General features: G+C 42.7%; 2 protein-coding genes and 1 long non-coding RNA gene across 3 annotated transcripts; 2 read left to right on the top strand and 1 right to left on the bottom strand.

Annotated features, from left to right (window-relative positions):
• Window positions 1–19,933: 19,933 nt before the first annotated feature.
• LOC127571147 (alpha-1,4-N-acetylglucosaminyltransferase-like) lies at window positions 19,934–62,422 on the top strand. Its single transcript, XM_052017235.1, has 5 exons — window positions 19,934–20,012; window positions 21,784–22,253; window positions 25,551–25,603; window positions 29,266–29,439; window positions 61,872–62,422. Exons 2-4 carry the CDS (start codon window positions 21,816–21,818, stop codon window positions 29,285–29,287), a joined length of 513 nt encoding a protein of 170 aa, XP_051873195.1. The 5' UTR covers window positions 19,934–20,012; window positions 21,784–21,815; the 3' UTR covers window positions 29,288–29,439; window positions 61,872–62,422.
• A 16,550-nt stretch (window positions 62,423–78,972) lies between these two features.
• On the top strand, window positions 78,973–122,553 carry LOC127571144 (alpha-1,4-N-acetylglucosaminyltransferase-like). Its single transcript, XM_052017232.1, has 3 exons — window positions 78,973–78,981; window positions 114,501–114,970; window positions 121,879–122,553. The coding sequence occupies exons 2-3, from the start codon at window positions 114,533–114,535 to the stop codon at window positions 122,479–122,481; spliced, it is 1,041 nt and encodes a 346-aa protein (XP_051873192.1). The 5' UTR covers window positions 78,973–78,981; window positions 114,501–114,532; the 3' UTR covers window positions 122,482–122,553.
• Window positions 110,207–112,561, bottom strand: LOC127571149 (uncharacterized). Its single transcript, XR_007956450.1, has 3 exons — window positions 112,496–112,561; window positions 111,994–112,380; window positions 110,207–110,531 (listed from the first exon to the last, which is right to left on the bottom strand). It is a non-coding gene; the product is annotated as an uncharacterized LOC127571149 (long non-coding RNA).
• Window positions 122,554–144,179: the final 21,626 nt, after the last annotated feature.

The following is a 144,179-nucleotide window of genomic DNA, read 5'->3' on the forward strand; positions in this document are numbered from 1 at the left end:
AAGGGATGTGTTGTTGTTAACTATGCAGCCTGTCTTCGTCTTGTAGCCTGTTATGGCATGTAAGCCCTGCCATAACTGACGGCTGGTCTGGGACTCTATTTTGAGTCGGTATTACCTCTTGGCATCCCTGATAGCTTTCCGAAGGTCATGTCTTGATTTCTTGTACAGATCAGGATCACCAGATTTGTGTGCAGCAATCCTCGACTTCAGTTGGGAGTGGATCTCCTGGTTCATCCATGGTTTCCTGTTTGGGAACACCCGTATTGTCCTCTTTGGTACACAGTCCTCCACACACTTGCTGATAAAGTCTGTGATGGTGGTAGCATACTCATCAAGGCTGGCAGCTGAGCCTTTGTACCTGGACAGCCCTGTATCAAGTCCTCCTTAATTATAAGTGGTGTCAAGATTTGTTTCAAAAGGGAAATTAACCTTTACTTTAAATAAGCTCAGGGAGGCAAGCGTTGCTAGATTCCAAAGAAAGGTCACGGAGCTGAAATGTTAACTCTGATTCTCTGTTCACAGATGCTGCCAGACCTGCTGAGTGTTTCAACATTCTCTCATTCTCTGCATTTGTTTCAGATTTTTGGCGTCTGCAGATTTTTACACGTTGCTTGTTTGTTATGGTCTAATAGAGACATGCAGAAGAACAACCTGGAACAATATAAATAAAGCTACCATGTGGTCTCACTGATCACTGCAATAGTATTTACTTGATGAGGTCCTGCACCCCACGAATGTTCAATGTTTCCCTCTGTCACCCAATGATTTTATTTCAAACATCTAAAGGTCGCGTCAAATTTTGCTTTAATCTTCTATATTGAGTGAATATAAGCCAGGTCCATGTCACCTTTACTCTTCATTTTAGTTTGAGACCTCTAATTTTCTCAAAAATCTGTTCAGTTTTGCCAGGGCAATTCATCCTTCTTTGGGAGGAGTATCCCGAATTGTGTATTGCACAACAGATTTGACCACTGCTTTGTCCTGCTGGAGTCCTTCCCTTTATAGATTCCCCTTTAGATATGAACACTCTCATTCTGATAGGCTTTTGGAATAGTTTCTTTTATACAGAAAATAGTGAACCAATGAATGTTGCTGTAAAACATATAAAAAGCCTCACACTGGGTCAATGTAGTTCTCTATAACAGAGGTTTTCAACCTGTGGTCCACGGACCCCCAGCGGGTTGCCAGGGGGTCCGCGAGCAAGCCAAGAAAAAAATGGAAAAGCGACCTGTTACAAACACATAGCTTACTTGCTTGCTCCAGTTTTCCACTATTCAGAAAATCGGCCATATCTATTCTGTCTGCTATAGGCAACAATCTTAGAGACTTAGATGGTGTTCCCTTCTGGTAAGCTGCTGCTTAATATTCGATTTGCGTAGTCAGAGTAGTCATTAGTGTTCACTACTCGCTACTATTCTGTTGTGCACTGTAGTGTTAGCGAGACTGAGTGACGTTGTTGGTGTGCTTTAATAATATTGCTTACTTACCGTGCATTTACGCCACAGTGACGTCACTGTTAAACGAAAAGTGAGCAAGCGTGTAAATTTTAGATTAGTTTTCATAATTTTGTTTATCAGTAATAGTAATTAAACTGTCCAGCGTGTATTGCTGAGTATGAAGAAATTTCTGAAGAGAAAAGCTGACCAGAAACCGGAAGATTCTGATGACGAAAGGGATAAGGGTGGCCGAAAAAGAAAACAACGCAAGTATGATCCAGAATACATTTCATATGGCTTCATCGCAGTGGGGACAAATGCGGAGCAACCTCTCTGTGTTGTGTGTTTGCAAACACTGTCTAATGATGCAATGAAATCAGTGAAATTGAAGCGCCATTTAACAACAGTACATCCAGATATTGCCAGTAAGCCGAAGGAATATTTTGAGCAGCAAAAGGAGCTGTACCTCAATGTCACGAACCAGCAACAAAAGAAACACACTGAGTCATGATTCAGTGTTAAAAACTATTTTATTAATCATTACTTATGATAATAAGAAAAATAAAAGTAAAAATGTTAATATGTTAGAAGTAAAAATGTTAAACCTTGAACATTAACCCCAAAAACTAAACTCTTCGTGTGCGTGTGGCAAAGTCCCAAACTCCAAGTCCAGGAATGGTTCTTAAAGTTCAGTTCAGCAAGCCATAAGGTGAAACATGAGCAAAGGCTTCAACAACAACCACCGTTGTCTGAAGATAAAACGCAGATAAAACATAGAACATAGAGAGTAATTACGAAATCCAAATGTTCCACAATGGAACCCAAACAACACCTCAGTGTTTACTCGGTGGTGACTTCCTCACCACAAAACGCATCCGAATCGTGGTCGTCCACACAAATACCTGTTTCCCTCTACAGGTTAACAACAAAGTTAACTCCACCGGATTACTTCCAATTTCCATACGTAGATTGTAGTAACAGACACAGTTATTGTTTCTTACCCATCGATAGAGAAACTAGCAGGCTGGTGTCTCTCTCTCCTTTCTCTCTCTCTCTCTCCTCTGACTGACTTCGACTGACTTCTTCAACAACGCCATTATGTCCTTTATCTTTGGTTGACGTAAGCACGCCACACACACACACACACACACACACACACACACACACACACACACACACACACACACACACACATACACACACACACACACCAAGTCCATAACACACAAGCAGAAAGGCAAAATGACAGCATGCTGGAGTCCTTCCCTTTATAGGTTCCCCTTTAGATATGAACACTCCCATTCTGTTGGGCTTTTAGAATAGTTACTTTCATACAGAAAATAGTGAACCAATAAGTGTTGCTGTAAAACATATAAAAAGCTCACACCAGGTCAATGTAGTTCTCTATAACATCACCATTTGGAAAATATGTGATTATTGTTCTTCATTCCAATTGGATTTGGAGTGAGAGGCACGAAAGATGAAAGGAGGTAGGTCTCAGGACTTGTTGAGTTTCACTTAGCAGGAGACGGGACTCAGAGCGAGAGGTGAAAGTTTCAAGCAGGTAAGCCTTGGGACTTGTTGAATTTCACTTATCAGGACCTTACAATTGGCATATTTACAAATTGTTAGCTGACAGCTGATGATTTAATTAGCTAATTGACAGCCAACAAAGAGAAGTTAGGGTTGGGAAGAGTGACCATTTTGGAGTGGTCTCTTTTTAGAGTGGAGCGCTGAGGCAGAAGCATTGGTGCAGAGGAGGAGTAAATGGCCAAAGTCTGGAGAATGAGAGTAGCTCTTGAGGAAAAAAGGCTTCAGAGAGGAGGCATAGTTAAGAACAGGTGAGGTTTTTATTTTATTTTGTTGTTATCATTGATTTGGCCTTGGTTCAGGAGGTGTCAGTGAGCAGACGCAAACATGAGGTTCATGTAAGGTCTTTTTTTCTTTCCCCAGTTAGAGCAGTGGGGCAGTGTCATGCCCCTCTTGTAGGATGTGGGAAGTCAGGGAGTCCGCCAATGTCCCTGATGACTACACCTGTGAGAAGTGCATCTGGCTGCAGCTCCTTATCAACAGCGTTAGGGAACTGGAACCGATTGAGCTCTGGATCATTTGGGAAACTGAGGAGATGATCGACAGGAGTTACAGGGAGGTGGTCACACCTAGGCTGCAGGATGCACATAGCTGGGTGACCATCAGAGAGGGAAAGGTGATAGGCAGTGCAGTGCTGTTGCCCTAAATAACAAGAATGTTGTTTTGGATCTTGCTGGGGGGGATAACCTATCAGAGGAAAACCACAGTGGCCAGTTCTCTGGCACTGAGTCTGGCTCCATGGCTCAGAATTGAAGGGAAGGGAAGAGGAGTGCAGTAGTGATAGGGGATTCATTGGTTAGGGATACAGATGAGATTCTGTGGACGAGAACGAGACTCCTGGATGGTATGTTGCCTCCAAGATGCTAAGGTTAGAAACGTCTTGGGTCGAGTCCACAGCATTCTTAAGGGAGAGGGTGAGCAGCCAGAAATTGTGGTCCATATCAGTACCAATGACATAAGCAGGAAGGGTGACGAGGTCCTGCAAAGTGAGTTCAGGAAGTTAGGTGCTAAGTTAAAAGAGAGGACTTCCAGGGTGGTGATCTCAGGATTGCTACCTGTGCCACATGCTAGTGAGGCGAGAGATAGGGAGATAGTGCAGGAGGGAGGGCTTCAGATTCTTTGGATCATTGGGTTCTCTTCCAGGACAGGTTGGATGGCATCAGAAGGGATCTGGGAGGTGTGGATTGAGATAGGCTGTTTTCTGGCAAAGAGATGCTTTCAAAAGTGAAATATTGAGAGTACAGAATCTGTATGTTCCTGTTAGAATAAAAGGCAAGGCTAGCAGGTTTAGGTAACCTTAGTTATCAAGGGATATTGAGGTCCTGGTAAAGAAAAAGGAGGCACATATCAGGTGGAGGTAGTTAGGATCAAATGAGGTACTTGAGGAGTATAAGAAATGCAAGAGAACACTTAAGAGAGAAATCAGGAGGGCAAAAAGAGGACATGAGGTTGCTCTGGCAGACAAGGGGAAAGAGAATCCCAAGGGTTTCTATAGCTATATTAAGCGCAAAAGGGTAGTAAGGGACAAAATTGGTCATCTTGAAGATCACCGTGGTCATCTATGCATAGAGCCGAAAGAGATGGGGGAGACATCCGTATTTACTCTGGAGAAATACACAGAGACTACAGAACTGAGGCAAAACCATATCTGAATTATGGAAGAGGAGGTGCTGGCTGTCTTGAGGTGAATGAAGGTGGATAAATCCCCAGGGCTTGACAAGGTGTCCCCTTGGACCTTGTGGGAGGCTAGTGCAGAAATTGCAGGGATCCTTGCAGAGAAATTTAAAATGTCCTTAGACACAGGTGAGGGGCTGGAGGACTGGAGGATAGTTAATCTTGTTCAAGAAAGGTTCTAAGAATAAGTTGGGAAATTATAGGATGGTGAGTTTGACGTCATTCATGGGTAAATTATTGGAAAGTGTTCCGAGGGGCGGGATATATAAGTATTTGGATAGACAGGACCTGATTAGAGATAGTCAACATTGGCTTTGTGCCTGGTAGGTCATGTCTAACCAATCTTATAGAGTTTTTCGAGGAGGTTACCAAGAAGGTCAATGAAGGAAAGGTGGTGGATGTTGTCTACATTGACTTTTGCATGGCCTTTGACAAAGTCCTGAATGGGAGGCTGGTCCAAAGGTTAAGTCGCTTGGCATTCAGGATGAAGTAGTCAATTGGATTCAACATTGGTTTAGTGGGAGAAGCCAGAGAGTGGTAGTAGGTGGTTGTCTCTCTGACTGGAGCCCCATGACTAGTGGTGTGCTGCAGGATCGGTGCTGGGTCCGTTGTTGTTTATCATCTATGTTAATGATTTAGCTGATAACGTGGTAAAATGGATCAGCAAATTTGCCGATGACACCAAGATTGGGGGCATAGTGGAGAGCGAGGAAGGCCATCAAAGTTTGCCGCGAAGAAAATGGGCTGAAAAATGGCAGATGAAATTTAATGCAGACAAGTGTGAGGTGTTGCACTTTGGGAGGACAAACCAGGGTGAGACTTACACAGTGAATGGTAGAGCTCTGAGATGTGCGGCAGAACAAAGGGACCTGGGAATACAGATCCATAGTTCGCTGAAAGTAGTGTCACAGGTTGATAAGGTGGTAAAGAGAGCTTTTGGCACTTTGGCCTTCATAAATCAGGGCATTGAGTACAGGAGTTGGGATGTTGAAGTTGTACAAGATGTTGGTGAGGCTGAATTTAGAGTATTGTGTGCAGTTCTGGTCTCTTACCTACAGGAAAGACATCAATAAGCTTGAAAGAGTGTAGAGAAAATTTACAAGGATGTTGTTGGGACTTGAAAACCTGAGTCGTAGGGAAAGGTTGGATAGGTGAGGACTTTATTCCCTGGAGTTCAGGAGAATGAGGGGAGATCTTAGAGAGGTATACAAAATTGAGGGGTATAGAAACACAGCACAATACATGCCCTTCAGCCCTCGATGTAGTGCCGATATTTTATCCTGCTCTAATATCTATCTAACCCTTCCCTCCAACATAGCCCTCCATTTTCCATCATTCATGTGGCTATCTAATAATCTTTTAAATGTTCCTAATATATCTGCCCCCGCAACCTCGGCCGGCAGTGCATTCCATGCACCCACAACTCTCTGTGTAAGAAAAAAAGACAACTTACTTCTAACATCCCCCTTCTACCTTCCTCCAATCACCTTAAAATTATGCCCCCTCATATTAAACATTTTCGCCCTGGGAAAAAGTCTCTGACTGTCCACTCAATCTGTGCCTCTTATCTTGTACACCACTATCAAGTCACCTCTCATCCTTCTCTCCAAAGAGAAAAGCCCTAGCTCACTCAACTTATCCTCATAAGATATGCTCTCCAATCCAGGCAGCATCCTGGTAAATCTCCTCTGAAGCCTTTCTAAAGTTTCCACATCCTTCCTATAATGAGGGGACCAGAACTGAAAACAATATTCTAAGTGTGGTCTAACCAGAGATCTTTCAAGCTGCAACATTGAACTCAGTACCCCAACTAATGAAGGCCAACGCACCATATGCTTTTTTTTAAACAATCCTATCAACCTGCACGGCAACCTTGAGGGATCTATGGATGTGAAGCCCAAGATCCCTCTGGTCCTCCACACAGCTAAGAGTCCTGCCATTAACCTTGTATTCTGCCTCCAAATTCAATCTTCCAAAGTGTATCACTTCACGCTTTCCGGGGTTGAACTCCATCTGCCACTTCTCAGCCCAGCTCTGCATCCTATCAAGTCCTGTTGTAATCTACAGCAGCCTTCTACACTATCCACAACACCACCAACCTTCATGTCATCTACAAACTTACTAACACACTCTTCCACATCCTCATCCAAGTCATTTATAAAAATCACAAAGAGCAGGGGTCCCAGAACAGATCCCTGTGGCATACCACTGGTCATGGACCTCCAGGCAGAATACTTATCAAATGCCTTACTAAAATCCATGTACACCACATCCACTGCTCTACCTTCATCAATGTGCTTTGTCACATCATCAAAGATGGCAGATGCTATCTCCCTGGACCTATACTCATTTCTGGAGCATCTGGATAGTAAAGACACATACGTTGGATGATTGTTTATTGATTACAAGTCTGCCTTCAATACTATAATTCCAAGCAAACTCATCTCCAAACTCCTAGTCCTGGGACTCAGTACCTCCCTTTGCAACTGGATCCTGACCAACAGACCACAATCTGTAAGGATAGGCAGCAACACCTCCGCCATGATTATTCTCAACACTGGTGCCCCACAAGGCTGTGTCCTCAGCCCTCTGCTCTACTCCCTATACATTCACGACTGTATGGCCAGATTCTACTCTAACTCCATCTATAAGTTTGCAGATGATACTACTGCAATGGAGCATTTCTCAAATAACAATGAGTTGGAATAAAGGCAGGAGATAGAGATCCTAGTGAAATGGTGTCATGACAACGACCTGTAGCTCAATGTCAGCAAAACAAAAGAGCTAGTCATTGACTTCAGGAAGGTGGGTGGTGCACATTCTCCTGTTTACATCAATGGAGCGAAGGTCAAGAGGGATGAGAGCTCCAGGTTTCTAGGAGTGAACATCACCAATAGCCTGTCCTTGTCCAACCACATAAACGTCATGGCTAAGAAAGTTCACCAGCACCTCTACTTCCTCAGGAGGTGAAAGAAATTCAGATGTCCCCTTTGACCCTCACCAATTTTTTATCGTCGCACCATCCAAGGCATCCTATCCAGACACATCATGTCTTGATATGACAACTGCTCTGCCCGTGATCGCAAGAAATTGCAGAGAGCTGTGGACACAGCTCAGCACATCTTGGAAACCAGCCTCCCCTCCATGGACTCTGTCTATACTTCTCGCTGCCTCTGTAAAGCAGCCAACAGAATCAAAGACCCCATCCACCCTGGAGGTTCTCTCTTCTCCCTTTTCCCAGCAGGCAGAAGATACAAAAGCCTGAAAACACGTACCACCAGGCTCAAGGACAGCTTCTATCTGCTGTTATCAGACTCTTGAACTGTCTCCTAGTACGATAACTTGGATTCTTGACCTCACAATCTACCTCCTTATGACATTGCACCTACCTGCACAACACTCTCCCTGTAGCTGTAACACAATATTCTGCATTCTGTTATTTTACCTTGTACTACCTCAATGCACTGTTGTAATGAATTGATCTGTATGGACGGTATGCAAGACAAGTTTTCCACTGTACCTCAGAACATGTGACAATAATGAGCCAAATCACCAATTCACATTAACTTGTCCTTTGTTAGGTATTTTCATCAACATTTGTTTTGTATCAGTTGTGTTTTCCCTCTTTCCCCACCTTTCACTTGCACCTCCTCCAGATGGATCCATTGCAGTTAACAAGCCCTAACAAGTTAACAATGGCACTGTGTATGTTGTTCAGTCTCTCTGTCTCCATCCAATCGCAGACATTCCCTTCATTCTCTCCACCCTTCCCTATTTTCCTCAATTTCTAAGATTTCCTTTCTCTGATCAAAGGTTATCTTCCTTAAATATCTGCTCTTACTCCCCACAGATGCTGCCTGCCCTGCTCTTTATTTCCAGTAACTTCTGTTTCCAGAACAGTACAGCACACGAAAAGGCCCTTTAGCCCGCGACGTCTGTGCTGATCATGATGCCAATATAAACTGCAATCTGGCTGCACATGATCTAAATCCCTCAATTCCCAGTCTGCTTATGTGTCTGTCTAAAAGCATCTTAAACGTAGCTATTGAATATCACGTTTCACGCCTCAGTATGGTTGTGATCCATTTTCTGGGCAAGCTGTTCAATGGGACATTTCCCCTTGAGTACAGGTGGCAGAAGAAGCTGGAGTTGGGGTGGGGAGCTCCACTTAAATTAGCAAAGCCCTTTCTCTGGGATCTGGGTTTGTTTCTGTGCTGAGATGCTGGAAGCACATTCTCCCTGTGACCACATGCATTCTCACTGGGTGCTCAGATGTTGTCCCACACCCAAGGATGTGCTGGTAGTTCATTGTTGACTGTAAATGACCCCTTGTGAAAGTAAATGGCAAAAAAATCAAAGGGGAGTTGATGGTTATGTGAGAGAGAAGTTACAGGGATACAGGGGACTAAGAGGAGGGGGAACAGGGCTGATGGCATTGCTCTGCTGGGATCAGCATGGGCTCAGTGGGCTGAATGACCTGATTTTGTGTCATATTAAGTTATGAAGTAAGTAACATCATCCAGTGCAGCAGCAGTTCATAACCATTCAATGTTGTAGAGTGAGTCATTGAGGCGATGTGGAGAGGCTGCCTGTGAAGCTGGTTTAGGGGGAAGTGGGGCAAATGGTCTGATCACTCAGCACTGAGGTGTAGGGCTCAGGATGGATCCTGGCCACACTGTGAGTGTGGGCCATTGGTGGGGACTGGGACCTGCTCCATGTGTTGACAGGCTGTGGGGCATCCTCCAGTCTCTCTCATCACCTCCTGATGGATATGGTGGAAGCTGCATATGTCTTTGCAGATCACGTATTTCTCCATGGTAACAACTGCTAGAGTGCATTTCTGAGCCCCATTTGGAATCATGCTGAATAAAAATGTGTTCTTCAGACCTCTGCGTCCATAATGACCATCGAGCAGGCACTTACACTAATCCCATTCCCATTCTCCCTGCATTCCCATCAACATATCCACCTCCAAACCCACAAGATTTTTTTGTTCTAATTGTGTTCTTTCTTGCAAAAATTATGTTTATGCTTTTCTTATGAATTCTGCATATATGATGCTATGTGCCCTTGATACTGCTGCAAGTAAGTTTTTCATTGCACCTGTGCATATACGTACTTGTGCATTTGAGAATAAACTCAACTTTGACAAGGTCCTACAACTCAACTTTTTAAGGAACAATTTACAGCTGCCAATTAACCTGCCATCTTTGGGATATGGGTCAAAACTGGAGCACTTGAGAAGCCCACACAGTCACAGAGAACGTTGAAACTCCACACAAGCAGCACTGGAAATCAGGATTGAACATGAGTTGCTGGACCTGAGAGGCAGCAGCTCTGGCTATGCCACTGCACAGCCTCTCAACACAGCAGCTGCCCAGCACCAGTCCTCACAGGCAGCTTTTGTACATTGCCTTGGTGGCTCACTCCACACCAACCCATGTGGCAATCAGCATAACTCTATTACAGCATCAGTGACTCGGGTTCAATTCCCGCCGCTGTCTGTAAGGAGTTTGTACGTTCTCCCCGTGACTGCGTGGGTTTCCTCCGGGTGCTCCGGTTTCCTCCTACATTCCAAAGATGTACGCATTAGGAAGTAGTTGGGCATGCTATGTTGGCGCTAGAAGAGTGGCGACATCTGCAGGCTGCCCCAGAACATTCTACGCAAAAGATGTATTTCACTGTGTGTTTCGATGTGCATGTGACTAATAAAGATATCTTATCTCATCATTGTTGTGAGAGCACCAGTGGTTCCCTAGCACTGAGCCCTAGGTTTACAGCACAGAAAAGTTCAGTGGCAGGGAGAGCAGTGGTTCATGTGAAGTTCCCAGTACAGCAGCTCTGTCGGTAATGCAGAGACACAAGAGCCTGCAGGTGCTGGAATCTGGAGCTCTCCGTGAGATGCTGGAAGAACTCAACGGGTCAGGCAGCATCTATGGAGAAAAATGGACAGTTGGTGTTTCGGGTCCCTTCAGCTGGACTGAAAGATCGAAGGGAGAAAGTATAGAAAGAGGGAAGGGGTGATGCAAGAGCTGGTAGGTGATAGGTGGATCCAGGTGATGGGAAGGGCTTGATAGGCAGATGGGGGAGAGGAGAGTGGCAATAGTGCCAGAAGCTGGGAGGAGGAAGATGGAATTGATAAAGGGTTGAAGATGATGGGAGTTCTGTGAGACCCTCTCTCTCTGCTCCTCCTCTGAGATTTCAGCTCCAACTCTTTGACCATGTCCTTACCGTGACTAACATCAACTGTTCAGTTTCCTCCGTAGATGCTGCCTGACCTAGTGAGTTCCTCCAGCAGTTTGTTTTTTGTTCTGGACTCCAGCATCTGCAGTCTCTTGTGTCACTTCAGAACTTGCAATTGAGAACTAAAGTGGAATGCAATGGGAAGCTCACAATTTCGCATACAGTCCTTTGTTTTGCACCTCATTCCTCCCCCCAGCTGATTTGAAGACTGTAACCCCCTCCCCTCTTCTGTAACCTCCTTCCCATTCTGAGGAAGGGTCCCTGACCCAAAGCATTTGCTGATTTCTCTTTCCATAGATACTGCTTGACTGCCTGAGGTCTTCCGCCATTTTCTGCAGAATTCAGCAAAGGGAATATCACTGGATCAAGCTGGGTAACTAAACACTGAAAACAAAGTATTTCACAGCAATGGTTTCACCCTCAGTTTGCTTTCAATGAGGAAATCAGACTTCTCAATCTTTGTCAGTTGTTGGTGCTGAATCAAGTGTCAGCCTTAGCTCAGTCCTTCATGCTCTCAACTCGTGGGTTAGAAGGACAAAGTTTGTCCTTTTTGAAGGAAAATGTACCATGGGGATGTGGTCGATATTCAGGGATCTTATGCAGGATGTTAGGGATAAATATGTCCCGGTGAGGCAGAGAAGGAATGGCAGGGTGAAGGAACTGTGGGTGACGAGAGAGGTGGAATGACTTGTTAGGGAGAAGAAGGTAGCATACGTGAGGTATAAGCAGTAAGGTTCAGACAGGGCCCGTGAGGAATATAGGGTAGCGAGGAAGGAACTTAAGAAAGGGCTGAGGAGAGCTAGAAGGGGACATGAAAAGGCTTTGGCTAGTAGGGTTAAGGAAAATCACAAGGCCTTTTTCAAGTACGTGAAGGGTAGGAGGATGGCTAGGGTGAAGGTAGGTCCGATTAAGGACAAAGGTGGGAGAATTTTCCTGGAGGCAGCAGAAGTGGGAGAAGTTCTGAATGAGTACTTCTCTTCGGTATTCACCAGGGAGAGGGGTCTTGATGATGCGGAAGGGAGTGCTGGTAGGGGTAATGTTCTCGAGGTTGTGGATATCAAGAGAGGATGTGTTGAAGTTGTTAAATAATATTAAGACAGATAAATCTCCGGGGCCTGACGGGATTTTCCCCAGGCTGCTTCGAGAGGCTAGGGAGGGGATTGCTGAACCGCTGGTAAGGATATTTGAGTCCTCATTGTCTACGGGGGTGGTGCCGGAGGATTGGAGGGTTGCGAATGTGGTCCCCTTGTTCAAAAAAGGTAATAGGGATAGGCCAGGGAATTATAGACCGGTGAGTCTCACGTCTGTGGTGGGTAAGCTGTTAGAAAGGATTCTAAGGGATAGGATTTATGAACACCTTGAGAGTCATGGACTGATTAGGGACAGCCAGCATGGCTTTGTGAAGGGAAGATCTTGCCTCACAAGCCTGATAGAGTTCTTTGAGGAGGTGACCAGGAGGATTGATGAGGGCAGTGTGGTGGATGTGGTTTACATGGATTTTAGTAAGGCATTTGATAAGGTTCCTCATGGTAGGCTTCTTCAGAAGGTCAGAGGCTAAGGGATCCAAGGAAGCTTGGCTGTGTGGATTAGGAATTGGCTTGCATGTAGAAAGCAGAGGGTTGTGGTGGAAGGAGTGCCCTCGGATTGGAAGGCAGTGACTAGTGGTGTCCCGCAGGGATCGGTTCTGGGACCTCTACTTTTTGTGATATTTATAGATGACTTAGATGAGGGGGTGGAGGGCTGGGTTAGTAAGTTTGTGGACGACACTAAGATAGGCGGTGTTGTGGATAGTGTGGAGGGCTGTCGGAGCTTGCAGAGGGATATTGATAGGATGCAGAGCTGGGCTGACAAGTGTCAGATGGAGTTCAATCCGGAGAAGTGTGAGGTGGTACACTTTGGAAGGACAAACTCCAGGGCAGAGTACAGGGTAAACGGCAAGGTAGTTGGCAGTGTGGAGGAGCAGAGGGATCTAGGGGTTCATATTCACAGTTCATTAAAAGTTGCCTCACAGGTGGAAAGAGCAGTTAAGAAGGCCAATGGGATGTTGGCTTTCATAAGTCGCGGGATTGAGTTTAAGAGCCGTGAGGTTATGATGCAGCTTTACAAAACTCTAGTTAGGCCAGATTTAGAGTACTGTGTTCAGTTCTGGTCGCCTCATTATAGGAAGGATGTGGAGGCATTGGAGAGGGTGCAGAGGAGATTTACCAGGATGCTGCCTGGATTGGAGGGTATTGAATATGAGGAGAGGCTTAAGGTGCTAGGGCTTTATTCACTGGAAAGGAGGAGGATGAGAGGAGACATGATAGAGGTATATAAAATATTGAGAGGAATAGATAGAGTAGACAGTCAGCGCCTCCTTCCCAGGGCACCAATGCTCAAGACGAGAGGTCATGGCTTTAAGGTTATGGGTGGGAGGTTCAGAGGAGATGTCAGAGGGAAGTTTTTCACCCAAAGAGTGGTTGCTGCATGGAATGCACTGCCTGGGGTTGTGGTGGAGGCAGATACATTGAACAGGTTCAAGAGCTTGTTGGATAGGCATATGGAGGAACGTGAGATAGAGGGATATGCGGGAGGAAGGGGTTAGGTAGTGTGAGGGTGGTCTGATGGATGGCACGACACGGTGGGCCGAAGGGCCTGTTTTGTGCTGTATGGTTCTATGGTTCCTGGAACTTTAAGCTGTTTCCCTTCAACCACAAGTGAGCACACTTCAGAGCAGTCCACTGCCTGTAATCACTTGGGACGTCCTGAGATCAAGGAAGGTACAATTTGAAAACAATTTTATTTCCTTCTCACTCCTTGCATTTGAGGGTGACTCTGCCTGTGAGGGATATCGGAAGCAGATGACACTTGCTTGTTATCCTTGACTGGCGGCCGACAGTTTGCTCCAGTGACACCCACTCCTGATCTTCCTCACTTGACTGATTGATGTTCAACCTGCAGATCAAATGTGGGAGGAAACTATCTCCTTGATTAGTTTTAAATAGAATCACATTGTTCTAAACCTGTTTAGCTCCATGAAGATTTTGTTTTTGGTTTTGATATTACTGGTCTTCAACTTTAATACTGTTATTTAGAAATGTCTCTTAACTTGTCAAGTCCCATTCAATCTAATTTTTTCTTTCAACCATCCAGAGTAGACTCAGCTTTTTCTAAATGGAAAAGGAAGGGAATAATATGTTTTCGTGATATATTCATTGATAACTGTTTTTCATCTTTTCAACAATTATCTAACAAATACAATTTGTCGAGATCACACTTTTTTTGATATTTGCAGATTAGAAATTTTTTAAAAGCTACTATACCCTCTTTTCCAACACCTTACAAAACTGAAATTACGGAAAAAATTTTAGGTCTTAATCCTTATTAGAAGGGCTTGATAGCAATAATCTATGATTTAATTATGAAATTACGTCCAGAATCACTGGACAAAATTAAGAATGAATGGGAAAGTGAACTCCAGACATCTTTACCCACAGAGACATGGAAGAAAATTCTTCATTTAGTTAATACATCTTTAATGTGTGCCAGACATCCTTCGATACAGTTTAAGGTAGTCCACAGGACCCATATGTCAAAAGATAAGCTAGCCCGTTGTTATCACCATATAAATCCTATATGTGACAGATGTAAATCGAATGTGGCTTCTTTGACACATGTTTTGGTCCTGTCCTCCTTTGGAAAAATATTAGAAAGACATTTTTAACATTATCTCAACTGTATTGAATATTGATTTACAGCCTCACCCTATCACTGCAATTTTTGGATTACCAAGGATAGAGTCTGGCTATTTATCTGCTTCCGCTTACCGTATGATTGCCTTTGTCACATTAATGGCCAAACGATCCATTTTGCTTAAATGGAAGGATCCAATACCCCCTACTACTTTTCAATGGTTCTCTCAAACTATATCATGTTTAAACTTGGAAAAAATTAGGAGTGGCACTGTTGATCCTTTGCTTAAATTTGAAGATATTTGGAGTCCATTTATCCAATATTTTCACATGATATAGATCCCCTTTCAATAATTTTCTAATTTAGAGGACCGGAGTTGACGACATAATATTGCTCTGTTTTGACTAAGAAATTTCAGTCCAGTCTTTTTTTAGTTCTGTTTTGAAATTTTTTTGTTTAGTTTGGTTTGATATATTTTTTATAATTTTTCTTATTGATTTGGGGATTTTATTTTTTCTTTCTTTTATATATATAATAAATCTTTTTCTTTCTTTTATATTATATTCATTTACTAAGAGATCGTGATTTCTGCAGTTTTTAAAAATATTTTATTGTTCTTTATGATTATCTATGCGATGATTGTTCTCCTGATCTCTTTGTATTACATGTACAAACATTGATGTTATATGTTAATCTGTATTAATTTGAAAACTAATAAAAAGATTGAAAAAGAAAGAAAGAAATGTCTCAGATCGTTCTGATTGTTACTCTACATCAAAAAACATGGTGAAAATAGGTTGAAGAAACAAGACAGAGGCTTTCAAGCTACATCCATTTTGTATTTTCCTAGATATCACTCTCTGGTTAATGGTATCCAAAGAAATGGGGAACATGACAAATAAAACACATTTTCCCAAAATGACAAGAATACCACAACATGGGATAGATGTAGAAAGTCATTGTCACCCACCTGTTTAAAGCTGGCTGTGGGTCCAAGAGACAGTTCTGTGTGTTTAAATGGATGTTTCAGTGATCATTCAGTTTTACATTATGAGCTTTGACTGCATTTGCATAGCACTCCTGGACATAACAATACAAGCCATACCACATAAAAATGTTTTGGTGTTATTCACGGTAAAAGTAAACTGTTGTGTAAAAGCAAAGAAATTGGAAGCAACAATGAACACAAATAGGGTTAATATTTCCGGTCAATAACATTTCATGAGATTGTACCTGTTGCTGTCTAAGGGCCTGATGAACACTACATTAAAGACATTTGAAGATGCAATTTATAGTAGAAGTAGGCCACTCAGCCCTGTGACTGATCTAATTATAACCTCAACTCCACATCTACAGCTCTCCAGAGCAAACTTTCATCCCTCGTCAACTATCTTCTCACACCAGACTTCAAAATATTCAAACATTCTGCTTCCACAGCACATTAAAATGACCCCAGGAAAAAAAAGCCACATTATCTCAGTGTCAAGTGGGTGATGACTTAGTTTTAAGCAATCATCAGATACTGTTGCAAGAGGAACAACAAACAATCTGCTGGAGGATCTCAGCAGCTCAAGCAGCATCTGTGTGGGGGAAAGGAATTGTTGACGTTTCCGTTCAAAACCTGCATCAGGACAGGATCCACTCTCTCTGCTCCCCCTCTGTAGTTTCTACTGCTCTCCAACTCCTTAACCAGTCCTGGTGCAGTGGTTTGACCTGAAGCATCGACAGTTCCTTTCCCCCACGAATGATGCTCAATCTGCTGAGATCCTCCAGCAGATTTTTTTGATCCAGATTCCAGCATCTGCAGTGTTTTATGTCTCCTGTCACAAGCGGAGACGTCTTCTCCACGTCACCTTGCTGAGACTGGACAGGATCTTATATGTTTCAACCAAGTCTCCTCTGACTTTTCTAAACTTCAACAGATATTAGCCGAGCATATTCATACTTTCCTCATATGGCAATTGTCAAGTCCAGGTAAAAGTCTAATAAACCTTCTCTGAACTACTTCCAGTGCAGGAGGAATAAGGAGACTAATACTGTGCACAATACCCCAAATATATTCACACCAATGGCCTACATAACTGAAATATAAGCTCCTACTTTTATAAGATAAGATATTTATTTATTAGCCACGTGTACATCGAAACACACAGTGAAGTGCATTTCTTTGCGTTACTGACAATGTGCTGGGGGCAGCCCACAAGTGTCACCACTCTTCCAGCGCCAACATAGCATGCCCACAACTCCTAACCTGTACGTCTTTTGCAATGTGGGAGGAAACCCACGCAGATACATGGGGAGAACGTGCAAACTCCTTACAGACAGCCCGGGAATTGAACCCGGGTCTCTGGCACTGTAATGGTGTTACGCTAATTGCTACACCACCTTCTTCTAGAAATACTTCTAGCAATAAACAATAATATTTTTAAGCTTTCCTAATGACTAGTTATATCTGCACACTAGCCTGTTGAGAACCACATACTAGGACATCCTGATCCCTTTGCATTACAGATCTGCAAACTCTTCCTGTTTGGCTAATGTTTCTTTATTTTTTCTGTCAAAATTGATAACTTTCCCTTTTCCCGCATTATTCTCAATTTGCCAGATCTTTGCCCACTCATTTAACCTATTTCCCTTTGTGGCCTCCTATTGTCCACTTCACAATCATTGCAGGATGTATAAAAGACTGAGCTCCTGCATCCCAAGTCCCCATAACTATCCAACTGACAGCCACATCCTTTACTACACCAACACCCAGACTCGAAGAGGTATGACTGCTTCTTGATTTAATCTGTCCAGATAGATCTCCATTTCCAGATTGGTCATAATGTCTGCTGCTCAGCCTACAGCTCAAAAACTCTGAGCCAATGTTTCTGTTTGCTCCACCAACTACCGGTGATGCAATTACAACACGAAATCTGCCTTTCCATTCTTATCAAATCTTGATCTGGGTGAATAATTGTTTTAGATTTCACTTACTTCACCTCAAGGTTGTTCTGTAACCAACTTATCTAATAAATGTTGAAAAATAATTACCACTTTTATCTGAGACACAAGAGAGACTGCAGATGCTGGATATTTGGAGCTACACACAAAATGCTGGATGAATTCAGCAAGTCAGGCAGCATCTATGGAGGGAAATGAACAGTTGATGTTTTGGGCTGATGAAGGGTCTCGGCCTGAAATGTTGACTGTTCATTTCCCTCCATAGATGCTGCCTGACCTGCTGAGTCCCTCCAGCATTTTGTGCATGTTACTATTTTTATTTGCCTTTCATTATTTCATAAACTTTAAATACAACATCCTATCTTACTTTGAGCACTGAATAAGGTCTAAGTACTTCCTGAAAATTTAAAAAAGCAAAATAGTTGCTTGAAGCACTTGGCATTCAGGAAGGTGTACTACATAGAGGGACCTGCAGGTGGTGATATTTTCAGTTATTTTTGTGCCTGGGTGTTGCAGGAAAGTATCACACGGACTCGACGGGCAATTGTTTCTGAAATCTTTATTGTAGCATGATATCATCGAAAACTCAGACTGCTAAAAGCGGAGTTCAGCAGCTCTGCCTGACCAAGAGATTACAACCTTTATAATATTATAAGGCGGCACAGTAGCGTAGCGGTTAGCACGACGCTATTACAGCGTCAGCGATCGGGGTTCGATTCCCGTCGCTGTCTGTAAGGAGTTTGTACATTCTCCCGTGTCTGTGTGGGTTTCCTCCAGGTGCTCCGGTTTCCTCCCACATTCCAAAATACATATGGGTAGGTCAATATGGGTTTAAAATGGGCGGCACGGATTCATTGGGCCGGAAGGGCCTGTTACCACGCTGTAAATAAAATTTAAATTTAAAAATTTAGATTACAAGAGTACGCGACTACCAGCATCCAAGCCACAAATAGCAGAAGTGAATAGCAGAAATAAATGGCAGAAGTGAGCAACCATGGCTTCAGCCTTAGCCCAGCACTCTTGAAGAACAAAGTATAATCAGACTGCCACATCCTGCATGGGACGTAACAGACAAGACGCTGAAGTCTGAGATAAAGTTCATCACCTACATCGTCGGTTATCGGCAGAACAGAAGTTAACCCTCCAGCTCCCCTCCTGCAGAAATCCGAGAACATTCTCAATCGTCTTTCACATTTCTCCCACACTAGGCTAATGAAATGTGAACTCCAGGAAGTTCATGGTGGGGAACTTGGAGGTGGTAATGACATTGAATGTGAAAGGAATCTGATGGATGGTCAATCTACATTGTGCAATTATTAATAACATGGTGGTTGTAGGGAAACAGAATAAAGTTCCAGGAACAAACATCACAAGCTGAGAGCACGAAGGACTGAGCTAAGGCTGACATTTGATTCAGCACCAACAACTGACAAAGAATGAGAAATCTGATTTTCTCACTGATTGTTAAGCTATTGCTGTGAAAAAAAATTCTGATTTCACAATGATTTTCCCACCATTGAATTTCAATTAGTTGTTGTGCAATGCCTCAGTTTATTCCATTAACACTTGTTAATATCCATAGCATATCTGAATACAATCTTGGTTCATATTTGTTCATAGAATTACTGTAGAACTAATCCACACACTGACCGCAGCCTAAGAGATAAATTCTCCCCGACCCATCCATCCTTCCCCCCTACCCTCACCGAAACTTAAAACTAACTTGTTTTCTCTTTTCCACTTCTGACAAAGGGTTCTCGACTGGAGAAATTTACTCTGTTTCTCTTCAACAGATGCTGTCTGAACTCTTAGTGTTTCCAGCATTTTCTGTTTTTATTTCAGTTTTCCAGCATCTGCAGTTTTTGATTTTTAATTTTTGTTCCTTCACGTCTGATGACCAATTCCTTCCACACTGATCGCTCTCTTTTAATGTAGAATCACTTCTGTTTCCATGGATCACATTCTTTTGTCTTTTACAGTCCTCAGCCTTTGCTCCCCACCTCTGTAGCCATTTTGAAATTCTTGAAAGCAAAACAAAACTGCAGCTGCCAGAAATTAAATTTAAAACTGAAAATACTGGAAATCCTCAGCAAGTCAGGCAACTTCTGTGGAGAGAGAAACAGAGTTAGTGTTTGAAGTCAATGATCCTTATCAGCATTTTCTCTTTTCACATTACCGATTCTCATGGAATATTATTGACCAGAAATGTTGCTTCCAGACCTGCTGTTTATTTCCAATGATTTTTTGTTATTTTATAAATTTACTATCTTGTGATTGTCACTTTACGTTACTACTCATTTTTATGTTGTGCTTCCTGGTAGTATCACACCCAGGCACTTAGTGAAATATTTCATAGGTCATAAAATTAAGTAACTCCCACCTGGAACATCCAACCAGATTCACAGGACAGACTCACAGAACAGCGCCACAGACTCAGCCACATTACCACAGGTGAGTAGCAATGATTTTTAACATCTTTCCTTTGTAATTATATTGTGATATATTATTTTGGGAAAATGTGTTTTATTTGTCATAACCTTGCTTCCTTTTGATACCTTCGACTGGAGACTGAATACAAAACAGACATAGCTTTAATTTTGTTTCTCCAACCATGTTTATCATAAAAAGTACTAACGAAATCAACATGATCAGTAACACGGAAACAACAATATTACATGTTGAACAACAGTAAATTAAGAAAAAACTCATCTAAATTCATATAGCCGAATGGGTTTGGAACATTGTGAGTCGATTTAAAACTAATGTTGGAGATAGTTTACTCCCACTCGATCAGTTCAGTGAGGCAGATCAGAAGTGGGTGTCACTGGAGCAAACTCACCAGGCAGGAATAAGAAAAAAGTGTCACCTGCTTCTGATGTCCCTCACAAACAGAGTCACCCTCAAAGGCAAGGAGTGAGAAAGGGCAACGGGCTCTCTGAAGTGAAGTCACTGGCGTTTGTCAGGAAAAAGAATAAAGTTCCAGAAACAAACTCTGTCCTTGTAACTCATTAGTTGAGAGCACAAAGGACTGAGCTAAGGCTGACACTTGATTCAGCACCAACAACGGCTAAAGATTCAGAAGTCTGATTAGCTCACTGACGGCAAACTGAATGTGCAACCTTTGCTGAGAAATATTTTCTGTTTTCACTGTTTTGTTGCCCAGACTGATCCAATTATATTCCCTTTGCCGAATTCTGCCTGTCCTCCGTTTCTTGTCTGCCCTCAGTCATAACTGGAACAGAAATGATCACAGCAGAAAGTCACCACACTGAAACCAGTTTTACCACTTCTGTTGCATTGCATCTCAGACAGAGAAACAGAGTTAACGTTTCTGGACTAGGAAATAGTGGAAATCAGATATGTTTGAAATTGCAGTGAAGTAGGAGGGGTGGAAAGAACGAAGGCAGTGTCTGTGTTTGGGTGAAGACAGAGAGACCGAACAACATGCATGGTGCCAGTGGTGAGGGCTTGTTGATTGCAAGGGATCTGTCTGGAGGAGGTGTAAATAGAAGGAAATGTGTGAATGTCGGAATGCCCACCAGATCAGGCAGCACCTGCGGAGAGAGAAAGGATGAACTAATGTTATAGGTTTATCACCATGAGGATTGGCCAGTTCTGAAACAACCATGGAAAGGCTGAGGATCTGAAATGTTTGAGTTTACTGTTGAGTTACAAGGGCTGAAATGTGACACATCAGAAAAGGAGACCATGCATGCTCCAGATGTCTCCCTACTGCAGCATCTTCACCAGCAACAACACAACAGCTGCCCTGTCCCCTGCGTTCCATGTTTCCCTTCTTCCTTCCAATTCAAGTTTATTGTCATGTGCACAAGTACATGTATGCACAGGTGCAATGAAAATTTTATTGCAGCAGCATCACAGACACATAGCATCAGAAACACAGCATTCACAAGAAAAACATAAATTAAACATAAATTATACACAAATTTTACAATGCCCGATGGTAGTTGCGAGAAGATGGCATGGCCCGGATGGTGGGGATCTTTGATGATAGATGTTGCCTTCCTGAGGCTGCACATTGTGTGGATACTTTCGATGGTGGATAGGGGTGTGCCTGTGATGTATTGGGCTGAGTCCACGACTGTGCTGGTAAACACTAATTTGTTGCCCCTATTGATGTGATTATTTTGTACTCCTTTCTATACCAATATTTTAATTAATATGGTCAATGCTGGAAAAAACTTGCATCTTTGTTTCTCAGGAGCATTTCATGAAATATCTCGGCTCCCCACCATGATCTACATGCAGAAGGGATGTCTCCTTGTCTTAATATTCACAGTTGCTGGTGTGGTGTACAGATGCTGGGATTTGGACAGTTATTATTACTTCCAAAGCTACATCTTTGGAATATCCCAGGTGAAAAATGATTCTGGTACAGATGTTTCTGATCCTGCAACACCAGACACCAAAGCCGGTATTATGTTTGTGGAGTCGACTGACAATGTAGAGCCGACGCCGTTGATGGTATGCTCAGTGGAGTCTGCTGCTCGTCTAAACCCAGACAAACCAGTCTACTACTTCATGAAGGGGTTCAGTGGCAACTTGAGTCAGTATCCACAGCCTGAGTACAGAGGCATCCCTTTGCTCTCCTCAATGAAGAATGTTGTCATTCTACCCTTAAATCCCACTGGACTGTTTGAAGACACTCCATTGAAAGGCTGGTATCAAAAGGTAACCAGTAACAAGAAATGATTTCATTTAATAAATTTAGTGTTTGACTCAAATTAACTTTTTATAACTGGCACCATGAATGTCGTGTATCTGTGGAAATGATGGGAAATGGAATATTTTCGACATTACCTGGTCAGAAGTACTGAGTGAAGTGAAAGTCTCAGCCACAAAGACAAATATTGTTCACCATTTTGCTTACTTTTCTTAAACCTGTGTGAAATTTCTGAGGGCAGCTTACTGCAAGCTGAGTATTGGAGGCAGGGCAGACATGCTCATGGACACGAAGGAAGGAAGAGCATTGATTATTGTACTGCACAGAGCAAGGGGACAAAAATTAAAGTGACTCAAACATTAAACTGACTCTGGGTCTCAACTGCAGACTGAGCAGTGATGCTCTGTATGACAATCACCTGACCTGGCTTTGGATTCTGAATGCATTGCACTAAAATTGGCAGAAATACGAGTAATTTGTTGTTTCACCTGAAAGGAGTAATTAGGTACTTGGAGGATAGACAAGGGAGTTCTATAAGCAATGACTTCCCCTCTCGCATGACCAAAGTGCTGCAAGTAAGTTTCTCCTCTATATATAGATGCAAAGGTGCTGTGATAAGGAAAGCCTCACTGGCCCGTAATACCCAGGGTTATCCCTACTCTCTTCCTAGAACAAAGGAACAACATTTGCTACCCTCTAATCATTTGGCACTACTCCTGTGGACAATGAGGATGCAAAGATCATCACCAAGGGTGCAGCAATCCCTTTCCTCGCTTCCCATAAGAAACTTGGATATATCCCATCCAACCCCAGTGACTTATCTATTCTAATGTTTTCCAAAAGTTCCAGCACTGAAGAAATATTTAGCCCTTGTGCTTTTTTCTGTCATCAGAGGTGTGTTGGAACCATCTCATTTGGATAATGGGGCTAAAGTGAAGTGATGATGCTGCTCCTTGTGGATGACAGGTTCATTTTGAGCATCTGTGTCTCTGACCCCATTGGCAGTGGACTGAGTGTGGATGCCGTGGCCATTGTTGTGTCTGTTGGATGCTGAGGGAGGTGGAGGGATGCTGTGGAGTCTCCTGGTCAATCAGAGAAACGTCCCGTCATTTATTTGTTTGGGAGGGGAAGTCATTGCTTATCAGAGCTTTCTGTCTCCTCTTACATTGCATGACCTCATTGCTGACTATGCGCCACATGCTGGGGCTGTGACAGAGATTTTTGCATCTTTGTTAGTCATAGATGAGATGAGTCATGACTGCACGATAACAAGTGTTCCTTTGTTCAAGAAGGGCAGTGAATCTTACATCAGTGGGAGGCCTGCTATTGAAAATGAATTTCAGAGGATCATGATATATCTACACTTGGAGAGATCAGGATTGATTGGGATCGTCAACAATGCTTTGTAGATGGGAAATCCTGTCTCATTAATTTTATAAGCATTTTATTGAAGATAAAAATATTGACAAGGCCATTGCAGTAGATTTTGTCTACATGGACTTTAGTAAGGCATTTGACAAGGTCCTACACAGCAGGCTGATCCAAGAGGTTCAAGCTCATGGGATGCAGGCAAGCTGGCAAAGTGGATTTAAATTTGGCTTTGTAATGGTAGACAGAGGTTGGTGGTGGAAGATTGCTTTTCTGATTGAAAGTCTGTGAGAAGAATCAGTGCTGGGACCTTTGATGTTTGTGACATACATTAATGACTTGGATGTGAATGTCGAAGGTATGATTAATAAGTTTGCAGGTGATATGAAAATGGTATTGTAGATAGTGAGCAGGGTTGTGTAAAGCTACAGCGTGGTATGGATCAGCTAGAAAGTTGGGTGGAGTTATTGCCAATGGAACTTAATCCTGACAAATGTGAGGTGATGCATTTTGGGAGGGCAAACAAGGGTAGGACAAATACAGTTAATGATAGGATGCCAGGGAGTGTTGATGAGCAAAGTGACCTTGGGGTACAAATCCAAAATTCCCAAAAAGTTTACATAATTTGGATATACACACCTGGAGTACTGTGTGCAGTTCTGGTCACCACACTACAGGAAGGATGTGATTGTGCTGGAGAGGGTGCAGAGGAGATTCACCAGGCTGGATTGGAACATTTCAGTTCAAGGAGAGATCGGATAGGCTGTTTGGTCACCCTGAAGTGGAGGATGGGTGACCTGATGGAGTTATACAATATTATCAGGGAGATAGATTGAGGAGATAATAAAAATCTCTTTTGCATGGTGGGGGTCCCTGAGACAGGACGGCACAGGTTCAAGGTTAGAGCATGATTGCAATCCGGAATGAGGAGGTCGTGGAGGCAGGTAATCTCACAATATTTAAATGGCATCTTGACAAGCGCTTGAATTGCCAAGGTTTAGAAGGCGATGGAGCTAATGCAGGTAACATGCATAGGAAAGGTTGAGGGGGATGTGTGCCAAATGCAGGCAAATGGGAATCAGCCAAGTAGGTACCTTGGTTGGCATGGACAACTTGGGCTGAAAGGCCTCTTTCCCTGCTGTATTTTCCTTTGACTCTCAGACTGTCTCCAAATGGGGTTAGTATCGATGAGTGCAGTGAACAGATGGACAAGATGGGCTGCAGGGCTTGTTTCTATCTGTACAGCACTATGACTCTCTATCCAGTGAACAAAGAGGAAGAGAGGTTAGAGTGGCTTATCGACTGAACAATCAGAGACTTTTTCCCAGGGAGACAATGGCTAACATGAGGAGACATAATTTTAAGGTGATTGGAGGAAGGTATAAGGGGATGTCAGGGGTAAGTTTTTTACACAGAGAGTGGTGGGTATGTGGAAGGCACTGCCGGCAGAGGTTGTGGGGGCAAATACATTAGTTACATTTAAGAGACTCTTAGATAGAGAAATGAATGCTGGAGAAATAGGGAACTATGTGGGAGGGAAGGGTTAGGTAGACCTTGGAGCAGGATAAAATGTCCTCACAACATTGTGGGCTGAAGGGCCCGTACTGAGCTGTAGTGTTCTACGTTCTATGTTCCCAAGGAGTGGAGCTGCAAGGACAACATGGATGGAAGGACAAGTGTGATGGTTTATGACATGGTTCTTTGGAAGGAACATTTCCTTTCTGCAGTGTGGGATTGTGTTGAGTGAACATTTCACGTGCTCCCTTAGAGTACTGGTTATAATGTCTTTGTGTGCTGACTGCAGCTACTGCAGGCTGGGCCCACTGGCCAAATGGTCTTTAGTTTTTCGAAGAGACACAAAGACTGGAGAAGAAATGTTTAGAAAGAATAGGAATTAAGATAATGAATTAAACTTTTCTTTGTCCGTTATACCACAGATAAATCCAGAAAAGGAGAGGTATTGGATCCACGTATTTGCCGATGGCTGCAGGTTAGCATTGCTCTGGAGATATGGGGGCATCTACCTGGATACCGACATAATATCATTAAGGTCTATGCCATTTGATAACTTTACATGTCCAGAGAACACAGGAACTGTCAGCAATGGGGCAATGGGTTTTCATCACAAGCACCATCCTTTTTTGTGGAATTGCATGGAAGATTTTGTGGCCCATTACATTGGAGATCTTTGGGGTCAACAAGGTCCTCTACTGATTACCCGTGTGCTGAAGAAATGGTGCAACATTGATAACCCAGGAGCCTTCATTGGCAAGGAATGCAATGGCATCTCTTTATGGATCACAAATCGGTTCTACCCAATCCCATATCCGGCTTGGGAAAGGTATTATGCTCACTGGAGACAGGAAGATATCGAGCGAGCCTTCTCAGCTACATATGGAGCTCATGTCTGGAATTACAAGAATTCTGGCAAGAAAAAAAAAGTTGTTGCTGGAAGTGGATCATTAATTGAATATTTTTTCCAGTTGCATTGTCCAAATAGTTACAAAAATTTAATTCAATCCTAAAATACTACAGCCTGATTTCGGACCTGATAATGTAGAATGAGTGACAAAATTAAATTGACAGATTTTCCAAAATTACAGTTTAAAAATAAATAAAACTCCTTTGAGCACAATTGCAAATCATGATGCATTCACTTTTAGACATAGTTTTCTGACATCTGTTTTTCTAATCTGGATACACTCCAATTCACTTGTGTAATTTCAACTGGAATCAAACACCATTTTCTGCCCTCAGGTTTGTGTGATGTATCTTGGTAGTGAGGGCAGTTGGCAGTGAACATGCAGCTGTTGTTCCACAGTCATCTTATTGTAGAACAGGAAAGCACCATGCCTTTCAGTTGAAAATATCTTGACAAAGGGAACCTTTGAGATAATCAGGGATCCTGTTTTGCTACATTTAGATTTGTCAAAATGTTAATTGTTGTTGTATTTGGAAGCATGATCATTGTGCACTTGTGCTGACACAGTAAAGGACGGCCAATCACATAGGAAGATTCCCATGACCAATATGACATAATTCAAGACAGAACACGTGCAAAAAAGAGATTACATGACAGATGAAATTGTTTGTAGTCAAAGAAATATATCGATGCTGAGGAACAGGCTGATAGAAGAAAGATGACCTTTAACTTTGGGATGTGGGGAAATGATTGAAAAGGATGAGGAGCACAGAGTCAGAGAACTCACTGGCTTACAGCTCACTCCAAACTATTGCCAAGCTTGAGATATGATTGTCCATCAGTCGCTGTCACACAGAAGCTCTTGAGATCTTCATTGGACAATAAAAGAACAAAGTGTCCCTGATTTCCTGTCCCTGCTTAGTTTACGTGTGATAATTAAAAGTGAGAGGAAGATTGACAATCAGCTTCAGTCAGGCATCTCTTACAGGAAGAGTAACAGTTCGTTAAATTGCTACAAATCTGAAACTTTTGAACGTTACTATAAATTTAAAAGAAGTAACATGGCATCTGGAAGCTTGTAATGGAAAATAGTGAAACTAAAATCAACTAGTGAATGGACATTATTTTGAAGACTTTCCAGTTTTAGACTCCCCAACCGTGGTGAAAAGACTTTGACTATTCATCTTATCTATGCCCCTGATGATTTGATAAACCTCTTTAAAATCGCCCCTCAAACTTCTAAGCTCCAGCAAAAAATGTCCCAGCCTATCCAGCCTCTCCTTATAACCCAAGCCTTCCTGTCACAGTAACGTCCTTGTAATGACCTTTCCTACAGCAGGGGAACCAGAACTACAGGCAATGCTCCAAATGTGTCCTTATGTATGTCTTGTACAGCTGTAAAATAACATCCCAACTCCTGCAGTCAGTACACTGACTGATTAAGGCAAGTGTGACAAACACTTTCTTCATCACACTCTCTGCTTGCATCACCACTTTCAATTAACTGTATATCTGCACGCCGAGGTCTCTCCGTTCTACAACACTCTCCAGGACATTACCATTTACTGTACAAGTCTTGCCCTGGTTTGTCCTACCAAAATGCAACACCACTCATTGACCTGACACATCACTCACCCATTCAAGTCAAACCCTTTGTAATCTAGTGCATTTCTTTTTGAACTTTGCAGTAATGACAAATAAGAGTCTTTATTGATACTCTGGTCAGTTGTCGTCATTCATGGATATATCTCATTGGCCATGTGTTGAAACAAACATTCGCACATGAAGAATGGAGACTAAGATGATGTCAGCTGCACGGGTTCATACTGGACAAGTTGTAATTATTGGATTGGAGTACAAAAGTAAGGAGGTCTGGCTGAGGTTCTCCAGGGGCTGGCGTATTTCATCAGGTCTCTTTGTGAGGCAGGCAGAAGGGGAAAGAAGTCCTGTTAGTAGGAATCAATGAAGGGCCTTAACGTATTTCTCTCTTCACAGATGCATTCTGACCAGTTAGGTGTTGCAAGTATTTTCTGGGTTTATTCTTGAAGGATGATGTGAATAATTGATGATGTGTACCTTACCAGTGAAGCTGTCTTTTTGCCCTTGGATCTCATGATGCTGTGAACATCCCTTTGCTTCTTGTGCTTAGGTCTAGCAGAGTTAAGTGTCCCCACATATTCATGTGTTTCAACATTTTCCATCCTTGGTCTAACTAATGTTGCATATTGTTTGGATGCAGGATCCTGAAGGCCAAAATATGGAATATTTCCAGAATGCTTCTCAGGATTGCCACTGGCACTCCTGTTCTTTTTTCATTATTCTCTACCTTTCTTTCTTTCTGTCTTTCTTTCTCCCTTCTACCTGCTGACACACACCACTGCTCATCACCCGCAGGGTGCAGATCAGGTTCACCAGGATGTTTTCTGGATTAGTGAGTATTAGTAACTAGGAGAGGTTGGACAAACTTGGATTGTTTCCTCTGGACACTAAGGGGTGACCTGATAGAAATATATAAAATAACGGGAGGCATAAATAGGGTAGGTCGTCAGAGTCTTTTCCCCAGGTTGGAAACGTCAAATGCGAGCAGGCACAGCTTGAAGGTGAGAGGGGGAAAATATAAAGAAAATTTCCAAGGCAAATTTTTTACACAGAGAGTGGTAGGTACTAGGAATGAGCTGCCAAGTGACATGGTGGAGGCAGATATGATAGCAACATTTAAGAGGCATTTAGACAGGCACATAATCAGGCAGGAAACGGAGGGATATTGACCAGGTGCAGGCAGATGGGAAGAGATTCGATTGGCAACATGGTCGGCACAGATGTGGTGGGCGGAAGGGCCTGCTCCTGTGCTGTACCGTTCTATGTTGCATGCTCTAACCACAGCATTCGACTGCTTGTTTCATTTTCATTAAAATCGCTTGAACCTTAAATGTTTTTTGTTAAATGGTACAAAATGAGCATGATTTTACTGGGCATCAGCCAGAAACGTTTTTCACTGGGAAATAGAGAAAAAACAAGTTTGAGAAAGGGCCCTGAGTAGGGAGAACACAATTCAGCTGTGCTGAACCTTGGGTGTTATTGTTAACCATGTTGTTGCTAATAATGAGCAGTAACAACGACACGTGACATGAATAAATAATTTGACATATGACAGGAAAACCATAGTTGACTTCAAACGAAGGATAGAAAAATCGACTTCGCCAACCTGTTGAAACTTGTCGATGTTCCAGGGAGCCGGTGGTTTGTGCATGAATGGGAGTTGTGGAACAGTTAAGATAAAGCACGGCTGATGCACTGACAAGGAGCAAAGTCCAACATTAGGCGTGAACGCATGAGGAACTCTGAAGGAAATTGAAACACAAGAGAGACCGCAGATGCTGGAATATTGAATTTTCCAATATCAGGTAACACACACTCCCTGTGCTTCTTTCTCTCTCCTTCTGGTTCTCACCCCAACCCTGTCCTCCGCTCCCCCACCCCCCCAACCCCCGTCACAGAGCCCCACTTGGTTCTATCTGCATATCACGCACCCACACACACACCTTCTGTTTCTGCTGACTCCTTCCCCAATGTGCTCCATCTGCCCATCACCCCTCCCTTATCTGGTTCCACGTATCACCTTCCTTACCTGTCAGTTTCCAGCATCTGCAGCCTCTTGTGTTTCCACATCACCTGTCAGACTCTGTCTCCAGCTCCACCCCCCCTTCCCCTTAACTGGCTCCATCTGCCCCTCTTCCTCTCTCCTTATCTGTCTCGACCTATCACCCACCAGGCACTGACTCCCAGCTCCACTCTTCCTCCTCCCCCACTTGGCTCCATCTGCCCATCATCTCCCTCTTCACCTGGTTCCACCAATCGCCTGCCTCAACCTTCCCTCGAAACCCTTTACACCGGTTATCTCCCCCTCAGTCTTGATGCAGGGTCATGACCTGAAATGTCGACTGTCCCTTTGCCTCCTCAGATGCTGTTTAAACCTGTTGAGTTCCTCTCGCAGTTTGTTTTTGCTCTAAATGAAATTGTTGCCTTAACATTACAGGAGGATGGTCAGAGAAACTTGTTTTGTGAAGTGGTTGAATACAGGTACTGAATAGGTTGGGGACACAAGAGAATGCAGATACTGGAACCTGGAGCAAAAAACAATCTGCTGGAAGAACTCAGCAGGCCAGGCAGCATTTTTTAACATGTGGTAATTGTGCATCTGAAACTAAAGATGTTTGCATAACTCAGAACATTTAAAGGAATTATCCAATGCTGTTGTAGAATTCAGTTCCTTATTTCTTCCAATATTAATTCAGATCAATAAACTGATACAACTGGACATGAAAGAAAGGAGGATAAGACAGAGCAGCTGCTGGTGAACAAACACAGCAAATTACTGTGTGTTGCTATTCCTTCAGTTGTTTTTCGGTTTTTTTCAAGCAATAGAAATAAAACTAAATAGAACTGAGGAAATTAATCATCAATCAATCATTTAATTTAAATCGGGTGATGGAACAGCAACTTGCAGCTGTAACATATTTACTTTAAAATCAGACCGTCTAACGTAGAATTCAGGCTTCACAGCATCCAAGGCTTTTAAAAGAAGTGGCTGCAGAGAAAGGAGTTCCAGAAGTGGAGCGGTGGATCGGAAATCTGCAAATGTGACTCCCTTGTTTGAGAGGGGAGGGAGACAAAAGGCAGGAAATTAAGATCTTTATTAGTCACATGTACATCGAAACACACAGGGAAATGCATCTTTTGTGTAGTGTGTTCTGGGGGCAGAAATGCAAGTCTCACCACACTTCAGGCACCAACATAGCATGGCCACAACTTCCTAACCCGTACGTCTTTAGAATGTGGGAGGAAACCGGAGCACCCGGAGGAAACCCATGCAAACACAAGGGGGAATGTACAATCTCCTTACAGATAGCGGCCGGAGTAGCAAAGTGTCTCCCACTGGATCTGGGCAACATCATGGTTTGACTTTTCTTCTTGATTTATATTTCCTCAAGATAATTAAGCTGTTAAATCAAGGCTAGCATAAAGGTCCTACCATGAAGTAGTCTCAACTTGCTGCACAATATTCAGTCTTTCTTAACACATTTAAACATCCTTTTTCAAGGGGTTGGCAAATGCTCCCTATGCATCACTATTTTAATTATTTCAGCCCATCAAAATACCAATCACAAACAGGCACAAACCCATCTCTCCTCGATTGAGCAGTGCAGTTGTCACATGTTCTCATCTCAGGCTTTACACATGGTCATGGTGTTAGGACAACTATTTCCATGATGCCCATGTTAATAACCTCAACTTAATGAAGCCCATGTTAATATCATCAACTTAAGGCAGGAAATTGGAAGCTTAAATTGGGAACAGATGTTCTCAGGGAAAAGTACGGAAGAAATGTGGCAATGTTCAAGGGATATTTTTGGTGGAGTTCTGCATAAGTACGTTCCAATGAGACAGGGAAATTATGATAGGCTACAGGAACCGTGGTGTACAAAGGCTCTAATAAATTTAGTCAAGGAGACGAGAAAAGCTTACAAAAGGTTCAGAGAGCTAGGTAATGTTAGAGACCTGGAAGATTATAAGGCTAACAGGAAGGAGCTTAAGAAGGACATTAGGAGAGCCAGAAGGGGCCATGAGAAGGCCTTGGCGGGCAGGATTAAGGACAACCCCAAGGCATTCTACAAGTATGTGAAGAGCAAGAGGATAAGACGTGAAAGAAAAGGACCTGTCAAGTGTAACAGTGGGAAAGTGTGTATGGATCCGGAGGAAATAACAGAGGTACTTAATGAATACTTTACTTCAGTATTCACTATGGAAAAGGATCTTGGTGATTGTAGTGATGACTTGCAGCAGACTGAAAAGCTTGAGCATGTAGATATTAAGAAGGAGGATGTGCTGGAGCTTTTAGAAAGCATCAAGTTAGATAAGTTGCCGGGACCGAATGAGATGTACCCCAGGCTACTGTGGGAAGTGAGGGAGGAGATTGATGATGATCTTTGCATCATCAATGGGGACGGGAGAGGTTCCAGAGGATTGGAGGGTTGCGGGTGTTCTTCCTTTATTCAAGAAAAGAAGGAGAGATAGCCCAGGAAATTATAGACCAGTGAGTCTTATTTCAGTGGTTGGTAAGTTGATGGAGAAGATCCTGAGAGGCAGGATTTATGAACATTTGGAGAGGTATAACATGATTAGGAATAGTCAGCATGGCTTTGTCAAGGGCAGGTCCTGCCTTATGAGCCTGATTGAATTTTTTGAGTATATGACTAAACACGTTGATGAAGGAAGAGCAGTAGATGTAGCGTATATGGATTTCAGCAAGGCGTATGATAAGGTACCCCATGCAAGGCTTATTGAGAAAATAAGGAGGCATGGGATCCAAGGGGACATTGCTTTGTGGATCCAGAACTGGCTTGCCCACAGAAGGCAAAGAGTGGTTGTTGACGGGTCAGATTCTGCATGGAGGTCGGTGACCAGTGACGTGCCTCAGGGATCTGTTCTGGGACCCTTACTCTTCATGATTTTTATAAATGACCTGGATGAGGAAGTGGAGGGATAGGTTAGTAAGTTTGCTGATGACACAAATGTTGGAGGTGTTGTGGATAGTGTGGAGGGCTGTCAGAGGTTACGGCAGGACATAGATAGGATGGAAAACTGGGCTGAGAAGTGGCAGATGGAGTTTACCCCAGATAAATGTGAAGTGGTTCATTTTGGTAGGTCAAATATGATGGCAGAATAGAGTATTAATGGTAAGACTTGGCAGTGTGGAAGATCAGAGGGATCTTGGGGTCTGAGTCCATAGGGCACTCAAAGCAGCGGCACAGGTTGACTCTGTGGTTAAGAAGGCATACGGTGTATTGTCCTTCATCAATTGTGGAATTGAATTTAGGAGCCGAGAGGTAATATTGCAGATATATAGGATCCTGGTCAGACCCCACTTGGAGTACTGTGCTCAATTCTGGTCACCTCACTACAGAAAGGATGTGGAAGCCATAGAAAGGGTGCAGAAGAGATTTACAAGGATGAGTGAACTTGGCCTTTTCTCCTTGGAGCGACAGAGCGATGAGAGGTGACCTGATAGATGTGTATAAGATGATAAGAGGCATTGATCGTGTGGATTGTCAGAGGTTTTTTCCCAGGGCTGAAATAGTTGCCACAAGAGGACACAGGTTTAAGGTGCTGGGGAGTAGGTACAGAGGAGATGTCAGAGGTAAGTTTTTTTCTCAGAGAGTGGTGAGTGCGTGGAATGGGCTGCCGGCAACGGTGGTGGAGGCTGATACGATAGGGTCTTTAAGAGACTTTTGGATAGGTACATGGAGCTTAGTAAAATAGAGGGCTATGGGTAAGCCTAGTAATTTCTAAGGTAAGGACATGTTCGGCACAACCTTGTGGGCTGAAGGGCCTGTATAGTGATGTAGGTTTTCTATGTTTCTATGTTCTATGTTTGAGGTTTAATTTTAAAGATATGAGGCATTGTTGATGTTCTGAGGCTGTTCTCCCAGTGGGAGAGTGTAGAACTGGATGGGGAAAGTTAAATGGGGTAATCTCAGGATAGGGGATTACCATGGAAGACTGAGAGAGCAGAAACTGGAATTCCCTGGTCCAGCGAGATGTGGTTGTTAGGTCATGGAATTTATTAAAAACTAAAGCAGATTAGATTGAGAGGAATCCAGGATTATGCGGATCAGGCAACAATCAGATCAGCTGAGAACCATGCAGGTTTGAGAGATCTCTGGATTTCTTATGTTGTTAGATTTTCACCTTTGGCTCTCAGTACTAAACCAATATCAAGTGTCCTAGGTAAGGATGACACTGTACAAAATGACAATGTTGCAATAGAAGCCCAACAACATGCTGTTGGGAGCTGGAGGAAACAATTGGCCGTGTTAGTGTTTAAGCGGCTGAACCAGCTTTAGAGCAGATCAGTTGGACAGAATGAAGGTTTACAGGATGAAACTTTCATGTTTTGTTCCAAATTGTTTCCCCTGTGGCCACTCCATCCCATGACTAATCTCATTGGGTGCAGTGGGGGATTGTTTGCTTGTGCTGTTGGGGAGGATTTAAACTAATATGGCAGAGGGCTGGGAATCCATGCAGAAAGACAGAGGGAAGCAAAGCAGAGACCAGAGCAAAAGTTAGAAATGAGAAAAGTAAGAGTGTTGTACATAAAAGTTAAAGGCAAAGGACACAGAGGTTACTAGATACTAAAAGCATGATGAATGTAAGGGCACTTTATCTTAATGCCCAAGGTCAGCGAACTTGTGGCACAAATCAGTACAAAGGGTATGATTTCGTGGCCATTGCAGAAATGTGGTTGCAGGGTGGAGATGAGTGGGAATGAAACATCCAAGGGCATCAGATATTACGGAAGGATAGGCAGGAAAGTAAGGGAGGTGGGGTAATGTTCTTAATTAAGAATGAGATCAGGGCGATAGTGAGAGATAGATATAAGGTCTAGGGAGCAGAATGTTGAGTCCATCTGGGTAGAGATTAGGAACAGTAAAGGGTAAAAAACCACTGGTGGGAGTGGTCTGTAGGCCACCAAATAATAACATTACAGTGGCACAGTCAATAAACCAAGAAATATTTGATGCATGTAAGAATGGAATGGCAGGTGTCATGGGGGACTTTAACTTCAACATAGACTGAGTGAATCAAGTTGGTTGAGGCCGACTTGAGGAGGACTTCATAGAATGCATCCGTGATAGCTTTCATCACTGAACCCCCAAGGGAAAATGTTACCTTAGATTTGGTCCTGTAAAATGAGACAGGTTAAATTAACAATCTTGTAGTTAGGGACCCTCTTGGAAAGAGTGATCATAGTATGATTGAATTTCTCATACAAATGGAGGGTACAATAGTTTGATCTGAAACCAGTGTATTACGCCTAAACAAGGGAGACTACAATGGGATGAGGGAGGAGTTGGCTGGCGTAGACTGGAAACACAGGCTATATGGTGGGACGGTTGAGGAACAGTGGAAGACTTTCAAAGAGTTTTTTCACAGTGCTCAACAGAAGTATATTCCAGTTAAAAGCAAGGAAAGTAAGGGTGCGGATAGCCAGCCTTGGATAATTAAGGAAATAAAAGAAGGCATCAAGCTAAAAGCTCACACATGTAATGTCACCAAGAGTAGTGGGAAACCAGAAGATTGGGAAAACTTTAAAAAGCAACAAATAACTACTAAATAAGCAATAAGGAAAGGGAAGACAGATTATGAAAGTAAACTAGCACAAAATATAGAAACAGAGAGTAAAAGTTTTTATAATCATCTCATGCGGAAAAGGGTGGCTAAAGGGAACGTAAGTCCCTTAGAAGAAACGGAAGGGGGAATTAATATTGGGTAATTTGGAAATGGCCGAAGCCTTGAGTGACTATTTTGTGTCGATATTCATGGTGGAGGACACATCTAACATGCCAAAGAGAGATGTTATGGATGCGACAGGAGGTGAGGACCTCGATACAATCGCTGTCCCTAAAATGGTCGTGATGAGCAAACTAGTGGGCCTAAAGGTAGACAACTTCCCTGGTCCTGAGGGGATGAAAGAAATGGCGTAAGTTATCGTAGAGACGTTTAATATGATTTACCAAAACTCTCTGGACTCTGGGCAAGCCCTGGAGGATTGGAAGACAGCGAATGTCATGGTACTGTTTACAAAAGGATGTAGGTAAAAGGGAGGTAACTATCGACCAGTTAGCTTAATGTCTGTAGTCGGGAAAATACTTGAAGCTATCATTAAGGAAGAAATAGTGAGACATCTGGATAGAAGTGGCTCCATCAGGCAAACACAGATTCAGGAAGAGCAGGTCCTGTTTGACAAACTTACTGGAGTTCTTTGAGGATATAATCAGCGCAGTAGATAGAGGGGAACAGGTGGATGTTGGATTTCCAGAAGGCTTTCAATAAGGTGCCACATAAAAGACTCATCCATAAGGTAAGGGTGCATGGATTTGAGGTATTGTATCAGCATGGATAGAGGATGGGTTAACCAAGAGAAGGCAGAGAGTTGGGATAAATGGGTGTATCTCTGGTTGGCAATCAGTGAGTGGGGTGCTGCAGGGGTCAGTGCTGGGCCCACAACTGTACACGACATACATTAACAGCTTGGAAGAGTGGACCGAGTGTAGCGTATCTAAGTTTGCAGATGACACTAAATTGAGTGGAAAAACAAGTTGTGCAGAGGATGCGGAGAGTCTGCAGAGAGATATAGATAGGTTAAGTGTGGGCAAGGGTTTGGCAGATGGAGTACAAGAGAAACAAAGGACTGCAGATGCTGAAATCTAGATGAAAAACACCACGATGCCGGAGGAACTCAGCAGGCCAGGCAGCATCCGTGGAGAAAAGCAGGCGGTCAACGTTTCGGGTCAAGACCCTTCTTCAGGACTGAAGGTAGGAAAAGGGAAAGCCCAATATATAGGAGGGAAAAGCAGAGCAGTGATAATTGGACAAAACAGGGGAGGCAGGGTGGGCACAGGGAGGTGATAGGTAGATGCAGGTAATTGATAGTGATAGGCAGGTGCGTGGAGGGAAGAGCAGATCCACTGAGGGATGGGTAAAAGGTAAGAAGAGAGACGGAAACTGGAGCTGGGAAAGGGAAGAAGAGAAGAGGCATGGTGGGGCGGGGGGTTTGTGGGGGAGGCGGGTGGGGATGACCTAAAGTGGGAGAATTCAGTATTCGTGCCATTAGGCTGCAAGGTTCCAAGATGGAAAATGAGGTGATGTTCCTCCAGTTTGTGCTTGGAATTCTCCTGGCAGTGGAGGATGCCGAGGATTGACATATCAGTGATAGTGTGGGAAGGAGAGCTGAAGTGATTGGCAACGGCAAGAAGCAGGTCGCGGTTATGGACTGAGAGCAGGTGTTCTGCGAAACGGTCACCGAGTGAGCATTTGGTCTCACCAACACTGAGGAGGCCACACTTGGAGCTCTGAATGCAGTAAATGATGTTAAGGGAGGTGCAGGTGAATCTCTGTCTCAACTGAAAGGACTGTTTGGGTCCCTGGTTGGAGATGATGGAGGTGGTGTAGCAGCAGGTGTTGCACCTATGGCAGGGGCAGTGGAATGTTCCTGGGTTGGGAGCAGGATGGGTGAGGAGGAGGAGTGAACCAGGGAGTTGCGGAGAGCACGGTCCCTGCGAAAGGCAGAAAGTGGTGGGGAGGGGAAGATATGCTTGATGGTCCTGCTGGAGATGGTGGAAGTGGTGGGGAATGGTGTGTTGGATACGTAGGATGGTGGAATGAAATGTGAGGAGCAGGGGGACCCTATCCCAGTTGGGTCTGGGAGGGGTGGGTATGAGAGTGGAGGTACGAGAAATGGCAGAGATATGGGTGCAAGCTCTCTCGACCACTGTCGGGGGGAAGCCCCAGTTAGAAAAGAAGTTGGACATCTCGGATGTCCTGGAGTGGAAAGCCTCATCGTGGCAGCAGATGCGGCAGAGGCAGAGAAATTGAGAAAAAGGGATAGCGTCCTTGCAAGAGACAGGGTGGGAGGAGATGTAATCGAGGTAGCTGTGAGCATCAGTTGGTTTGTAGAAGATTTCAGTGGATAAGGAATCTCCTGAGATGGTGACAGTAAGATCGAGGAAGGAGAGAGAGGTGTCAGAGGTAGTCCAAGTGAGTTGGAGAGCTGGGTGAAAATTAGTGGCAAAATTTATGAATCTGTCGAGTTCTGCACCAAGAGGTGGCACCAATGCAGTTGTTGATATAGCGGAGAAACTGTTGAGGAGTGGGGCTGGAATAGGCTCGGAACAGAGACAGTTCAACGTAGCCAGCGAGGAGACAGGCATAACTGGGGCCCATGTGAGTGTCCATCGCTACACCCTTGGTCTGCAGAAAGTGAGAGGAATCGAAAGTAAATTTGTTCAGGGTGAGGACAAGTTCAGCCAGGCGGAGGAGAGTGTTAGTGGAAGGGGACTGGTTCTGTCTCTGGTCAAGAAAGAAGCGAAATGCAGTGAGGCCGTCATGATGGGGAATGGAGGTATTTAGGGACTGGACGTCTCTGTTGAAGATGAGGTTGTACATGCCAGAGAACTAAAAGCTATGGAAGAGTTGGACAACGTGTGATGTGTCACGGACGTAGGTGGGAAAGGATAACACTGGAGTACAATGTTGGTAAATGCGAGTTCATCCACTTTAGAAGGAAAAAGAAGATCAGATTATTATTTAAATGGTGAAAGATTGCAGCATGCTGTTATGCAGTGGGACTTGGGAGTGCTGGTGCATGAATCACAGGTGCAATTGTTAATCAAGACGGCAAATGGAACGTTGGCCTTCATTGCTGGAGGGATTGAATTTAAGAGCAGGGAGGTTATGCTGCAACTGTACAAGGTACTGGTGAGGCCTCACCTGGAGTACTGCGTGCAGTTCTGGTCTCCTTACTTGAGGAAAGATATACTGGCTTTGGAGGTGGTGCAGAGGAGGTTCACCAGGTTGATTCCGGAGATGAGGGGGTTAGCCCATGAGGAGAGATTGAGTTGCCTGGGACTATACTCGCTGGAATTCAGAAGAATGAGAGGGGATCTTATAGAAACATATAAAATTATGAAAGGGATGGATAAGATAGAGGCAGGAAGGTTGTTTCCACTGGTAGGTGAGACTAGAACTAGGAGACATAGCCTCAAGATTAGGGGGAATAGATTTAAATAAATCTTTTTAAAAAGTTTTATTTATAGCGTGGTAACAGGCCCTTCCAGCCCAACGAGTCCGCGCCACCCATTTTAAACCCAAATTGACCTACCCATACGTCTTTGCAATGTGGGAGGAAACCAGAACACCCGGAGGAAACCCACGCAGACATGGGAGAACATACAAACTCCTTACAGACAGTGACGGGAATCGAAACCCGTTCGCTGGCGCTGTAATAGTGTCGCGCTAACCGCTACACTACCGTGCCATCCTCTACAGAAAAAGAAAGGATGGAGATGAGGAGAAACTGATTTTCCCAAAGAGTAGTGATTCTGTGGAATTCTCTGCCCAGGGAAGTAGGAGAGGCTACCTCGTGAAATATATTTAAGACACATTTAGATAGATTTTTACATAGTAGGGGAATTAAGGGTTATGGGGAAAAGCAGGTAGGTGGAGCTGAGTCCACGGCCGGAGCAGCCATGATCTTATTGAATGGTGGAGCAGGCTCGACAGGCCAGAGGGCCTGCCCCTGCTCCTATTTCTTACATATTATGTTCTTAGCAAATACAAAGTGGGATTAAAAATGCTAATGAAATTTTTGCTTCTATGACTAAAGATTTAACATATCACTGTGAGGCTACTGTCCAAACCCTTGGTTTAACCTCCCATTAGACACAGGAAGGACCTGGAGAACAAACCTACCAGAATGTTTGCAAGGTTTGAATGCTGAAGATCAAATAATTGAAGTTTGGGTAGTGCTGATATTCAAAGGGATCTGGGTGTCCTTGTATATGTCACTGAAGAGCAGCATGTAGGTACATCAAGTGGTTGGGAAGACAAACAGCATGACAATGTTTATTACAAGAGGGCAGGAAAACAGCAGTAAAGGAATCTTACTACAATTGTATTTGGTCTTGATGAGACTGAACCTGGAGTATTGTGCACAGTTTTATGTACATAAGGTCATTGGTAATTGGTTTATTATTGTCACGTGCACCAGGATACATTGAAAAGCTTTTGCTTGGATGCCATCCAGACAGATCATTCCATTCATGAGCACACAGCCAAATGTCTTTTCTGGTTCCTCCTTGGTATGTGCAGTAGTGTGTTACACAAAATGGTGGTTATAAGACAAAATGGTGTCAGCTCGGAAAGTACTGAAGTATTCATGCACAGCCTTGAGAGCAGATAAGAATGACAAACGTGTTTTCCTTCAAACCTGCTACCTCTGTTTCTAAGTTAATTGCCGAGGCCAAAGATCATGAGAGGTAAGAAGGTACAGGCTGGTACCACTAGCTTCCTTCTGTATTTTGTTAAGTATTCTTTCTTTCTGTATTTTATTATTTTATAACTGCAATATATAACTTTCTATAACTTTTAAAAATATTCCATCAAATATGTTGGCGGAATATCGTCTTAATTGGCAGTGTGGAGGATCAGAAGGATCTTGGGGGCCGAGTCCATAGGACGCTCAAAGTGGCAGCGCAAGTTGACCCTGTGGTTAAGAAGGCATATGGTGTATTGTCCTTCATCAATCAGGGAATTGAATTTAGGAGCCGGGAGGTATTGTTGCAGCTATATAGGTCCCTGGTCAGACCCCACTTGGAGTACTGTGCTCAGTTCTGGTCTCCTCACTACAGGAAAGATGTGGAAGCCATAGAGACGGTGCAGAGGAGATTTACAAGGATGCTGCCTGGGATGTGGAGCATGCCTTATGAAAGCAGGTTGAGGGAACTTGGCCTTTTAGAGACGGAGGATGAGGGGGGACCTGATTGAGGTGTATAAGATGATGAGAGGTATTGATAGGGTAGATAGTCAGAGGCTTTTCCCCAGGGCTGAATTGGTGGCCACAAGAGGACATAGGTTTAAGGTGTTGGGAAGTAGATATAGAGGAGATGTCGGGGTGATTTTTTTACTCAGAGAGTGGTGAGTGCGTGGAATGGGCTGCCGGAAATGGTGGTGGAGGCTGATACGATAGGGTCTTTCAAGAGACTGTTAGATTGGTATATGGAGCTGAGTAAAATAGAGGGCTATGGGTAAGCCTAGTAATTTCTAGGGTAAGGAAATTTTCGGCACAGCTTTGTGGGCCGAAGGGCCTGAATTGTGCTGTAATTGTTCTATGTTCTATGTTCTACGTGTACAGTGCCTCCTTTGTTTGCGAATACTTCTTGCTGCTGAATCAGGAAAGAACAAGTAATGAATTTTAAAATATTTTAGTAACAACAACGTACATCAATGATAATAAACCTGAATCTGATTCTGATTCTGAATCCAATCTACCAAGTCACTGTTGATCCCAAATGCCCTAATCTTCTGGATCAGCCTATCATGACGACCTTGTCGAATGTTTTACTAAATTCCATGTGGACAACATCAACTGCCCTACCCTTAACAATAATCTTTGTCACCTCTAAAAACTTAAGTGTTTCTGAGATATGACCTCCCCCACACAAGGCTATGCTGACCATCCCTAATAAGTCCATGCTTTTCCAGATGTGAGTAAATCCTATCCCTAAGAATCTTCTCCAATAATATCCCTACCACTGATGTAATGCTCACCGGCCCATGATATCCTGATTCATCCCTATTGCCCTTCTTCAACAAAGGCTCTCAACATTAGCTATTCTCCAATTCAATGTGGTCTCAACTGTGTCTAAAGAGGATACCAAGTTCTTTGTAAAGATTCCAGCAATCTTCTCTCTAACCTCTCTCAATAAACTAGGATAGATCTCATCAGACCCTGGGTACTTATCCACCTTAATGTTCTTCAAGAGACCCAACACCTCCTCCTTCTTGATATCAACATGCCCTAGAATATCAGCATACCCCTGCCCGATTTAACGATATTCCACATCCTTCCCCTGGGTGCATACCGATGTGAGGTATTCATTTAGTACCTCACCCACTTCCTCAAGCTCCAGGCATAAATTCCCTCCTTTGTTCTTGAATGGCCCTGCCCTCTCTCAAGTTACCCTCTTGTTTTTAATGTATATGTAAAATGCCTTGGGATTTGGTACAGAGATCAGTAGATGCTTGGATATAAAGGGAATCAAGGGATATCTGATCGTGCAGGAAAATTGCACTGAGGCAGAAGATCAGTCATGATCTTGATGAATGGCAGAACAGGCTAGAAGGGCTGAATGGCCTACTCCTCCTCGTACGTGATGCAGACTCGTGAATTTGCTGGAAAATAAGGCCAAGCACCTTTGTAGAACTGGAGTTGAATTTGGCAGAAAGGAATGAATTGGAACATGTTTCTTGGATTTATTCCTTTTCATCAACAAAACAGACTGATCACTGGTGGATGCAATACTGATTCTACTCTTCCTACACTTAAGAAAGGCAAGGAAATCATGGAGGTGTTTGCGTAACCTAAAAAAAAATTATAACAAGAATTTCGATCAAAGTTTGGAGTCAGGTAAGAAATCAGACTTCCGTTTGGCTTTTTGGGTCTCTGATTTCTCAGTCCTTGTATGTGTGCCTTGACATGGAGGTTTGTTTCTGGAAATTTAGTTTGAGACAGCAGTGTTTGATGTATTACCATAGTAACCACATCTCAAGAGCTGACAAGCACTTTACGATGCTGTAGAATCATAAAAATATTATGATAGAGAAGGAGGCCACTTGTCCATTGCAGCTGAGAGAGAGTCAACCTGCCCAATATCTTCAATGAGCAGTTGTGTAGTTCTGCAATTCACAACTCTGTAAATACAGATCCAAACGCTTTTTAAATGGGAAGAAGGATGTGGAATTCTACCTCCAACAGGCAGTGAGTTCCAGCCCTCTATTTGCTGAGGAGGTGGGGGGGCGGGGTGCGGGGGAGTATTTCCTCACTTCACCTCTAATCTGTCTATTAATTACCTACCTATTTACACAGTCTGGGCCACTTAATTTTAGATACCTCATTTATGTCCCAGCCTCCTGTGTTCCAAAGTGAACAACTGCAGCCCACCCAATCTTTTCACAGCTAATAGCTTCAGTCTGAACACCATGCTTGGAAATCTCCCCTCCAGCACGATCATTTTGTTTGTGTAATGCTGTGGCCGGAACTAGTTGCAATACTGAAGTTGTGGTAGTACTGGTGTTGTATATAGTTCCCACACAACCTTCCATGTCTGGTGGTGTCTGCTTTGTCAATTAAAGGAAAGCATTCTACATTCCTTCTTAATTACCTTATTGATCTGTTCTGTACTGTTTAAAGATCTGTGGACATATTATATATTCCAAGGTCCCTCTATTCCTCCATTCCTCTCAGAATGTTTTCACTTATTGTCTGTTCCCTTCCTTGTTGCACCTCCTCCAATATATTACCTCACACGTGTCTGGATTAATTCCATTTGTCACTTTTCTGGTCAAGTGATCTCCCCATCTAAATATCTACCTGCTCTCTGATATCATCATTCCCTCTCCAACTGCACTCTTTTAGTAAGAACAGTGACCACCCCAAAGCTTGCTATCCACAGAACTCTCTTCTCTACAGATGGATCACAATGATAACAGCCATTGCTGAAACTCCGAAACCCAGAGATCTTCCAGCTGGTGATACTTCCTGTGTTTGCCAAGGACACAGGAAACATCCCAGAATTCCCATCTGTCATAGGACAGTCCATGGTGTGAGGTTGCTGCCCATGCCTCTGTTTATCAGATAAACTCATCTGGCAGAAATGAACCTTCACAAATGCTCTCAACAACAACCCAAAACCAACGGCTTCCCTTGGACTGACGTCAATCAGACCTTCATCTCAATTTGTCTGGTCTGGCTCTGTATCCACTCTCAGCTCTCACATTCTCGGCTCTCTCCGGTCTGACTGATCCTTAATGTTTAAAATGCCAGCACTGCACCTCTTCACTGCAGCAAACTAACTGGGTAAATAACGCTGAGGAGCAACTTGTCTACCACTGACAAAGAGTGTGAAAGAAACTACAAATTAAGATGAAAGTTGCTTAAATACTCAGTGCAAACTTTAACCTAAAATTTAGTAACAGATCAGCCCTTGAAATTTTTGAACCCATAATATTTCACCTCCAACCAACTCCCTGTATTTATTACACTGTGGATCCAATAGTCCAAAGAATTTGAAGTTGTCCAATGTAAATTGGACTTTGTTAAAAGTAACTGCACTGGGAAAATATCCAAAGATCTGACTATTACACAGCTAATGATATGTATCAGACAACAGTAGGCTATCTGTCCAAATGACTGAGTAAGTATCATTAAGAATGCAGTCTGAAAATCAAAAATTATGTGGCAAAATATAATTGAAATGACCTATTCATTCCCTCTCTCTCTCTCTCTCTTCTTTTTGTCTCTCTATCTCTTTCTCTTTCTCTTTATCTTTCTACCTTTCTCCCTTTCCTTGTCCCCTCCAGTGGCTGACACCCACGACTGCTCATCCCTCCTCCCTTCTCCCACTCTTTGCCCTTTGATGGTTAATGTATTCATGAGGAACATCAGAAGCATTCAGAACCACATTATAAAATCATCAGCTGCTTTCCTGCAGGTTCCCAACCGATGGTCTCAGTGAAGACCATTCCTCCTGCTCTGCCTGCCTCAGCTGCCTGCAGTGTGAAACTTTGGAACAGCCTCAACGTTGAACCACTTGCTTCTCTTTCATCAGCCTCACCTGTTAATCTACATTAAATGGCACAAACTGAGCATGATTTCACTGGCATCAGCAGGAAATATTTTGCATGGGAAAATAGTGAAAGAACAAGTTTGAGCAAGAGCTCCAAGAATGGAGAACACTATGCTGAATCTTCGGTGTTATTGGTTTATTGGTTTATTATTGTCACTTGTACCAAGGTACAGTGAAAAGCTTGTCTTGCATACCGATTGTACAGGTCAATTCATTACACAGTGCAGTTACATTGAGTTAGTACCGAGTGCATTGATGTAGTACAGGTAAAAAACAATAACAGTATAGAGTAAAGTGTCACAGCTACAGAGAAAGTGCAGTGCAATAACGTGCAAGGTCACAACAAGGTAGATCGTGAGGTCATAGTCCATCTCATTGTATAAGGGATCCGTTCAATAGTCTTATCACAGTGGGGTAGAAGCTGTCCTTAAGTCTGGTGGTACGTGCCCTCAGGCTCCTGTATCTTCTACCCGATAGAAGAGGAGAGAAGAGAGAATGTCCCGGGTGGGTGGGGTCTTTGATTATGCTGGCTGCTTCACCAAGACAACGAGAGATAAGTGTTATGTTTGTTCTTCATCACGAGACAAACTTGGCATGGGTTTAATCTCGGAACATTTATTAAAACAACAAAACAACAGACTGCACAGACTTACAACACCAGGCTGGCTGGCTTTTCCGCTCATTCCAGCTACTTCCTGTTCCCCCATGTGACCTCTTGCATTGCCTACTGGGAACTGTAGTTCTTTATTATAATTACATAACAACACATAATAACACATTTTCCCCCTTTAAAATAAAACAAACACAATATAAACCTGCCAAGAACCCTTATCCACTCAGCAGCTTTCAATCAGTCTCTGAGGTGGTTTTATGGTCCTTTTTGGTCTGGTACTTGTTTCCGCAGGTGTGTTGCTTTCATTTGCTGCATTGGTTTTTTTCCTGGGAACTCTGTTCCACATTTCATTTTGTCCATAGGCTGGCCCCTTCGGTGTACTGACAGGAGATGGAACACAGCCATGGGTTGGAGCTTGTGGCCGTAGATCCACACAGTTCCTCCTCAGAGGTGTCCCTTGCTCCATCTGGATCTGGTATGAATGTGGATTTACTTCCTCTTGCACAACTCCTTGCATGGACCATGTGCCAGAATCATGATCTTGGATTCGCACTTGATCCCCAGGCTTCAAGACTGGTAGGCTTTTCGCTGTCTTGTGATTCCGTTTCTGTTTTTCTTTCCCTTCCTCTTTAGCCTGTTTGACCTTGTGTTCTCCTTCAGGTGTAAACAGGTATTGAAACGTTAGTGCATATGTGTCAACCCATCAGCATTTGGGCTGGTGAAAGGCCTTTCTGCAGTGGCACACTTCTGTAAATCATTAGACTTCTATGGAAATCCTCTCGTCCATCTTACGCTTTCTTCATGAGACCCTTCACCACCGTAACTCAACTCTCTGCTAGGCCATTAGATTTTGGGTGATGTGGGCTTGAGGTTATATGTCGAAACCCCCAAACGTCGGCAAAGGATTCAAATTCACTGCTTGAAAATTGTGGACCATTGTCTGATACTACATCACACGGAACTCCATGCCTCGCAAACACAGCTTTCAGGAACGCGATAACTGCTTTGCTGGATGTTGATGGCAGTGTCGCAACCTCTGGGTAATTGGAAAAGTAGCCTGTTACAACAACATGGCTCTTCCCATTACAATCAAATAAATCCACTCCAACTTTGAAATACTGCCTGTTTGGTACAGGGTGTGGTGTAAGTGGTTCTGCTTGCTGATTTGGTCAATAGGTAAGGCATATTTCACATGAAGCAGTGGTCCGGCTGATGTCTTGGTTCATTCTTGGCCAGTACATCACTTCACATGCTCTACGTTTACATTTTTCCTCCCCAAGATGCCCTTCGTGTATCTTCTGGAGCATCTCCTTTCATAGAGACACTGGAATCACAAACCTGTTCCCTTTGAAAACCATATCTTTCACTACTGACAGTTCAGCTCTGCATGTCCAATAATCCCGAATACACATTGGACAGTCATCCCTTGCTGCTGGCCATCCTTTCCATATTATATCCTTGAGTACTTTCATTGTTTCATCTGTCTCTACTGCTTTCCTAATCTGCTCTGTTCTATCCGGAGATACTGGAAGAGTGGTGACAATCATGTCAACATAGGCCTGTATACCTGCAATAACCTGTTGGTCACTTTTTTCTGTCTTGTCGACAGCTCGAGATAGAGCATCAGCAGAAAACATATATTTTCCCAGTGTGTAGATCATCTTCACATCATATTTCTGCAGCCTTATCAACAGGAGCTGTATCCTCATGGGACAGTCATTCAGTGGTTTGGACATAATTGAGACCAATGGTTTATGGTCTGTCTCCACTTCAATAGCTTGCCCATAGATGTACTGATGGAACTTTTCACATGCATATGTAGTGGCGAGAAGCTCTTTCTCTATTTGTTCATAGTTGGCTTCCGCACTTGTTAAAGCCCTTGATGCATAGGCCACAGGTTGCCGTTTGCCATCATGCTGCTGCAGTAGTACTGATCCAAGGCCGTGCTGGGACGCATCAGCTGATATCCTGATACACCTTACCGGATCATAAAACGTCAGCACAGGCTCTTCAGTTAGGACGCTTTTCAACGTTTGGAAACACTCTTCTTGCTCATGAGACAAAATCCATTCATTTTGTTGCTCAAGGAGTGACCTAAGTGGTGCTGACACTGTTGACAGTCGAGGGATGAACTTAGCCAGGTAAGTCACCAACCCTAAGAAACGTCTCACCTCCTCTTTGTTTTGAGGCCTCTCCATGTTTTTAATGGCTGACGTCTTTCTTGGGTCAGGCTTCACTCCTTCTTCAGATATGACATCTCCTATGAAGGTCAGCGTCTGTTGTGAGAAATCCACATGGCTGTCGCGTGACAGTAACGACACTGACCCCGCTGACCGGAGGACAGCATTGCTCCTCTGATCGGAAGTAATACTACTGTCAATCAAGGTGTGGCTCCACCCACCCCTCAGGTGTGAGAGTACCTTTTGCATCTGAACCTGCCTGACCAGTATCCTTTGTCTCTGAACCTGTTGACCATCGGCTGTGGGAGGAACCTTTGTCTTTGACTTCCACACCATTGGCTCATTCAAATCATAACAGTGAGGCTCCACCCAGCCTCCTAGCACCATAAAAAGGGCTGCATCCACTAGCCCTTCCTCTTTTTTGACGACCCCAGGAGTAGTGAGACAACGCTGCAGAGATCATTGGTAAGAGTGCATCACCACATGGTCAGGGAGCGTTCCACTCAGACTCCGGGTAGTATTAGAGCCAATGCTAGTGTGGGACGGGTATTGAAGTGTTATATCCTCAAGTTGTACACTGTTACTGTATGTTTGTGTATATTAGTGTGTGTGTGTGTGTGAGTGTATTTTACCCCAGTTGCACTTCCCCTCTTGTGTTTGTGGTATCCTGTGCGTGAGAGCGTGTGTCTATTCCCATCCATTCTGTCCCGTGTTTGCCTTTGTGATTAAACTAGTTCTGGTCTACAAAGCTCGAGTCCAGAGTCCTTGATCCTTAAGACAGTTAAAAGAACGATTTCACACAACAATGTCTTCACACCAAACTCACATTTCTCTTTATTTAATTTCAAATTGATATTCCTTGTCACGTCAAGCATTTGTCTCCGTCAAGTATCGTGTTCTTCCTTGGTGGACCCCCAAACGATGATGTCATCCATCATGGTCTCGACACCAGGTATGCCCTCGAAAGTCATGTGGATGGTTTTATGGTAGATTTCTGGTGCGGAGAGGATCCGATATGGCAGCCAAAGGTAGCGATATCTTCCCTGTGGTGTGTTAAAAGTACACAGTCTCAAACTTGCCTCATCAAGCTTCATCTGCCAAAATCCAGATGAAACAATGAGCTTGCTAAACCATTTGACACCTGAAAACTGGGACATAATCTCCTCGCGTGTTGGCAATTTAAAATGCTCTCTCTTGATGGCTTTATTGAGATCTCTTGGGTCTAGACATATCTGCAATGCTCCGTTTTCCCTTTGCACAATGACCAGTGAACTCACCCAATCTGTTGGTTCTTCAATTTTCTGTATGACATTCATCCGTTCCATGCTTGCTGGTTCTTGTTTAAGTTCATCTCTAAGTTGGAACTTTACTGCATGCATGGACAACAGGAGTCACTGCCTCATCTCTGTGAATTTTGTGTACACCAGGTAAGTATCTGAGCCCCTCAAAGACTTCTGCATACCCTTCCATGAATGTTGTGTGGTCATCTTTGGTATGTGAAGCTACTATGAAAACTCTTTTCACTAGTTTGAGCTTTTCACATGCACTCAGACCTATTATTGGCTGTATTCTCTTTTCTACAATCAGTAGCTGTGATTTTAAATGCTGCCCCTTGTGATTTTAAATGCTGCCCCTTGTGCTTAAAAGTCCCCTTTTACTGGAACGTTCTCTCCAGTGTAGCCTGTCACTTTTAACTTCACAGGGTAAATCTTACTCTTTACTGTGAGAATCTTATAATCATCCATGGATAACAGATTCACCTGAACTCCGGTGTCAAGCTTGAATGGAGTTACTCTCTCATTCACAGTTACTGGAACAATCCATTCTGTTTTACCAGCAGCCACAGTCTGTACAGAATCCACAAAGAATTCCTCCATTTTCTCATCAACTGTGTGCACTTTTCTCTTGTTAGCCCCAGCTTTGCAGCACCTTGCAAAGTGATTCTTCTTCCCACAGTTATTGCAGGACTTCCCATAAGCAGGGCACATATTTGGAATGTGTTTACTTCCACATCTACTGCATTTGCTGTTTGAGCCTTCCTCTTTGATTTACTGTTGCTTTCGGAAACAACTTGGGAGCTGCTTCTCTGTTTTCACAGCATGTACTGTTCTGTTTGCTCTATACAGCTCCTTAGCTTGTGCTCGTGTGGTTTCTGCTGACTCACACATATTCACCGCCTTTTCCAGAGTCAAATCTTTTTCATCCAACAGTCTTTCTCTGAGTCCATTATCTGGAATTCCACAAACTATTCTGTCTTTAACTAGTGAGTTTCTCAAATCTCCAAATTCACAAGACTTACTCAATGTGTGAAGCTCAGCTAAGTATTGGTCGAAGCTCACACCTTGTTTCTGGTCACAGGAAAAGAATTTATATCTCTCAAATGTGATGCTTTTACTTGGGATAAAATACTCCTCAAATTTTTCCATCAAGGTGCCCGATTCCAAAGCTGTGTCATCAATTTGAAAGCTGTTATAGATGTTCAAAGCATCTTCGCCAATCACGTGCAGAAAAATAGACGCTTTCAATTTTCCATTGTTCCTTCCCGCTCCACTAGCATCTAAATATATGTTGACTCGCTGTTTGAAGCATTTCCAATTATCGGTTAGGTTGCCAGCAATCTGCATAGGCTTGGGAGGACTTAGCTTATCCGTAATGGGAACTCTTGGCCTCTCACCTGAATGTCTCTTGGCAAATCCGGTGACTGCTGAACTTCAGGAACAATATGCTCCCTCGCCCCGTCGGCCGGCTTTTTCTCCATTTTTTTTACAGCTTTTCTTTCGTACTTACTGAGTTTCTTTCTCAATTGTACATAATATTCATTTACTTTCCTTGTTCAGACCTCACACCAACTTCTGACACCACGTCTGTTCTTCATCACGAAACAAACTTGGCGTGGGTTTAACATCGGAACATTTATTAAAACAACAAAACAACAGACTGCACAGACTTACAACACCAGGCTGGCTGGCTTTTCCGCTCTTTCCAGCTACTTCCTGTTCCCCCATGTGACCCCTTGCATTGCCTACTGGGAACTGTAGTTCTTTGTTATAATTACATAACAACACATAATAACACAGTAAAGACAGAGTCCAAGGAGGGGAGGCTGGTGTCCGTGATGCGCTGGGCTGTGTCCACAACTCTCTGCAGCTTCTTGCGGTCTTGGGCAGAGCAGTGCCATACCAAGCTGTGATACATCCAGATAGGATGCTTTCTGTGGTGCATCGGTAAAAGTTGGTGATAGTCAAAGGGGATAAACCAAATTTCTTTAGCCTCCTGAGGAAGTAGAGGTGCTGGTGAGCTTTCTTGGCCGTGGTATCTACGTGATTTGACCAGGACAGGTTGTTGGTGATGTTCACTCCCAGGAACTTGAAGCTCTCCACCTTCTCGACCTCAGCACCATTGACGTACACCGCCCCCTTTCCTGAAGTCAATGACCAGCTCTTTAGTTTTGTTGACATTGAGGGAAAGTTTGTTGTCATGTCACCATTCCACTGAGCTCTCTATCTCCTTCCTGTACTCCAACTCATCGCTGTTTGAGATACGGCCTACAAATTGCAAATCATTCTTAATAATGAACTGTTATAATGGGATGGGACATGGAAAAATCATTTGACATCTGATGGGAAAATCATAGTTGATTCCAAGTGCAAAAAGCGCTATCACCCACCTGTTGAAATCTGTCTGTGATCCATAAAGCCTTTGGTTTCTATATAAATGGGAACTGCGGAACATTTACCATAAGGGAGGGCCCTAACTTCTGTCAAGGAGCAAGGTCCAATATCAGGTGTATTCACAACAGAAACTGCCAGAAATCCAAACTTAAAACTGAAAATGCTGGAAATCCTCAGCAAGTCAGGTAACTTCCGTGGAGAGAGAAACAGAGTTAGTATTTGAAGTCAGTGATCTTTCATCAGCATTTTCTCTTTTCACATCACCAATTCTCATGGAATGTTATTGACTGGAAGTGTTGCTTCCAGACCTGCTGTTTATTTCCAACAGTTTTTTGTTATTTTATAAATTTACTTTCTTGTGATGGTCACTTTACGTGACTGCTCATTTTCACTTCGTGCTTGCTGGAAGTATCACACCCAGGCACTTTGCAAATTAATTCAAAGTTCATGAAATTAAGTAACTGCCATCTTGAACATCCAACCAGACTCACAGAACAGACTCACAGAACAGCATGACAGACTCAGCCACATTGTTACAGGTGGGTAGCAATGATTTTTAACAGCTTCCTTTGTAATTAAATTGTTTAAGTTTAAGTTTTATTTACAGCGTGGTAACAGGCCCTTCCGGCCCAACGAGTCCGTGCCGCCCATTTTAAACCCAAATTAACCTATCCGTACGTCTTTGCAATGTGGGAGGAAACCGGAGCACCCGGAGGAAACCCACACAGACACGGGAGAACGTACAAACTCCTTACAGACAGCGACGGGAATCGAACCCCGATCACTGGCGCTGTAATAGCGTCGCGCTAACCACTATGCTACCGTGCCGCCACAGTATCATATTATTTTGGGAAAATGTGTTTTATTTGTCATAACCTTGATTCCTTTTGATACCATCAACTAGAGAGTGAATACAAAATAGACATAGCTTTAATTTTGTTTCTCCAACCATGTTTATCATAAAAAGTACTAAAGAAATCAACATGATCAGTAACACTGAAACAACAATACTATATGTTGAACAACAGTAAATTAGGAAAAAACTCATGTAACTTTTTTAGCTGACTGAGTTTGAAACATCATGAGTCGATTTAAAACTAATCTAGGAGATAGTTTACTCCTATTCAATCAATTTTAATGTTTTTTTGCCCAGACTGATCCAATTATATTCCCTTTGCTGAATTCTGCCTGTCCTCCGTTTTGTGTCTGCCCGCAGTCACAACTGGAACAGAAGTGATCACAGAAGGAAGTCACCACACTGAAACCAGTTTTGCCACTTAGTTTGCATTGCATCTGTAGACAAAGCAACAGAGTTAATGTTTCAGAATTAGGAAATGTTCGAAACCACAGATGTTTGAAATTGCAGTGAAGTAGGAGGGGTGGAAAGAACGAAGGCAATGTCTATGATTGGGTAGAGACAGAGAGACCGAACTGTTGTTCGAACTGCATGGTGCCAATGGTGAGGGCTTGTTGATTGCAATGGGTCTGTCTGGAGGAGGTGAAAATAGAAGGAAGTGTGTGAATGTGGGAATGCCCGAGAGGATGACAGAATGACAGCATCTGCGGAGAGAGAAAGGACGACCTAATATTATAGGCTGATCACCATGAAGATTGGCCAGTTCTGAAACAACGTGAAAAGGCTGAGGATCTGAAGTGATTGAGTTTACTGTTGAGTTGCAAGGGCTGAAATGTGACACATCAGAAATGGAGACCATGCATGCTCTTGATGTCCCCCTGCTACAGCAGCTTCACCAGCAACAACACAACAGCTGCCCTGTCCCCTGCGTTCCATGTTTCCATTCTTCCTTCAAAGTCGAGTTTATTGTCATGTGCACAAGTACATGTATGCACAGGTGCAATGAAAAATTTACTTGCAGCAGCATCACAGACACATAGCATCAGAAACACAGCATTCACAAGAAAAACGTAAATTAAACATAAATTATACACCAATTTTACAATGTCTGATGGTAGTTGTGAAAACATAGCATGGCCCAGATGATGGGGATCTTTGATGATAGATGTTGCCTTCCTGAGGTTGCACATTGTATGGATACTTTCGATGGTGGACAGGGATGTGCCTGTGATGTACTGGGCTGAGTCCATGACTGTGCTGGTAAACACTAATTTGTTGCCCTCAATGATGTGATTAGTTTGTACTCCTTTTCTGCAAAAATGTTTTAATTAATATGGTCAATGCTGAAAAAAACTTGCAACTTGCCACAAGAGGACACAGTTTTGGCGTGCTGGGGAATAGGTACAGAGGAGATGTCAGGGGTAACTTTTTTACTCAGAGTGGTGAGTGTGTGGAATGGGCTGCCGGCAACACTGGTGGAGGCGGATAGGATAGGGTCTTTTAAGAGACTTTTAGATAGGTGCATGGAGCTTAGAAAAATAGAGGGCTATGGGTAAGCCTAGTAATTTCTAAGGTAGGGATATGTTGGACACAACTTTGTGGGCTGAAGATTCTGTATTGTGCTTTAGGTGTTCTATGTTCTATCTTTGTTTACAGGAGCATTTGAGGACAGAATCTAAGTCTTGTAATAGAGAAGGGTTAAATCACCATTGTTTGACACTAAAGGATACATCTGCTAATTTAATTGATAATTTCAATGGTGCATGATCAGAAATAACAATTGCATCATATTTGCAGTCCATAATAAGTGGAGCTAGACTAGCATCAATAAAAAAATAATCAATCCTCGAGTAATTATGGTAGACATGAGAAAAAAAATGAAAATTCTTTAACATTTGGGTGTAGAAATCTCCAAACATCTAAAATTCCAAATTCAACTAAGAAGGAGTTAATAAAGGCAATGGATTTGTTTGGAAGTGCAGGATTTGACACAGATCTATCCATCGAAGCAGTTGAAATCTCCACCCATAATCTAAGTGTATTCATTTAAATTAGGAAAAAATGCAAACAGATGTTTAAAAAATTCAGGGTGATCTACATTGGGTGCATAAACATTAACCATAACAACTTTTTTATTATGAAGTAAACTGGTAATTAATAAAAATCTACCATTTGGGTCTGATATTGTCTCATGATGAACAAACGAAATTGAGGAGTCTATAAAAATAGAAACTCCTTTCACCTTTGCTTGTGAATTTGAATGGAACTGTTGATCCCTCCAAGATCTAAAAAAATGTTGATTATCTTTCCTCCTGATATGAGTCTCTTGGGCAAATATGATCTGAGCATTTAGTCCGTGAAAAACTTTAAAGATCTTCTTGCGCTTAGATTTTGTCCAGTTTAATAAAGAACAGATCTCATTGTTCTCTTTAACCAATTTTACTGAAGAAATCTCTAGTGGGATAACATGGGATACATTTAAAGCATATATCCGTGGTCAAATTATTTCATATTCCGCTGTATTGAAAAAACAAACTAATAATGAAATACGTATATTAGCTGACAAGATTAAAGAAATTGATAAAAAATATTCTGATACTCCTAATTTGGAGCTTTATAAAAAGAGAACAGAACTCCAATTACAACATCGTTCATTACTAACATCTTCAATTGAAAATCTACTACTTAAAAACAAAAGTCAATTTTATATACATGGTGACAAATCTGGTAAATTATTGGCCAACCAATTGAAAGCTACCTTAACTAAACGTCAGATTAATAACATTCATAAACCAGATGGTACCTACATGACAGATAATGTTCAAATTAACAAATCCTTTCAAGAATTTTATTCTTCTTTATACCAATCAGAATCCCCTGAAGATTCTACATGAATGCATGAATTTTTAAGAGATTTGAAGATTCCCCAATTATCTTTAAATGAATGTTCTACGTTAGATGCTCCCATTTCGGAGGAAGAAATAAAGAAATATTTTCAATGAACTCGGGAAAAGCACCCGGCCCTGATGGATATACAGCCGAATTTTTTAAATCCTTTCCTGATATTCTTGTTCCCTGGTTAGCAAAAATTTTTAAAGATGTCCTATCAGTAGGTAAACTACCACAATCTTTCTACGAAGTAACTATTTCTTTAATTTTTAAAAAGGATAAAGATCCCACTGAATGTGCATCTTACAGACCTATTTCTTTATTAAATTTAGATTCAAACATATTTTCCAAAATATTGGCCTTTAGATTGGAAAATTTTCTTCCACAATTTATCTCTGAAGACCAGACAGGATTTATTAAGAATCTTTATTTACATTTTAATATTAGGAGATTAATGAATATTATATATACCCCTTCATCCTTAATTCCAGAATGTGTTGTCTCACTAGATGCTGAAAAGGCGTTTGACAGAGTCAAATGGGAATATCTATTCATTACACTTCAAAAATTTAATTTTAGCCCTAAATTTATATCTGCGATCAAACTGATTTATGGCTTCAATACTTACTAATAATCAAAGATCCCCCTTTTTCAGGCTATTTCGAGGCACTGGGCTGGGCTGCCCTTTATGTCCTTTATTATTTGATATTGCTTTGGAAACCTTAGCTATTGCACTCCGGGATTCTTCAAACATATGTGGTATTACTCGCAGACAGAAGATTCATAAGATATCTCTTTATGCAGTTGACCTGTTACTTTATATTTCTAATCCGGAGGAATCTATCCCCGCAGTACTATCACTGCTGGATCAGTTTAGTGTTTTTTCTGGTTAAGTAAAAAATATTTACAAAAACTAAAAAAGGATGGTGGTATGGCCTGCCTAACTTTAGATTATACTATTGGGCAATTAATATCAGATATTTAATTTCCTATATGGAAAAGTAAGGGAATAATATGTTTTCGTGATTTATTCATTGATAACTGTTTTTCATCTTTTGAACAATTATCTAACAAATACAATTTGCCTAGATCACACTTTTTTTGATATTTGCAGATTAGAATTTTTTAAAAGCTACTATATTCTCTTTTCCTACATCTTACAAAACTGAAATTATGGAAAAAATTTTAGATCTTAATCCTTATCAGAAGGGCTTGATAGCAATAATCTATGATTTAATTATGAAAATACGTCCAGAATCACTGGACAAAATTAAGAATGAATGGGAAAGTGAACTTCAGACATCTTTACCCACAGAGACATGGAAGAAAATTCTTCATTTAGTTAATACATCTTCAATGTGTGCCAGACATCCTTTGATACAGTTTAAGGTAGTTCACAGGACCCATAAGTTAAAAGATAAGCTAGCCCGTTTTTATCACCATATAAATCCTATATGTGACAGATGTAAATCGAATGTGGCTTCTCTGACACATATGTTTTAGTCCTGTCCTCTTTTGGAAAAATATTAGAAAGACATTTTTAACATTATCTCAACTGTATTGAATATTGATTTACAACCTCACCATATCACTGAAATTTTTGGATTACCAAGGATAGAGTCTGGCTATTTATCTGCTTCCGCTTACCGTATGATTGCCTTTGTCACGTTAAAGATCAAACGATCCATTTTGCGTAAGTGGAAGTATCCAATGCCCCCTACTACTTTTCAATGGTTCTCTCAAACTATATTATGTTTAAACTTGGAAAAAATTAGGAGTGGTACTGTTGATCCTTCGCTTAAATTTGAAGATATTTGGAGTCCATTTATTCAATACTTTCATATGATATAGATCCCTTTTCAATAACTTTTCAATTTAGAGGAACGGGATTGATGACATAATATTGCTCTGTTTCTATTTAGAAATTTCCGTCCAGATTTTTTTTTTGTCTTTTTTTTGAAATTTTCTTTTTAGTTTCGATTGATATATTATTTACAATTTTTTATTGATTTGGGGATTTTTTTTCTTTTTCTTTTATATACGCAATAAATCTTTTTCTTTCCTTTCTTTTATATTATATTCATATAAAGATGAGATCGAAAGATTTTTTTGTATTTTACTATTCTTTATGATTATCATGTACAATCGTCGATGTTATATATTAATAAATTAAAATGGAAACTTCTAAAAAGATTGAAAAAGAAAGAGAGAAAGAAAAGAAAGAGCATTTGAGGAAATATCTCAGCTCTCCACCATGATCTCCATGCAGAAAGGATGTCTCCTTGTCTTAATATTCAAAATTGCTGGCGTGATGTACAGGTGCTGGGATTTGAACAGTTATCATTACTTTCAAAGCGACATGTTTGGAATATCCCAGGTGAAAAATGATTCTGGTGCAGATGTTTCTGATCCTGCAACACCAGACACGGAACCCAGTATTATGTTTGTGGAGTCAACTGACAATGTAGAGCTGACACCATTGATGGGGTGTTCAGTGGAGTCTGCTGCTCATCTAAACCCAGACAAACCAGTCTACTACTTCATGAAGGGGTTCAGTGGCAACTTGAGTCAGTATCCACAGCCTGAGTACAGAGGGATCTCTTTGCTCTCCTCAATGAAGAATGTTGTCATTCTACCCTTAAATCCCACTGAACTGTTTGAAAAAACTCCATTGAAAGGCTGGTATCAAAAGGTAACCTGTAACAAAAGATGATTTCATTTAGTAAATTAAGTGTTTGACTCAAATTAACTTTTAATAAATGGCACCATGAATGTGGTAATGTCTGTGGAAATGATGGGAAATGCAATATTTTCTATATTACCTGGTCAGAAGTACTGAGTGCAGTGAAAGTCTCAGCCACATGGACAAATATTGCTCACCATTTTGCTTACTTTTCTTAAACCTGTATGAATTTTCTGAGGCAGTTTACTGCAGGCTAAGTATTGGAGGCAGTGCCCACATGCTCATGGACACCAAGGAAGGTGGGGCATTGAATAATGAGCTGCACAGAGCAAGGGGACAAAAATTAAAGTGACTAAAAAATGAACCTGGAAAATCTGGGTCTCAATTGCAGACTGAGCAGAGTTCTCTGTATAACAGTCACATAACCTGGCTTTGGATTCTGAATGCACTGCACTAAAATTGGCAGAAATACTAGTAATGTGTTGTTTCACCTGAAAGGAGTAATTGGGTACTTGAGGGAGAGACAAGGGAATTCTATAAGCAATGACTTCCCCTCTGACATGAAGTAAGTGCAGCAAGTAAGTTTGTCCTCCACATACATGCAAAGGTGCTGTGAGAAGGAAAATAAGTACTGGTGTTAATAGAAGGCAGAGGATGGTAATAGAGATAGATGAGAGAGGAAGGCAAAGTGTGGAACCAAATAAGGGAGGGATGGTGGGTAGATGGGAACCATGGGACGGAGCTGGAAGGTTGGGCAGAGCGATTGCAAATGGAATTCAATCCTGACAAGTGTGAGGTGATGCATTTCTGGGAGGGTAAAGAAAGGTAGGACATATCCAGTTAATGGTAGGGCCCGAGGGAGTGTTGATAAACAGAGGGACCTTGGGCTACAGTCCACAGATCCCAAAAGATAAGCTGGTGATAAAGTAATGCAATATGGATGGAGAGCAGACCTTAGTGACCTATGGAGCACGTGTCTGGAGTACTGTATGCAGTTCTCGTCACCACACTACAGAAAAGATGTGATTGTGCTGAAGATGGTACAGAGGAGATTCACAGAGATGATTACTGGGCTGGGCACAATGGGCTGAATAGTCTCCTTCTCTGCCATAACAATTCTACAATGTTATGACTGCTGAGAGATTGGATGTAGACTTGCGTATTCAGTTCTGTGTCTTTGAATTTCAGTGTTTTTGTGCCCCAGTGGTGAGAGTAGCTATGCTACATTAAATTTACAGCTCATGTCATTTGAATTAGCACTGCTGGTTACAGTACATACCATGCACACCAGACTTAGACATGAAGTGCGCACACAGACAGACTACAGCCCTTGTGATGTTGATTGGGATTGCTAAAGCTGGTCTAGTTTTTCTGCCTCAGAAAGATTACTGGCCATTCACAATGCTCCATAATTTAGCTGTACTATACATTGAGTAACTCAGTCACTTGGCAGTTCTGACTGTGTCCACTGCACACTGACCTTCAAATGTTTGCTGGGGATCTGAGATACTACAGAAAGAAAAAGACTTGCGGAGGTGTGCTACCAATTGGTGGTCACGTTGGTTGTGCGGCACAAGCTGGAACTACAGGCCAGATGTTGGAGGCAGTGCAGACATGTTGATGGACACATTAGAGGGAGGAGCATTGATTATTTTGACAGAAGGCAGTGCTGTACAGATAAAGAGGAAAAAAATTAAAGTGAATAGGAAATTAAACTGGAAACTCTGGGTCTCAATTGCAGCCTGAGCAGAGATATTCTATCTAGCCTGGCTTTGGATTCTCCAGTGTAGAGAACACAAGGTGCATCCTGAATGTAGAGTTCTAAATTGACAGAAATCCAAGTAATTTGTTGTTTCTCCTGGAAGGAATGATTAGCTACCTGGAGGATAGGAAAGGAAATTCTATAAGGGCAGGGGTTACATGCAAAGGTGCTTTGAGATGGGAAATGAGTACTAGTGATAAAAGAGACTGTGCCAGAATATTGCAGAGACAACAGTCCATTTAGAATACAGTGAGGAAGGGAAAGAGACGTCTGGTAGTGGCATCTCGCTGGATGTTTCTGAAATTAAGGAGGGTGATCCATTGAATGTGGAGGCTGAAGAGGTGGAAGATGAGGACAAGAGAAACCTTGAGCAACCTCCCCTGCACACTCCTTCCCTTTTACTTTATCCGTACTCTTCCAATTTGTTGAACCCAGCCCCTGCTGTTTTGTTTAAAGCCCTATCCTAGACAATTCTACTCTTGTATTCAAATCCTCTTGCAATAGAGATCATTTATCTTCCTAATTACTGGAAGACAATGAATTCATGTAAAGTGACACCAGGGCAGCACAGATTACCTCCTCTTAGTCTCTCACCATTTACATAGAACAGAGAACATTACAGCAAAGTACAGACCCTTTGGCCCAAAATGTTGTGCCGGCATTTTATCCTGCTCTAAGATCTATCTAACCCTTCCCTCCCACGTAGCCCTCTATTTTTCTATCATTAATGTCCCTATCTAAGAATGATAGTGCCTGTGAATCATGTGCCTACCTAACTCAATACCCCAACTAATGAAGGCCAACACACCATATGCCTTCGAAACAACATGATCAACCTGCGCGACAACCTTGAGGGATCTATAGACCTGGAACCCATGATTCCTCTGGTCCTCCACACTGTTAAGAGACCAACCTTTAACCTTGTATTCTGCCTTCAAATTTGATCTTCCAAAGTGTATCACTTCATACTTATCCAGACTGAACTCCATCTGCCACTTCTCATCCCAAGTCTGCATCCTATCAATGTCCTCTTGTAACCTACAGCAACTTTCTAAACTATCCACAACACCACCAACCTTTGTGTCATCTGCAAACTTACCCACCCTTCCACATCCTCATCCAAGTCATTTATAAAAATCACAAAGAACAGGGTTCCCACAACAGATCTCTGGAGAACATCATTGGTCACCGAACTCTAGACAGAATACGCTCCATCTACAACCACCCTCTGTCTTCTATGAGCGAGCCAATTTTGAATCCACACAACCAAGTGTCCCTGGATCCCATGCCTCTTGACTTTCTGAATGAGCCTTCTATGAGGAATCTTATTAAACGCCTTACGAAAATCCACGTACACCACATCCACTGCTCTACCTTCATCAATGTGTTTTGTCACATCCTCAAAGAATTCAATCAGGCTCATGAGGCAACCCCTGCCCCTCACAAAGCCATGTGACTGTCCCAAATCAGCCTATGCTTCTCCAAATGCCCATAAATCCTGTCTCTAGGAATATTCTCCATTAATTTGCCAGCACTGAAGTAAGACTCAGTGGCCTGTAATTCCCAAGGTTATCCCTAGTCCCTTTCTTAAATTTGGCTTTGTAATGGTAGACAGAGGTTGGTGGTGGAAGATTGCTTTTCTGATTGATAGTCTGTGAGAAGAATCAGTGCTGGGACCTTTGATGTTTGTGACATACATTAATGACTTGGATTTGAATGTAGAAGGTACGATTTAATAAGTTTGCAGATGATATGAAAATGGTATTGTAGATAGTGAGCAGGGTTGTGTAAAGCTACAGTTTGGTATGGATCAGCTCGAAAGTTGGACGGACTTATTGACAATGGAACTTAATCCTGACAAGTGTGAGGTGATGCATTTTGGTGGAAAATATACAGTTAATGACAAGGTGCTAGGGACTGTTGATGAACAGAGGGACCTTGAGGTACAAATCCAAAAATCCCAAAAAGTTTACATAATTTGGATGAGGCCACAGCTGTAGTACTGTGTGCAGTTCTGGTCACCACTCTACAGGAAGGATGTGATTGTGCTGGAGAGGGTGCAGAGGAGATTCACCAGGCTGGATTGGAACATTTCAGTTCAAGGAGAGATTGGATAGGCTGTTTGGTCACCCTGAAGTAGAGGATGGGTGACCTGATGGATTTATACAAAATTATAAGGGAGATATATTGGGTAGATAATAAAAATCTCCTTCCCATGGGGGGGGTGGTGGGGGGAGGTTGCTGAGACAGGAGGGCATAGGTTCAAGGTTGGAGTGTGTTTGCAATCTGGAATGAGGAAGTCGTGGAGCCAGGTACCCTCACAAAATTTAAATGGCATCTAGACAAGCACTTGAATTGCCAAGGTTTAGAAGGCTATGGAGCTAATGCAGGTAACAAGCATAGGGAAGGTTTAGAGGGACATGTGCCAAATGCAGGCAAATGGGAATCGGCCAAGTAGGTACCTTGGTTGGCATGGACAACTTGGGCTGAAAGGCCTCTTTCCATGCTGTATTTTCCTTTGACTCTCAGACTGTCTCCAAATGGGATTAGTATTGATGCGTGCAGTGAAGGGATGGACAAGATGGGCTGAAGGGCTTGTTTCTATCTGTATAGCACTGACTCTCTATCCAGTGAACCAAGAGGAAGAGAAGTTTGAGTGGCTACCCAAGGAGTGGAGCTGCAAGAATAACATAGATTGAAGGACAAGTGTGATGGTTTGTGACATGGTTCTTTGGAAGGAATATTTCTGCTCTGCAGTGTGGGATTGTGTGGATTTCACGTGCTCCCTTAGAGTACTGGTTATAGTGTCTTTGTGTGCTGACTGCAGCCGGATGGTCTTTAGCTTTTGGAAGAGACACAGAGACTGGAGAAGAAATGTTTTGAAAGATTAGAAATTAAGATAATGAATTAAACTTTTCTTTGTCCATTATACCACAGGTAAATCCAGAAAAGGAGAGGTATTGGATCCACGTACTTGCTGATGGCTGCAGGTTAGCATTGCTCTGGAAATATGGGGGCATCTACCTGGATACTGACATAGTATCATTGAGGTCTATTCCGTTTGATAACTTTACATGTCGAGAGAGCACAGGATCTGTCAGCAATGGGGCAATGGGTTTTCATCACAAACACCATCCTTTTTTGTGGAATTGCATGGAAGATTTTGTGGCCCATTATATTGGAGATCTTTGGTGTCAACAAGGTCCTTGATTGATTGCCTGTGTGTTGAAGAAATGGTGCTACATTGATTACCCAGGGGTCTTCATTGGCAAGGAATGAAATGGCATCTCTTTATGGATCACAAAACGGTTTTACCCTGTCCCATTTTCAGCTTGGGAAAAGTATTATGCTCACTGGGAAAAGGAGGATATAGAGCGGGCCTTCTCAGCTACGTATGGAGCTCATGTCTGGAATTACGTGAATTCTGGCAAGGAAAAAAAAGTTGTTGCTGAAAGTGGATCATTAATTGAATATTTTTTCCAGTTGCACTGTCTAAATAGTTACAAAAATTTAATTGAATCCTAAAATAGTACAGAGTGATTTAGGACCTCATAATATACAAAAAGTGATAAAATTAAATTGACAGATTTTGCAAAATTAGAGCATAAAACTACATAAAACTCCTTTGAGCACAATTGCAAAGCATGATGCATTCACTTTGAGACTTAGTTTTCCGACAACTGTTTTTCTAATCTGGATAGACTCCAATCCACTTGTGTAATTTCGACTGGAATCAAACACCAATTTCTGCTCTCAGGTTTGTGTGATGTATCTTGGTAGTGAGGGCAGTTGGCAGTGAACATGCAGCTGTTGTTCCTCAGTCAACTCACTGTAGAACTCAAAAGCCCCAGGTCTTTCAGTTGAAAATATCTTGACAAAGGGAACCTTTGAGATAATCAGGGATCCTGTTTTGCTACATTTAGATTTGTCAAAATGTTAATTCTTGTTGTATTTGGAAGCATGATCAGTGTGCACTTGTGCTGACACAGTAAAGGACGGCCAATCACATAGGAAGATTCCCATGACCAATATGACATAATTCAAGACAGAACACACGCAAAAAAAAATTACATGACAAATGAAATTGTTTGTAGTCAAAGAAATATATTGATGCTGAGGAAAAGGCTGATAAAACAGAGATGACCTTTAACTTTGGGATGTGGGGAAATGATTGAAAAGGATGAGGAGCACAGAGTCAGAGAATTCACTGGCTTACAGCTCACTTCAAACTATTTGCCAAGCTCCAGATATGATTGTCCATTGGTTGCTGTCATACAGAAGCTCTTGAGATCTTCATTGGACAACAAAAGAATAAAGTGTCCCTGATTTCCTGTCCCTGCTTAGTTTATGTGTGATAATTGAAAGTTAGAGTAAGATTGACAATCAGCTTTAGTCAGGCATCTCCTACAGCAAGAGTAACAGTTCATTAAATTGCTACAAATCTGAAACTTTTGAACATTACTATAAATTTAAAAGAAGTAACATGGCATCTGGAAGCTTGTAATGGAGAATGGTGAAACTAAAATCAACTTGAGAGCGGACATAATTTTGAAGACATTCCAGTTATCGACTCCCTGACCATGGCGAAAAGACTTTGGCTATTCATCTTATCTATGCCCCTGATGATTTGATAAACCTCTTTAAAGTCACCCCTCAAATTTCTATGCTCCAGCAAAAATGGTCCCAGCCTATCCAGCCTCTCCTTATAACCCAAGCCCTCCTGTCACAGTAGCGTCCTCGTGATGACCTTTCCTACAGCAGGGGAACCAGAACTACAGGTAATGCTCCTAATGTGTCCTTATCTATGTCTTGTACAGCTGTAAAATAACATCCCAACTCCTGCAGTCAGTACACTGACTGACTAGGACAAGTGTGAAAAACACTTTCTTCATATCACTCTCTACTTGTGTCACCATTTTCAATGAAATATGGACCTGCACCACAAGGTCTCTCCGTAGTACAACACTCTCCAGGGCATTACTGTTTACTGTACAAGTCCTGCCCTGGTTTGTCCTACCAAATAGCAACACCACTCATTGATCTGAATTAGACTGCATCTTCTCTCATCTATCTTCTTGGTCACCTCTTCAAAAAACTCAGCCAAATTCGTGAGACACGATTTCATGATTTCCTATGCTCAAAGCCATGCTGACTCTCCCTAAACAGTACTTGCTTTTCAAATGCATGTAGATCTTGACTTTGGAAGCTTGTAATGGAATATTGTGAAACCAATATACACTGGCAGATGGATATTATTTTGAAAACATCGTATATTCAGTCATCCGTTTAGTCTCCTTTTACTTTTTTGAAGACTTTGGGTGATCAGTGTCGATCTTTCCTTCCACTGGTGGTACAGTAACGTAAGCAGGTCAGCCACACACAACACACCCTGGCTGTGTTCTCACCCATTCAAGTCAAACTCTTTGTAATCTAGTGCATTCCTTCCAGAACTTTGCAGGAGTGACAAATAAGAGTCTTTATTGATACTCCGGTCAGTTGTCGTCATTCATGGATATATCTCATTGGCCATGTGTTGAAACAAACATTCTGCACATGAAGAATGGAGACTAAAATATTGCCAGCTCCATTGGTTCATACTGAACAAGTTGTAATTATTGGATTGGAGTACAAAAGTAAGGAGGTCTGGCTGAGATTCTCCAGAGGCTGACATATTTCATCAGCTCTCTTTGTGAGGCAGGCAGAAGGGGAAAGAAGTCCTGTTAGTAGGAATCAATGAAGGGCCTTGACCCGTTGCTCCCTTCACAGATGCTATCTGACCCGTTGAGTGTTGCAAGTATTTTCTGGGTTTATTCTTGAAGGATGATGTGAATAATTGGTGATGTGTACCTTACCAGTGAAGCTGTCTTTTTGCCCTTGGATTTCATGATGCTGTGAACGCCTCTTTGCTTCTTGTACTTGGTCTAGCACAGTCAAGTGTCCCCACATATTCATGTGTTTCAACATCTTCCATCCTTGGTCTAACTAATCTTGCATATTGTTTGAATGCAGGGTCCTGAAGGCCAAAATATGGAATATTCCAGAATGCTTGTCTGGATCGCCACTGGCACTCTCGTTCTTTTTTCATTATTCTCTATCTTTCTTTCTTTCTCTCTTTCTTTCTTCCTTCTACCTGCTGACACACACCACTGCTCGTCGCCCGCAAGGTGCAGATCAGGTTCACCAGGACGTTTTCAGGATAAGTGAGTATTAGTTATCAGGAGAGGTTGGAGAAACTTGGATTATTTCCTCTGGACATTAAGGGGTGACCTGATAGAAGTATTTAAAATGATGGGAGGCATAGATAGGGTAGATCGTCAGAGTCTTTTCCCCAGGTTGGAAATGTCAAATGCGAGCAAGCATAGCTTGAAGGTGAGAGGGGGAAAATATAAAGGAAATTTCCAAGGCAAGTTTTTACACGTGGAGTGGTAGGTGCCAGGAAAGCACTGCCAGGGGAAGTGGTGGAGGCAGATATGATAGCAACATTTAAGAGGCATTTAGACAGGCACATAATCAAGCAGGGAACGGAGGGATATTGACCAGGTGCAGGCAGATGGGAATAGATTCGATTGGCAACACGGTCAACACCGACATGGTGGGCCGAAGGGCCTGCTCCTGTGCTGTACTGTTCTATGTTCCATGTTCTAACCACAGCATTCAACTGCTGGTTTCATTTTCATTAAAATTGCTTGAACCTTAAATGTTGTTTTTCGTTAAATGGTACAAAATGAGCATGATTTTACTGGGCGTCAGCCAGAAACATTTTGCATTGGGAAATAGTGGAAAAGCAAGTTTGAGAAAGGGCCCTGAGTAGGGAGAACACATTTCAGCTGTGCTGAACCTTGGGTGTTATTGCTAATCATATGTAATAATGTGCGGTAGCAACAACACATGTTTTTAAAAAATTATTTGACATATGACAGGAAAACCATAGTCGACTCCAAACGAAGGATAGAAAAATTGCCTTCGCCAACCTGTTGAAACTTGTCGATGTTCCAGGGAGCAGATGGTTTGTGCATGAATGGGAGTTGTGGAACAGTTAAGATAAAGCACGGTCGATGCACTGACAAGGAGCAAATTCCAACATTAGGCGTGACTGCATGAGGAACTCTGAAGGAAATTGAGACACAAGAGAGACCGCAGATGCTGGAATATTGAATTTTCCAATATCAGGGAACACACACTCCCTGTGCTTCTTTCTCTCTCCTTCTGGTTCTCACCCCAACCCTGTCCTCCGCTCCCCCACCCCCCCAACCCCCGTCACAGAGCCCCACTTGGTTCTATCTGCATATCACGCACCCACACACACACCTTCTGTTTCTGCTGACTCCTTCCCCAATGTGCTCCATCTGCCCATCACCCCTCCCTTATCTGGTTCCACGTATCACCTTCCTTACCTGTCAGTTTCCAGCATCTGCAGCCTCTTGTGTTTCCACATCACCTGTCAGACTCTGTCTCCAGCTCCACCCTCCCTTCCCCTTAACTGGCTCCATCTGCCCCTCTTCCTCTCTCCTTATCTGTCTCGACCTATCACCCACCAGACACTGAATCCCAGCTCCACTCTTCCTCCTCCCCCACTTGGCTCCATCTGCCCATCATCTCCCTCTTCACCTGGTTCCACCAATCGCCTGCCTCAACCTTCCCTCGAAACTCTTTACACCGGTTATCTCCCCCTCAGTCTTGATGCAGGGTCATGACCTGAAATGTCGACTGTCCCTTTGCCTCCTCAGATGCTGTTTAAACCTGTTGAGTTCCTCTCGCAGTTTGTTTTTGCTCTAAATGAAATTGTTGCCTTAATATTACAGGAGGATGGTCAGAGAAACTTGTTTTGTGAAGTGGTTGAATACAGGTATTGAGTAGGTTGGAAACATAAGAGACTGCAGATACTGGAATCTGGAGCAAAAAACAAACTGCCTGAAGAGCTCAGCAGGCCAGGCAGCTTTTTTTAACATGTGGTAATCGTGCATCTGAAACTAAGGATGTTTGCATAACTCAGAACATTTAAAGGAATTATCCAATACTGTTGTAGAATTCAGTTCCTTATTTCTTCCAATATTAATTCAGATCAATAAACTGATACAACTGGACATGAAAGAAAGGAGGATAAGACAGAGCAGCTGCTGGTGAACAAACACAGCAAATTACTGTGTGTTGCTATTCCTTCAGTTGTTTTTCGTTTTTTTTCAAGCAATAGAAATAAAACTAAATAGAACTGAGGAAATTAATCATCAATCAATCATTTAATTTAAATCAGGTGATGCAACAGCAACTTTCAGCTGTAACATATTTACTTTAAAATCAGACCCTCTGACGTAGAATTCAGGCTTCACAGCATCCAAGGGATTTAAAAGCAGTGTCTGCAGAGACAGGAGCGCCTTGGTTTCAGTTTCTCAAAACTCACTGAGTTCCAGAAGTGGAGCGGTGGATCGGAAATCTGCAAATGTGACTCCCTTGTTTGAGAGGGGAGGGAGACAAAAGGCAGGAAATTAAGATTTTATTAGTCACATATACATCGAAACACACTGTGAAATGCATCTTTTGCGTGGAGTGTTCTGGGGGCAGAACTACAAGTCTCGCCACACTTCCGGCACCAACATAGCATGCCCACAGCTTCCAAACCCAGACGTCTTTGGAATGTGGGAGGAAGCCAGAGCACCTGGAGGAAACCCACGCAGACACAGGGAGAACATATAAACTCCTTACAGATAGCGGGCGGAGTAGCAAAGTATTTCTTTCTTCTTTCTTTTTTAATCTTTTTATTAATTTTCAAATTAGTACAAAGTAATGTATATAACATTAGTAATTATACATATGGTGCTAAGAGATTAGGATAACAATCGTAACAGTTAAAATATATAATCACAAGGAGTAAAAAAAAAGTAATCTAGACCTCCCGCTCTCTTATTAAGTGAACAAATACAAAAGGAAAGATTGAAAAGAAATGAAATTTAATTACGTGAAAGAAGAACCCCGAAATCAAAAAAAATATTGATAATAAACCAAAAAAAAACAAAATCTTCAAAAAAAAACTGGACTGATGTTTCTTCAATTAAAAAGATAAAAAACATCATTATGTCGTCAACTCCGCTCCTCTGTATTCAAGGGTTATTGAGAGGGATCTGAAAATGGTCAGCTCATATCATATGGAAATATTGAATAAATGGACTCCAAACTTCCTCAAATTTAAGCGAAGGATCAACAGCACCACTCCTAATTTTTTCTAAGTTTGAGCACGCTATAGTTTGAGAAAACCACTGAAGAGTGATGGGAGGCATTGGATACTTCCATTTGAACAAAATGGGTCACTTGGCCATCAATGTGACATAGGCGATCATTCAAGCAAAAGCAGATAAATGGTGAAATTCCATCATTGGTAACCCAAAAATTGCAGTAGTAAGATGAGGTTGTAAATTAATGTTCAATACAGATGAAATAATGTTAAAAATGTCTTTCCAATATTTTTCCAAAAGGGGACAGGACCAAAACATATGTGTCAGGGAAGCCACCCTTATGAGTCCCCTTTCCACGAGTAATACCAAATATGTTAGAGGAATCCCAAATGGCAATTGCCAAAGGTTCCAAAGCGATATTAAATAATAAAGGACTCAGAGGGCAACCTTGTCTGGTGCCTCAATAAAGCCTGAACAAGAAGGATCTCTGATTGTTAGTAAGTATTGAAGCCATTGGTGTGTGGTAAATCAATTTGATGGCGGATATGAAATAGTTGAACTAAAATTAAATTTCTCAAGTGTGTTAAATAAATATTCCTATTCGACTCTCAAACGCCTTTTTGGCATCTAATGAAATAACACATTCTGGAATTACAGATGAAGGGGTATGTATAATATTCATTAACCTCCTAATATTAAAATGCAAATAACAACTCTTAATGAATCCTGTCTGGTCATCAGAATTAATTTGTGGAAGTACCTATCCAGTCTAGAAGCCAATATTTTGGAAAAAATTTTAGAATCCACATTCAATAAAGAAATAGGTCTGTAAGATGCACATTCAGTAGGATCTTTATCCTTTCTAAGAATTAAAGAAATAGTTGCTTCATAAAAGGATTGTGGTAACTTACCCACGGATAGGGCATCTTTAAAAATTTTACCTAACCAGGGAGAGAGAAGGTCAGAAAAGGATTGAAAAAATTCCACTGTATACCCATCAGGACCGGGTGCTTTACCCGAATTCATTGAAGAAATTACTTTCTTTATTTCTTCCTCTGAAATGGGTGCAGCTAATATTAGACGTTCATTGAGTGATAATTTCAGAGTCTTCAAATTCCTTAAAAATTCATGCATTCATGTCGAATCCTCAGGAGATTCTGATTGATATAAAGAAGTATAAAATTCTTGAAAAGATTTATTAATTTGATTATGGTCTACCATGTAGTTACCATCTTGTTTACAAACTTTAATAATCTAACGTTTAGTTGAAGCAGGTTTCAGTTTGTTGGCCAACAATTTACCAGATTTATTGCCATGTATATAAAACTGACTTTAGGTTTTGAGTAATTGATTTTGAATTGGAGATGTTAATAGTAAACTGTATTATAATTGAAGTTCTGTTCTCATCTTATAGAGCTCCGAACTAGGAGCATCAGAGTATTTTTTATTGATTTCTTTTGTCTTAGCCAATATACGTAATTCTTTATTAGTTTTTTTTTCAGTCCAGCAGAGTATGAAATAACTTGACCGTGGATATAAGCTTTAAAGGTATCCTATAATATCCCACTGGAAATTTCTTCAGTGAAATTAGTTGAGAAGAAAAAGGAAATCTGTTCTTTAATAAAATGGACAAAGTCTAAATCTTGCAATAAAGAAAAACTGAGTAGCTATTGCCTAGCACCAGAGGGTACGTCCACTAATTTAATTGATAATTTCAATGGTGCATGATCGGTAATGGCAACTGCATTGTACTTACAGTCAATAACAAGTGGAACTAATTGTGTGTCAAGAAAAAAGTAATCAGTCCTAGAGTAATTGTGATAGACATGAGAAAAGAATGAAAACTCTTTATCATTTGGGTGTAGAAATCTCCAAACTTCTAAAATTTCGGAATCAACTAAAAAGGAGTTGATAAAAACAGCAGATTTGTTAGGAAGTGCAAGATTCCACACAGATCTATCTATTGAAGGGTTTAGGTAGCAATTAAAATCTCAACCCATAATCAATATATATTTGTTTAAATTAGGAAAAGATGCAAATAAATGTTTAAAAATCTCAGGATGATCCACATTAGGTGCATAAACATTAACCATAACAACTTTTTTGTTATGAAGTAAGCCAGTAACTAATAAAAATCTACCATTCAGGTCTGATATTGTCTCATGATGAACAAATGAAATTGAGGAGTTTATAAAAATAGAGACTCCTTTCACCTTTGCTTGTGAGTTAGAAAGAAACTGTTGACCCCTCCAAAATCTTAAAAAGTGCTGATTATCCTCTTTCCTGATATGCATCTCCTGCGCAAAAATAATCTGAGCATTTAGTCTATGTAAAACTTTAAAGATCTTCTTACGCTTAATTGGATTTTTCAATTTCAGTTTGTATTCCATGTAACAAAATTAATCATCTTATCCATTTTAGTAGACTAAAAAAAACATGGTATGTAAAAAGTTAACCTTGTTGCTAAGGAGATTCATTAACAGGAAGAGGAAAAGAAGTTCAAAGAGGAGCTGGATATGATGACAGTTCAGACATATTTGTAGTTTATCAGTCCAGAAGAGAAAAACAACTAACCTAAAAACAGCCCCACCCCCCACCCAGCAAAGCCTGAAAACTGGTCAATAGCCAGTCAGAATGCTATCCACTATTGTTTAACCCCGACCTTTTGGTGGCAGGTTTCCAAATTTAAAAAGAATGCAATGCACCATCAATAGACTAAACAATAAAGAAAGATTAGCCAAAACAATTTTTCAAATCGTAAACAGACTTGCAAAAAATAGTCTTATTTTAATTCCAAAGAGAAGAAGGCAATCAGCCACTCAGATAAATTCTTAATTATTACCCAAACAGAACATTAAAAATGTTAACGTAAAAAAACAAAGAGGAAAAAAAAATTAAATTAAACATGTTAAGCATCCATGTTCCGGAACCAAGCACGGAAAAATTAACAAAGGGCAAGAAAATATCTCTGGGCATAAAAAGCATTCAAACCTGTAAGTTAATCATAGCTTAGAAGACCAATTAAGTATAAAGTCGAAGAAAAGCGCAGTTCTTGACCATCTGGAGACAAAAAGTTAACCTTGGAGGAAATCTTCGGCTTCTTTAATTGAATTAAGCCACCGGCATGATTTGTCAGGAAGTGAAATTCTCAGACGGGCTGGGAACAATAATGCAGGTTGGTAATTCTCTTGATAAAGCCGCGACATAATTGGATGGTAAAGCAGTCTCTCTTTCATAACTTCTGGGGTGTAATCTTCAACCAGACGAAGCTTCCATTCTTTATATTCCTCGATGATGAGCAATTCGAAATTATAGACCAGTGAGCCTTACTTCAGTGGTTAGTAAGTTGATGGAGAAGATCCTGAGAGGCAGGATTGACGAACATTTGGAGAGGTATAATATGATTAGAAATAGTCAGCATGGCTTTGTCAAGGGCAGGTCCTACTTAGGAGCCTGATTGAAGTTTCTGAGGATGTGACTAAACACATCGATGAAAGGAGAGCAGTAGATGTAGTGTATACAGATTTCAGCAAGGCATTTGATAAGGTACCCCATGCAAAGCTTATTGAGAAAGTAAGGAGACATGGGATCCAAAGGGACATTGCTTTGTGGATCCAGAACTGGCTTGCCCACAGAAGGCAAAGAGTGGCTGTTAACGAGTCATATTCTGCATGGAGGTCAGTGACCTGTGGTATGCCTCAGGGATCTGTTCTGGGACCCTTACTCTTCGTGATTTTTATAAATGACCTGGATGAGGAAGTGGAGGGATGGGTTAGTAAGTTTGCTGACGTGTTGTGGATAGTGTGGAGGGCTGACAGAGGTTACAGTGGGACATAGATAAGATGCAAAACTGGGCTGAGAAGTGGCAGATGGAGTTCAACCCAGATAGGTGTGAAGTTGTTCATTTTGGTGGGTCAAATATGATGGCAGAATGTAGTATTAATGGTAAGACTCTTGGCAGAGTGGAGGATCTGAGGGATCTTGGGGTCCGAGTCCATAGGACACTCAAAGCAGCTGCACAGGTTGACTCTGTGGTTAAGAAGGCATATGGTGTATTGTCATTCATCAATCATGTAATTGAATTTAGGAGCTGAGAGGTAATGTTGCAGTTATATACGTAGGACCCTGGTCAGACCCTACTTGGAGTACTGTGCTCAGTTCTGGTCACCTCAATACAGGAAGGATGTCGAAGCCTTAGAAAAGGTGCAGAAGAGATTTACAAGGATGTTGCCTGGAAGGCGGAGCATGCCTTATGAAAGCAGGTTGAGTGAACTCAGCCTTTTCTCCTTGGAGAGACGGAGGATGAGAGGTGACCTGATATAGGTGTATAAGATGATAAGAGGCATTGATCATGTGGAGAGTCAGAGGCTTTTTCCCAGGACTGAAATGGTTGCCACAAGAGGACACAGGTTTAAGATGCTGGGAAGTAGGTACAGAGGAGATGTCAGGGGTAAGTATTTTACTCAGAGAGTGGTGAGTGTGTGGAATGGGCTGCCAGCAACACTGGTGGAGGCAGATACGATAGGGTCTTTAAGAGATTTTTGGATAGGTACATGGAGCTTAGAAAAATAGAGGGCTATGGGTAAGCCTAGTAATTTCTAAGGTAGGGACATGTTCGGCACAACCTTGTGGACTGAAGGGCCTATATAACGCTGTAGGTTTTCTATGTTTCTATGTTCTATGTTTGAGATTTAATTTTAAAGATATGAGGCATTGTTGATGTTCTGAGTGTAGAACTGAATGGTATTGGTATTGGTATTGGTTTATTATTGTCACTTGTACCGAGGTACAGTGAAAAGGTTGTCTTACAAACCGATCATACAGGTCAATTCATTACACAGTGCAGTTACATTGAGTTAGTACAAAATGCATTGATGTAGTACTGGTAAAAACAGTAACAGTGCAGAGTAAAGTGTCACAGCTACAGAGAAAGTGCAGTGCGATAAGGTGCAAGGTCAGAACAAGGTAGATCGTGAGGTCATAGTCCATCTCATTGTATAAGGGAACCTTTCAATAGTCTTATCACAGTGGGGTAGAAGCTGTCAAGTCTGGTTCTACATGCCCTCAGGCTCCTGTATCTTCTACCGGATGGAAGAGGAGAGAAGAGAGAATGTCCTGGGTGGGTGGGGTCTTTGATTATTCTGGTTGCTACACCAAGACAACGAGAGGTAAAAACAGAGTCCAAGGAGGGGAGGCTGGTGTCTGTGATGTGCTGGGCTGTGTCCACAACTCTCTGTAGCTTCTTGCGGTCCTGGGCAGAGCAGTTGCTGTACCAAGCCGTGATACATCCAGATAGGATGCTTTCTATGGCGCATTGGTAAAAGTTGGTGAGAGTCAAAGGGGATAAACCAAATTTCTTTAGCCTCCTGAGGAAGTAGAGGCGCTGGTGAGCTTTCTTGGCTGCGGCATCTACATGATTTGACCAGGACAGGCTGCTGGTGATGTTCACGCTCAGGAACTTGAAGCTCTCAACCCTCTCGACCTCAGCACCATTGACGTAGACAGGTGCATGTACACCGCCCCCTCTCCTGAAGCTCTTTTGTTTTGTTGACATTGAGGGAAAGGTTGTTGTCATGACACCATTCCACTAAGCTCTCTATCTCCTTCCTGTACTCCGACTCATCGCTGTTTGAGATACGGCCTACAACGGTGGTATCATCTGCGAACTTGTAGATGGAGTTAGAGCAGAATCTGGCCACACAGTCGTGAGTGTATAGGGAGTAGAGTAGAGGGCTGAGGACGCAGCCTTGTGGGGAACCAGTGTTGAGAATAATCGTGCCGGAGGTATTGCTGCCTATCCTCACTGATTGCGGTCTATTTGTTAGAAAGTCGAGGATCCAGTTACAGAGGGAGGTGTTGAGTCCTAGGACTTGGAGTTTGGTGACATGCTTGCTTGGAATTATTGTATTGAAGGCAGAGCTGTAGTCAATAAACGATAGTCTAACGTATGTGTCTTTACTGTTCAGATGCTTCAGAGCTGAGTGTAGGGCCAGGGAGATGGCATCCTCTGTAGACCTGTTTCGGCGATAGGTGAATTGCGATGGGTCCAGGTTGTCTGGGAGGCTGGAGTTGATGCGTGCTATGCCCAACGTCTCAAAGCACTTCATGATGGTGGATGTCAGAGCCACTGGTCAGTAGTCATTGAGGCATGTTACCTTGCTTTTCTTTGGTACCGGGATGATAGTGATCTTCTTAAAACAGGAGGGAACCTGAGATTGAAGCAGGGAGAGGTTGACTATGTCCGCAAATACTTCTACCAGCTGATCAGCACAAGATCTGAGCACGCGGCCTGGGACACCACCTGGGCCAGGTACTTTCCTCGTGTTCACTCTTCGGAAGACTGATCTTACGTCCTCCACTGTGATCACAGGTTCAGCTGCGTTGGTGGCTGTCAGGGTGGATGGTGACATTGATGGGGAAAGTTAAATGGGGTAATCTTAGGATAGGGAATTACCATGGGAGTCTGAGATAGCAGAAACAGGAATTCTCTGGTCCAGTGAGATGTGGTTGTTAAGTCATAGAATATAGTAAAAGCTAAACCAGACTTAGATTTAGAGGAATCCAGGATTATGGGGATCAGGCAACAATCAGATCAGCTGAGACCATGCAAGTTTGAGAGATCGCTGGGATTTCTTACATTGTCAGATTATCACCTTTGGCTCTCAGTACTTAATCAATATCAAGTGTCCTAGGTAAGGATGACACTGTACAAAATGACAATGTTGCAATGGAAGCCCAACAACATGCTGTTGGGAGCTGGAGGAAACAATTGGCCATGTTAGTGTTTAAGCGGTTTAACCAGCTTTAGAGCAGATCAGTTGGACAGAATGAAGGTTTACAGGATGAAATTTCCATGTTTTGTGCTAAATTTTTTCCCCTGTGGCCACTCCATCCCATGACTAATCTCATTGAGTTTTAACCAATATGGCAGAGGGATGGGAATCCATGGGGAAAGACAGAGGGAAGCAAAGAAGAGACCAGAGCAAAAGTTAGAAATGAGAAAAGTAAGAGTGTTGTACATAAAAGTTAAAGGCAAAGGACACAGAGGTTACTAGATTCTAAAAGCATGATGACTGTCAGGGCACTTTATCTTAATGCCCAAGGTCAGTGAACTTGTGGCACAAATCAGTACAATGGGTATGATTTCATGGGCATTACAGAAACGTGGTTGCAGGGTGGAGATGAGTGAGAATTAAACATCCAAGGGCATTAGGTAATAGGGAAGGATAGGCAGGAAGGTAAGGGAGGTGGGTTAGTGCTCTTAATTAAGAATGAGATCAGAGCGATAGTGAGAGATGACGTAAGATCGAGGGAGCAAAATATTGAATCCATCTGGGTAGTATTAGGAATAATAAAGGGAAAAAAATCAAAGGTGGGATTTGTCTGAGGCCACCGAATAATAACATTACAGTGGCACAGTCAATAAACCAAGAAATATTTGATGCATGTAAGAATGGAATGGCAGCTGTCATGGGCGACTTTAACTTCAACATAGACTGAGTGAATCAAGTTGGTCGAGGCAGACTTGAGGAGGGCTTCATAGAATGCATCCATGAAAGCTTTCTTGAACAGCATGTTACTGAACCTACAAGGGAAAATGCTATCTTAGATTTGGCCCTGTGCAATGAGACAGGTAAAATCAACGATCTTGAAGTCAGGTATCCTCTTGGAAAGAGTGATCATAGTATGATTGAATTTCTCATACAAATGGAGGGTGCAATAGTTTGACCTAAAACCAGTGTATTATGCCTAAACAAGGGAGACTACAATGGGATGAGGGAGGAGGTGGCTAGCGTAGACTGGAAACACAGGCGAGATGGTGGGACAATTGAGGAACAGTGGAAGACATTCAAAGAAATTTTTCAAAGTGCTCAAGAGAAGTATCTTCCAGTTAAAAGCAAGGCAAGTAAGGGTTGGGAGAGCCAGCCTTGGATAACTAAGGAAATAAAAGAAAGCATCAAGCCAAAAGCTCATGCATTCAAAGTAACCAAAAGTAGTGAGAACCCAGAAGATTGGGAAAACTTTAAAAAACAAAGAACCACTAAGTAAGCAATAAGGAAAGGGAAGATAGATTATGAAAGTCTCGCACAAAATATAAAAACAGATAGTAAAAGTTTTCATAATCATCTCAAGAGGAAAAGGGTGGCTAAAATGAACATAGGTCCCTTAGAAGATGAGAAGGGGGAATTAATATTGGGTAATTTGGAAATGGCCGAAGCCTTGAATGACTATTTTGTGTCGGTCTTCACGGTGGAGGACACGTCTAACATGCAAAAGAGAGATGTTATGGATGCATCGGGAGGTGAGGACCTAGATACGATTTATTCATTTCACCTCTAATCTGTCCATTAATTACCTACCTATTTACACAGTCTGGGCCACTTAATTTTAGACACCTCATTTATGTCGCAGCCACCTGTGTTCCAAAGTGAACAACTGCAGCCCACCCAATCTTTTCACAGCTAAAAACTTCAGTCTGAACACCATCCTTGGAAATCTCCCCTCCAGAACGATCATTTTGTTTGTGTAATGCTGTGGCCGGAACTAGTTGCAGTACTGAAGTTGTGGTATTAGTGGTGTTGTATATAGTTCCCACACAACCTTCCATGTCTGGTGGTGTCTGCCTTGTCAATTAAAGGAAAGCATCCTACATCACTTCTTAATTACTTTATTGATCTGTTCTGTACTGTTTGAAGATCTGTGGACATATATTCCAAGGTCCCTCTATTCCTCCATTCCTCTCGGAATGTTTTCATTTATTGTCTGTTCCCTTCCTTGTTGCACCTCCTCCAATGCATTACGTCACACGTGTCTGGATTAATTCCATTTGTCACTTTTCTGCTCAAGTGATCTCCCCATCTATATATCTACCTGCTCTCTGATATCATCATTCCCTCTCCAACTGCACTCTTTTAATAAGAACAGTGACCACCCCAAAGCTTGCTATCCACAGAACTCTCTTCTCTACAGATGGATCACAATGATAACAGCTATTGCTGAAACTCCGAAATCCAGAGATCTTCCAGCTGGTGATACCTCCTGTGTTCTCCCAGGACACAGGAAACATCCCAGAATTCCCATCTGTCATAAGATAGTCCATGGTGTGAGGTTGCTGCCCGTGCCTCTGTTTATCAGATAAACTCATCTGGCAGAAATGAACCTTCACAAATGCTCTCAACAACAACCCAAAACCAACGGCTTCCCTTGGACTGACGTCAATCAGACCTTCATCTCAATTTGTCTGGTCTGATTCTGTATCCACTCTCAGCTCTCACATTCTCGGCTCTCTCCGGTCTGACTGATCCTTAATTTTTAAAATGCCAGCACTGCACCTCTTCACTGCAGCAAACTAACTGCGTAAATAACACTGATGGGCAACTGGTCTGCTACTGACAAAGAGTGTGAAAGAAACCACAAATTAAGATGAAAGTTGATTAAATGCTCAGTGCAAACTTTAACCTAAAATTTAGAAGCAGATCAGCCCTTGAAATCTTTGAACCCATAATATTTCCCCTCTAACCAACTCCCTGTATTTATTACACAGTGGATCCAATAGTCCATAGAATTGGAAGTTGTCCAATGTAAATTGGGCATTGGCAAAAGTAACTACATTGGGAAAACTTCCAAAGATCTGACTAATATGCAGCTAATGATATGTATCAGGCAACAGTCTATCGAAATGACTGAGTAAGTATCATTAAGAATGCAGTCTCAAAATCAAAAATGATGTGGCAAAATATGATTGAAATGACCTAGTCATTCTCTCTCTCTCTTCTTTTTGTCTCTCTATCTCTTTCTCTCTATCTTTCTTCCTTTCTCCCTTTCCTTGTCCCCTCTAAGTGGCTGACACCCACGACTGCTCATCCCTCCTCCCTTCTCCCACTCTTTGCCCTTTGATGGTTAATGTATCCATGAGGAACATCAGAAGCTTTCAGAACCACATTACAAAATCATCAGCTGGTTTCATGCAGGCTCCCAACTGATGGTCTCAGTGAAGACCATCCCTTCTGCTCTGCCTGCCTCAGCTGCCTGCAGTGTGCTTTGGAACAGCCTCAGCATTGAACCACGTGCTTCTCAATCATCAACCTCACCTGTTAATCTACATTAAATGGCACAAACTGAGCATGATTTCACTGGCATCAGCAGGAAATAATTTGCATCGGAAGATAGTGAAAGAACAAGTTTGAGCAAGAGCTCCAAGTTTGGAGAACACTATGCTGAACCTTTGGTGTTATTGCAAATCATTCTTCATAATAAACTGTCATAATGGGATAGGACATGGAAAAATATTTTGACATCTGACAGGAAAATTATAGTTGATTCCAAATGCAAAAAGTGCTCTCACCCACCTGTTGAAATCTGTCTGTGATCCATAAAGCCTTTGGTTTCTATATAAATGGGAACTGCGGAACATTTACCATAAGGGAGGGCCATAACGGCTGTCAAGGAGCAAGGTCCAATATCAGGTGTATTCACAACAGAAACTGCCAGAAATCCAAACTTAACACTGAAAATGCTGGAAATCCTCAGCAAGTCAGGCAACCTCCGTGGAGAGAGAAACAGAGTTAGTGTTTGAATTCAGTGATCTTTCAGCAGCATTTTCTCTTTTCACATCACCAATTCTCATGGAATCTTATTGACTGGAAATGTTGCTTCCAGACCTGCTATTTATTTCCAACAGTTTTTTGTTATTTTATAAATTTACTTTCTTGTGATGGTCACTTTACGCGACTGCTCAGTTTTTACTTCGTGCTTCTTGGTTGTATCATATCCAGACGCTTTGCAAGTTAGTTCAAAATTCATGAAATTAAGTAACTCCCATCTTGAACATCCAACCAGACTCACAGAACAGCGTCACAGACTTAGCCACATTACTACAGGTGGGTAGCAATGATTTTTAACATCTTTCCTTTGTAATTATATTGTGGTTTCATATTACTTTGGGAAAATGTGTTTTATTTGTCATAACCTTGATTCCTTTTGATACCTTCAATTAGAGAGTGAATACAAAACAGACGTAGCTTTAATTTTGTTTCTCCAACCATGTTTATCATGAAAAGTACTAACGAAATCAACATGATCAGTAACACTGAAACAACAATATTATATGTTAAATAACAGTAAATTTGAAAAAAAACCCATGTAACTTCATATAGCCGAATGGGTTTGGAATATTGTGAGTCTATTTAAAACTAATCTTGGTGATAGTTTACTCCCATTCAATCATTTTCACTGTTTTTTTGCCAGACTGATTGATTACATTCCCTTTCTGAATTCTGCCAGTTCTCAGTTTCTTGTCTGTCCTCAGTCACAACTGGAACAGAAGTGATCACAGCAGGAAGTCACCACACTGAAACCAGTTTTGCCACTTAGTTTGCGTTGCATCTGTAGACGGAGCAACAGAGTTAACGTTTCAGAACTAGGAACTGGTGGAAATCAGTTATGTTTGAAATTGCAGTGAAGTGGAGGGGGAGGGTGGAAAGAAGGAAGGCAATGTCTGTGATTGGGTGGAGCCAGAAAGACTGAACAACATACATGGTGCCAGTGGTGAGGGCTTGTTAATTGCAATAGATCTGTCTGGAGGAGGTGTAAATAGGAGGAAATGTGTGAATGCCCAACAGGTCCGGCAGCATCCGTGGAGAGAGAAAGGATGAACTAATGTTATAGGCTGATCAGCCCACTGAGCCTGTGCTACGCCGGGGACAATCCAGAGCAGCCAACCAGTCCACCAACCCAGATGTCCTTTGGGTGCACATCGGGGCAACACACACAGCCACAGGTAGAACGAGCAAACCCCAGGTAGACCAGAGGTTGGGTCTGAATCTGAGCTGCCAGCACTTTAAAATGCTTATCCTCACCTACAAATTACTCTGGGGTCCCATCCTGCTTCTGTAGTGTTCTGTGGCTTTGCAAGATTTTTGCAAGTGGAAAATAGGATAAGGAAATTGCAGATGCATAGCTCATCATCTTCAAAAGTGCTCTGATTCTATTGTTGAGCCTTTACATTGAGAAATTGAATACGTTGCTCAATTTATTTAAGGGACTGGTGGGGAAATCTGAGCGTAGCCAGGTGATACAAATGGGGTCCTAACTGAATAGGATGGGAGAAGGATGTGGAGGATGGAGAGTTGGAAATGCAGGGACTGATTAGGAGGGGTCAGTATGGTTTTGTGCAGGCGATATAATGTCTCACAAATCTGATTGTTTTTGAGGAGGTTACTAGGAAAATTGATGAAGGCAAGGCAGTAGATGTGGTATACATGGACTTTAAGGCTTTTGACAAGGTCTTGCATAGTAGGCTAGTAGAGAAGGTTAAAGGACATGGGATTTGATGTTGGATCCACATTGGCTTGTTGATAGGAGGCAGAGGGTAGTGGTGCAGGGTTGTTTTTCTGACTGGAAGTTTGTAACCAACGCGATACCGCTGGGACTTCTGTTGTTTGTTGACACGAAAATTGGTGGAGTCGTAAATGGTGAGAAGTCCCCAGGGCCTGATGGGATGTACCCCAGATTATTGAGAAAGGCAAGAGTTGAGATTGCAAAGATGCTTGGGATCCACTGAAATTTGACTGCTTGGATTCAGGATTGGCTTGCCCATAGAAGGCAGAGGGTAGTGGTTGATGGGATTTATTCTGGCTCTGGGTCTGTGACTCATGGTGTTCAGCAAGGATCTGTACTGGGACCTCTGCTGTTTGTGTTGTATATAAATGGCTTGGATGAAAATGTGGATGGGTGGGTTAGTAAGTTTGCAGGTGATACAAAGATTGGTGGTGTTGTGAATAGTGTAGAAGGTTGCGAAAGGATACAGTGGAATATAGATCTGTTGCAGATATGGGCAGAGAAATGGCAAATGAAGTTTAATCTGGGCAAATGTGAGGTGTTGCACTTTGGGAGAGCAAATGTAAAGGACTCTTAACAGTGTTGATATACAGAGGGATCTTGGGATCCAAGACCATAGCTCCCTGAAAGTGGCTGCACAGGTTGAAAGGGTGGTAAAGAAGGTGTATGGCATGCTTGCCTTTATTAGTTGCGGTATTGAGTTTGAGTCAGGATGTGGAGTACTGCATTCAGTTCTGGTCACCCCATTAGAGGAAGGATGTGAAGGCTTTGGAGGGGGTCCAGAAGAGGTTTACCAGGGTGCTGTCAGCATTAGAGGGAATATGCGATAAGATGTCAGACAAATTTGTGTTGTTTTCTCTGGAGTGGCGGAGGCTTTGGGGAGAGCTGATATAAGTTTATGAGAGGCATAGATAGAGTAGACAGCCAGTACGTTTTTCCCAGAGTCAAAATGTCTAATAAGGTGAGAGGGAGAAAGTTGAAAGGAAATGTGCAGGGCAAATTTTTTTTACACTGAGGGGAGTGGGTGCCTGGAATGCACTGCCAGGGTGGTATGATGGAGGTGTTCAAGAGGCTCTTTGATAAGCACATGAATGTGCAGAGAATAGAGGGATTATAGACATTGTGTGGTCAGAAAGGATAAGTTTAGTTAAGTGTGTAATTCAGCACAACATCATGGGCTAAAGGGCCTGTTCCTGTGCTGTACTGTTCTATATTCTAAAAGATTGGCCAGTTCTGAAACAACATGGAAAGGCTGAGGATCTGAAATTGTTGATTTTACTGTTGAGTTGCAAGAGCTGAAATGTGACACATCAGAAAAGGAGACCATGCATGCTCTTGATGTCTCCCTAATGCAGCATCTTCACCAGCAACAACACAACAGCTGCCCTGTCCCCTGCGTTCCATGTTTCCATTCTTCCTTCAAAGTCGAATTTATTGTCATGTGCACAAGTACGTGTATGCACAGGTGCAATGAAATTTTACTTGCAGCAGCATCACAGACACATAGCATCAGAAACACAGCATTCACAAGAAAAACGTAAATTAAACATAAATTGTACACCAATTTTACAATGCCGGATGGTAGCTGCGAGAAGATGACATGGCCTGGATGGTGGGGATCTTTGATGATAGATGTTGCCTTCTTGAATCTGCACATTGTGTGGATACTTTCGATGGTGGACAGGGATGTGCCTGTGATGTATTGGGCTGAGTCCACTGTTGTGCTGGTAAACACTAATACGTTGCCCTCAATGATGCAATTATTTTATACTCCTTTTCTATAAAAATATTCTAATGGATAAGGTCAATGCTGAAAAAAACTCGCATCTTTGTTTCCCAGGAGCATTTGAGGAAATATCTCAGCTCCCCACCATGATCTCCATGCAGAAAGGATGTCTCCTTGTCTTAATATTTACAATTGCTGGCATGGTGTACAGAAGCTGGGATTTGGACAGTTATTATTACTTTCAAAGCTACATCTTCGGAATATCCCAGGTGAAAAATGATTCTGGTACAAATGTTTCTGATCCTGCAACACCAGACACCAAAGCCAGTATTAAGTTTGTGGAGTCGACTGACAATGTAGAGCCGACGTCGTTGATGGTATGCTCAGTGGAGTCTGCTGCTCGTCTAAACCCAGACAAACCAGTCTACTACTTCATGAAGGGGTTCAGTGGCAACTTGAGTCAGTATCCACAGCCTGAGTACAGAGGCATCCCTTTGCTCTCCTCAATGAAGAATGTTTGTCATTCTACCCTTAAATCGCATTGAACCGTTTGAAGACACTTCATTGAAAGGCTGGTATCAAAAGGTAACCAGTAACAAGAAATGATTTCATTTAGTAAATTAGCGGTTGACTCAAATTAACTTTTTATGAATGGCACCATGAATGTCGTGTATCTGTGGAAATGATGGGAAATGGAATATTTTTTACATTACCTGGTCAGAAATACTGAGTGAAGTGAAAGTCTCAGCCACATGGACAAATATTTCTCACCGTTTTGTTTACTTTTCTTAAACCTGTGTGAAATTTCTGAGGGCAGTTTACTGCAGGCTAAGTATTGGAGGTAGGGCAGACATGCTCATGGACACCAAGAAAGGAAGAGCGTTGATTATTGTGCTGCACAGAGCAAGGGGACAAAAATTAAAGTAACTTAAAAATTAAACTGGAAACTCTGGGTCTCAATTGCAGACAGAGCAGAGATGCTCTGTGTAACAGTCACCAAGGCTGGTTTGGATTCTGAATGCATTGCACTAAAATTGGCAGAAATACAAGTAATGTGTTGTTTCAACTGAAAGGAGTAATTGGGTACTTGGAGGATAGACAAGGGAGTTGTATAAGCAATGACTTCCCCTCTCGTATGACCAAAGTGCAGCAAGCAAGTTTCTCCTTTATATACATGCAAAGGTGCTGTGAGAAGGAAAATAAGTACTGGTGGTAATAGAAGGCAGAGGATGGTAATAGAGATAGATGAGAGAGGAAGGCAAAGTGTGGAACCAAATAAGGGAGGGATGGTGGCTAGATGGGAACCATGGGATGGAGCTGGAAGGTTGGGCAGAGCGATTGCAAATGGAATTCAATCCTGACAAGTGTGAGGTGATGCATTTCTGGTCGGGTAAACAAAGGTAGGACATAGCCAGTTAATGGTAGGGCCCTAGGGAGTGTTGATAAACAGAGGGACCTTGGGCTACAGTCCGCAGATCCTAAAATTTGCAGAATGGATAGATAAGCTGGTGATAAAGTAATGCAGCATGGATAGAGAGCAGACCTTCTTAGTGACCTATGGAGCACGTGTCTGGAGTACTGTATGCAGTTCTCGTCACCACACTACAGAAAAGATGTGATTGTGCTGAAGATGGTACAGAGGAGATTCACAGAGATGATCACTGGGCTGGGCATCACGGGCTGAATAGTCTCCTTCTCTGCCATAACAATCCTACAATGTTATGACTGCTGAGAGATTGGACGTAGACATGCGTATTCAGTTCTGTGTCTTTGAATTTCAGTGGTTTTGTGCCCCAGTGGTGAGAGTACAGTAATGCTACATAAAATTCACAGCTCATGTCATTTGAATTACCACTGTTGTTTACAATACATACCACGCACGCCAGACTTAGACAGGCCCTTTGGCCCACAGTGTTGTGCTGACATTTTATCTTGCTCTAAGCTCTATCTAACCCTTCCCTCCCACATAGCCATGCACTTTTCTCTCATTCATATGCCTGTCTAAGAGGATCTTAAATGTCCCTAATGTATGGGCCTCCACCACCTCAGCCGGCAGTTCTTTCCACGCACCCACCACATTCTGTGTAAAAAAATTACCTCTGATAGTCCCCCAGCACCTTCCTCCAATCACCTTAAAATTATGCCCCCTCCTGATAGCCATTTTTGCCCTGGGAAAATGTCTCTGACTGTCCACTCGATCTATGCGTCTTATCATCTTGTACACCTCCATCAGGTCACCTCTCATCCTCCTTCTCTCCAAAGAGAAAAGCCCTCACTCGCTCAACCTATCCTCATAAGACATGCTCTTCAATCCAGGCAGCAACCTGGTAAATTTCCTCGAAAGCTTCCATATCCTTCCTATAATGGGGTGACCAGAACTGAACACAATACTCCAAGTGTGGTCTAACCAGAGCATTATAGAGCTGCAACATTTCCTTGCAGTTCTTGAACTCAATACCCCAACTAATGAAGGCCAACACACCACAGGCCTTCTTAACAACCTGATCAACCTGAGCGGTAACCTTGAGGATCTATGGACGTGGACCCCAAGATCACTCTGGTCCTCCACACTGCTAAGAGACCTGCCTTTAACCTTGTATTCTGCCTTCAAATTCGATCTTCCAAAGTGTATCACTTCACACTTTTCAGATTGAACTCCATCTGCCACTTCTCAGCCCAGTTCTGCATCCTATCAATGTCCTCTTGTAACCTACAGCAACCTTCTTCACTATCCACAGCACCACCAACCTTTGTGTCATCTGCAAACTTACTAACCCACCCTTCCACATCCTCATCCAAGTCATTTATAAAAATCACAAATAACAGGGGTCCGCAACAAATCCCTGCAGAACACCACAGGTCACCGAACTCCAGGCAGAATACACTCCATTTATATCATCCTCTGTCTTCTATGGGCGAGCCAAATCTGAATCCACACAGCCAAGTTTCCCTGGATCCAATCCCTCCTGAATTTCTGAATGAGCCTTCCATGAGGAACCTTATCAAACGTCGTATTAAAATCCATGTACACTGCATCCACTGCTCTACCTTCATCAATTTGCTTTGTCACATCCTCAAAGAATACCGTCGGGCTCGTGAGGCACGACCTGCCCCTCACAAAGCCATGCTGACTGTCCCAAATCAGCCTTTGCTTCTGCAAATGCTCATAAATCCTGTCTCTAAGAATATTCTCCAGTAACTTGCCCAGCACTGAAGTAAGACTCACTGGCCTGTAATTCCCAGAGTTATCCCCACTCCCTTTCTTGAACAAAGGAACAACATTTGCCACCCTCCAATCATTTGGTGTTACTCCTGTGGCCAGAGAGGATGCAAGGCCAGTGAGGCCAAGGGCGCAGCAATCTCTTTCCTCGCTGCCCGTAATAACCCTGGATATATACTGTCCGGCCCCAGTGACTCATCTATCCCAATGTTTTTTAATAGTTCCAGCACTTAAAAGATATTTTGCTGTTGTGTTTTTTTCTGCCATCAGAAGTGTGTTGGAACCATCTCATTTGGAAGGTGGGGCTATAGTGAAGTGATGATGCTGCTCTCTGAGGATGAGGGGTTCATTTTGAGCATCTGTGTCTTTAAGACCAGTAGCAGTGGACTGAGTGAGGATGCTGTGATTATTGTTGTCACTGTTGGATGCTGAGGGAGGTGGAGGGATGCTGTGGAGTCTCCTGGTCAATGAGAGAAACGTCCCATCATTTATTCGTTTGGGAGGGGAAGTTATTGCTTATCAGAGCTTTCTGTATCCTCTTACACTGCATGACCTAGTTGTTGACTATGCGCCACATGCTAGGGCCCTGATAGAGATTTTTGCATCTTTGTTAGCCATAGATGAGATGAGAGATGACTGGAGCATAACAAGTGTTCCTTTGTTCAAGAAGGGCAGTGAATCTTACTTCAGTGGGAGGCCAGCTATTGAAAATGAATTTCAGGGGATCATGGTATATCTACACTTGGAGAGATTGGGATTGATTGGGATCGTCAACAAGGCTTTGTAGATGGGAAATCCTATCTCATTAATTTTATCAGGATTTTATTAAAGATAAACGTATTGACAAAGGCAGTGCAGTAGATTTTGTCGACATGGACTTTAGTAAGGCATTTCACAAAGTCCTACGTGGCAGGCTGATCCAAGAGGTTCAAGCTCATGAGATGCAGGCAAGTTGGCAAAGTGGATTTAAATTTGGCTTTGTAATGGTAGACAGAGGTTGGTGGTGGAAGATTGCTTTTCTGATTGATAGTCTGTGAGAAGAATCAGTGCTGGGACCTTTGATTTTGTGACATACATTCATGACTTGGGGATGAATGTCGAAGGTACGATTAGTAAGTTTGCAGTTGATATGAAAATGGTATTGTAGGTAGTGAGCAGGGTTGTGTAAAGCTACAGTGTGGTATGGATCAGCTAGAAAGTTGGGCGGAGATAAGATAAGATAAGATAAAATAAGATATCTTTATTAGTCACATGTTCATCGAAACACACAGTGAAATATATCTTTTGCGTGGAACTTGGGGTACAAATCCAAAAATCCCTAAAAGTTTACAAAATTTGGATGAGGACACACCTGGAGTACTGTGTGCAGTTGTGGTCACCACACTGCAGGAAGGATGTGATTGTGCTGAAAAGGGTGCAGAGGAGATTCACCAGGCTGAATTGGAACGTTTCAGTCCAAGGAGAGATTGGATAGGCTGTTTGGTCAACCTGAAGTGGAGGATGGGTAACCTGATGGAGTTATACAATATTATCAGGGAGATAGATTGAGGAGATAATAAAAGTCTTTTTCCCATTGTATGGGTCCCTGAGACAGGAGGGCATAGGTTCAAGGTTGGAGCGTGGTTGCAATCTGGAATGAGGAGGTCGTGGAGCCAGGAACTCACACAATGTTTAAAAGGCATCTAGACAAGCACTTGAATTGCCAATGTTTAGAAGGTTATGGAGCTAATGCAGGTAACATGCATAGGGAAGGTTTAGAGGGACGTGTGCTAAATGTTGGCAAATGGGAATCAGCCAAGTAGGTATCTTGGTTGGAATGGTCTTTAGCTTTGGGAAGAGACACAAAGACTGGAGAAGAAATGTTTTGAAAGAATAGAAATGAAGACAACGAATTAAACTTTTCTTTGTCCATTATACCACAGGTAAATCCAGAAAAGGAGAGGTATTGGATCCATGTACTTGCCAACGGCTGCAGGTTAGCATTGCTCTGGAAATATGGGGGCATCTACCTGGATTCTGACATAATATCATTGAGGTCTATGCCATTTGGTAAGTTTACATGTGCAGCAACCACAGAAATGGTCAGTAATGGGGTAATAGGTTTTCATCACAAGCACCATCCATTTTTGTGGAATTGCATGGAAGATTTTGTGGCCCATTACATTGGAGATCTTTGGGCTCAACAAGGTCCTCGACTGATTACCCGTATGCTGAAGAAATGGTGCAACATTGATAACCCAGGGGCCTTCATTGGCAAGGAATGCAATGCCATCTCTTTATGGATCACAAAACGGTTCTACCCAGTTCCATTTCCGGCTTGGGAAAGGTATTATGCTCACTGGAAAGAGGAGGATATCGATCGGGTCTTCTCAGCTACATATGGAGCTCATGTCTGGAATTACATGAATTCTGGCAAGAAAAAAAAAGTTGTTGCTGGAAGTGGATCATTAATTGAATATTTTTTCCAGTTGCATTGTCCAAATAGTTACAAAACTTTAATTCAATCCTAAAATAGTACAGACTGATTTAGGACCTGATAATGTACAATGAGTGACAAAATTAAATTGACAGATTTTCCAAAACTACAGTATAAAAATAAATAAAACTCCTTTGAGCGTGTTTGAAAATCATCATGCATTCACTTTAGACTTCGCTTTCTGACAACTGTTTCTCTAATCTGGATGCACTCCAATTCACTTGTGTAATCTCAACTGGAATCAAACACCAATTCCTGCCCTCAGGTTTGTGTGATGTATCTTGGTAGTGAGGGCCGTTGGCAGTGAACATGCAGCTGTTGTTCCACAGTCAACTCACTGTAGAACAGGGAAGCACCAGCATTTGACAGGCCTTTCAGTTGAAAATATCTTGACAAAGGGAACCTTTGAGATAATCAGGGATCCTGTTTTGCTACACTTAGATTTGTCAAAATGTTAATTGTTGTTGTATTTGGAAGCATGATCATTTGGCACTTGTGCTGACACAGTAAAGGACGGCCAATCACATAGGAAGATTCCCATGACCAATATGACATAATTCTAGACAGAACACACGCAAAAAAGAGATGTCATGGCAAATGAAATTGTTTGCAGTCAAAGAAATATATTGATGCTGAGGAAAAGGCTGATAAAACAGAGATGACCTTTAACTTTGGGATGTGGGGAAATGATTGAAAAGGATGAGGAGCACAGAGTCAGAGAATTCACTGGCTTACAGCTCACTTCAAACTATTGCCAAGCTCCAGATATGATTGTCCATCAGTTGCTGTCACACAGAAGCTCTTGAGATCTTCGTTGGACAATAAAAGAACAAAGTGTCCCTGATTTCCTGCCCCTGTTTTTTTATGTGTGATTATTAAAAGTGAGAGTAAGATTGACAATCAGCTTCAGTCAGGCATCTCTCACAGGAAGAGTAACAGTTCATTAAATTGCTACAAATCTGAAACTTTTGCACATTACTGTAAATTTAAAAGAGGTAACATGGCATCTGGAACCTTGTAATGGAAAATGGTGAAACCAACATCAACTAATCAACGGATATTATTTTGAAGACATTCCAGTTATAGACTCCCCAACCATGGGGAAAAGACTTTGGCTATTCATCTTATCTATGCCCCTGATGATTTGACAATCCTCTTGAAAGTCACCCCTCAAACTTCTATGCTGCAGTGAAAAGGGTCCCAGTCTATCCAGCCATCTAGCCTGGATATCCTATTCAGGCCAGAATATGGAACATTTCCAGAATGCTTGTCTGGATTGCCACGGGCACTCTCGTTTTTATTCATTCTTCCATATCTTTCTTTTTTTTTCTCTTTCTTTCTCACTTCTACCTGCTGACACACACCACTGCTCATCGCCCACAGGGTGCAGATCAGGTTCACCATGATGTTTTCTGGATTAGCGAGCATTAGTTATCAGGAGAGGTTGGACAAACTTGGATTGTTTCCTCTGGAGATTAAGGGGTGACCTGACAGAAGTACTTAAAATGATGGGAGGCATAGATGGGGTTGATCGTCAGAGTCTTTTCCTCAGGTTGGAAATGTCAAATGTGAGCAGGCATAGCTTGAAGGTGAGAGGGGGAAAATATAAAGGAAATTTCCAAGGCAAGTGTTTTACTCAGAAGGTGGTAGGTGCCAGGAAAGCACTGCCAGGGGAAGTGGTGGAGGCAGATATGATAGCGACATTTAAGAGGCATTTAGACAGGTACATAATCAGGCAGGGAACAGAGGGATATTGACCAGGTGCAGGCAGATGGGAATAGATTCGATTGGCAACATGGTCGGCACAGATATGGTGTGCCGAAGGGCCTGCTCCTGTGCTGTACCGTTCTATGTTCCATGTTCTAACCACAGCATTCGACTGCTTGTTTCATTTTCATTAAAAGCGCTTGAACCTTGAACGTTGTTTTTCGTTAAATGGTACAAAATGAGCATGATTTTACTGAGCATCAGCCAGAAACATTTTGCATTGGGAAATAGAGAAAAAACAAGTTTGAGAAAGGGCCCTGAGTAGGGAGAACACATTTCAGCTGTGCTGAACCTTGGGTGTTATTGCTAATCATATGTAATAATGAGCGGTAGCAACGACACGTCATGAAAGAATTCACGACATGTGTCATGAAAGAATTATTTGACGTATGACAGAAAAACCACAGTTGACTCCAAACAAAGGATAGAAAATTGCCTTCGTCAACCTGTTGAAACTTGCTGATGTTCCAGGGAGCCTTCTTCCTGCCAAGTCAAGTTCATTGTCATTAGCACAAGTACATGTATACACAGGTACAATGAAAAATTTACTTGCAGCAGCATCACAGACACACAGCATCAGATACACAGCATTCACAAGAAAAACATTAATTAAACATAAATTGCACAAATTTTGCAATGTCCAGTTTTAGTTGAGAGAAGATGGCATGGCCCAGATGGTGGGGATCTTTGATGATAGATATTGCCTTCTTGAGGCTGTGCACTGTGTGGATACTTTCGATGGTGGACAGGGATGTGCCTGTGATGTACTGGGCTGAGTCCACGACTGTGCTGGTAAACACTAATTTGCTGCCCTCAATGATGTAATTTTGTACTCCTTTCTATACAGGGAGCCGAAACATTTTGTGCATGAATGGGAGTTGTGGAACAGTTAATATAAAGCACGGCTGATGCACTGACAAGGAGCAAAGTCCAACATTAGGCGTGAACGCATGAGGAACTCTGAAGGAAATTGAGAGACAAGAGAGACCGCAGATGCTGGAATATTGAATTTTCCAATATCAGGTAACACACACTCCCTGTGCTTCTTTCTCTCTCCTTCTGGTTCTCACCCCAACCCTGTCCTCCGCTCCCCCACCCCCCCAACCCCCGTCACAGAGCCCCACTTGGTTCTATCTGCATATCACGCACCCACACACACACCTTCTGTTTCTGCTGACTCCTTCCCCGATGTGCTCCATCTGCCCATCACCCCTCCCTTATCTGGTTCCACGTATCACCTTCCTTACCTGTCAGTTTCCAGCATCTGCAGCCTCTTGTGTTTCCACATCACCTGTCAGACTCTGTCTCCAGCTCCACCCTCCCTTCCCCTTAACTGGCTCCATCTGCCCCTCTTCCTCTCTCCTTATCTGTCTCGACCTATCACCCACCAGACACTGAATCCCAGCTCCACTCTTCCTCCTCCCCCACTTGGCTCCATCTGCCCATCATCTCCCTCTTCACCTGGTTCCAGCAATCGCCTGCCTCAACCTTCCCTCTAAACCCTTTATACTGGCTACCTCCCTCTCAGTCCTGATGCAGGGTCATGACCTAAAATGCCGACTGTCCTTTTGTCTTCATAGATGCTCCTGAAACCTGTTGAGTTCCTCTCGCAGTCTGTTTTTGCTCTAAATGAAATTGTTGCCTTAATATTACAGGAGGATGGTCAGAGAAGCTTGTTTTGTGAAGTGGTTGAATACAGGTACGGAGTAGGTTGGGGACACAAGAGAATGCAGATACTGGAATCTGGAGCAAGAAACATACTGCTGGAAGAACTCAGTGGGCCAGGCAGCATCTGTGGAGAGATCTGCCTCCACCGCCTCCTTTCACAGCATGTTCCAGAACCACTGTCTGTGTCAAAATTTTTCCCTCAAATCCCCTTCAAAACTCCAATCTCTCCCCTGAAGTCTATGCCCTCTTGTTTTTGAAACCTCCACTGTGCAAAAAATATTCTGACTCTTCCCTATTATAATTTTATATACCTCTCTCAGGTCACCCTTCAGCCTCCTTCACTCCAGAGGAAACAGACCCTCTCAGTCCCATCTCTGTTACAACTGATATGATACAATCCAGGCAACAGCCTGATGAATCTGCTCTGCATTCTCTCCAGTGCAACCACATCCATCCTGTAGTCTGGCAACCTGAACTGCACAAGGTACCCCAAGTTCAGACAAATGAGTGTTTTGTAAAGTTGGAACATAATGTCTCAACATTTATCTTCTATGTCCCAACCTATGCAGGCAAGCATGGCATATGTCTTCTTCACCACCCTATCGACCTGTGTTACCACTTATAATTTTATATAATTGCCAATGTCCTGCCCAATTTTCCAAGTGACCTATATCCTGTTGTAGACTTATCAACTTATCTCACCATCCACAAAAATTGTGTGTTGCTCTATCCTCTGAACTAATCCATAACATAATATGTTATAACAGTATTGGATCCAATTCACTCATTGAGAGAACAATTTAACACTTGACAAACTTTGCCATTTCTAGGTCACATGCTGACCCCTCTCGTTTGCCAAATGAATGTTGCAAGTAACATACACAGAATAAAATAATGACAATCAAAAATCTAAGACTTTTCAGTCTATATCTTAAATTGTATTGAGCCCAAAAGATGAACATGAACAAACTATTACCTTTTCTGAGCCTTCAACAGACCACAAAATGTCTGGAGATCTTTGCCTCGGGCTCTCAGTACCTCAGGCAGTGGTTAGGTCATGTACATAAGTATAGTCACAAAATTCTCCATCTGAAAGTAATTACTTAATTATTGCTAACTACATCATTTCTGACAGACTTAATATCAATCTACAGGTCCTCCCCAGGTTGCAAACGCCCACCATATGTACGTCACACATATATGAATGAGCCTTTTGGAGACCAGCAGGATGGATTTGCCGGCTGCTGTGGGCTGCAGATATCTTCTGCCGTGTGGGAACTCGGTTTGTGAATGAGATTGATGATGACAATATGAATGAAATTATTATTTCATCTTATTCCAAAGCTCTGGAAAAATTTACTGTCCAATCTTTCATTAACACCTTAAAACATGAATCAGATATTTCCACAAGGTCAAAGTTATTAGCATATCCTTGATTAAGTTAAATCCAAGGAATGTCCCAGAAATTGCGCAGAATGTTCTGTGGTTCTTCCTCTCTGAAATCCTCAAAGATTTAAGTGACAGACTTTTTTAAAGTCCTATTTGGTTTCTCCTGTTGAAAGCCCATTCCTATATACAGAGAGAAAACACCAATTCTCCACTTCTCTTTCCAGTCAAGTTTTGATCATTCTTTTAGATTTCAGATAAACTTCTCCTTTTCACTTGTTTTGGAAATTAGGGGAGAAAACCCAATCTGGGAAAATAAAAAAAACCCTGAAGATATGGAAAATCTGAAATAAAAACAGAAAACCCTGGAAACACTCAGCAGGCCAGGTAGCATCTGTGAAGATTGAAACAGATCATGACATGTCCTGACAAAGGATCCTGGACCTGAAACATCAACCGTTTCTCTTTGCACAGATAATCTGACCTGCTAAATATTTCCAGAATTTTCTGCTTTTCTAATCCTGATTGTGCTTCATGTTAAACTCAAATTATCACCTTGCTGCATCATTTGATGCCTGCAGGTAAATTCTGAGATTCCCAAAACTGGATCATTGGTTCCACCTCTTGGCTTCTCATAGGTTAATCCCACTTGCTTTCGAAGGAAACTGAATTCACCACTGTGCCTCTGCTTTGTCGTTGTAGGACAGCATTCAGTCTTTGTGGCTTCCAATTTACCCTTTCAATCAAGTGAGTCAAAATCAACAACATCACATCAAATGTGCCAAAGCCAATTCAATTTTTGTTTAATATGTGGGAATCCTGCATCTGAAATTAAAGATGTTTGCATAACTCAGAACATTTAAGGGAATTATCCAATACTGTTGTAGAATTCAGTTCCTTATTTCTTCCAAAATTAATCAGATCAATAAACTGATACGACTGGACATGAAAGGAAGGAGGATAAGACAGAGCAGCTGCTGGTGAACAAACACAATAAATTGCAGGGTGTTGCTCTTCTTCCTTCAGTTGCTTTTCGTTTTTTTTCAAGCAATAGAAATAAAACTAAATAGAACTGAGGAAATTAATCATCAATCAATCATTTAATTTAAATAGGGTGATGGAACAACAACTTGCAGCTGCAAAACAATTACTTATAATCAGACCCTCTAACATAGAATTCAGGCTTCACATCATCCAAGGGATTTAAAAGCAGTGTCTGCAGAGACAGGAGCGCCTTGGTTTTGGTTTCTCAAAACTCACTGAGTTCCAGAAGTGGAGCGGTGGATTGGAAACCTGCAAATGTGACTCCCTTGTTTGAGAGGGGAGGGAGACAAAAGGCAGGAAATTAAGATTTTATTAGTCACATGTACATCGAAACACACAGGGAAATGCATCTTTTGCGTAGAGTGTTCTGGGGGCAGAACCACAAGTGTTGCCACGCTTCCGGCACCAACATAGCATGCCCACAACTTCCTAACCCGTACGTCATTGGAATGTGGGAGGAAGCCAGAGCAGCCGGAAGAAACCCACGCAGACGCAGGGAGAATGTACAAACTCCTTACAGACAGTAGCCGGAATTGAACCCGGGTCGCTGGCTCTGCAATAGCGTTATGCTAACCGCTACACTACCGTGCCTGCCCTCATTATAGACCAGTTAGCTGTTGTTGGCAAGATGCTGGAGTCCATAATCATGAAAGAAATAGCTTGTCAGTTAGAGAAGCTTAATGCAATCAAACCAAGTCAACATGGTTATATGAAAGAAAAATCAGGTTTGACAAATTTGTTAAATTTTTATGAGGATGTAAGGATGCTTGCTGGAACTCGATGCTCAGCACTTCAGGTGTTTTGCAGAGAGTATCCTCGATGTCTACTCTCGTGCCTTCAGTCAGGACTCACTGATCCATCTCCAGTTTTAGCACCAAGTGTTTTGCAGCCAAGAGAAGTCTGCTGGCAATCTGACCTTCCCAGTTCCTGAAGAGCATGAACCTCAATCAGAGTTGGGAGTGTGTGTGGTGGAGATACAGGTCCATCGAAGATAGATATTGTGATTGACTGGGGACTACACTCATCATGGCATGTATCAGTCTGTTGCTGCTGGTGGCATGGAGCCTCAATCTGGGTAACAGGCAGATTAGTGTCAGCTTGGCTGCCTTCCTGTCCCCAGGGGATATATATAATTCACATTGTCTCAGCAACACATGGCGAATTCTGCTCATGTTATGGAGATGGCAGCCACAACTGCTTGCTGTTGACCTGCTTGTTTTTTGAAGCTTCTGGATTTTTTTTGAAGACAGGACACTGTCTGCCTCAGGGAAAGTGATGGCTTTGTACCAGATAGTTCCTCTCAAGGCCACCCCACCACATGCACTTTGAACCCCTTTGTGTAGCCAGGAATTCCCTGCAACTCCAGATTTTGCTGATGTATCTGTTCTTGCTTCCTCAGGAGACAAGAGACTCTCCTGAGCTGCCTGCACCTCACATAATTGGTCACATAAGTCATCTGCAGGCTCTTGCTTATTCACACATTCTTTCTTCAGTAAATCTCGAAGCATTACAGCAAAGCTCATAACTCCCCTCACAGAAACAACATTGTTGTGTATCTGATGCCTGTGATGCTGCTGCAGGTAAGTTTTTCATTGCACTGTGCAAACATGTACTTGTGCATTTGACAATAAACTTGACTTTGACTTTGACTTTGAGAACAAAGGTCCCCCTACAAGTCCCACAGTTCTAAACATGTTTCATATTTCTCCTGTTCTTTCTCCCCCTCTATCACTCTCTCCCTTTCTCCCTGCCCAAAGATCCTCAAACACTAAAAGCTGTCAACTTTCATAAACTGACATCACATCACCAACTCCAATTTCTCTTCCTGTGAATCCCACTGCTGCTGTCAATGGAATTCCCAAAGATCACAACGTTCTGAAAGGAGTAAGAGATTGATTGTTTTTATTCATTCCTATGGAAATGACTGTTACGTAATTATCACAGAGCAGCCAAATCATCTGTAATAGATGTGACAATTCATTTGTGTTGGTTAAACAGTGAATAGCAAGGTGTCTCCCATTGGATCTGGGCAACATCATGGTTTGACTTTTCTTCTTGATTTATATTTTCTCAAGATAATTAAGCTGTTAAATCAAGGCTAGCATGAAGGTTCTACCATGAAGTAGTCTCAATTTACTGCCCAATTTTTACTCTTTCTTAACACATTTAAATATCTTTTTTCAAGACGTTGGCAAATGCTCCCTATGCATCACTATTCTAATTATCTCAGCCCATCAAAATACAAATCACAAGCAGGCACAAACCCATCTCTCCTCGATTGAGCAGTGCAGCTGTCACACGCTCTCATCTCAGGCTTTACACATTGTCATGGTGTTTGGACAACTATTTCCATGAAGCCCATGTTAATAACCTCAACTTAATGTAGGTTTGAGATTTAATTTTAAAGATATGAGGCATTGTTGATGTTCTGAGGATGTTCTCCCAATGGGAGAGTGTAGAGATGGGTGGGGAAAGTTAAATGGGGCAATCTCAGGATAGGGGATTACCATGGGAGACTGAGATAGCTGAAAATGGAATTCTCTGGTCCAGCGAGATGTGGTTGTTAAGTCATGGAATATATTAAAAACTAAACCAGACTTAGGTTTAGAGGAATCCAGGATTACGCGGATCAGGCAACAATCAGATCAGCTGAGAATTGCGCAGGTTTGAGAGATCTCTGGGATTTCTTATGTTGTTAGATTTTCACCTTCGGCTCTCAGTACTAAACCAATATCAAGTGTCCTAGGTAAGGATGACACTGTACAAGATGACAATGTTGCAATGGAAGCCCAACAACATGCTGTTGGGAGCTGGAGGAAACAATTGGCCATGTTAGTGTTTAAGTGGCTTAACCAGCTTTAGAGCAGATCAGTTGGACAGAATGAAGGTTTACAGGATGAAACTTCCATGTTTTGTGCTAAATTGTTTCCCCTGTGGCCACTCCATCCCATGACTAATCTCAATGTGTGCATTGGGGAATTGTTTGCTTGTGCTGTTGGGGAGGATTTAAACTAATATGCCAGAGGGCTGGGAATCCATGGGGAAAGACAGAGGGAAGCAAAGAAGAGACCAGAGCAAAAGTTAGAAATGAGAAAAGTAAGAGTGTTGTACATAAAAGTTAAAGGCAAAGGACACAGAGGTTACTAGATTCTAAAAGCATGATGAATGTAAGGGCACTTTATCTGAATGCCCAAGGTCAGCGAACTTGTGGCACAAATCAGTCCAAAGGATATGATTTCGTGGGCATTACAGAACCGTGGTTGCAGGGTGGAGATGAGTTGGAATTAAACATCCAAGGGCATCAGGTAATAGGGAAGGATAAGCAGGAAGGTAAGGGAGGTGGGGTAGTGTTCTTAATTAAGAATGAGATCAGGGTGATAGTGAGAGATGATATACAATCTAGGGAGCAGAATGTTGAGTCCATCTGGGCAGAGATTTGGAATAGTAAAGGGGAAAATAAAATCACTGGTGGGAGTTGTCAGTAGGCCACCAAATAATAACATTACAGTGGCACATGTAATAAACCAAGAAATATTTAATGCATGTAAGAATGGAATGGCAGTTGTCATGGGCGACTTTAACTTCCACATAGATTGGGCAAACCAAGTTGGTCGAGGCAGACTTGAGGAGGACTTCATAGAATGCATCTGTGATAGCTTTCTTGAACAACGTGTTACTGAACCTACAAGGGAAAATGCTATCTTAGATTTGGTCCTGTGCAATGAGACAGGTAAAATTAATGATCTTGTAGTTAGGGATCCTCTTGGAAAGAGTGATCACAGTATTATTGAATTTCTTATACAAATGGAGGGTGTAATAGTTTGATCTAAAACCAGTGTATTATGCCTAAACAAGGGAGACTACAATGGGATGAGGGAGGAGGTGGCAAGTGTAGACTGGAAACATAGGCTATATGGTGGGACAGTTGAGGAACAGTGGAAGACTTTCAAAGAGTTTTTTCACAGTGCTCAACAGAAGTATATTCCAGTTAAAAGCAAGGAAAGTAAGGGTGCGGATAGCCAGCCTTGGATAATTAAGGAAATAAAAGAAGGCATCAAGCTAAAAGCTCACACATGTAAAGTCATCAAGAGTAGTGGGAAACCAGAAGATTGGGAAAACTTTAAAAAGCAACAAATAACCACTAAATAAGCAATAAGGAAAGGGAAGATAGATTATGAAAGCAAACTAGCACAAAATATAAAAACAGATAGTAAAAGTTTTTATAATCATATAAAGTGGAAAAGGGTGGCTAAAGCGAACGTAGATCCCTTAGAAGATGAGAAGGGGGATTTAATATTGGATAATTTGGAAATGGCCAAAGCCTTGAGTGACTATTTTGTGTCAGTCTTCACAGTGGAGGACATGTCTAACATGCCAAAGAGAGATGTTATGGAAGCAACAGGAGGTGAGGACCTTGAGACAATTGCCGTCACTAAAGAGGTAGTGATGAGCAAACTAGTGGGCCTAAAGGTAGACAAGTACCCTGGTCCTGATGAGATGCATCCCAGGGTACTGAAAAAATTGGTGGAAGTTATAGTAGAGGCATTAGTTATAACTTACCAAAACTCTCTGGACTCTGGGCAAGTCCCGGCGGATTGGAAGACAGCGAATGTCACATCACTGTTTACAAAAGGATGTAGGCAAAAGACAGGTAACTACAGACCAGTTAGCTTAATGTCTGTAGTTGGGAAAATACTTGAAGCTATCATTAAGGAAGAAATAGCAAGCCATCTGGATAGAAGTGGATCCATCAGGCAGACACAGCTTGGATACAGGAAGGACAGGTACTGTTTGACAAACTTACTGGAGTTCTTTGAGGATATAATCAGCGCAGTGGATAGAGGGGAACAGGTGGATGTTTGATATCCAGAAGGCTTTCAATAAGGTGCCGCATAAAAGACTCATCCACAATATAAGGATGCATGGAGTTGGGGGATTGTATTAGCCTGGATAGAGGAAGGGTTAACCAATGGAAGGCAGAGAGTTGGGATAAATGAGTGTTTCAAATTTTACAATGCCCGATGGTAGTAGTGAGAAGATGGCATGGCCTGGATGGTGGGGATCTTTGATGATAGATGTTGCCTTCTTGAGGCTGCGCATTGTGTGGATACTTTCGATGGTGGATCGGGATGTGCCTGTGATGTATTGGGCTGAGTCCACTGTTGTGCTGGTAAACACTAATATGTTGCCCTCAATGATGTGATTATTTTATACTCCTTTTCTATAAAAATATTTTAGTGAATAAGGTCAATGCTGAAAAAACTTGCATCTTTGTTTCCCAGGAGCATTTGAGGAAGTATCTCAGCTCCCCACCATGATCTCCATGCAGAAGGGATGTCTCCTTGTCTTAATATTCACAATTGCTGGTATGGTGTACAGATGCTGGGATTTGGACAGTTATTATTACTTTCAAAGCTACATCTTCGGAATATCCCAGGTGAAAAACGATTCTGGTACAGATGTTTCTGATCCTGCAACACCAGACACCAAAGCCGGTATTATATTTGTGGAGTCGACTGACAATGTAGAGCCGACGCCGTTGATGGTATGCTCAGTGGAGTCTGCTGCTCGTCTGAACCCAGACAAACCAGTCCACTATTTCATGAAGGGGTTCAGTGGCAACTTGAGCCAGTATCCACAGCCTGAGTACAGAGGCATCCCTTTGCCCTCCTCAATGAAGAATGTTGTCATTCTACCCTTAAATCCAACTGAACTGTTTGAAGACACTCCATTGAAAGGCTGCTTCAAAAGGTAACCAGTAACAAGAAATGATTTAGCAAATTAGTGTTTGAGTCAAATTAACTTTTTATAAATGGCACCATGCATGTTGTGTATCCGTGGAAATGATGGGAAGTGGAATATTTTTTACATTGCCTGGTCAGAAGTACTGAGTGCAGTGAAAGTCTCAGCCACATGGACAAATATTGCTCACCGTTTTGTTTACTTTTCTTAAACCTGTGTGAATTTTCTAAGGCAGTTTACTGCGGGCTAAGTATTGAAGGCAGTGCCTACATGCTCATGGACACCAAGGAAGGAAGAGCATTGAATATTGAGCTGCACGGAGCAAGGGGACAAAAATTAAAGTGAATAAAAAATTAATCTGGAAACTCTGGGTCTCAATTGCAGACTGAGCAGAGTTCTCTGTATAACAGTCACCTAACCTGGTTTTGGATTCTGAATGCATTGCACTGAAATTGGAAGAAATACAAGTAATATGTTGTTTCACATGAAAGGAGTAACTGGGTGCTTGAGGGAGAGTCAAGGGAGTTGTATAAGCAATGACTTCCCCTCTTGCATGACCTAAGTGCAGCAAACAAGTTTCTCCTCTATATACATGCAAAGGTGCTGTGAGAAGGAAAATAAGTACTGGTGGTAATAGAAGGCAGAGGATGGTAATAGAGATAGATGGGAAAGGAAGGCAAAGTGTGGAACCAAATAAGGGAGGGATGGTGGGTAGATGGGAACCATGGGACGGAGCTGGAAGGTTGGGCAGAGCGATTGCAAATGGAGTTCAATCCTGACAAGTGTGAGGTGATGCATTTCTGGGAGGGTAAACAAAGGTAGGACATATCCAGTTAATAGTAGGGCCCTAGGGAGGGTCACAATGGACTGAATAGTCTCCTTCTCTGCCATAACAATTCTACAGTGTTATGGCTGCTGAGAGGTTGGATGTAGACTTGCGTATTCAGTTCTGTGTCTTTGAATTTCAGTGGTTTTGTGCCCCAGTGGTGAGAGTACAGTTATGCCACATAAAATTCACAGCTCATGTCATTTGAATTAGAACTGCTGGTTACAATACATACCATGCATGCCAGGCTTAGACATGAAGTGTGCACACAGACTGACGACGTCCCTTGTGAAATGCTGATTGGGATCGCTGAAGCTGGTCTAATTTTTCTGCCTCAGAAAGATTTCTGGCCATTCACAAGGCTCCATAACTTAGCTCTACTATACATAGGGTAACTCAGTCACTTGACAGTTCTGACTGTGTCCACTGCACACTGAAATTTAGATGCTTGCTGGGGATCTGGGAAACTACAGAAAGAGAAAGACTTGCAGAGGTGTGCTACCAACTGGTGGTTAAGTTGAATGTGGTTTATTATTGTCACGTGTACTGAGGTACAGTGAAAAACTTTGTTTTGCATGCCATCCATACAGATCATTTCATCATATCAGTACACAGAGGTAGTACAAGGGAAAAGTAATAACAGAATTCATAATAAAGTGTTAAAGTTACAGAGAAAGTTCAGTGCAGGCAGACAATAAGGTGCAAGGCCATAACGAGGTAGATCGTGAGTTCAAGAGTCCATCTTATCATATTAAGGAACCGTTCAATTGTCTTATAACGGTGGGATAGAAACTGTCCTTGAGCCTGGTAGTATGTACTTTGCCTGAATTCTTCCAGACACTATACCTGATCACCTCCATGGGGCAGAGGAATTGGGACAGCAGTATCCAGTGGTTAATTTAGGCAACTTGCCAATTACCAAAGGGGATATTGTTGGGGTATATTACCACAGCACTTGGGATGTCGATGCACTGGTAAAAAATGTTATGAAAAAGCAAACATTACATCCCATTAAACAGATCAGATCTAGTTTCTGGAATTAAACTTGCAAATTGGGAGGTAGATACCAAGGACTTAGTTGACTCATTGGCTACAGATGGAACATAAAGATCTGGCTGGCTAAATGGGCTAAAGACTGATAAGTCTCCCGGACCGGATGAGGTGCATCTCCGGGTTCTGAAGGAGGTGGCTTTCGAGATAGTGGAGGCATTGGTGATAATTTTCCAGGAATCGTTCGACTCCGGCATGGTTCCTGAGGACTGGAGGGTCGCAAATGTAGTTCTGCTGTATAAGAAAGGTGGGAGGCAGCATAAAGGAAATTACAGACCTATTAGTCTGACGTCAGTGGTGGAAAAGTTATTGGAATCGATCCTCAAGGATGGGGTTATGGAATACCTATAGGTGCAAGGCAAGATAGGTCCAAGCCAACATGGTTTTATGAAGGGAAGATCCTACCTGACCAACCTATTGGAGTTTTTTGAAGAAATCACAGGTAGGGTGGACAAGGGAGAAGTGGTAGATGTTGTGTATTTAGACTTTCAAAAGGCCTTCAACAAGGTACCGCATAAGAGACTGATTAATAAGATGAGAGGTCATGGAATTACAGGTAGGATAACAGAATGGGTGGAGCATTGGCTGCTTGGCAGGAAGCAAAGGGTGGGAATAAAAGGATCTTGTTCTGATTGGCTACCGGTTACCAGTGGTGTTCTGCAGGGGTCGGTGTTGGGGCCGCTTCTTTTTACCTTGTAAATTAACGATTTGGATGATGGAGTAAGTGGTTTTGTGGCTAAGTTTGCAGATGACACCAAGATAGGTGGCGGAGTAAGGCGTATTGAGGAGACAGGAAGGTTGCAGAGAGACCTGGATAGTTTAGGAGAATGGGCAAGGAAATGGCAGATGATATTCAATGTTGAGAAATGTGCAGTTGTACCCTTTGGAAACAGAAATAAACGGGCAGATTATTATCTAGAAGGAGAGAAAATTCAAAGTACAGAAGCACAAAGGGACTTGAGGGTACTCGTGCAGGATACCTTAAAGGTTAACCACCAGGTCGGATCGGTAGTAAAGAAAGCGAATGCTATGTTGGCATTCATTTCAAGAGGTATAGTGTATAAAGGTAAGGAAGTGTTGATGAGGATCTACAGGGCACTACTGAGGCCTCATTTGGAATACTGTGCACAGTTTTGGGCCCCATATCTTAGGAAAGATGTGCTGCTGTTGGAGAGGCTTCAGAGGAGATTTACGAGGATGATTCCCGGAATGAAAGTGCTTACGTATGATGAGCGTTTGTCGGCTCTTGGACTGTACTCACTGGAGTACAGAAGAATGTGAGGGGACCTCATAGAGACATTTAAAATATTGAAAGGACTGGACAGGGTAGATGTGGCTAGGCTGTTTCCCTTGGTGGGTGAGTCCAGGACCAGAGGGCACAATCTTATAATTAGAGGGTACAGGTTTAAAACAGAGATGAGGAGAAATTTCTTTAGCCAGAGCGTGGTGAATTTGTGGAATTCCTTGCCAGGTACAGCAGTGGAGGCCAGATCATTGGGGGCGTTTAAGGAAGAGATAGACAGGTATCTAAATAGTTGGGGTATCAAGGGATATGGGGATAAGGCCGGAAATTGGGGTTAGAATAGTGTGTTTTTTTTTGCACATGCCCCCCACCCCCCAATTTCTCATTTCTTTTTCTTTTTTCCCTTTTCCTTGGAGCAGACTCGATGGGCCGAATGGCCTACTTCTGCTCCCTTGTCTTGTGATCTTGTGATCCTAAAGCAATAAACTCTTCAGGAATTTGGGGAGAGCTTTGGAAAGATGAAAAAAAACAGAAAATGCTGGCAAAACTCCAAGTCAGGCAGCATCTGTGGACAAGGAAATGGCCAATATTTCAGTTCCATGACCCTTAGGAAAATGTTGGGTACAAATGACCTTTGCGCGGATGTGCTAGTGGTTGGACTAAAGTTTTTTCATAACTGAATACTGCCTAGGGGCAGGGTCTCACCTCTGCTTAGTCAAAAAAGTAATAGATGTTTATAGATTGTCAAAAAACTACTCATTCATGATATGTTACTTATGGATTGATGCTACTCGTCATATGTAATTATTTTAAGAGTATAATAATCATTGTTTTGTGATCCTCATACAAGAACTTTGCATACGTTTGCATAAACAGACCAAAGTTTTTGATTATTGTGGAGTTAATTATTCCATATTCCCCACAGCAGACAACTGACTGGTTCTGCTCGAGGTCAAACTTCTGTAAAATTCACTCAGTTTTTCTCTTTTCACTAGCATGGTGTGACCTACCTTGCATTTCACAAATGTTCCTTTGTTTGTGTCTTCACTCTAACTTCCTTATTAAACTGTCAACAAGATGGCTTCATCAACAGCCACAACAAACCTGGCCTCATTTTGTCAGAGGTATTCCCTTTGTCCTATCCAGCTTTCTCCTCCTACCTTCTCTGCAACAAAAAACTAACTTGTTTTCTCACCTTTTCTCATTCTGATGAACTATCTTTGATCTAGAATACTAAATTTCTCTTTTCAAATGCTGCCTGATATGTTGAGTGTTTCGAGCATTTTCTGGTTTGATGATGTTGGTCCTAAGTGAGCTGAATGCTGCAGTTTCCGAGGGTTGGTTAGAGTGAATAATGGCACTGGAAGAAATGAGATCATCAATGTCACGTCAGCAGTTAGTGTTGAATAGATATGGTGACAGACCAAAAGGAACAGTCCAACTGTTGGTGAGTTCTGAAGATAGAAATAAGCATCTGTAGTCTGGAGTGAACAACCTCAGCCAAAGAAATAGGCATGGTGGTGAAGACAGTGGGAGAAAAGTTCAACATGTGTGCTTCAGAGTTCATTGAAATGGGGACATAGGGATGGTTGCTCAGGTTCACATGGGAGGTGAAAACATGGCAAGGAGTGAGACTGAGGGAGAGATGGGGAGGGGGAGTCAGTAGAAATTTCAGAGAAAATCCTAGAAGTGTATTGGGGTTCAGGAGATGTTGAAGTTCATGAGCTTTGAAGCTGGCTAGGATGGAAAAAGGAAACACCAGATGCAGTAAGAGATGGAGTGGAATTGCAGGATCAGAGCAGTTTTGAGGGAGTGAATGCATGGTTGTACTTCCTGACATATACACTGCAGCCCTTGGGATTCTACAATTTCAGATGACCAGCCTTTCCACTTTGTATCTGAGCTGGTCAATACTCATGAGGATCAATCTCTTACATTGGACAGTCCACACAGTTAGACTGTTCCTTGTGAAACTGTACTCTGTGATCAACAGCCTTGAAATGAGATACCCTGAGGCCCTCTTCATCATAGCCAGTAACTTCAACCAGGCCAACTTCAAGAGCGTGTTACCAAAATAGTACCAGCACATTTCCTGTCCCATCAGGTGCCCAAACACCCTTGATTATTGCTATACAACCATCAAAGATGCCTACTGAGCCACCCCCTCCCCCCCATCCACACTTTAGTAAATCAGATCACCAGGCTGTGCTCCTTCTCCCTACATACAAACAGAAGCTGAAACATGAGGGTCCAACACAGAAAGTTGTACAGCGTTGGTCTGAGGAAATAGATGAGCGTCTACACAACTGCTTTGAGCCGGTAGACTGGTCCATGTTCAAAGACCCAGCAGCCAGCCTAGATGAGTATGTCACCATGGCCCTTGGAATTATCAGCAAGTGTGTGGAAGACTGTGTATCATAGAGGACAATCTGGGTGTTCCCAAACCGGAAACCATGGATGAACTGGGAGATCTACTCCCTAATGAAGTCCAGGACTGCAGCGTTCAAATCAGGCGGCCCTGACTTATACAAGAAATTGGGATACAACCTCCATAAAGCTATCAGGGCTACCAAGAGACAATATCAGGCCAAAATTGAGTCCCAGACTGGCCATCAGTTGTAGCAGGGCTTACATGCAATAACGGGCTACAAAACGAAGCCAGGCAGCATCACTGACAACTGCACATCCCTTCCCGATGAGCTTAGCACATTCTATGCACATTTTGAACAGAAAGGGAATGGAATGTCACCACCCACCCTGACAGCCTCCAATGCACCTGAACCCACAGTCACCACTGCAGACATAAAATCAGTCTTCCAGAAAGTGAACCCGCAGAAATCATCTGGACCAGATTGTGTCCCTGGCCTTGTCCTTAGATCCTGCACAAATCAGCTGGTGGGGGTATTTTCAGACATTTTTAATCTCTTCCTGCTTCAGTCTGAGGTTCCCACCTGTTTTCAGAAGACCACTATCTTCCCAGTACCTAAGAAAAACGAGGTAACATGCCTTAATGACTATTGCCCAGTGGCTCTGACATCCACCATCATGAAGTATTTTGAGAGGTTGGTCATGGCACGCATTACCTCCGGCCTCCCAGACAACCTCGAATCACGGCAATTTGCCTACTGCCAAAACAGGTCTACGGCAGATGCCATCTCCCTGGCCCTACACTCATTTCTGTAGCATCTGGATGGTAAAGACACATATGTTGGATGATTATTTATTGATTACAACTCCACCTTCAATACTATAATTCCAAGCAAACTCATCTCCAAGCTCCTAGACCTGGGACTCAGTACCTCCCTTTGCATATGGATCCTTGACTTCCTGACTAACAGACCATAATCTGTAAGGATAGGCAGCAACACCTCTGCCATGATTATTCTGAACACTGGTGCCCCACAAGGCTGCGTCCTCAGCCCTCTGCTCTACTCCCTATACATTCACGACTGCATGGCCAGATTCTATTCTAACTCCATCTATCAGTTTGCAGATGATACCACTGCAGTGGAGCATTTCTCAAATAGCAGTGAGTTGGAGTAAAGGCAGGAGATAGAGATCCTTGTGAAATGGTGTCATGACAACGACCTGTAGCTCAATGTCAGCAAAACAAAACAGCTAGTCATTTACTTCAGGAAGGGGGGCAATGCACATTCTCCTGTTTACATCAATGGAGCGAAGGTCAAGAGGGATGAGAGCTCTAAGTTTCGAGGAGTGAACATCACCAATAGCCTGTCCTTGTCCAACCACATAGACGCCATGGCCAAGAAAGCTCACCAGCGCCTCTGCTTCCTCAGGAGGCTAAAGAAATTTTGCATGTCCCCTTTGACCCTCACCAATTTTTATCGTTGCACCATCGAAAGCGTCCTATCCAGACACATCATGGCTTGGTATGACAACTGCTCTGCTCGTGATCGCAAGAAATTGCAGAGAGTTGTGGACACAGCTCAGCACATCTTGGAAACCAGCCTCCCCTCCATGGACTCTGTCTATACTTCTCGCTGCCTCTGTAAAGCAGCCAACAGAATCAAAGACCCCATCCACCCTGGAGGTTCTCTCTTCTCCCTTTTCCCAGCAGGCAGAAGATACAAAAGCCTGAAAACACGTACCACCAGGCTCAAGGACAGCTTCTATCTGCTGTTATCAGACTCTTGAACTGTCTCCTAGTACGATAACTTGGATTCTTGACCTCACAATCTACCTCCTTATGACATTGCACCTACCTGCACAACACTCTCCCTGTAGCTGTAACACAATATTCTGCATTCTGTTATTTTACCTTGTACTACCTCAATGCACTGTTGTAATGAATTGATCTGTATGGACGGTATGCAAGACAAGTTTTCCACTGTACCTCAGAACATGTGACAATAATGAGTCAAATCACCAATTCACATTAACTTGTCCTTTGTTAGGTATTTTCATCAACATTTGTTTTGTATCAGTTGTGTTTTCCCTCTTTCCCCACCTTTCACTTGCACCTCCTCCAGATGGATCCATTGCAGTTAACAAGCCCTCACCAATGGCACTGTGTATGTTGTTCAGTCTCTCTGTCTCCATCCAATCGCAGACATTCCCTTCATTCTCTCCACCCTTCCCTATTTTCCTCAATTTCTAAGATTTCCTTTCTCTGATCAAAGGTTATCTTCCTTAAATATCTGCTCTTACTCTCCACAGATGCTGCCTGCCCTGCTCTTTATTTCCAGCAACTTCTGTTTCCAGAACAGTACAGCACACGAAAAGGCCCTTTAGCCCGCGACGTCTGTGCTGATCATGATGCCAATATAAACTGCAATCTGGCTGCACATGATCTAAATCCCTCAATTCCCAGTCTGCTTATGTGTCTGTCTAAAAGCATCTTAAACGTAGCTATTGAATATCACGTTTCATGCCTCCGTATGGTTGTGATCCGTTTTCTGGGCAAGCTGTTCAATGGGACGTTTCCCCTTGAGTACAGGTGGCAGCAGAGGCTGGAGTTGGGGTGGGGAGCTCCACTTAAGTTAGCAAAGCCCTTTCTCTGGGATCTGGGTATGTTTCTGTGCTGAGATGCTGGAAGCACATTCTCCCTGTGACCACATGCATTCTCACTGGGTGCTCAGATGTTGTCCCACACCCAAGCATGTGCTGGTAGTTCATTGTTGACTGTAAATGACCCCTAGTGAAAGTAAATGGCAAAAAAATCAAAGGGGAGTTGATGGTTATGTGAGAGAGAAGAAGTTACAGGGATACAGGGGACTAAGAGGAGGGGGAACAGGGCTGGTGGCATTGCTCTGCTGGGATCAGCATGGGCTCAGTGGGCTGAATGACCTCATTTTGTGTCATATTAAGTTATGAAGTAAGTAACATCATCCAGTGCAACAGCAGTTCATAACCATTCAATGTTGTAGAGTGAGTCATTGAGGCGATATGGAGAGGCTGCCTGTGAAGCTGGTTTAGGGGGAAGTGGGGCAAGTGGTGTGATCACTCAGCACTGAGGTGTGGGGCTCAGGATGGACCCTGGCCACACAGTGAGTGTGGGCCATTGGTGGGGACTGGGACCTGCTCCATGTGTTGACAGGCTGCGGCGATCCTCCAGTCTCTCTCATCACCTCCTGTTGGACATGGTGGAAGCTGCACACGTCTCTGCAGATCACGTATTTCTCCATGGTAACAACTGCTAGAGTGCATTTCTGAGCTCCATTTGGAATCATACAGAACAAAAATGTGCCCTTCAGACCTCTGAGTCCATAATGACCATCGAGCAGTCACTTACACTAATCCCATTCCCATTGTCCCTACGTTCCCATCAACTCATCCACCTCCAAACCCACAAGGTTTCTTTGTTCTAATTTTCTTTCTTGCAAAAATTATGTTTATGCTTTTCTTATGAATTCTGCATATATGATGCTATGTGCCCTTGATACTGCTGCAAGTAAGTTTTTCATTGCACCTGTGCATATACGTACTTGTGCATTTGACAATAAACTCAACTTTGACAAGGTCCTACAACTCAACTTTTTAAGGAACAATTTACAGCTGCCAATTAACCTGCCATCTTTGGGATATGGGTCAAAACTGGAGCACTTGAGAAGCCCACACAGTCACAGAGAACGTTGAAACTCCACACAAGCAGCACTGGAAATCAGGATTGAACATGAGTTGCTGGACCTGAGAGGCAGCAGCTCTGGCTATGCCACTGCACAGCCTCTCAACACAGCAGCTGCCCAGCACCAGTCCTCACAGGCAGCTTTTGTACATTGCCTTGGTGGCTGACTCCACACCAACCCATGTGGCAATCAGCATAACTCTATTACAGCATCAGTGACTTGGGTTCAATTCCCGCCGCTGTCTGTAAGGAGTTTGTACGTTCTCCCCGTGACTGCGTGGGTTTCCTCCGGGTGCTCCGGTTTCCTCCTACATTCCAAAGATGTACGCATTAGGAAGTAGTTGGGCATGCTATGTTGGCGCTAGAAGAGTGGCGACATCTGCAGGCTGTCCCAGAACATTCTACGCAAAAGATGTATTTCACTGTGTGTTTCGATGTGCATGTGACTAATAAAGATATCTTATCTCATCATTGTTGTGAGAGCACCAGTGGTTCCCTAGCACTGAGCCCTAGGTTTACAGCACAGAAATGTTCAGTGGCAGGGAGAGCAGTGGTTCATGTGAAGTTCCCAGTACAGCAGCTCTGTCAGTAATGCAGAGACACAAGAGACTGCAGGTGCTGGAATCTGGAGCTCTCCGTGAGATGCTGGAAGAACTCAACGGGTCAGGCAGCATCTATGGAGAAAAATGGACAGTTGGTGTTTCGGGTCCCTTTAGCTGGACTGAAAGATCGAAGGGAGAAAGTATAGAAAGAGGGAAGGGGTGATGTAAGAGCTGGTAGGTGATAGGTGGATCCAGGTGATGGGAAGGGCTTGATAGGCAGATGGGGGAGAGGAGAGTGGCAATAGTGCCAGAAGCTGGGAGGAGGAAGATGGAAGTGATAAAGGGTTGAAGATGATGGGAGTTCTGTGAGACCCTCTCTCTCTGCTCCTCCTCTGTGATTTCTGCTGCTCTCCAACTCTTTGACCACGTCCTTACCCGGACTAACATCAACTGTTCACTTTCCTCCGTAGATGCTGCCTGACCCAGTGAGTTCTTCCAGCAGTTTGTTTTTTGTTCTGGACTCCAGCATCTGCAGTCTCTTGTGTTCCACTCATTTAACCTATTTCCCTTTGTGGCCTCCTATTGTCCACTTCACAATCATTGCAGGATGTATAAAAGACTGAGCTCCTGCATCCCAAGTCGATGTTTTGGGCTTATGAAGGGTCTCGGCCTGAAATGTTGACTTTTCATTTCCCTCCACAGATGCTGCCTGACCTGCTGAGTCCCTCCAGCATTTTGTGCATGTTACTATTTTTATTTGCCTTTCATTATTTCATAAACTTTAAATACAACATCCTAGCTTACTTTGAGCACTGAATAAGGTCTAAGTACTTCCTGAAAATTTAAAAAAGCAAATAGCTGCTGGAAGCACTTGGCATTCAGGAAGGTGTACTACACAGAGGAACCTGCAGGTGGTGATATTTTCAGTTATTTTTGTGCCTGGGTGTTGCAGGAAAGTATCACATGGACTCGACAGGCAATTGTTTCTGAAATCTTTATTGTAGCATGATATCATCGAAAACTCAGACTGCTAAAAGCGGAGTTCAGCAGCTCTGCCTGACCAAGAGATTACAACCTTTATAATATTATAAGGCGGCACAGTAGCGTAGCAGTTAGCACGACGCTATTACAGCGTCAGCCATCGGGGTTCGATTCCCGTCGCTGTCTGTAAGGAGTTTGTACGTTCTCCCGTGTCTGTGTGGGTTTCCTCCAGGTGCTCTGGTTTCCTCCCACATTCCAAACTACGTACGGGTAGGTTAACATGAGTTTAAAATGGGCTGCACGGACTCATTGGACCGGAAGGGCCTGTTACCACGCTGTAAATGAAATTTAAATTTAAAAATTTAGATTACAAGAGTACGTGACTACAAGCATCCAAGCACAAATAGCAGAAGTGAATAGCAGAAATAAATGGCAGAAGTGAGCAACCACGGCTTCAGCCTTAGCCCAGCACTCTTGAAGAACAAAGTATAATCAGACTGCCACATCCTGCATGGGGACGTAACAGAACGAGACACTGAAGTCTGAGATAAAGTTCATCACCTACATCGTCGGTTATCGGCAGAACAGAAGTTAACCCTCCAGCTCCCCTCCTGCAGAAATCCGAGAACATTCTCAATCGTCTTTCACATTTCTCCCACACTGGACTAATGAAATGTGAACTCCAGGAAGTTCATGGTGGGGAACTTGGAGGTGGTAATGACATTGAATGTGAAAGGAATCTGATGGATGGTCAATCTACATTGTGCAATTATTAACATGGTGGTTGTAGGGAAACAGAATAAAGTTCCAGGAACAAACATCACAAGCTGAGAGCACGAAGGACTGAGCTAAGGCTGACATTTGATTCAGCACCAACAACGGACAAAGAATGAGAAATCTGATTTTCTCACTGATTGTTAAGCTATTGCTGTGAAAAAAAATTCTGATTTCACAATGATTTTCCCACCATTGAATTTCAATTAGTTGTTGTGCAATGCCTCAGTTTATTCCATTAACACTTGTTAATATCCATAGCATATCTGAATACAATCTTGGTTCATATTTGTTCATAGAATTACTGTAGAACTAATCCACACACTGACCGCAGCCTAAGAGATAAATTCTCCCCGACCCATCCATCCTTCCCGCCTACCCTCACCGAAACTTAAAACTAACTTGTTTTCTCTTTTCCACTTCTGACAAAGGGTTCTCGACTGGAGAAATTTACTCTGTTTCTCTTCAACAGACGCTGTCTGAACTCTTAGTGTTTCCAGCATTTTCTGTTTTTATTTCAGTTTTCCAGCATCTGCAGTTTTTGATGTTCATTTTTTGTTACTTCACATCTGATTACAAGGGCATGTGCTATCAGGAGAGGTTGGACACACTTGAACTGTCTTCTCTGGAGCATCGGAGGCTGAGGGGAGACGTGATAGAAATTTATAAGATTATGAGAGGCATAGAAAGTGTAGACAGACAGAGTCTTTTTCCCAGGATAGAAATGTCAAGTACGAGATGCCATGAGTTCAAGGTGAGAGGGGAAAATTTCAAAGGAGAAGTTCTGGGCAAGTTTTTTACAGAGATTTTTACAGTTTTCATTGCAGCTTTGGGGAGAAGTAACTGCAACAGTCTGCATGGGAATGATTAAGGTTCAGGCTTTTAATATCACAGGATATCTGAACGTAACCTTAGTCAATAATTGTTCATGGAATTACTGCGGTGCCAATCCACCCTCTGAAAGCCTTTGAGAGATATCCCTTTTGTATTATCCATCCAGCCCCCACTTTCTCTGCAACTTACTAACTTGTTCTTTCTTTCCCAGTTCTGATGAAGCGATCTTGACTGGAGACATTTATTCTGTTTCTCTTTCAACAGATGTTGTCTGACCTGCTGCGTGTTTTCTGAATTTTCTGTTTTCATTTCAGTTTTCCAGCATCTGCAGTTTTTGATTTTTAATTTTTGTTCCTTCATGTCTGATGACCAATTCCTTCCACACTGATCGCTCTCTTTTAATGTAGAATCACTTCTGTTTCCATGGATCACATTCTTTTGTCTTTTACAGTCCTCAGCCTTTGCTCCCCACCTCTGTAGCCATTTTGAAATTCTTGAAAGCAAAAAAAACTGCAGCTGCCAGAAATTAAATTTAAAACTGAAAATACTGGAAATCCTCAGCAAGTCAGGCAACTTCTGTGGAGAGAGAAACAGAGTTAGTGTTTGAAGTCAATGATCCTTATCAGCATTTTCTCTTTTCACATTAACGATTCTCATGGAATGTTATTGACCGGAAATGTTGCTTCCAGACCTGCTGTTTATTTCCAACAATTTTTTGTTATTTTATAAATTTACTTTCTTGTGATTGTCACTTTACGTTACTACTCATTTTTATGTTGTGCTTCCTGGTATATTACACCCAGGCACTTAGTGAAATATTTCATAGGTCATAAAATTAAGTAACTCCCACCTAGAACATCCAACCAGATTCACAGGACAGACTCACAGAACAGCGTCACAGACTCAGCCACATTACTACAGGTGAGTATCAATGATTTTTAACATCTTTCCTTTGTAATTATATTGTGATATCATATTATTTCAGGAAAATATGTTTTATTTGTCATAACCTTGCTTCCTTTTGATACCTTCAACTGGAGACTGAATACAAAACAGACATAGCTTTAATTTTGTTTCTCCAACCATGTTTATCATGAAAAGTACTAACAAAATCAACATGATCAGTAACACAGAAACAACAATATTACATGTTGAACAATAGTAAATTAGGAAAAAACTCATGTAACTTCATATAGCCGAATGGGTTTGGAACATTGTGAGTCGATTTAAAACTAATGTTGGAGATAGTTTACTCCCACTCGATCAGTTCAGTGAGGCAGATCAGAAGTGGGTGTCACTAGAGCAAACTCACCAGGCAGGAATAATAAACAAGTGTCATCTGCTTCTGATGTCCCTCACAGACAGAGTCACCTTCAAAGTCAAGGAGTGAGAAAGGGCAATGGGCTCTCTGAAGTGAAGTCACTGGTGGTTGTCAGGAAAAAGAATAAAGTTCCAGAAACAAACTCTGTCCTTGTAACTCATTAGTTGAGAGCACAAAGGACTGAGCTAAGGATGACACTTGATTAAGCACCAACAATGGCTAAAGATTGAGAAGTCTGATTAGCTCAATGACAGCAAACTGAATGTGCAACCTTTGCTGGGAAATATTTTCTGTTTTCACTGTTTTGTGGCCCAGACTGATCCAGTTATATTCCCTTTGCCGAATTCTGCCTGTCCTCCGTTTCTTGTCTGCCCTCAGTCATAACTGGAACAGAAATGATCACAGCAGAAAGTCACCACACTAAAACCAGTTTTGCCACTTGGATTGCATTGCATCTCAGACAGAGAAACAGAGTTAATGTTTCTGGACTAGGAAATAGTGGAAATCAGATATGTTTGAAATTGCAGTGAAGTAGGAGGGGTGGAAAGAACGAAGCCAATGTCTGTGTTTGGGTGGAGACAGAGAGACCGAACAACATGCATGGTGCCAGTGGTGAGGGCTTGTTGATTGCAAGGGATCTGTCTGGAGGAGGTGTAAATAGAAGGAAATGTGTGAGTGTGGGAATGCCCACCAGATCGGGCAGCATCTGCGGAGAGAGAAAGGATGAACCAATATTATAGGCTGATCACCATGAGGATTGGCCAGTTCTGAAACAACCATGGAAAGGCTGAGGATCTGAAATGTTTGAGTTTCCTGTTGAGTTACAAGGGCTGAAATGTGACACATCAGAAAAGGAGACCATGCATGCTCCAGATGTCTCCCTACTGCAGCATCTTCACCAGCAACAACACAACAGCTGCCCTGTCCCCTGAGTTCCATGTTTCCCTTCTTCCTTCAAAGTCGAGTTTATTGTCATGTGCACAAGTACATGTACGCACAGGTGCAATGAAAAATTTACTTGCAGTAGCATCACAGACACATAGCATCAGAAACACAGCATTCACAAGAAAAACGTAAATTAAACATAAATCATACACAAATTTTACAATGCCTGATGGTAGTTGCGAGAAGATGGCATGGCCGGGATGGTGGGGATCTTTGATGATAGATGTTGCCTTCTTGAGGCTGCACATTGTGTGGATACTTTCGATGGTGGATCGGGATGTGCCTGTGATGTATTGGGCTGAGTCCACGACTGTGCTGGTAAACACTAATTTGTTGCCCCTATTGATGTGATTATTTTGTACTCCTTTCTATACAAATATTTTAATTAGTATGGTCAATGCTGAAAAAAATTTGCATCTTTGTTTCCCAGGAGCATTTGAGGAAATATCTCAGCTAGCCACCATGATCTCCATGCAGAAGGGATGTCTCCTCGTCTTAATATTCACAATTGCTGGCGTGGTGTACAGATGCTGGGATTTGGACAGTTATTATTACTTCCGAAGCTACATCTTCGGAATATCGCAGGTGGAAAACGATTCTGGTACAGATGTTTCTAATCCTGCAACACCAGGCACCAAAGCCGGTATTATGTTTGTGGAGTCGACTGACAATGTAGAGCCGACGCCGTTGATGGTATGCTCAGTGGAGTCTGCTGCTCGTCTGAACCCAGACAAACCAGTCTACTATTTCATGAAGGGGTTCAGTGGCAACTTGAGTCAGTATCCACAGCCTGAGTACAAAGGCATCCCTTTGCTCTCCTCAATGAAGAATGTTGTCATTCTACCCTTAAATCCCACTGGACTGTTTGAAGACACTCCATTGAAAGGCTGGTATCAAAAGGTAACCAGTAACAAGAAATGATTTCATTTAATAAATTTAGTGTTTGACTCAAATTAACTTTTTATAAATGGCACCATGAATGTCGTGTATCTGTGGAAATGATGGGAAATGCAATATTTTCTACATTACCTGGTCAGAAGTACTGAGTGAAGTGAAAGTCTCAGCCACAAAGACAAATATTGTTCACCATTTTGCTTACTTTTCTTAAACCTGTGTGAAATTTCTGAGGGCAGTTTACTGCAAGCTCAGTATTGGAGGTAGGGCAGATATGCTCATGGACACCAAGGAAGGAAGAGCATTGATTATTGTACTGCACAGAGCAAGGGGACAAAAATTAAAGTGACTCAAACATTAAACTGACTCTGGGTCTCAACTGCAGACTGAGCGGTGATGCTCTGTCTAACAATCACCTGACCTGGCTTTGGATTCTGAATGCATTGCACTAAAATTGGCAGAAATACGAGTAATTTGTTGTTTCACCTGAAAGGAGTAATTGTGTACTTGGAGGATAGACAAGGGAGTCCTATAAGCAATGACTTCCCCTCTCGCATGACCAAAGTGCTGCAAGTAAGTTTCTCCTCTATATACATGCAAAGGTGCTGTGATAAGGAAAGCCTCACTGGCCTGTAATACCCAGGGTTATCCCTACTCACTTTCTTGAACAAAGGAACAACATTTGCCACCCTCTAATCATTTGGCACTACTCCTGTGGACAATGAGGATGCAAAGATCATCACCAAGGGCGCAGCAATCCCTTTCCTCGCTTCCCATAAGAAACTTGGATATATCCCATCCAGCCCCAGTGACTTATCTATTCTAATCTTTTCCAAAAGTTCCAGCACTGAAGAAATATTTAGCCCTTGTGTTTTTTACTGTCATCAGAGGTGTGTTGGAACCATCTCATTTGGATAATGGGGCTATAGTGAAGTGATAGTGCTGCTCCCTGAGGATGACAGGTTCATTTTGAGCATCTGTGTCTCTGAGCCCATTGGCAGTGGACTGAGTGTGGATGCTGTGGCCATTGTTGTGTCTGTTGGATGCTGAGGGAGGTGGAGGGATGCTGTGGAGTCTTCTGGTCAATGAGAGAAACGTCCTGTCATTTATTCGTTTGGGAGGGGAAGTCATTGCTTATCAGAGCTTTCTGTCTCCTCTTACATTGCATGACCTGGTTGTTGACTATGTGCCACATGCTTGGGCTGTGACAGAGATTCTTGCATCTTTGTTAGTCATAGATGAGATGAGACATGACTGCAGGATAACAAATGTTCCTTTGTTCAAGAAGGGCAGTGAATCTTACATCAGTGGGAGGACTGCTATTGAAAATCAATTTCAGAGGATCATGATATATCTACACTTGGAGAGATTGGGATTGATTGGGATCATCAACAAGGCTTTGTAGATGGGAAATCCTGTCTCATTAATTTTATAACCATTTTATTAAAGATAAAAATATTGACAAGGCCATTGCAGTAGATTTTGTCTACATGGACTTTAGTAAGGCATTTGACAAGGTCCTGCACAGCAGGCTGATCCAAGAGGTTCAAGCTCATGGGATGCAGGCAAGCTGGCAAAGTGGATTTAAGTTTGGCTTTGTAATGGTAGACAGAGGTTGGTGGTGGAAGATTGCTTTTCTGATTGATAGTCTGTGAGAAGAATCAGTGCTGGGACCTTTGATGTTTGTGACATACATTAATGACTTGGATGTGAATGTCGAAGGTACGATTAATAAGTTTGCAGATGATATGAAAAAGGCATTGTAGATAGTGAGCAGGGTTGTGTAAAGCTACAGTGTGGTATGGATCAGCTAGAAAGTTGGGTGGAGTTATTGCCAATGGAACTTAAGCCTGACAAATGTGAGGTGATGCATTTTGTGAGGGCAAACAAGGGTAGGACAAATACAATTAATGATAGGATGCCAGGGAGTGTTGATGAGCAAAGGGACCTTGGGGTACAAATCCAAAAATCCCGAGAGGTTTACATAATTTGGATGTACACACCTGGAGAACTGTGTGCAGTTCTGGTCACCACACTACAGGAAGGATGTGATTGTGCTGAAGAGGGTGCAGGGGAGATTCACCAGGCTGGATTGGAACATTTCAGTTCAAGGAGAGATTGGATAGGCTGTTTGGTCACCCTGAAGTTGAGGATGGGTGAACCGATGGAGTTACATGGAATTATCAGGGAGATAGATTGGGTAGATAATTAATCCTGAAAGGAGGAATTGGGTACTTGAGGGACAGACAAGGGAGTTCTACATGCAATGACTTCCCCTCTCACATGACCAAAGCGCAGCAATTAAGTTTCTCCTCCACATACATGCAAAGCTGCTGTGAGAAGGGAAATAAGTACTGGTGGTAATAGAAGGCAGAGGATGGTAATAGAGATAGATGAGAGAGGAAGGCAAAGTGTGGAACCAAACAAGGGAGGGATGGTGGGTAGATGGGAACCATGGGATGGAGCTGGAAGGTTGGGCAGAGCGATTGCAAATGGAATTCAATCCTGACAAGTGTGAGGTGATGCATTTCTGGGAGGGTAAACAAAGGTAGGACATATCCAGTTAATGGTAGGGCCCGAGGGAGTGTTGACAAACAGAGGGACCTTGGGCTACAGTTCGTAGATCCTAAAAGTTGCAGAACGTATATATGAGCTGGTGATAAAGTAATGCAACATGGATAGAGAGCAGACCTTCTTAGTGACATATGGAGCACGTGTCTGGAGTACTGTATGCAGTTCTCGTCACCACACTACAGAAGAGATGTGATTGTGCTGAAGATGGTACAGAGGAGATTCACAGAGATGATTACTGGGCTGGGCACAATGGGCTGAATAGTCTCCTTCTCTGCCATAACAATTCTAAAATGTTATGACTGCTGAGAGATTGGATGTAGACTTGTGTATTCAGTTCTGTGCCTTTGAATTTCAGTGGTTTTGTGCCCCAATGGTGAGAGTAGCTACGCTACATAAAATTCACAGGTCATGTCATTTGAATAAGCACTGCTGGTTACAGTACATACCATGCACACCAGACTTAGACATGAAGTGCGCACACAGACTGACGACATCCCTTGTGATGCTGATTGGGTTTGCTGAAGCTGGTCTCATTTTTCTGCCTCAGAAAGATTACTGGCTATTCACAATTCTCCATAATTTAGCTGTACTATACATAGGGTAACTCAGTCACTTGGCAGTTCTGACTGTGTCCACTGCACACTGAACTTTAGATGCTTGCTGGGGATCTGGGAAACTACAGAAAGAGAAAGACTTGCAGAGGTGTGCTACCAGTTGGTGCTCACGTTCTTTGTGAGGCACAAGCTGGAACTACAGCCCAGATGTTGGAGGCAGTGCAGACATGTTGATGGACACATTAGAGGGAGGAGCATTGATTATTTTGACAGAAGGCAGTGCTGTACAGATAAAGAGGCCAAATTTAAAGTGAATAGGAAATTAAACTGGAAACTCTGGGTCTCAATTGCAGCCTGAGCAGAGATATTCTATCTAGCCTGGCTTTGGATTCTCCAGTGTAGAGAACACAAGGTGCATCCTGAATGTAGAGTTCTAAATTGACAGAAATCCAAGTAATTTGTTGTTTCTCCTGGAAGGAATGATTAGGTACCTGGAGGATAGGAAAGGAAATTCTATAAGGGCAGGGGTTACATGCAAAGGTGCTTTGAGATGGGAAATGAGCACTAGTGATAAAAGAGACTGTGCCAGAATATTGCAGAGACAACAGTCCATTTAGAATACAGTGAGGCAGGGAAAGAGATGTCTGGTGGTGGCATCTCGCTGGATGTGTCTGAAATTAAGGAGGGTGATCCATTGAATGTGGAGGCTGAAGAGGTGGAAGATGAGGTCAAGAGAAACCTTGAGCAACCTCCCCTGCACACTCCTTCCCTTTCACTTTATCCGTACTCTTCCAATTTGTTGAACGCAGCCCCTGCTGTTTTGTTTAAAGCCCTATCCTAGACAATTCTACTCTTGTATTCAAATCCTCTTGCAATAAAGATCATTTATCTTCCTAATTGCTGGAAGACAATGAATTCATGTAAAATGACACCAGGGCAGCACAGATTACCTCCTCTTAGTCTCTCACCATTTACATAGAACATAGAACATTACCGCAAAGTACAGGCCCTTTGGCCCAAAATATTGTGCCGGCATTTTATCCTGCTCTAAGATCTATCTAACCTTTCCCTCCCACATCGCCCTCTATTTTTCTATCATCATGTCCCTATCTAAGAATGATAGTGCCTATAAATCATGTGCCTACCTAACTCAATACCCCAACTAATGAAGGCCAGCAAACCATATGCCTTCAAAACAACCTGATCAACCTGTGTGGCAACCTTGAGGGATCTATGGACCTGGACCCCAACATCCCTCTGGTCCTCCATAGTGCTAAGAGACCTACCTTTAACCTTGCATTCTGCCTTCAAATTCAATCTTCCAAAGTGTATCACTTCACACGTTTCCAGATTGAACTCCATCTGCCACTTCTCAGCCCAACTCTGCATCCTATCAATGTCCTCTTGAAACCTACAGCAATTTTCTACACTATCCACAACACCACCAACCTTTGTGTCATCTGCAAACTTACTAACCCACTCTTCCACATCCTCATCCAAGTCATTTATAAGTATTCACAAAGAACAGGGATCCCGCAACAGATCCCTGCAGAACATCATTTGTCACCGAGCTCCAGACAGAATACGCTCCATCTACAACCACCCTCTGTCTTCTATGAGTGAGCCAATTCTGAATCCACACAGCCAAGTTTCCCTGGATCCCATGCCTCCTGACTTTCTGAATGAGCCTTCCATGAGGAACCTTATCAAACACTTAACTAAAATTGCTCCCCTTTCCTGGCCCGCGTGTGTGGTGGGGGGTGGGTGAGGGGGGGAGGATTCAGTTGGGGGTTTGGGGGGAGGTTTCAGGGGCCACAGTAATAAGGGGAGCTTTGTCCTTGAAGCCATACTCGAGTTGTCCACAGCTGGAGTCGGACTATGCACCACATCCACTGCTCTACCTTTATCAATGTGCTTTATCACATCCTCAAAGAATTGAATCAGGCTCGTGAGGCACGATCTGGCCCTCACAGAGCCATGCTGACTGTCCCAAATCAGCCTATGCTTCTCCAAATGCCCATAAATCCTGTCTCCAGGAATATTCTCCAGTAATTTGCCCAGCACTGAAGTAAGACTCACTGGTCAGTAATTCCCAGGGTTATCCCTAGTCCCTTTCTTAAATTTGGCTTTGTAATGGTAGACAGAGGTTGGAGATGGAAGATTGCTTTTCTGATTGAAAGTCTGTGAGAAGAATCAGTGCTGGGACCTTTGATGTTTGTGACTTACATTAATGACCTGGATGTGAATGTCGAAGGTACGACTAATAAATTTGCAGATGATATGAAAATGGTATTGTAGGTAGTGAGCAGGGTTCTGTAAAGCTACAATGTGGTATGGATCAGCTAGGAAGTTGGGCGCAGCAATTGAAAAATGTGAGGTGATGCATTTTGGGAGGGCAGACATGGGTAGAACATATACAGTTAATGATAAGATGCCAGGGAGTGTTGATGAACTAAGGGACCTTGGGGTACAAATCCAAAAATCCCAAAAAGTTTACAAGGTTTGGATGAGGCTACACCTGGAGTACTGTGTGCAGTTCTGGTCACCACACTACAGGAAGGATGTGATTGTGCCGGAGAGGGTGCAGGGGAGATTCACCAGGCTGGATTGGAACATTTCAGTTCAAGGAGAGATTGGATAGGCTGTTTGGTCACCCTGAAGTGGAGGATGGGTGACCTGATGGAGTTATACAATATTATCAGGGAGATAGATTGGGGAGATAATAAAATTCTCTTTCCCATGGTAGGGGTCCCTGAGACAGGAGGGCACAGGTTTAAGGTTAGACCGTGATTGCAATCCGGAATGAGGAGGTCGTGGAGGCAAGTAATCTCACAATATTTAAATGGCATCTGGACAAGCACTTGAATTGCCAAGGTTTAGAAGGCTATGGAGCTAATGCAGGTAACATGCATAGGAAAAGTTGAGGGGGATGTGTGCCAAATCCAGACAAATGGGAATCAGCCAAGTAGGTACCTTGGTTGGCATGGACAACTTGGGCTGAAAGGCCTCTTTCCCTGCTGTATTTTCCTTTGACTCTCAGACTGTCTCCAAATGGGATTGGTATCGATGCGTGCAGTGAACAGATGGACAAGATGGGCTGAAGGGCTTGTTTCTATCTGTACAGCACTATGACTCTCTATCCAGTGAACAAAAAGGAAGAGGTTGGAGTGGCTTATCGACTGGACAGTCAGAGACTTTTTCCCAGGGAGACAATGGCTAACATGAGGGGACGTAATTTTAAGGTGATTGGAGGAAGGTATAAGGGGATGTCAGAGGAAAGTTTTTTACACAGAGAGTGGTGGGTATGTGGAAGGCACTGCTGGGGTCAAATACATTAGTTAGATTTAAGAGACTCTTAGATAGACAAATGAATGCTGGAAAAATAGGGGACTATGTGGGAGGGAAGCGTTGGATAGATCTTGGAGCAGGATAAAATGTCGCACATCATTGTGGGCTGAAGGGCCTGTACTGAGCTGTAGTGTTCTATGTTCTACGTTCCCAAGGAGTAGAGCTGCAAGAATATCATGGATTGAAGGACAAGTGTGATGGTTTATGACATGGAAGGAACACTTCCTTTCTGCAGTGTGGGATCGTGTGGATTTCATGTGCTCCCTTAGAGTACTGGTTATAATGTCTTTGTGTGCTGACTGCAGCTACTGCAGGCTGGGCCCACTGGCCAAATGGTCTTTAGTTTTTCGAAGAGACACAAAGACTGGAGAAGAAATGTTTAGAAAGAATAGAAATTAAGACAATGAATTAAACTTCTCTTTGTCTGTTACATCACAGGTAAATCCAGAAAAGGAGAGGTATTGGATCCACGTATTTGCCGATGGCTGCAGGTTAGCATTGCTCTGGAGATATGGGGGCATCTACCTGGATACCGACATAATATCATTAAGGTCTATGCCATTTGATAACTTTACATGTCCAGAGAACACAGGAACTGTCAGCAACGGGGCAATGGGTTTTCATCACAAGCACCATCCTTTTTTGTGGAATTGCATGGAAGATTTTGTGGCCCATTACATTGGAGATCTTTGGGGTCAACAAGGTCCTCGACTGATTACCCGTGTGCTGAAGAAATGGTGCAACATTGATAACCCAGGAGCCTTCATTGGCAAGGAATGCAATGGCATCTCTTTATGGATCACAAATCGGTTCTACCCAATCCCATATCCGGCTTGGGAAAGGTATTATGCTCACTGGAAAAAGGAGGATATCGAGCGAGCCTTCTCAGCTACATATGGAGCTCATGTCTGGAATTACATGAATTCTGGCAAGAAAAGAAAAGTTGTTGCTGGAAGTGGATCATTAATTGAATATTTTTTCCAGTTGCATTGTCCAAATAGTTACAAAACTTTAATTCAATCCTACAATAGTACAGAGTGATATAGGACCTGATAATGTAGAATGAGTGACAAAATTACAGTTTAAAAATAAATAAAACTCCTTTGAGCACAATTGCAAATCATGATGCATTCACTTTTAGACAGTTTTCTGACATCTGTTTTTCTAATCTGGATACACTCCAATTCACTCGTGTAATTTCAACTGGAATCAAACACCAATTTCTGCCCTCAGGTTTGTGTGATGTATCTTGGTAGTGAGGGCAGTTGGCAGTGAACATGCAGCTGTTGTTCCACAGTCAACTCATTGTAGAACAGGAGAGCACCATGCCTTTCAGTTGAAAATATCTTGACAAAGGGAACCTTTGAGATAATCAGGGATCCTGTTTTGCTACATTTAGATCTGTCAAAATGTTAATTGTTGTTGTATTTGGAAGCATGATCATTGTGCACTTGTGCTGACACAGTAAAGGACGGCCAATCACATAGGAAGATTCCCATGACCAATATGACATAATTCAAGACAGAACACGTGCAAAAAAGAGATTACATGACAAATGAAATTGTTTGTTGTCAAAGAAATATATCGATGCTGAGGAACAGGCTGATAGAACAAAGATGACCTTTAACTTTGGGATGTGGGGAAATGATTGAAAAGGATGAGGAGCACAGAGTCAGAGAATTCACTGGCTTACAGCTCACTTCAAACTATTGCCAAGCTCTAGATATGATTGTCCATCAGTCGCTGTCACACAGAAGCTCTTGAGATCTTCATTGGACAATAAAAGAACAAAGTGTCCCTGATTTCCTGTCCCTGCTTAGTTTACGTGTGATAATTGAAAGTGAGAGTAAGATTGACAATCAGCTTCAGTCAGGCATCTCCTACAGCAAGAGTAGCAGTTCATTAAATTGCTACAAATCTGAAACTTTTGCACATTACTGTAAATTTAAAAGAAGTAACATGACATCTGGAAGCTTGTAATGGAAAATAGTGAAACTAAAATCAACTAATGAATGGATATTATTTTGAAGACATTCCAGTTTTAGACTCCCCGACCGTGGTGAAAAGACTTTGACTATTCATCTTATCTATTCCCCTGATGATTTGATAAACCTCTTTAAAGTCACCCCTCAAACTTCTATACTCCAGCAAAAAAGGTCCCAGCCTATCCAGCCTGTCCTTCTAACTCAAGCCCTCCTGTCACAGTAACGTCCTTGTAATGACCTTTCCTGCAGCAGGGGAACCGGAACTACAGGTAATGCTCCAAATGTGTCCTTATCTATGTCTTGTACAGCTGTAAAATAACATCCCAACTCTTGCAGTCAGTACACTGACTGATTAAGGCAAGTGTGACAAACACTTTCTTCATCACACTCTCTGCTTGTGTCACCACTTTCAATTAACTATATTTCTGCACGCCAAGGTCTCTCCGTTCTACAACAATCTCCAGGACATTACCATTTACTGTACAAGTCTTGCCCTGGTTTGTCCTACCAAAATGCAACACCACTCATTGACCTGACACATCACTCACCCATTCAAGTCAAACCCTTTGTAATCTCGTGCATTTCTTTTTGAACTTTGCAGGAGTGACAAATAAGAGTCTTTATTGATACTCTGGTCAGTTGTCGTCATTCATGGATATATCTCATTGGCCATGTGTTGAAACAAACATTCGCACATGAAGAATGGAGACTAAGATGATGTCAGCTGCACGGGTTCATACTGAACAAGTTGTAATTATTGGATTGGAGTACAAAAGTAAGGAGGTCTGGCTGAGGTTCTCCAGGGGCTGACGTATTTCATCAGCTCACTTTGTGAGGCAGGCAGAAGGGGAAAGAAGTCCTGTTAGTAGGAATCAATGAAGGGCCTTAATGTGTTTCTCTCTTCACAGATGCATTCTGACCAGTTGGGTGTTGCAAGTATTTTCTGGGTTTATTCTTGAAGGATGATGTGAATAATTGATGATGTGTACCTTACCAGTGAAGCTGTCTTTTTGCCCTTGGATCTCATGATGCTGTGAACACCTCTTTGTTTCTTGTGCTTGGTCTAGCACAGTCAAGTGTCCCCACATATTCATGTGTTTCAACATCTTCCATCCTTGGTCTAACTAATCTTGCATATTGTTTGGATGCAGGATCCTGAAGGCCAAAATATGGAATATTTCCAAAATGCTTCTCAGGATCGCCACTGGCACTCTCGTTCTTTTTTCATTATTCTCTACCTTTCTTTCTTTCTGTCTTTTTTTCTCCCTTCTACCTGCTGACACACACCACTGCTCATCACCCGCAGGGTGCAGATCAGGTTCACTAGGATGTTTTCTGGATTAGCGAGTATTAGTAATTAGGAGAGGTTGGACAAACTTGGATTGTTTCTTCTGGACACTAAGGGGTGACCTGATAGAAATATATGAAATAACTGGAGGCATAAATAGGGTAGATCGTCAGAGTCTTTTCCCCAGGTTGGAAATGTCAAATGCTGGCAGGCACAGCTTGAAGGTGAGAGGGGGAAAATATAAAGGAATTTTCCAAGGCAAGTTTTTACACATGGAGTGGTAGGTGCCAGGAAAGCACTGCCAGGGGAAGTGGTGGAGGCAGATATGATAGCAACATTTAAGAGGCATTTAGACAGGCACATAATCAGGCAGGGAAAGGAGGGATATTGACCAGGTGCAGGCAGATGGGAATAGATTCGATTGGCAACATGGTCGGCACAGATGTGGTGGGCAGAAGGGCCTGCTCCTGTGCTGTACCGTTCTATGTTGCATGTTCTAAACACAGCATTCGACTGCTTGTTTCATTTTCACAAAAATCACTTCAGCCTTGAACATTGTTTTGTGTTAAATGGTACAAAATGAGCATGATTTTACTGGGCATCAGCCAGAAACATTTTTCACTGGGAAATAGAGAAAAAACAAGTTTGAGAAAGGGCCCTGAGTAGGGAGAACACAATTCAGCTGTGCTGAACCTTGGGTGTTATTGTTAACCATGTTATTGCTAATAATGAGCAGTAGCAACGACACGTGTCATGAATAAATCATTTGACATATGACAGGAAAACCATAGTCGACTCCAAACGAAGGAGAGAAAAATAGACTTCGCCAACCTGTTGACACTTGTCGATGTTCCAGGGAGCCAGTGGTTTGTGCATGAATGGGAGTTGTGGAACAGTTAATATAAAGCACGGCTGATGCACTGACAAGGAGCAAAGTCCAACATTAGGCGTGAACGCATGAGGAACTCAGAAGGAAATTGAGACACAAGAGAGACCGCAGATGCTGGAATATTGAATTTTCCAATATCAGGTAACACACACTCCCTGTGCTTCTTTCTCTCTCCTTCTGGTTCTCACCCCAACCCTGTCCTCCGCTCCCCCACCCCCCCAACCCCCTGTCACAGAGCCCCACTTGGTTCTATCTGCATATCACGCACCCACACACACACCTTCTGTTTCTGCTGACTCCTTCCCCAATGTGCTCCATCTGCCCATCACCCCTCCCTTATCTGGTTCCACGTATCACCTTCCTTACCTGTCAGTTTCCAGCATCTGCAGCCTCTTGTGTTTCCACATCACCTGTCAGACTCTGTCTCCAGCTCCACCCTCCCTTCCCCTTAACTGGCTCCATCTGCCCCTCTTTTCCTCTCTCCTTATCTGTCTCGACCTATCACCCACCAGACACTGACTCCCAGCTCCACTCTTCCTCCTTCCCCACTTGGCTCCATCTGCCCATCATCTCCCTCTTCACCTGGTTCCACCAATCGCCTGCCTCAACCTTCCCTCTAAACCCTTTATACTGTCTATCTCCCTCTCAGTCCTGATGCAGGGTCATGACCTGAAATGCCGACTGTCCCTTTGCCTCCTCAGATGCTGCTTAAACATGTTGAGTTCCTCTCGCAGTCTGTTTTTGCTCTAAATGAAATTGTTGCCTTAATATTACAGGAGGATGGTCAGAGAAGCTTGTTTTGTGAAGTGGTTGAATACAGGTACTGAATAGGTTGGGGACACAAGAAAATGCAGATACTGGAACCTGGAGCAAAAAACAATCTGCTGGAAGAACTCAGCAGGCCAGGCAGCATTTTTTAACATGTGGTAATCGTGCATCTGAAATTAAAGATGTTTACATAACTCAGAACATTTAAAGGAATTATCCAATGCTGTTGTAGAATTCAGTTCCTTATTTCTTCCCACATTAATTCAGATCAATAAACTGATGCAACTCAACATGAAAGGAAGGAGCATAAGACAGAGCACCTGCCCAATTTTCAGTCTTTCTTAACACATTTAAATATCCTTTTTCAAGGGGTTGGCAAATGATCCCTATGCATCACTATTCTATTTATTTCTGCCCATCAAAATACCAATCACAAACAGGCACAAACCCATTTTTCCTCGATTGAGCAGTGCAGTTATCACACGTTCTCATCTCAGGCTTTACACATTGTCATGGTGTTAGGACAACTATTTCCATGATGCCCATGTTAATAACCTCAACTTAGTGAAGCCCATGTTAATATCATCAACTTAAGGCAGGAAATTGGAAGCTTAAATTGGGAACAGATGTTCTCAGGGAAAAGTACGGAAGAAATGTGGCAATGTTCAGGGAAGTTTTTGGTGGAGTTCTGCATAAGTACGTTCCAATGAGACAGGGCAATTATGATAGGCTACAGGAACCGTGGTGTACAAAGGCTCTAATAAATTTAGTCAAAGAGACGAGAAAAGCTTACAAAAGGTTCAGGGAGCTGGGTAATGTTAGAGATCTGGAAGATTATAAGGCTAACAGGAAGGAGCTTAAGAAGGACATTAGGAGAGCCAGAAGGAGCCATGAGAAGGCCTTGGCGGGCAGGATTAAGGACAACCCCAAGGCATTCTACAAGTATGTGAAGAGCAAGAGGATAAGACATGAAAGAATAGGACCTATCAAGGGTAACAGAGGGGAAGTGTGTATGGATCCGAAAGAAATAGCAGAGGTACTTAATAGATACTTTACTTCAGTATTCACTGTGGAAAAGGATCTTGGTGATTGTAGTGATGACTTGCAACGGACTGAAAAGCTTGAGCATGTAAATATTAAGAAAGAGGATGCGCTGGAGCTTTTGGAAAGTATCGAGTTGGATAAGTTGCCGGGACCGGATGAGATGTATCCCAGGCTACTGTGGGAAGCGAGGGAGGAGATTGCTGAAGCTCTGGTGATGATCTTTGCATCATCAATGGGGATGGGAGAGGTTCCGAAGGATTAGAGGGTTGTGGATATTGTTCCTTTATTCAAGGAAGGGAGTAGAGATAGCCCAGGAAATTATAGACCAGTGAGTATACTTCAGTGGTTGGTAAGTTGATGGAGAAGATCCTGAGAGGCAGGATTTATGAATATTTGGAGAGGTATGATATGATTAGGAATAGTCAGCATGACTTTGTCAAGGGCAGGTCCTGCCTACGAACCCAATTGAATTTTTTGAGGATGTGACTAAACACATTGATGAAGGAAGAGCAGTAGATGTAGTGTATATGGATTTCAGCAAGGCATTTGATAAGGTACCCCATGCAAGGCTTATTGAGAAAGTAAGGAGGCATGGGATCCAAGGGGACATTGCTTTGTGGATCCAGAACTGGCTTGCCCACAGAAGGCAAAGAGTGGTTGTTGGCGGGTCATATTCTGCATGGTCGGTGACCAGTGGTGTGCCTCAGGGATCTGTTCTGGAACCATTACTCTTCTGTAGCTGGTCAAGAAAGAAGTGAAGAGCAGTGAGGCCGTCATGATGGGGAATGGAGGTATATAGGGACTGGACGTCTCTGTTGAAGATGAGGTTGTACGTGCCAGAGAACTAAAAGCTATGGAAGAGTTGGACAACATGTGATGTGTTACGGACGTAGGTGGGAAAGGATAACACTGGAGTACAATGTTGGTAAATGCGAGTTCATCCACTTTAGAAGGGAAAATAGAAGATCAGATTATTATTTAAATGGTGAAAGATTGCAGCATGCTGTTATGCATTGGGACTTGGGAATGCTGGTGCATGAATCACAGGTGCAACAGTTCATCAAGAAGGCAAATGGAATGTTGGCCTTCATTGCCAGAGGGATTGAATTTAAGAGCAGGGAGGTTATGCTGCAACTGTACAGGATACTGGTGAGGCCGCACATGGAGTACTGCGTGCAGTTCTGGTCTCCTTACTTGAGGAAAGATATACTGGCTTTGGAGGTGGTGCAGAGGAGGTTCGCCAGGTTGATTCTGGAGATCAGGGGGTTAGCCCATGAGGAGAGATTGAGTCGCGTGGGACTATACTTGCTGGAATTCAGAAGAATGAGAGAGAATCTTATAGAAAGGTATAAAATTATGAAAGAGATGGATAAGATAGAGGCAGGAAGGTTGTTTCCACTGGTAGGTGAGACTAGAACTGGGAGACATAGCCTCAAGATTTGGGGGAATAGATTTAAATTAATTTTTAAAAAAATTTTTATTTATAGCGTGGTAAAAGGCCCTTCTGGCCCAACGAGTCCGCGCCACCCATTTTAAACCCAAATTGACCTACCCATACATCTTTGCAATGTGGGAGGAAACCAGAACACCTGGAGGAAACCCACACAGACACGGGAGAACGTACAAACTCCTTACAGACAGCGACGGGAATCGAACCCCGATCGCTGGCGCTGTAATAGCGTCGCGCTAACCGCTACGCTACCGTGCCAACCTCTACAGAAAAAGAAAGGATGGAGATGAGGAGAGACTGCTTTTCCCATAGACTAGTGATTCTGTGGAATTCTCTGCCCAGGGAAGTAGTAGAGGTAACCTCGTGAAATATATTTAAGACACATTTAGGTAGATTTTTACCGAGTAAGGGAATTAAGGGTTATGGGGAAAAACAGGTAGGTGGAGCTGAGTCCACGGCCAGAGCAGCCATGATCTTATTGAATGGTGAAGCAGGCCCGACAGGCCAGGGGGCCTGCTCCTGCTCCTATTTCTTACATATTATGTCCTTAACAGATACAAAGTGGGATCAAAAATGCTGATGAAATATTTGCTTCTATGACTAAAGATTTAACATATCACTGTGAGGCTACTGTCGAAAGCTTTGCTTTCACCTCCTATTAGACACAGGAAGGACCTGGAGAACAAACCTACCAGAATGTTTGCAAGGTTTGAATGCTGAAGATCAAATAATTGAGGTGTGGGTAGTGCTGATGTTCAAAGGGATCTGGGTGTCCTTGTATATGTCACTGAAGAGTAGCATGTAGGTACATCAAGTGGTTGGGAAGACAAACAGCATGACAATGTTTATTACAAGAGGGCAGGAAAACAGCAGTAAGGGAATCTTACTACAATTGTATTTGGTCTTGATGAGACTGAACACGGAGTATTGTGCACAGTTTTAGGTACATAGGGTCATTGGTAATTGGTTTATTATTGTCACGTGTACCAGGATACGTTGAAAAGCTTTTGTTTGCATGCCATCCAGACAGATCATTCCATACATAAGCACACAGCCAAATGTCATTTCTGGTTCCTCCTTGGTATGTGCAGTAGTGTGTTACACAAAATGGTAGTTGTAAGACAAAATGGTGTCAGCTCAGAATGTACTGAAGTATTCATGCACAGCCTTGAGAGCAGATAAAAATAACAAACGTGTTTTCCTTCAAACCTGCTACCTCTGTTTCTAAGTTAATTGCTGAGGCCAAAGATCATGAGAGACAAGAAGGTACAGGCTGGTACCACTAGCTTCCTTCTGTATTTTGTTAAGTATTCTTTCTTTCTGTATTTTATTATTTTATAACTACAATATAGTTTTCTATAACTTTTAACAATATTCCATCAAATATGTTGGCGGAATATAGTCTTAATGGTAGGACTCTTGGCAGTGTGGAGGATCAGAGGGATCTTGGGGGCCGAATCCATAGGACGCTCAAAGTGGCAGCGCAGGTTGACTCTGTGGTTAAGAAGGCATATGGTGTATTGTCCTTCATCAATCAGGGAATTGAATTTAGGAGCCGGGAGGTATTGTTGCAGCTATATAGGTCCCTGGTCAGACCCCACTTGGAGTACTGTGCTCAGTTCTGGTCGCCTCACTACAGGAAAGATGTGGAAGCCATAGAGACGGTGCAGAGGAGACTTACAAGGATGCTGCCTGGGATGGGGAGCATGTCTTATGAAAGAAGGTTGAGGGAACTCGGCCTTTTCTCCTTGGAGAGACGGAGGATGAGGGGGGACCTGATTGAGGTGTATAAGATAATGAGATGTATTGATAGGGTAGATAGTCAGAGGCTTTTCCCCAAGGCTGAATTGGTGGCTACAAGAGGACATAGGTTTAAGGTGCTGGGGAGTAGATATAGAGGAGATGTCAGGGGTAAGTTTTTTACTCAGAGAGTGGTGAGTGCATGGAATTGGCTGCCGGAAATGGTGGTGGAGGCTGATACGATAGGGTCTTTCAAGAGACTGTTAGATTGGTATATGGAGCTGAGTAAAATAGAGGGCTATGGGTAAGCCTAGTAATTTCTAGGGTAGGGCCATGTTCGGCACAGCCTTGTGGGCCGAAGGGCCTGAATTGTGCCGTAATTGTTCTATATTCTACGTTCTATCTGCACAGTGCCTCCTTTGTTTGCGAATACCTCTTGCTGCTGAATCAGCTAAGAACAAGTAATGAATTTTAAAATATTTTAGTAACAACAACGTACATCAGTGATAATAAACCTGAATCTGATTCTGATACTGAATCCAATCTATCAAGTCACTGTTGATCCCAAATGCCCTAATCTTTTGGATCAGCCTATTATGACGACCTTGTCGAATGTTTTAATAAATTCCATGTGGGTAACATCAACTGCCCTACCCTTAACAATCATCTTTGTCACCTCTAAAAACTTAATTGTTTCTGAGATATGACCTCCCTCACACAAGGCTATGCTGACCATCCCTAATAAGTCCATGCTTTTCCAGATGTGAGTAAAACCTATCCCTAAAAATCTTCTCCAATAATCTCCCTACCACTGATGTAATGCTCACCAGCCTATGATATCCTAATTCATCCCTATTGCCCTTCTTCAGCAAAGGCTCTCAACATTGGCTATTCTCCGATTCTCTGGAGTATCAACTGTGTCTAAAGAGGATACCAAGTTCTCTGTAAAGATTCCAGCAATCTTCTCTCTAACCTCTCTCAATAAACTAGGATAGATCTCATCAGACCCTGGGTACTTATCCACATCAATGTTCTTCAAGAGACCCAACACCTCCTCCTTCTTGATATCAACATGCCCTAGAATATCAGCCTACCCCTGCCCGATGTAACGATATTCCACATCCTTCCCCTGGGAGCATACCGATGTGAGGTACTCATTTAGTACCTCACCCACTTCCTCAAGCTCCAGGCATAAATTCCCTCCTTCGTTCTTGAATGGTCCTGCTGTCTCTCAAGTTACCCTCTTGCTTTTATTGTATATGTAAAATGCCTTGGGATTTGGTACAGGGATCAGTAGATGCCTGGATATAAAGGGAATCAAGGGACATCTGATCGTGCAGGAAAATTGCACTGAGGCAGAAGATCAGTCATGATCTTGATTAATGGCAGAACAGGCTAGTAGGGCTGAATGGCCTACTCCTCCTCGTACGTGATACAGACTCGTGAATTTGCTGGAAAATAAGGCCAAGCACCTTTGTAGAACTGGAATTGAATTTGGCAGAAAGGAATGAATTGGAACATGTTTCTTGGATTTATTCCTTTTCATCAACAAAACAGACTGATCACTGGTGGATGCAATACTGATTCTACTCTTCCTACACTTAAGAAAGGCAAGGCAATCATAGAGGTGTTTGCGTAACCTAAAAAAAAATTATAACAAGAATTTCGATCAAAGTTTGGAGTCAGGTAAGAAATCAGACTTCTGTTTGGCTTTTTGGGTGTCTGATTTCTCAGTCCTTGTATGTGTGCCTTGACATGGAGGTTTGTTTCTGGAAATTTAGTTTGAGACAGCAGTGTTTGATGCATTACCATAGTGACCACATCTCAAGAGCTGACAAGCACTTTACGATGCTGTAGAATCATAAAAATATTATGATAGAGAAGGAGGCCACTTGTCCATTGCAGCTGAGAAAGAGTCAACCTGCCCAATATCTTCAATGAGCAGTTGTGTAGTTCTGCAATTCACAACTCCATAAATACAGATCCAAACGCTTTTTAAATGGGAAGCAGGGTGTGGAGTTCTACCTCCAACAGGCAGTGAGTTCCAGCCCCTCTATTTGCTGAGGAGGTTGGGGGGAGCGGGGGAATATTTTCTCACTTCACCTCTAATCTGTCCATTAATTACCTACCTACTTACGCAGTCTGGGCCACTTAATTTTAGACACCTCATTTATGTCGCAGCCTCCTGTGTTCCAAAGTGAACAACTGCAGCCCACCCAATCTTTTCACAGCTAAAAACTTCAGTCTGAACACCATCCTTGGAAATCTCCCCTCCAGCACGATCATTTTGTTTGTGTAGTGCTGTGGCCGGAACTAGTTGCAGTACTGAAGTTGTGGTAGTAGTGGTGTTGTATATAGTTCCCACACAACCTTCCATGTCTGGTGGTGTCTGCCTTGTCAATTAAAGGAAAGCATTCTACATCCCTTCTTAATTACCTTATTGATCTGTTCTGTACTGTTTAAAGATCTGTGGACATATTATATATTCCAAGGTCCCTCTATTCCTCCATTCCTCTCAGAATGTTTTCATTTATTATCTGTTCCCTTCCTTGTTGGACCTCCTCCAATGCATTACGTCACACGTGTCTGGATTAATTCCATTTGTCACTTTTCTGCTCAAGTGATCTCCCCATCTATATATCTACCTGCTCTCTGATATCATCATTCCCTCTCCAACTGCACTCTTTTAATAAGAACAGTGACCACCCCAAAGCTTGCTATCCACAGAACTCTCTTCTCTACAGATGGATCACAATGATAACAGCCATTGCTGAAACTCCGAAATCCAGAGATCTTCCAGCTGGTGATACCTCCTGTGTTCTCCCAGGACACAGGTAACATCCCAGAATTCTCATCTGTCATAGGATAGTCCGTGGTGTGAGGTTGCTGCCTGTGCCTCTGTTTATCAGATAAACTCATCTGGCAGAAATGAACCTTCACAAATGCTCTCAACAACAACCTAAAACCAATGGCTTCCCTTGGAATGACGTCAATCAGATCTTCAACTCATTTTGTGCTCTGGCTCTGCATCCACTCTCAGCTCTCACATTCTCGGCTCTCTCCAGTCTGACTGATCCTTAATGTTTAAAATGCCAGCACTGCACCTCTTCACTGCAGCAAACTAACTGCGTAAATAACACTGATGGGCAACTTGTCTACTACTGACAAAGAGTGTGAAAGAAACTACAAATTATGAAAGTTAATGAAATAGGACATCGGCAAAAGTAACTACACTGGGAAAACTTCCAAAGATCTGATTAATATACAGCTAACGATATGTATCAAGCAACAGTAGGCTATCTATCCAAATGACTGAGTAAGTATCATTAAGAATGCAGTCTCAAAATCAAAAATTATGTGGCAAAATATAATTGAAATGACCTATTCATTCCCTCTCTCTCTCTCTCTCTCTTCTTTTTGTCTCTTTATCTCTTTCTCTCTATCTTTCTTCCTTTCTCCCTTTCCTTGTCCCCTCTAAGTGGCTGACACCCACGACTGCTCATCCCTCCTCCCTTCTCCCACTCTTTGCCCTTTGATGGTTAATGTATCCATGAGGAACATCAGAAGCATTCAGAACCACATTATAAAATCATCAGCTGCTTTCCTGCAGGTTCCCAACTGATGGTCTCAGTGAAGACCATCCCTTCTGCTCTGCCTGCCTCAGCTGCCTGCAGTTTGAAACTTTGGAACAGCCTCAACATTGAACCACTTGCTTCTCTTTCATCAACCTCACCTGTTAATCTACATTAAATGGCACAAACTGAGCATGATTTCACTGGCATCAGCAGGAAATATTTTGCATCGGAAGATAGTGAAAGAACAAGTTTGAACAAGAGCTTCAAGTATGGAGAACACTATGCTGAACCTTTGGTGTTATTGCAAATCATTCTTAATAATGAACTGTCCTAATGGGATGGGACATGGAAAAATCATTTGACATCTGACGGGAAAATCATAGTTGATTCCAAATGCAAAAAGTGTTATCACCCACCTGTTGAAATCTGTCTGTTATTCCGATTTTAAATTCCCACTCCTGCCTGCTGCAAAGTCACACAGTGCCACAGATTAATTCAGTAAAAACGTGTTTATTTGCAGTGTACCGCCAGGGAGAAGTCTCGTCAACACTCGTTGAGAGTCGTTATTCGAGGTCTCCGCAATACAAAGGAGCAGACAGTAACTTATACAGACATTGTCACGCACACTCAATGAATGTGGCTCCGGGAGTTTTGACCAGGCTCCTGAGATTCAAAGACAGACATCGCACTTACTGTTCAGTATAATTGATTTACAATCAAGAGATTCAAAGACAGGTATCACATTCATTGTTTAGGACAAACCTCCCACTTACTGTTTAATACAACCATCACCCTTATTGTTTAGTATAATTGGCCTGCAATAAAGTTCCGGACACAGTAGTTACCACCTGGTAGAAGAATAAATGGTGTCTTTTGACTATACTGAGGCTGCTGCATTTTGACTTTGTATAAGAGAACTTTGTTTGCAGTCAACAGTAAATTTTGGCTTGGAGCTAGAAGGTCTGCAGAAGACTGCTGAAACCAGACTGAAATAAAACAGGGTGCGAGGTCAGCCTTGAGAAGTCAGCCTTGAAAGGTCAGCCTCTCTCAAACTATATCATGTTTAAACTTGGAAAAAATTAGGAGTGGTACTGTTGATCCTTTGCTTAAATTTGAAGATATTTGGAGTCCATTTATTCAATATTTTCACATGATGTAGATCCCCTTTCAATAACTTTCCAACTTGGAGGAACGGACTTGACGGCATAATATTGCTCTGTTTCTACTGAGAAATTTTAGCCCAGTTTTTTTTTCTCTTTTTTTTGTTGTTTGTTTTTTTTAAAAGTTTTTTTTGTTTAGTTTATATTGTTTATAATTTTTTTTATTGATTTGGTTTTTTTTAAAATTTATATAATATATCTTTTTCTTTCCTTTCTTTTATATTATATTCATTTACTAAGAGATCATTGGATCTACAGATTTTTTTATACTTTATTGTTTTTTATGATTATATATGCTGTGATTGTTATCCTGATCTCTTTGTATTACATGTGCAAATATTGATGCCATATATCAATCTGTATTAATTTGAAAACTAATAAAAAGATTGAAAAAGAAAGAAAGGTCAGCCTTGAGCGCACTGATAAAGGGAACTGACTGGTGTTGTTCTTTGTTTTATCTTGATCTGTGTGACACATTAAGTTCTTAAGTGTGTAGCAACCATAACGGAATAGTCACGTGATATAGCTGTTGTTTTAACATATAAAATAAGCTTGTAAGCTTCTGTATGTTAGTCTGGGTGACAGTGGAGATTGCTGCCCACTCTCCATGGTACCATGTTAAATAAAGCCTTTGAATGAAACTTGGAGTTATCTTCTCTTATTGTAGATTAAATTAGAGTGTTTATGACAAATTGGCGTAGTCGGCAGAATCTCTAGTTTAAAAATGGGATCCAAACAATTATTAGAAGTAAGAAAGAATGAAAACGGAGATTGTTCTAGCTGAAACGGGGACAATCCCGAAGCCAAGGTGCCAGGAAGGCTGAGGCAAATACGGCAGCCTGAGTAACCCGGCCGGTGACTCAGTCCAACAAAGCAAGATGCTTCCCTCCCTCAGAGAAAGGGAAGGCGAAAGGCCAAGACGCCAGTATTGGAAAAGCTGAGGCCGAATAGTGAGGACTGGGAAGAGTAAAAAAGGTGCCGAAAATAGAATAGAATAGAGATAAGTAAGAGAAACGAGGCCTAACTCCGAGAGTCGTGAAGAGGCAACACTGGTGAGCGCTCATTGTACATAAGGTAAAGTTAAGCTGCGAATGATTTTCCTGTTGTGTAATAACTTACGATTACAGAAACCAAGATGGGAACCCGAAGAAGTCGACTGGGTGTTGTACACCCTGGTCCTGCTTGGCGAGAAACTCCTTCCAAGGTAAAAAGTAGACCGAGGGAGGATGGCCAGCTTCACGTGAGTAAAAAAGTAGATAAGTGAATAAAAAGAATGATAAGATCAAGACAAAAAGTGGGAGATCCGCTTGTTCCACCCGGATCCCCAGCAGACACTGTTATCAGGGAAACTGTAGATGATCGGAATGCGGTAACATTTAGTCGTGACTTATACGGATGGTCCCATGGTAAATGGCCATATGGGGGGAGCTTTAATTTAAAGTTAATTGCCGATTGGGAGGACAGTGTAAGAAGCGAGGCTGGGGACCCCACCTGGGATAAGGACTACATGTTGAGATGTTTCCAAAAATGTATTGAAGTGGACAAGCACCACCAACCTCCCAAGAAAAAACCCGAAAAGGAGCAACCAAAAATGGGCCCTTATCCTAGACTCACTACCCCGGCGAGCGCTCCTTCGGGCCCTGATAGTGAGATAGATTTGATATTAATGACTGCTGCTCTGCCACGGCCCACACCAGGGATTAACCCACCACACCCAGATCCAAACAGGCAGCCTCCTCCATATCAGCAACCACCCCGGTCCACCAGGACCTGGGGGGGGATGCAGAAGAAGCTGGAGGCCAGCAGGGAGCAGTAGGAAGAGAAGGGGACAGGTATAATCTTAGAGAAAGAGCCAAAAGAGGTGAGAGTGATACTCGAGCCTCAACTCTGGCCTACAAAGTTTGAAAGACAACACCCGCCCAGGGAAGATTCTTTTCTCCTCCCAGGGGTATTAGCAAGGATACCCGAGGACTTATGGGCACAACATAGGAATCATGTCGGAAAAGTCTGCACTGCCCCTGAACACAAAGTGACCCTTAAGAAAGGTGTCCCACTCCCGTGCATTAGACAATACCGCATGACGCCAGAGGCGGAAAAAGGTATCGCGCCAATGATTGACTCCCTATTGAGACAGGGTGTGCTTATTCTGACACAGAGTCTGTGCAATTCTACCTATTCCCAAGATGGGCCGAGAAAATGAGTGGTGGTTTGTGCAAGATCTGCGAGCTATCAATAAAATCGTCGTTCCATTAGCTCCATTGGTCCCTGATACCAATGTAATACTTACTTCCGTCCCGGCAGAGGCGAGCACGTTTACAGTAGTGAATCTATGTTCAGCCTTCTTTTCCATACCTTTGCATAAAGGTAGTCAGTACCTCTTTGCTTTTACATACAAAGACCAACGATACACCTGGACCTGCCTGCCTCAAGGTTATACGGAAGCCCTGCAGTTTATGCAGCTGCTGTAAAAAATAACCTAGACGAGTGCCCGCTCCCTGAAGGATCCACTCTGATACGATACGCCAATGATATTCTAATAGCTTCAACAACTGGACCCCAGTGTTTGACAGACTCTTTAACATTGTTTGAACATCTGGCGAAGCGAGGTCATCGTGTGTCATTGGAAAAGATACAGTTTTGTCAGGAAACAGTCCGATATCTGGGATTCCAGCTCAGTAAAGGCAGGTGAAAACTGGGGGAAGACAGAATAAAAGCAGTCAACCAGGTCCCAATCCCCAGGACAAAAAAGGACATTCTCTCTTTTCTGGAAATGATAGGATATTGCAGGCAGTGGATCCCTGAGTACTGGGAAAAAGATGCAGCACCCGAAAGGGAGATGGCCTTTCATGATTTAAAACAGGCTCTGATCACAGCACCCGCATTGGGGTTGCCTAACTATAACAAGCTTTTTCAATTATACATAATTGAGTCGAGCAGTTTCGCAACAGGCAACTTGTGCCAGGAGCATGGAGAGGGTAAAAGACCTGTAGCCTATTATTCAGCGGCGTTGCCAGCCATTATAAAAGGAGTGCCAGCTTGTCTGCGTGCGGTAGCTGCCACTGCTGTAATTGTGGAAAAATCTCTCCCTATTGTGCTGGATCACCCATGTACAGTATGTGTGCCACATGCCGTAATATTATTGCTGAACTCAGCCACAACTCAGCACTTTACCACAGCTAGACGAACGGGATATGAAATGATACTGCTCTCCCGATCTAATTAAACCTACAAGCGTTCGCCGGCCATTAACCCAGCTACGTTCGTCCCGCTACCCTCCTCACAGCACGATATGGACGATCACGACTGCCTGCTGGCAGTGGAGGCCACTACCACCCCCCGGCCCGATCTGAGGAGTGCACCCATCAACAACCCCGATTTAATCCTTTTCACTGATGGTTCCTCGCATGGACCACGCAATAATTTACTGTTAGCTGGATATGCCGTAGTTACACCCTATAAAATAATGGAAGCTTATGCACTGCCAGTTGGGACTTCTGCTCAGGTGGCAGAACTCTATGTGGTTACCCGTGCCTGCATTTTGGCAGCAGGCAAGACTGCCAATATCTATACTGACTCTTGCTATGCCTTTGGGGTGGTCCATGACTTTGGTCAGATATGGAAAAATAGAGGCTTTATTACCTTCTCTGGGGAAACCATTAAGCGTACCTCTCTGATTCTTAATTTATTAGATGCCATTCAACTCCCACAGGCTTTGGCTGTCATCAAATGTGAGGCTCATACCTCAGCTGATGATGAAGGATCAAAAGGCAACAGATTTGCCGACGTAGTAGCTAGGAGCATTGCTGCCGAACAATATCCCATGTTGCAGGCAGCTCGCACCGAAATGGGGGGGGGCAGGGTCTCCCTGAATGTATCAGTAACAAGCTGTTGCAAACAGCCCAAAATCAGGCTACCCAGCAGGAAAAACGCTACTGGCAGAAAAATGGTTGCCACCCTGACCCAACTGTTTGGCGTCACCCTGATGTACGAATAGTCTGCCCCCGCAGCTTGTTTTTGCCCCTGGCTCGCCTGACCCATGGTCAGGCTCACATGAGCAAAGGAGGGATGCAACATGCCATTACACAACAGTGGGATGCTCCGGGGATAACGGTAACAATAGAAAAAGTCGCTAGAACTTGTTTCTCAACAAAACAATAAAGGAAAAACACCCGCTAAATTTGACCACTTGCCCCAACCTGAGATGCCATTCGAAAATCTGCAAATAGGCTTTATGCATATGCCCCCAGTAAAAGGATTTAAGTATATACTTGTCATAGTAGATATGTTCTCTAGATGGGTAGAAGCATACCTCACAAGGAGGGACGATGCTAGAACTGTGGTAAATGCAGTAATGAAGGAAATTATCCCTAGATTTGGAATTCCCTTGGGAATGAATAGTGATAGGGGAACCCAATTTGTAAACAAATTGGTAACAGGACTAACAGAGGTCTTAGGCTTCCAGTGGAAATTACACATCCCCTACCGACCCCAATCACCAGGAATGGTAGAGCGAGTAAATGGCGAGGTAAAAGCAGCCTTGGAAGAGGTTTGCCAACAACATGGGTTGGGGTGGCCTGAGGTGCTACCTCTTGTAATGTATACCTTGTGCAACCGAAAGAATAGAAATACTGGGTTGAACCCTCATGAGGTTTTAATGGGAAGGCCCATGACAACAGGTACAAAACTCCCTATGACCCCAGAAAAAGTAGCCTTAATCTGGAACGATGAAAAAACGTTGAGATATGCTCAAACCCTGTGCAGGGAAGTAGGTAAGCTACACGAGGGAGTACGACAGGCCCAGGCCCCGCTGACGGAAGGTAATATGCATCAGTTTAAGCCGGGAGACAAAATATATGTAAAAAATATGAACAAAGATTCTTTTTCTCCTTGGTGGAAAGGCCCCTACCTAGTACTGCTAACGACTCAAACAGCTGTCAAAGTGAAAGAGAAACCATACTACGAGTCAGATGAATGACTGAAATGAGATCAACCCAGAAAGTTATTACCACATTGGTCCTTTCGCCAGCTACAGTTGCTCCACGGTGCTTGGCTATGAATACGTTTTTGCGAATGGTGTATGAATATGCTAACAGAAGTAGTGTGTCTATACCAATGCATGGAGGAGGAGAAAGGAGTATCCAGCTGATCTCTATACCTCTGAATGAGACAGAGACGGAGGCATTCAGTTCAATAACGACCCGCTTCCACAGCTGGTTCTTTGGCAAAACCTCGAATTTGACAAGTGGTATAGTTAAGATGGGAGCATACAGTCCGAGCAGCTTGAGGCCAGATAACGGCACGACCCATCACCGTTCCTCTGTGGACGGAGGACTCTCCACGAAAGGATGTTTTGAGGGATGGTGGTTTCCGGAGTATAATTTAAGTAAGAGTAATCCTCCTGTATTACATGTGATCCCACGATCAGTGAACACGTGCTGGTGTAAGGAGCAGAGGGAAGGAAAAGCAGTAGGGAGAGCAAAGTGCAGGAATCAGAGTACAGAATGGGTATATGGAGAAAGTACAATGAAGGGAGTCCCCTGGGCTTTAAATGGGACCTATTGGATATGTGGAAATAGGACATATCCCTGGTTGCCACTGAACTGGAAAAGTTGCTGCTACTTGGGGTACGTAGTGCCTCATGTATTATGTGATTCAGTTGGGTGAAAAGCCAAAATGCCCAAGAGATAGGAGAGCAATTATGGAACTAGAGCAATTTGGGATGATAGCTTTTCCTAGGTATGGAACTGGAAAAGCGGCCAGGGAATTGATCAATATGGTATCTGCATTAGAAAAACTAGCTAACGATACTGCTGAGGGGTTTGAAGAAACACAGCAGGTCTTATCTGCCGTAACAGCTGAATTGGTTGCTACTAGGACTGAGGCCCTGCAGAATAGGATGGCCTTAGATTTTATCTTGGCTGAGGGAGGAGGCACTTCTGCCATTGTGGGCCAGGAATGCTGCACCTATGTGCCTGATGAGTCAGAAAACATTAGGCACCTGACAGATTATATCAAGGATTCAGCAGAGAAAATTAAGAAAATTGGAAAGCAGTTTCACAACTATAATCCCCCTGGTAGTAGCTGGTGGCCCTTTGGAAGTTGGTGGCAGATCCTGACGCATTATGGAATAATCCAGATTATTGTAGTTATCTGCGTAGTGCCTGTGCGATTTCTATGTGTTCTGTTGCCCTCTTAAATGTACCCACGGTTAGAAGTTCGTGAAAGAGATGATGATAGTTACGATGAGGAGGAATGTTTGAAGATGCAACCGTACCCCCATAGGGTATGAATCTCCTTTTCAGCAAGGGGAAGAAGACTGTTGATCCAGAGGATCAACAAGGAGGGATTGTAGAAGAATAAATGGTGTCTTTTGACTATACAGAGGCTGATGCATATTTGACTTGGTATAAGAGAACTATTTTTGCAGACAACGGTAAATTTTGGCTTGGAGCCAGAAGGTCTGCAGAAGACTGCTGAAACTAGACTTTTGAAATAAAACAGGGTGCAAGGTCAAGCTTGAGAGGTCAGCCTTGAGAAGTCAGCCTTGAAAGGTCAACCTTGAGCGCACTGATAAAGGGAACTGATTGGTGTTGTTCTTTGTTTTATTTTGATCTATGTGATACATTGATTAAGTTCTTAAGCGTGTAGCAACCGTAACTGGAATAGTCACGTGATATAGATGTTGTTTTAACATATAAAATAAGCTTGTAACCTTCTGTATGTTAGTCTGGGTGATAGTGGAGATTGCTGCCCACTCTCCATGGTGCCATATTAATAATGCCTTGGAACAAAACTCGGAGTTATCGTCTCTTATTGAAGATTAGAGTGTTTACGACACACCTAGTCCTGAGTCAGGGGTTTACTTGCGTAGTATTTTTTTCATTAGTTATATGTACAATCACAATTTCTTAACCCTTTACTCCCTCATATCATGATAACCTAGAGGGGTGCCGAGAACGGGGCTGAGAGTTTATTAATAAGGACCTTGCAACAAGTATTTAAACAGGCCAGCACCACACAGCATACTATAATAATAACAATTAACCCTACTGCTCCATGCAGCAGGTATGATGTCCATGATGCTTCTAGTAGCCACCCCAACCAACCCTCCCCTCCTGCCAGTCCCTGCCTAAAGCTATCTACTTGCTTCTGAATGTCTTGAATGGCATGGGAAATGTTGTAGGACTCATCTCTCACATCGGTGACACATTTGTCCCCTACTATGAAATATACTTCTCCTTGCTGAGCCAACTGGTAGTCCACAGCATACTGGGTCTGTTGGGCATAAAGTCGAAGTTCCGCCATTTCCTGGTTCACTGCCTCCAGGTCCTTTATGGTACTCTTTCTCAGCACAGCCAGTCCACAAATAGGGTAGTTCCGGTTCTTTGCAGCTATATTTCCTGCCGAACCCCCCCTAAGAGAGAGTACTCAGAAACCCATAGCCTAATGACAATAAGGGAGATCCCATCGTAACAGAATCCCTCCAGTCTTCACAGAACTCCTCACTTACTGACCACGCCACAAGTCTTCATCAGACATGAGCCTTCTGGGGGCAGGGGACCATAACCGGCCCGATCGTTCCTATTGCAAACCAGGCTGGCAGAGTGGGGGTGGTAGTAGTATAAGTACCATTGAAAAGGAACATATACCCATCCTTGGCCCGGAAACAGGTTACATTACCCGTTTGCTGTGGACTTGTCATCTGAGAATACCAAGAGATTCCAGCAACATTTCTTCCATGATTTTTCAGGTAATTTTCCCTGGTTAGCCATTCCAAAGAGACATTAGACAATTTTACGTGGGTTCTGTTCTCTTTCCCACAAACCCATCTCTCCCCTGCAAGTAATTTAATACACCTAGTGGTGACACATTCACACCTAAACCATCCTCCCTAAATTCACATATTCTCTCTGTACAAGTGCTGGTGGCACATGATATCGTGTGCTGTACAATAGCTATCCAACAACCCCATCCTTTACCGTTGAAGTAATGGGGGAAGGACTGGTAGCTAGCCGTGCTACTAAGATCTGTTATTGTTCTTTGCAAGCATTTACCCAGCAACACCCTCCAGTAAGTTCCCTTCTGACCAATACACTTTGTTTCTGAGTATTCGTATTTTAAGAGAGACCTGGCGCTCCAACTTGTTGTGGCGACAAAATGACCTTCCACTGATTCTGCCAGGGGGTAGCAAACGGTGCGATTTCCATGTAGTTGCATACGTGCTTTGTAAAACAAATTTTCCTCTAATGCCAATGCAAGAGTACCGGTAATGGTAAGGAGTCCAAATCTAAGAAACATCATTTTCCTTCTGCTGGCCATCGTTTACAGTCACACAGATGAATCCAGCATTCCTGGCCCTGTACTTTCACAGCTGTAGGAGTTTGGATTAGTATCTGGAGGGGGCCTTTCCACCGAGGTCCCAATTTAGGGCGTTCCCAATCTCTTATCAGTACCAAACCTCCAATTTCCAGGTCAGGCAACTCCGCATCCTGTCCTTCCAGTTGTTTAAAGGCACTCTCCACCTGTGAATGAAGAAACTTTAAAGAGGACGTAAGCTGTCTGAAATACCTTTGTAGTTCATTCCCCATGATGTTAAGGTCAACCTGGGTGGGGGGCTGGGTGCCAGCATCCCATGGGGTTCTTCCCGGATGTCCATAGACAATTTTGGCAGCTGACACCCTGGTGGCCGAGTGGGGGGTAATTCTCATGTGGTATAATGCTAATGGGAGAACCTTCAGCCAATTTAGACCTGTCTCTGATACTAATTTAGTTAATTTATTCTTCAGGGTGCCGTTAGCTCATTCTACTATACCTGCTGCCTGAGGGTGGTAGGTGCAATG

The sequence above is a fragment of the Pristis pectinata genome, chromosome 6 (assembly GCF_009764475.1).
Source record: "Pristis pectinata isolate sPriPec2 chromosome 6, sPriPec2.1.pri, whole genome shotgun sequence".
Taxonomy (NCBI): Eukaryota; Metazoa; Chordata; class Chondrichthyes; order Rhinopristiformes; family Pristidae; genus Pristis; species Pristis pectinata.

Coding starts and splice junctions, on each gene's coding strand:
- LOC127571147 (XM_052017235.1), top strand. CDS start 21,816: ATGATCTACATGCAGAAGGGATGTCTCCTTGTCTTAATATTCACAGTT. Junction 22,254..25,550: donor TGAAAGGCTGGTATCAAAAG/GTAACCAGTAAC, acceptor GTTATACCACAG/ATAAATCCAGAAAAGGAGAG. Junction 25,604..29,265: donor GTATTTGCCGATGGCTGCAG/GTTAGCATTGCT, acceptor TCGATGTTCCAG/GGAGCCGGTGGTTTGTGCAT.
- LOC127571144 (XM_052017232.1), top strand. CDS start 114,533: ATGATCTCCATGCAGAAGGGATGTCTCCTCGTCTTAATATTCACAATT. Junction 114,971..121,878: donor TGAAAGGCTGGTATCAAAAG/GTAACCAGTAAC, acceptor GTTACATCACAG/GTAAATCCAGAAAAGGAGAG.